This window comes from Coturnix japonica, chromosome 2 (genome assembly GCF_001577835.2).
Source record: "Coturnix japonica isolate 7356 chromosome 2, Coturnix japonica 2.1, whole genome shotgun sequence".
NCBI lineage: Eukaryota > Metazoa > Chordata > Aves > Galliformes > Phasianidae > Coturnix > Coturnix japonica.
In genome coordinates this window covers 112,865,568-112,970,083 of record NC_029517.1, presented here as the reverse complement: position 1 = coordinate 112,970,083, position 104,516 = coordinate 112,865,568, and the positions used below count along the sequence as shown (strand labels likewise).

The 104,516-nt window shown below is 40.6% G+C and overlaps 3 protein-coding genes and 1 long non-coding RNA gene across 10 annotated transcripts; 2 read left to right on the top strand and 2 right to left on the bottom strand.

Moving 5' to 3' along the window:
• The first annotated feature begins 7,053 nt into the window (after nucleotides 1–7,053).
• PIP4P2 (phosphatidylinositol-4,5-bisphosphate 4-phosphatase 2) lies at nucleotides 7,054–27,627 on the top strand. 2 transcript variants are annotated; one of them, XM_015855952.2, is made up of 7 exons: nucleotides 7,054–7,312; nucleotides 13,163–13,308; nucleotides 14,089–14,195; nucleotides 15,611–15,734; nucleotides 20,408–20,460; nucleotides 24,954–25,044; nucleotides 26,051–27,627. In XM_015855952.2, the coding sequence occupies exons 1-7, from the start codon at nucleotides 7,207–7,209 to the stop codon at nucleotides 26,192–26,194; spliced, it is 771 nt and encodes a 256-aa protein (XP_015711438.1). In that variant the 5' UTR covers nucleotides 7,054–7,206; the 3' UTR covers nucleotides 26,195–27,627. The 2 variants fall into 2 exon arrangements, with proteins under 2 accessions (XP_015711438.1, XP_015711437.1); XM_015855951.2 differs by having other exon boundaries at nucleotides 7,057–7,312; nucleotides 13,160–13,308.
• Nucleotides 27,628–28,746: 1,119 nt separating this feature from the next.
• LOC107310385 lies at nucleotides 28,747–38,634 on the bottom strand. The gene is made up of 3 exons (XR_001553579.2): nucleotides 38,548–38,634; nucleotides 37,707–37,807; nucleotides 28,747–29,066 (listed from the first exon to the last, which is right to left on the bottom strand). It is a non-coding gene; the product is annotated as an uncharacterized LOC107310385 (long non-coding RNA).
• Nucleotides 38,436–44,967, top strand: C2H8orf88 (chromosome 2 C8orf88 homolog). Of its 6 annotated transcripts, none has more exons than XM_015855958.2 (6): nucleotides 38,436–38,526; nucleotides 39,585–39,677; nucleotides 40,333–40,409; nucleotides 42,825–42,906; nucleotides 43,649–43,755; nucleotides 44,696–44,967. In XM_015855958.2, exons 1-6 carry the CDS (start codon nucleotides 38,451–38,453, stop codon nucleotides 44,732–44,734), a joined length of 474 nt encoding a protein of 157 aa, XP_015711444.1. In that variant the 5' UTR covers nucleotides 38,436–38,450; the 3' UTR covers nucleotides 44,735–44,967. The 6 variants fall into 6 exon arrangements, with proteins under 6 accessions (XP_015711444.1, XP_015711443.1, XP_015711449.1 ...); XM_015855957.2 differs by lacking the exon at nucleotides 38,436–38,526 and adding an exon at nucleotides 38,569–38,674; XM_015855963.2 differs by lacking the exon at nucleotides 38,436–38,526 and adding an exon at nucleotides 38,658–38,732 and having other exon boundaries at nucleotides 39,590–39,677.
• Nucleotides 44,968–47,666: 2,699 nt separating this feature from the next.
• On the bottom strand, nucleotides 47,667–90,870 carry NECAB1 (N-terminal EF-hand calcium binding protein 1). The gene is made up of 13 exons (XM_015855955.2): nucleotides 90,743–90,870; nucleotides 87,990–88,014; nucleotides 81,537–81,645; nucleotides 69,967–69,992; nucleotides 68,335–68,432; nucleotides 56,425–56,561; nucleotides 54,294–54,406; nucleotides 53,940–54,016; nucleotides 53,415–53,468; nucleotides 52,863–52,975; nucleotides 51,665–51,742; nucleotides 50,449–50,540; nucleotides 47,667–48,105 (listed from the first exon to the last, which is right to left on the bottom strand). Exons 1-13 carry the CDS (start codon nucleotides 90,782–90,784, stop codon nucleotides 48,077–48,079), a joined length of 993 nt encoding a protein of 330 aa, XP_015711441.1. The 5' UTR covers nucleotides 90,785–90,870; the 3' UTR covers nucleotides 47,667–48,076.
• Between the last annotated feature and the right edge of the window lie 13,646 nt (nucleotides 90,871–104,516).

The window sequence follows — 104,516 nt, the reverse complement described above, 5'->3', positions numbered from 1 at the left end:
AACAAAATTGCTTCTTGCCCACATTAGTCATCACTCACTACAGACTCCTCTAGCATCTGCTAGTTGAATTTGTCCATTTTTAGAAGTAATTTTTATGGCCTATTGCACACTGCTTTATTCATGCTTTATTGGCTTGTTTGAAACATCACAAGTGAAAGTATTAGCATTCTGGTGAATCTATTTTGAAAGTTTTTCTTGCTCTTTGTACCTTCTAGCAGTGATATTCTTGAGCAACCACTGCATCTACAGCATAGTCCTTGACTCTCTTATTAGTATTCTCTATTATTGAATTTACTCAGCAATAACTTCTTCAATTGTGATCTAATTGCATATTTACAGTGTGCCTAGAGGTATCATCCACTGTATGGGTCACTGCTAGGCAGTAATACGTAGGTGCTGGCAGTATATCAATATATAATATTGTGCCTCTGGAACATGAATAAAGTGTTTTTCATTTATGGTTTTTGCTCTGGTTCCTAAGTACTAAAACTATATATGTACTGATGTTCCTGATATGCTTCTACCTAACACATCCCTTTATCCTTTGCTATGCCCTTGCTTATCTTTAGATGTTGAGCAATTCTGATTTTGATTCCCTGGAAACCTCAGCTCCTTCAAGACACATATCTGCATCTCTTGGCTTTGTGCAAGAGAACTATTGGTGATGGGTGGATGGTTGGACTGGGTGATCTTGAGGGTCTTTTCCAACCTTGGTGATTCTATGATTCTATGGCACTGAACTCTCCAAGCCTTTATCAGCTTCTCTAGTGTTCAGGTACAACTCCTTGTAAATCGCTCACTTCTCAAATCTTTTCCCTTAATAAACTATGTTTTCACTTTTCCTATACTGATAACATCTAGTTAGAGATAAAAAAAATAACTCATTATTCTTAGAGATGGAAATTCATCTTTCTAGCAGCTGGGGTCCCTCCAGGCTTCTAATTTGTCTGGTTTCATACTGCTTTTATGTTTTGCAGTTAAGTACAACTTTCTTCTTATTGGTGGGTGTGATTAGACTAGTTAGTGCCACCCTGGCATCACATGCTGAGGTACACACAATATGATTCTGTATTTGTATAAATAAATAATTTCCTTATGAAAAGAATCAACTAGAGAAGTTATATAGATAGAGACAGTATTTAGATGCAAATGTACAAACAGTGTAATTTTGGGGTATTCACAGAAAACTCACTTTCCACTTCATGCAAACACACATCAAGTTATGTGAAGGTTTCCTAACCCCCTGTACCTGGAGCCCTAACAAAGAAAGGCCTCCACCAGCATTTTCACTGCCCTGGCCTGATTTCAAATGTTTACATTCAAAGACTGCCAGCTAAAGATGAATAGTCTTGATCACATATGAGCATTATGTTAATGTACGAGCATTATGTTAACAATTGCAACTAAGTTTGAAAGGCAGCACCATGCCATTTCAATCCATACAATCCATGTATGATCAAGTCCAGAGAGTGGGGGTCAGTGGCTCAATATTTGGATGGACACTGGTGACAAGTGATCACCAGGGGTCGGTGCTAGGGCTGATACTTTTTAATATCTTCATCATCTCCTATGAGGAAAGGCTGAGATAGCTGGGGCTGCTCAGCCTGGAGAAAAGAAGGCTCCAGGGAGACTTGATAGTAGCCTTTCAGTATCTAAAGAAGAGCTACAGGAAAGAAGGGGACAGACTCTTTAGCAGGGTCTGTGGTAACAGAATAAGGGGAAGTGGTTTCAAGCTCAGAGAGGGTAGATTTAGCTTAGATCTAATGAAAAAAATCTTATATAGTGAAGTTGGTAAGGCACTGGAACAGGTTGCCCAGGGATATAGTTGATGCAAGTGATGAAAGTCTCCCTTGAGACTTTCAAGGTGAGGCTGGATAAGGCTCTGGGCAACCTGATCTAGATGTGGTGTTATTGTTCATTGCAGGGGAGTTGGACTAGATGGCCCTCAGAGGTCCCTTCCAACACTAAGGATTCTATGATTCTATGTGTGCGCACAGCAATCTTTGCAGTACAACTTGAAATGCTGTCATGAACCTGTTAAGCACTAAGTCATCAGAGAGACTGTACTTAGAATAGATATCGATACTCACATAATAACAGGCCTTGTTACTTTTTTTTTTTCTTTTTTCTTTTTTTGCCCTGGACAAATCATACACTCATTTATGTTAATCCATCCACTCCTGATATGCAGTAAGCCTTTAATTAAAATGTTGTGTGAACCAAGTTCTGGTTTAAAATGAAGAATGCAGCTCTTTGAGACTGAAATGGCAGAGGAAATTCAAGTCAGATGAATAATTAACTGGAGTTTCATGAAGATGCTGTTATTCTTGTGATATGTGTCATGGGATACCTCATGATCTAAAGTCATCATAACCCTGACTTTTAAGCTCACCTAATTTGGAGCTGTTGGTAATAGGTGAACGGTTGGGCTGGATGATCTTTTAGGTCTTTTCCAACCTTGGTGATTCTATGATTCTAAGCTCACCTCTTTATACTTAATCTATAGCTAGCACCACAAATTAACAGCAACTCCATTTTTTCTTAGAGCAGATTGCCATCTACTGAAACACCAGAAGTCATTTTAGATCTTCAGTGATTTTTATTGTATTTCACCTATCTAGCCATTGACTAGGAGGAGTTTCTGGCTAGAAAAGTGATCTTCTCTGTTGTCCCTCCCACAAGACCCACCCAACCAAAAATCAATGACAGAATGAAAATCATATGTAAACTAAAATGTAGATGAATCTTCAAACCTACAAGTACATAAAAAAGCACACTCTGTAATAACCATGCATTCAAGAAGACGAAAGTAGAAAAAGGGAATTAAAAGTTTATCCAGAAGCAACTGTAGAGTAACATCTGACAAGCTACTAAATGAATCGAATGTTTTCTAACAGAAGGAAGGGATCTATTGGCGTTGACTGAGTTGAAACATTTGATAGATAATAAAGGAAGGAATCTTGAGTATATGCACTGTGATTAGGGGGAAGTGAATATATTACATTCAGAACTTTGAAAGCAGATAGTGTCTTTGGGTCTGTTTAGCCTTGAGAAAAGAAGGCTGAGAGGGGATTTGATCCAGGTTTATAAATATCTGAGGTGTGGGAGCCATCGTGGTGAGGCTGATCTCTTTTCAGTAGTGCGTGGGGACAGGACTAGGGGTAATGGGATGAAACTACAGCATAGGAAGTTCCACACGAATGTGCGGAAGAACTTCTTTACAGTGAGGGTGATGGAGCACTGGAACAGGCTGCACAGGGAGGTGGTGGAGTCTCCTTCTCTGGAGATATTCAAGACCCGCCTGGACGCCTACCTGTGTGATGTGGTGTAGGGAGCCTGCTTTGGCAGGGGGGTTGGACTCGATGATCTCTAGAGGTCCCTTCCAACCCCTACAATTCTGTGATTCTGTCTTCAAGATGACCAAGAAGGAGCTAAGCAGTTACAGTAATGTACTGAAATAAAGCTGGGCTGGAAGAAAATTTTAATCACATAAACAATTTTCTTGCCAATCAAGATTATATTTTCCAACGTGAACTACTTCTGAATCGAGACTGAAAATTCCTCCATTTCTAAAAATATGGTTAGCTAAAATAGCGCCAAGACAAAAAGAAATGACAGGTATGCAATCAGGAATAGATAATGAGCTCTACAGAAACTGCAGTTCTAGTTAGGAATAAAAGAAGAGGCCTCCTATGTGTAAATTAAGACATCTTTACCATTGTAATTTCTGTCTGTCATAATCTACCGTAGTAAAATGATGCAGGGCAATAAATTGTGGCTTTGTAACAGCAGCCTCCACACATAAATTTGCATGAGTGGTCTATAGTGACAGAAATAAAGCATATGGGATAAAAAGTTACCAAAAATAGGCTTTTAGAGTCAGTGGCTAAATGCTGTCCATCATTTCTGGGAACAGAAGTGATGTGCAGAATGCTCTGACTGCAGTATGAGTCTTCCTGCTGCTCTGTGTGCCATTAGTCCTGCACTTGTAGGTGTGAAGGAGCAAGTTGAAAACAACAACCCCTTTCTGCACCATTAGCTGCCTCCAACTTCTTGAGTCATCATTGCACCAGATAATGTTCTGTGTCTGTGTTTTCTAGTGGGCGGGTGATTTATCCCACAGCCGTGTTGATGGGACTAGAGATACAATTCTGTGCATATGAGGCTCACATTTAACTCCTGTACTCTACAGACTTTCTTACTTCAAAACCAGCACAGGACAGGCTTGTCATTGTTTTCAGCCATCCTTAAGTACGGCTTTATCATACAAAGGTTAAGGTGTATAATAACAACTTTAGTTTCTGCCTAATTTGATTATCTGTGAAAACTGAGTTGAGACCATGGAGGGGCACAGAGATGGGTCATGTGTGAAACTAACAATCCCAGGTCTTCCTTCTCATCTTTCAGCCTAGCAAACAGATCCTGTGAGTGGATTTAAGAAGCACTGCATTCCTTTTCTTATAATACCAGTGAAATATGCAAATATGCATGACACATAAATTCTTCTTTTTCCCTTTAAATAAGACCATTTAAGCTGAGGTCATTGAACAGCTCCTGTCACAACGGATTTTGGCTTGTGGTCTCTAAGCATTATGATGAAAATAGAAGCAATAGACAGATAAAAGTTCACTATTTTCTTTCTTAAATATATATATAGAAACATTTTGTTTGTTCTCAGAGATTGGTTCATTTGCCTGTACAACTGTCAGAGCTCTAGCAGTATGTTTTTCAGCTTACCTGTACTTATGGAGGCATGTACCTTATAGATCTTACATCTAAAATACTTCACTGAATACAGACATAGTCACCTGGCGGGCAGCATAAATTCCCTTTGTTATTAGCTGCCAGATATGCAGTTATTCCAAAATGGTAGTTACAGTCCATAAACCCCTGCAAAACTAAGAATCTTTTGGAGACAGAGTCTATCATTCAGCCTTTACTGCTGAGGACCTTCAAGATTCACTGGCAACATGAACACACTACAGCCCTGAGGCACACATGGATATGGATGCAGCATAATGCGCAGGTCAAAAGAGCCAAGGGGCAATGAGGCCCAGGGCAGAAAAACATGCTTGTGAGCTCATGCTTGTGTTGCTCTGGCACTGAACTTAAGTGGTGACCCATCCTCTGGGTAGCCAAGAATGAGGCTGCTCAGGGGAGCACACCCCACTCATCAAACAAGGTAGGATTTTCATAGAAGAAAAGTTGCACAGTGGTGTAATTAAACACAGAATTACGCATTTATCCAGTGTTTGAATTCTTGTTACAGACAGAGCAACATCCACAGAATGCTTGTTACTAGCCAACCATATCATATTGCTTGACTGTACAGCATTTGGTACCTTCTCTTGTTACTAGTCGGGTCCACCTACCTTCTCTTGGAGACTGTGGGCTGTTAGCAAATCTGCATACACTCCACTTGCATATTCTTAGCTGCACAGACTTAAAATAATTAAAACCAGAGCTATTATCTAATTTCTGCTATTCAGACTGCTTAGCAGCTCAGGTGACTAAAAGGTTTAAGGGTCTTTGATAAGCACAAGAGCTAGAGAAATACTTTGTTGTGGTTGTTTTGTTTTGAATGCAGAGTAGGTAGTTATTTAGACAGCAATTATATTTCAAAGAACGGGTCAGCAAGGCGGGATGCTTAATAACAGTAATTCTCACCTGAGCGTGAGCTGTCACTCAGAGGCGCGACACAGCTCTCCCTCTGGGCAGCCTGGGGTGGCTTTAGGGCTTTCAGTCTTCTTCAGCAGGTCCATGGGCTTAAAATGCACTGAAGTTACACCCTGAAGTACATTTATTAAAGATCTACGTTGAGCCCAAGATGACAGATTTGGGGGCTCAAAATGCTAAAAATCTCTAAAAATCATCACCAAAAAGAGCCTTTAAATATTGACTTGATTCATAAAGAGTTCCTTGTAAGCTGATTGAAAGCTGAAAGCTCAACATAATTTGTACCAAAAAAGCATCTTCCAAGTTAGTAACCATGTTTATAAGATCGGGTTAACATGACATGACCGCCCTTCCTGCACGATGCAGACAGTGTAACAACCAGCTGCTTTGTAGTGTGCTGTTCCTTACGTGCTAACATCAGAGCTAGCTCAGATTCAGTTTATTCCTGCATGAAACCATGACATTTAAAAAGGAGATCTTGTCACAAAGAAGAACGATCAGTGTTTAAACATTTACCAGAAAACAAAACCTTTTTTTCCATTCAGCTTTGAAAACATTGTTTTCCCATTGCAATATCACCATAGCTCATTATTTCCGTATTCTATTTATTAAGGTAAAAATTAAGCACTTAATTTCTAGAAATACATCAGTCTCCGTTTTATGTTGTGATTATTTGCCTGACTTCATCAGTCTCTGTATAAGTTTCAGTTCCTAAATTCTAGTGTGTAAAGCCGCTTCCATGGAGAATTTTCAAATGATGTAATACTATTTTATCTTATCAATTATGACACCAAAAAACACGACCAGCTGGTGAAATCTCAGACCACAATCTCATCTGATGAAGTTTTTCAGTTATGTTTTGTTACCAAATTCTTATGAAAACATCCAAAAGCTTTTCCACGTAATGCGCTTCGTAAAGTGCATTAGTTTTGGGTACCCGTGTGGTTGGGACACGGGGTGGCACTTGGCGGCCACAACTAAAGCCTGATTTTGTACCAAGTAATTGCTTATCTCCTTGTGTTATCAGAGCCTGGCAGTCTCTGCCCTTTGGACAGCAGATCAACACGACGCCTGGGAGACAAACATCTGTCCTGTCTCAATATAGGCTGAAAAATCTATCAGGAAAAGCTACTCCCTCTTCACTGCCTGAGTCTTCCAGATGGTGCCAGAATGGGCTTTCGGGAGGATGGAAATCCAATCCTTATACCCTCAGGGTGACACAGGGGAATGCTTCTCAGCAGAGCAGCCGCTTTTATAGCACGTAGATTTATCTCCTCACGTTTTAAGAAGCTTTGGAACCTACCACCATTTTCGCACCTCAGCGGGCCCCGCCTCATTAACCCGCGCGAGGGGCCGGACGGAGGCAGGCCCGGCCGTCTCAGCCCCCGCCCCTCTCTCCTTGCCGCGTCCCATTCATCCCAGCCCCTTCCTCTGCGCTCCTTCCCGGGCGCTGCTCGGCCCGGTCCGCCCCCCCCTCCCGCCTTTTACGCCGCCAGCCCGGCAGCGGGGAGGGCCCTTCCCGCCGCAGCCATGGCTGCCGAGGGGGTCGACGAGCGCTCCCCGCTGCTCTCCGCGCCCAGCTCCGGCAATGTCACCCCCACCGCGCCGCCCTATCTGCCGGACAGCAGCCCCCGAGGTAAGGGCCGGCGGGGAGGGAAGGCGGGCGGGGGAACCGAGCCGCGGAGCCGACTCGCGGCCTTTGTCGGGGAGCAGCGCGGTGCGGAGCCGGCAGGCCGTGATCGGCTCCGTGAGCGATGGGCCGCCTCGGAAATAATGGGGAGAGTGGTTGGCAGAGGCAGAACAGGTCGGAGCCGGTCTGCAGCGTGACTCGTACGCAGGTTGGAACCTGCGAGGTAATTGCGGGGCTTAAATCAGCGCTGCCATTAATTAGGAGAGGGATTAAGCAGGAGATACTTAGAGCCGAATAGCTAAATTCGGTGCGGCGAATTGCGCGGATCCGCAGCATCCATCGGGAGGGAGAACCGAAGCGCTCGGATCTCTGCTCCATGGATCTCTGCTCCATCCCTGGAGGGAGTGGGAGGGGATGGGAAGGGAGAGAAGGGGAGGGGGCTGCCGCTGCGCTGCCCTTGCCGGAGCATCTCAAGGCCGTGGCTGCCTTGTCTGCGTTCCTAAAGCGAGGCCCATACCGCAGCCACCGAGCTGTAAAATGGTACATGGGGTTAACTTTCTTCTGCCGACTTACGGAAATTACCTTGTTGATCGATATCGAGTCACCGGGTGAACGTTTTTACTTGCAGTGCTTAGAAAGGTGCATTAGTAGCTGTTTTCTTCTTTCTAATCCGGTTACGTCGTTCACAGCAGAAATCGAGGGAGGGGAAAAAAAGGGAAAAAAAAAAGCTGAGACTTAAGGCTAAATGAGATTAGCACAGCTTTCCTAGCAGCAGCCTTTCAAATGGGAGGTTGGTTCTCAGTGGCTCTGCTGCGTTGCCCATCTCTTGGGGGTTCCCATAGGACTGTGTAGATGTAGCGTGCATGTACAAGAAGGCTAGAAGTGAACGTCTGAGTACTCTGAATAGTACTTCAACCTGTGGGTAGCAGGGTCTATTTGCCGTGATATGAAAGGGTCTTTTTGCTGCTGTTGTGCCCATTTGCACTGACTGGCAGACCAAAAAACAGATGGGCTGCATTCTTGCAATTGAATTGTATAGGATGGCCATCAGCCCTGAAGCTTTGCTGTGTGAGCATTCCAGAAATCCACCTTACTTTAAATTTGACTCTGTTTTTATTATGTACAGTCCTTATTCTGATTCTGTTACTTTGAAATACGTTCCACTCTATTGGAAACACACATAAAAACAGCCAAAACCCAACAAGTCTTTCTATACTTCCAAGGTAAGGAAAGTGCATCAGGTCAGGGTCTCCTGTTTGGTCCCTGCTTAGAATGGGCACCAGCTGGGCCCCAGGAGCTGTGTGCTGCTGTAGCTCCTGCTGACCAGTTTGGCAGCAGTGGGAGGGTGTGGCACCAGAGATAAGCTGCTTGTTTTTAGAAGTGGGGTGGAATCAAATACGTTTGATATGTAGAGGAACCTCTATGAAGAAGTGTGGAGTATCTTGTTTATTGGCTCCCTGAGCAACTGAACCTAGTAGCACCTCACGTACATATATACTGCTTTAGAAAAGTTAACTAAAAAATGTCTGCAAAACAAAGTTTTGCAAAGGTGCCACCTAGATCAGCTTCCTTGCTCCATACCTGTGTGTGTCAGCTGTCCTTAGAGAAAGCTGCTCCCACGTGTGGCAGCTAAAAGGCCTTTGAAGCTATCGGGCAGCCTTTATCTCTTTCTCTAGCACAAACAGAAGGAAGAGGCATTCTCGGGGTAATAGAATTTACTTGTAAACCCTCCTTCTGCTGTGCTTCCTTGCTTGGCATTACCTGAAGGTGGGGTTGGAGAGGTAGAAGAAGGAAGGAGAAGCCTACCTGTGTTATACTTACAGATTCATCCCCATACTTATAATTGCTGTGCCCCATATGTAATTCTGAGCTTTAGCATGAGGCTGTGGTTTGGAACTATCCTCCTCTTCCCTTGTTGGGCTGCAGCTGAGCCCCAGCTGACCCTTTTCAGCATAAGCTGGTGGGCAGCTGAGTGCTACTGGGTCCTGGCATTCCTTGCTCCCTGTGAGGGAAGCAAGTGAGAGTCTTTGGGATGTGGGCTAAGGACACAGTTAAGAAACTTCACATGCACAAAGGCTGGAACCATCATCTCTGCTCCTTATTGTACAGGGGTTATTCTGCTTTCTCCATGCTTGCCCACCAGTCCATTACATCGTTCACTTTCTCCCTTTCCCTTCCCAGATCAGGATAAAAGGATCTGTGTTTAGAAAATGGCCCCCCATACCCAACAAACTCATTTCTCTCTGTCCAAGGCAAGCTGCAGGCATCTCCCTGTGGTTTCTGAACTTTAGAATATTGAGGAAGGAAGTGAACAGGCACAAGAATTTTCTAAGGTTGTGTTTTCTTTGCTGCTGCACCTCCTGTGAGTGTTGCTGGGGATATACACTGTAGGTTAGTCATGTGCTGCATGGCAGGGCACTGCTTGTTGACCTCATTACCGTTGGGTTATTATTATTAGCAAAGCTGATAAACTATTAACTGAAATGTCAGTAGCAGATCACTGACATGCAGTATAAATATATCCTGAAGCCTCTGGTGTGTGTGTGTGTGTGTGTGAAATTTGTCTACCAACTATTGGTGCCCACCATGTGGACCTTTATGAGCTGCTCTTTAAGATATTAGCTTGAAATTCAAGCTGTTAAGAAACAACAACCAACAACAAAAACCAAAAAGGTCATATCAAGTACATATGTTAATGTGCTTTGGAAGTGGCCAGCATTTTTATTAAGGGATATGGAGCAGCAAACTTGGAGATGGTTCTTTTATTTCCCTTTATAGCTTTCCTCTATTTCTCTTTACACTTAATTCTGGAGGGCCTTGCTAGTTGTTTTTATGGGAGCCGTTCTGAAGTCTCTTCTTTAAACACAAATGTTGCAGTGCCAAGATACTTCTGGCTTTCTGCTCTGTAGCAGATGTAGCAGCACCACTCTGAGAAGCAGCCATTATTGCCTGCTGTTGTAAATCTGCTGAGACAGCAGCACAGGAATGAAGAGGCAGCTTACCTGGAAGCCAGGCAGCTCCAGTGTGATGTTGGAAAATTGGTTGTCTGTGTACTTGCACACCTTACCTGATTAGCTTTCAAAATCTAGAGTTGTTTCTTACAAAGAAGACACAGTCTTAAAGTCTTCCAGGATTGTGGAAGGCTGAAACGCTTGGGGATATGTATTTACTGGTGAACAGAAATAATAATAATGCCCTTGTTTGCCTACCTTTAATACAGCTGCCCTGTACCAAGCTGATAGGAGTTATGTCTCACTGTAAATTGAAAGAGCCAAGCCAAGAAGATCTGCAATCTGGTTGTTGCTTTACAGAAGTAACCTGAGAGCTGGAATTGAACTGCAGTTTGGTTTTAGCATGCTGGGTGTGCATTCTGTTCTGTGGCTCTTTTTTCTTGTAACCAGGGAGTGTATCAGTTACTGGCTGCAGAAGCAGTTAAGCAGCCTGCTTACAGCCAGGAAACCCCCTGCAGCAACCTTAGCTTGGACTCTCGCAGCCAAGATCTTGCTCTTTAAGTTGTCCACGTTTCAAAACTGTTTTCTGCTAGTGTGGTGATCTGCTGGGCTTGAGATTGTTTGTGGTTGGCAAAGTGTGGGATTTTTTGTGTGTGCTGTGGGTGGGTGAGTGTTTGTTTTGCTCCCATTTGTTTTCCTGTGTTTTGCTGCTGATGTTTGTCATTTGTATTTCTTCCGCTGTGTGTGGTAGTCTTGTACTGAAAGCACAGTATGATGATACTTCAAACTACACCTATCCCTGACCATTTTCAGCTGGGTGCTACCAGTCCACAGAAACAGGGAAGAAAAATCAGCATAGAACTGGAAGTTCTACTGTTTTTTTTTTCTTAAGGATGTTGATTTCTGCAACCACAGCATCAAAGCTGTAGGTGTGAGGTTCTCTTTCTGTAGTTATGAAGCATTGCTGCACGTAAGTGAATTTTGCCTCTCATCTGAAATAATTTAAGTCTGTTCTGAGGCTCTCAAGATATCCACTGGTCTTCTGCTGCCTGCGAGTTAAGTCAGGTATCGATCTGGATTGTTTGGGTACCAAGTAGCCGAATGAGAGAGCCAAGCAGTGGTGAAGCTTAGAAGTTTTGTGATGGTATCCTGGGCTCCATCAGGAGAGGGGTGGTCAGCAGGGATAGGGAGGTGATCGTCCCTCTCTACTTGGCTCTTGTGAGGCCCCATCTGGAGTACTGTGTCCAGGTGTGGAGCCCTCAGTACAAAAAAGACATGGAGATTTTGGAAAGGGTCCAGAGGAGGGCCACGAAAATGATCAGGGGGCTGGAGCACCTCCCCTATGAGGACAGGCTGAGGGAGTTGGGTTTGTTCAGCCTGGAGAAGAGAAGGTTGCGGGGTGACCTCATTGCAGCCTTTCAATACCTGAAGGGAACTTACTCCCAGGAGGGGAGTAGACTCTTTGAAAGGGCTGACAATAGCAGGACTAGGGGAAATGGATCCAAGTGGAAGGAGGGAAGATTTAGGTTGGATGTTAGGGGTAAGTTCTTTACTAGGAGAGTGGTTAGGCCCTGGAACAGGCTGCCCAGGGAGGTTGTGGATGCCCCGTCCTTGGAGGTGTTCAAGGCCAGGTTGGACGGGGCCCTGGGCAACCTGATCTAGTAAAGGTGTATGTTTGGTGGCCCTGCCAGGCAGGGCCTTGAGGTCCCTTCCAACCCAGGTCTTTCTGTGATATTTTGGATCTTACAGCCTCTTACATCCCTCCAGTTTACAACATTCACATTAAAATTGAGTGAAGGAACGATCTGCGTATCCTCATAGGCCTAAATGTACTGCTTGGGCTTGTTGCTTTTGGTAGTAGCTAGAGATTTTTCCCCACCTCAGCAGATAATAATGCTTTGTAAACTGGAAGAAAGCTGATATCTTGTTGCTTCTCTGAGGGCTTTGTTGACCATTTGGGCGTAATCATGATATAATTTCTTGATGTTCAAGGCTACCAGAGTATTTTAAAATAGCAGAAAAAGTTAACTACTTAAATGTGCCCATTCCTTATCTGCTTACCTGAAGAACATGATGAAATAAAACCCACTGGTAATACATGCCAAATAATTGCAGTAATAAGCTTGTGAGAGTTTATGTGGAATTGTTTTCATTCCATGAATTCTTAAACTGAGAAGGATCTGAAATGTTTCCTCCTTTCTTTGTTGTGTGTTTGAGGCTGGCAGTGCTGAAATTAGCCCTGCCACAGGAGGACAGGGCAGTTATGTTCGCTGGTACTGGTCTGTAAATGAAAACCTTGTGTGTCCTTGTGTTGGCTTTTGGTCAGCAGAAATTTCTGGGACTCTTCAAAGAAGATGCTCTGAAGGTTTAATTCATTTCAAGGCCAGGTTGGATGGGGCCCTGGCATCTTGTTCTTGTGGTTGGCAACCCTGGAATGAGCTCTTCTGTCTACCCAGGCTGTGTCTGTTCTTCTGATTATCATCAGAAGCCACCCTTGGATTCTGCTAATCCATGTTTCTCCCTTGCCCCCTTCTTTACTCCTAAAAGGCTGATTTGAAAATGAAATGGAGTTGCATGGATGAGCCTTTCATCTGACCTGCCTTTCTGGGATGAATTATGGTGTTTTTATGTTGCTGATATGCTCTATGTAGAACTATGATTGATGTACATAATGTTGCACAGAAGATTGTTGGGGGGGGGGGGGGGGGGGGGGGGGGGGGGGGGGGAGGGGAGCGCAAAGTAAACTTAGATTTATCTAATGTGGATATCAGTAGTTAACATCAACATTTTTTTCCCCTTTACTTTTCTTTCTTTGAGGCTGTGGCTGTTGGTGGCTATGGTTGCTGACTGTTTTAGGATGCCGTGTTTGGTTTTCCATCTGAGATTTCATGATCTCTTGCAGCAGAGCTCCCACCTCCATATACTGCCATTGCGAGTCCAGATGCCAGTGGTGTTCCTGTCATAAACTGCCGTGTGTGCCAGTCACTAATCAATTTGGATGGCAAGCTACACCAGCATGTTGTTAAATGCACAGTTTGCAATGAAGCTACGGTAAAAATGGGTTTTTTAGCATTTTCTTTCCGTGGGGGGAAGTGGTGGGAGGTTGAACATAGAATTTATGTCCTCACCTACAGAGTGAGCTGCTGATGGACATCACCATTGAGGGCCTGTTGCTGCTGGTGCACCTGGTTTGCTTCTGGCACAATCAATCTGTTCTTATGCAGCCAATGCAAATCTTTCTGTTCTGTCTAGTTAGCTCTGTTGGGTTATCTGATAGATAGTAATGCAGGCCACAGTGCTGTTCAGCTTCTGAGGCTTGTGACTGTATTAAAGGGCTCCAGAAACTTGCCTGTCAGGTTCAAGGAAGGTGATTTCAATACATTTTAAAGCAAGCTGATGGTTCTGCATATTCTGTTTCTGACTGAGAGCCAGACTTTGATTCTTTTGCTTCTGAATAAAGCCATCATACCAGGCAAGGAGACTTAACTAGTGGGATATAGTCAATATATTAAGCACAAATTCTCAAAACTAAGCTGAAGATTTGAGTTCTTTATTACTAAAATATAAAAGCATTTTTTTCCCCATTAGTTTGCAGAATTTCTTGTTACTGAAAATGTTCTTGTGAAGAATTTTCACTTCCTCTTTTTTTTTTTGAGGGGGGAGGAAACTTTTTTTTCCGACTTGCAAGTTTCTTTCCGTAAGAGGAACTCTGTATTTCTTTGTTAAGAACTTGTCAGTCATACAGCACTGTTTTGTCATGCTTCTATGAGGAAGAAAGTTGGTTGTGATGACTTCTGATGTGTGTTCTGTGCTTTCTTTTCCTTTGTTTAGCCAATCAAAAACCCTCCTTCAGGGAAGAAGTATGTTAGATGTCAGTGTAATTGTCTGCTTATCTGTAAGGATACATCTCGGAAAATAGGCTGCCCAAGACCAAACTGGTAAGAGTAACGTCCATGACCTACTGGAAACTTAAATGTGTGAGTTGCTCACTTTGCCTGATTGAGGGTGGGAAGTTCTAAAGGAAGCAGAGGTAGCAGTAGATTGGCCTCAGTCTGGTACCGCCTTCTTTTGTTTGCTGAGTTTTCAATTTCTTACCTTTCAACTTTAAGTTACACATTGTTTAGAGTGGAAACAAATATGACTGCCACAATGAACGTTCTTCTGTGCACACATAGTGTTTCAATTCAAGTATTGCAGCCCTAATAAAGCAGAAACTAAGATGAAAGTTGGGTCTGCAGATGTTAGAGTGCAGACTCCACCACACTGAGTGCCCTAGTTACCAGTCTGTTGGCTCTTCTGGTTTTAAATCATAGTTTTTGACCTTGATTTTTTGTTAGTTTGCTTGTTTCCTCCCAGCTGATATGGCACTGGGGAAGATTTCAGTGAAGTCATGCAGCTTTTTGTAGAGTTCATGGAATACTTCAACTGTAATACATCATGTGTTTAGTAACCAGGCTTAATCAGAAGGTCTGCAGTCTTGCTAAACTACCTCCTGAAAGCATATCTCAGCAGTTTTGCTTAGACAGACTGGGTACTTGTCTTATTAGAAGATGAGCTAAACTGGAGTAATTTGAAGCAAGGAGTTGAGTACGCCCTAAATGGAAGGCTTCCAGTTTGCAGGGAGGCCATCCAGCCTGCAATATTGGTTGCATAAGTGAAGGCATGAGTTACAAGTTAAATAATGCTTTCATCTTTCCTTTCTGTTTTAATGTTAGGAAGTCTGATTCTTGTTCAGCCTTTTGTTAGTTAATTTGGATACTGTCATTTTGGATGGACACATTGTATAATAAATTGGAAATACACTGAGCGTAAAAGCATATGCTGACTTCTTGCTTAAGGTAAATTGATGGTGTTTAGTCAGGCTAGGGTGTTTTCATCTGATTCTCTCTCAATTTGAATAGTATTTTTACTACAGAATGCTGCATATGTTGACTTGCTTTTTGGTAATGGGAAGAAGCAGAATCTGACTTGGAAAGAAGAATTAGATTATGAAAGAGTAAACACTCTTTCAACATGCTTCACGTAGACATGTACATTCCAATTCACAGGCTTGCTCAGCCCAGTTATTAAGATTCCTTTTTCCTGAGGAGTGTTGCTACCATATGATAGCAAGTCTTTGATGTCTACAGGGTTCTGCCTTGCATGCCAGATGTTTTCAAAATTGAGAGGGGCAGCACTTCCAAAGTCAAAAATTGTGTGAATCACCTGTTTTAAAACCCCCAAAAAACCCCTGCAAAGGTCATAGTTTGAAGGGGCAGTGCTTTGGTAGTGACTGATTGAACTCATTGCTTCAGTGCATCACCCTTTTCTTTTGCGAGCTTAATTACATATACATCTAATGTTCTTAATACAGTAGACGCATCATTACGCTTGGTCCAGTAATGCTGATCCCAGAAGAGCAGCCAGCTCAGCCTGCCTTGCCAGTTCAACCAGATGGAACTAGAGTGGTGTGTGGGCACTGTGGAAATACTTTCCTTGTAAGTAAAGCACCAGATTCTCCTTCTCACCAACATGTGCTATTGGTCAGGCTATTGCAACCATTTCTAAGGGCTTCTGCTTTGCTCTGTGTCATCTTGAAGGAAGTAAAGCTGCTTCTGTGTTCATATTGCTATGGATGTATTTGGTTATTTCTACAGGTGTTTTAATAAAATGTTTATTGGTCTTTCTCTGCATGCATGAATGAAGCCCAAAGTCACTGTTACTGTTCCGGTGTGAGAGCAGACAGAGCTGGAAAAGGAAGTTAAACATCTGTTCTGTTTAGACTTGCAATGATGGGTGCATTCTGCAATGGCTAAGGTGAATAGTTTCTGTTGTTGCTGCATGGGACCCTGAATGCTGTAGCACTTTACCATCAGGTTATCTGTCAATTATTAATATCTGGAGATTGGTTTATATCCAATGTTGAAAATTTCTCCCACTCGATGAAAAGATACTAAATAAAGATGCCTTGGCAGCAAAAGGTTTCTTCTATATGAATAAGGGTTTAGTGTACTTGAATTTTGATTTGAGAACAGTTTCTGCTGTAAGTTATGTAGCAGTGCTAAAATGTTTATTGGATTTCTTAATTATGGCAGCCAGCTAAGATCAGTGATAAAGCCAAATGACCTGTAGCATCACCGGAGTATTATGCTCCTGAAACAAAGGACTCTAAGGTATGTAAGGGCCAGAGAATCCTCAACTGCATTTCATGGAAGCAAAAAGGAAGCTCAGGAGATGGTGGTTTGTGTGGGTTGTTATCTGCAGTAAGAGAAACATTTGCTTGTGATGGGATCTCCAGTGGAATAAATTTGTTCCCTGATTTATGTCAATTAAGTGTGTAATAATGTCTTAACTACAGTGGTAGATAAAGAATGCAAGAAGTAAGATATCTCTTCCAACCTCTGCTTTTAAAAGGAGAATTAAGGATTTGATTGTAAATTAGCAAGTGATGGAACAGATGAGAAACCATTAGGTTCCTGATAAATTCCTTTTGTTGATTCTGCCCATGTATGAAAAAATGTTTTAAATACTATTATAAACCCTGATGAATAACAGCAGTCTGTAACTAGAGATAGCGGTTTTGTTTTTTAATGTAAGTCTGAATGTGAGCTTAATTACTAAGAACATCTTATGCAGTATAAAATAATGTTGCTAACAGAGAATGACCAGATCTGTGGAAGGAAAAGGCCATTTCAAGTATGTATTTTAAACTAGGAGTATTTCACTGAAGGATGCCTTTTCTTCTAGTCACTTTTTTAGCATAGTAGTATGCTAACAAACTTAGATACCTGCACGGATGTTGCAGTCTGATGCAGGGCCGTGATTTCGTTTTTGTAGTGCAGTTAAGTAGTTTAGAACTACTGTTTAAAAACCTACAGGTGAAAGTAATGCTGTCAAAGAGTTAACGCTACTAAGTTTTGTTTTCTTAACATAAAAGAAATCTCTATTATGTTATTCAATCATTTATTTATTTAATTATTGTTAGGGAGAGTCAACGTTATGAAATAAGAATTGTTACTAAATTGCTGGCCTAACTTTGAGTGTTGTCATCAGCCTTCAGCTAGTCCTCTTTTTTCTATAGGTGCAAGCCAAGTTAATTCTGACAGTGTTTCTGCACTTTGGTACCTCCTCATTGTGAAGCAAATATGTAAATGTAGTAACACCTCAGTAAGGTATCTTATTTGCTTCATTGGGCACTTAGATGGCTCCCCACCAAACAAAAGGCAAAGCAAGAACACCTAGGGTGGAAAAAGTCAAATGGTCAGTTGCATGTTCTTTGTTATCCTCTAAGAGTTTCAACTTCTTTTGAAAGTTTATTTTTGCCATATGAAAGCATAATTTTGGGGTGTGGTTCCACCCACGTGTGTCAAGTGATCCTTTTAACTTCTTAGAAGCACGCTTGACACTATGCAGCACCCTTGAGTTTCTCAGCTGGGAAAGTAACTCATTGGCTGTTACTGTAGTTGAACTGCAGTACTTGTATTTTGTTCAACAGATTTTCTTTTTCCCCATGGATAAGGTACTAGGAGCCGTTTCTGTATTAGGTTTTCTACTGTTTCTGGTGGATCTGAAATTTGGGCAAATATGGAAAAAGTGGTAAAATTGAGAGGGCAGAACAAGAGTTTAATCAGCCTGCTAGAGAAGTCTAATCTTGTTTTGGGCCTTGTTTGAGAGCTTCTGGACTTGGGCTGTTGGCTGAGTTAAAAGTCATGCTGGCAGTAAGCCATTCCTGCACCACTCTGCCAGAGGCTGTGCTGCTGTTGGTTTGTGTCTGTTGGATCAGGCTGAGTTCTCACTGCAGCCTTCCAGTAACTAAAGGGAGCCTACAAACAGGAGGGGAGTCAACTCTTAACAAGGGTAGATAATGGTAGGACTGGGGGAAATGGTTTTAAGTAGAGGGGGGGAAGATTTAGATTGGATATTGGGGTGAATTTCTTTACCAGGCGAATGGTGAAGTGCTGGAACAGGCTGCACGGGGAGGTTGCGAAGTCTTTCTACTCCAGAGATATTCAGAACTCACCAGGATGCTTTCCTCTGTCTCTTACTGAAGGGATCCTGCTTAACATGTTGAGGTTGGACTCGGTGATCTCCAGAGGTTCCTTCCAACCCTTATGATTCTGTGACATGGTGGTGGGCAGGAGGGGGTCGTGGGATCCCCCTACCCTCTGGCCTGCTTTCAGAGGTCATCAAGGTTGAAGAGCCTGTAATATCTATGAAAGGCTAATTCCCATGTAAACAACTTGAAATTTTATTAAGAACGTGAAACAGCATCAGGTACTTTCAATGAAAACAGATTATCAGTGTTTTTGTTATTTCCATCCAAACTCAACACTCAGAGGCATTTGAGTTTGTATCAAGTAGTGACTATGGTTAATAATTAATCAAGAATCTTTAATAAATCCATAGAAAGGTCATTAATGAGTAACTTTAGAAATGGAGTTGCCTACTGTGGGATAAAAGCAGAGATGTTGAATTACAGAAATGTAAAATCTAAGTCCTGGATTTAGACTTGCTTCTGTTTCTGGAGCTGTGGTGTAAGAAGCTGAAAGAACGTCTCCAAAGAGGCCTGTCTCCATCTCTGGCACTGACAGATGAACCTTATCCTACAATTACTGAGTACAACCAATGGAGATAAAGTAGTTTTGGGCATGCTTTCATGCAAATAGTGAACTCACTCCTCTGGTAGGAATGTGGAAATAGCATTAAGGCTCAAAACAAGTCTTCTTCAGGTCAAGGAAGTATGACAGTAGCTTTTAAATTAGACTTCAGGGGACCAACCAAACTGGTACATCAGTTGGGCTGAGTCCTTGTAAACAAATACACTAAAGCAACTGTGTAACTTGGATGCTTCAAAACTGAAGAGCAAATAAAGAAAGTTTAGTGTTTGGGTTTTTTTTGTTTGTTTGTTTGTTTTTGGTGGATGATTATATCTCCATTATAAGTAAATAAAACTGAAGGTTGGAAGTAGGATAAATACATCGTAAATATTACAGATTGGACCCTTGCTTACAACAAAGCCTCCTAGTACTAGCTAACCATTATATGCCACTTCTATTTGCTTGCACAGAAGTTTATAAATTAATTTTTACCATTTAAATGGTGTTATGATATAGCTAGGTCCTGTATTCCATGCAAGTTGAGGCTTTGATATTGATTTGTTTGTGTGTAGCAGTTAGGATTTGTTCAGTAGGCTGACTTCTGATTTCTCACAGAGATAAGGAGGTTCAAAATGGAGGCATTAAGATCTTGTACTGTAGCTTCTACCCATGCTAGTTATTTGCTGTGTGACTCATAGACTGGGAAGAATGTGTTTAACAAGGAAGCTACTTCCAGGTGAGAAAGGCAGCAGAGAAGAGCTGCAATTATGGTATAACTTCTTCAGAATGAACAGCTATGGTCTAACCCTCATTTTTCAAGGCAAATGTCTTTGAAGTGTTTGTTTTGTGCTACCACAGAATGCTGTGTTTAAAAAAACAAACATAAAAAATAAACCCAAGACCAACAAAACAACAACAAACTTGCTGTTTATAACGGAGTACAAGAGTGGATCCTTCCAAGGTGTTGTGTCAGGTGTTACTTCTAATATGTTTCCCATATAGATTTTAGTCTTTGTGGAGGTTTGTGACTGTACTTTATATATAATCTCCTGAAGATGTTACGTAACATTCTCTAATTTATGTCTGTAAAACTTGTATTTCAGAAAATGGCTTTATTCTTTCATTAATGTTTCTTTGAATGCTCAACTCATTCTTCACAAGTGATGTTTGGGGTTGGGGAAAGATGGGAAAATGCATCTGTTTATAATTATGCCAAAAAAAAAACCACAACACATTTGCTTTCATTAGGATAAGTTTGTAGTCTTGGAAGTAAGAGGGAGGGGGGGAAAACAACAAATATTATCATGTTGCCTGTACTGCATCTGTGGATGAAACCCTATTACGTCAAGCAAATCTTGCAATACTCGGACAAGTCATGGGAAATTTTCACATGGCAGTCCTGATCCTGTGTTGCCACTGACAAAAGGGCATCATCCCATTTATGGAAGAAAGCAAGAAACAAGTCAAAGAAAGCCTGAGAAGCAAAATGTTTTCACATTGACATTTAGCATGAAGTACAACAAACATTTTCTCAGGCCAGTTTTTCAACCATATTTATTCTGTTCTCTTTACAGTGGATGGAACTGAGGTTTAACACACTAGCAAAATGCCCACACTGCAAAAAAATGTAAGTTCTCTGAAAGCAAGACTGTATAACTTAACTTTTAAGTTGAAGTTCCCTGTTTCTGCTGCAAACATTATCTGGAGTAAAATCTGTTTGCTGTGCTGGCTATTTTTGCCATTTCCCTTTGAATAACAAGGCTGAGGAGCATGTTATGTGTATGTGAATTTTCTTCTGTGTGTACAATACAGCAACTTTAGCAAATCCAACCTTCACATACTAAAATGCTCAGGCGAAGCTGTCAAGAGTCAAAAATTATGCTGCTAGCGACAGAAAGAAATGGGTTGCTAAAATTAACAGGACTATTAACAAGGACTGTTTCTTATGCCATTGAAATTGTACTGCTTTGTGCGGTTAACGAGGTGACGTTTAAATGTAGAACTTGAATTGTCTCATTGTGAGTAGAAGAAAGGAAGTAAGCTTGTCTTAATTTGAAAGAGGTTTTGCTGATTTTATAAACTCCACTAATTTGTGTTAAGCGTCTTTGGTGCATTAGCTTCTTTAATAGTGATAACTTCTCTTCTCATTGGCTGTTACTTCAGTAAGGAGGAGATGTTCCTTGTCAGAGGAAAAATAAGGATGTGAGAGCCATGAGAAGTTTGACGTGATTTTGTTTTTTGGTTGAGATTTGTTTGTCTATTTTTAGCTGAGAATTGGTTTATTTCTGTTGGAATAACTTAAAAGTAACAGGACCAACGTACTTCAGATTTGGATGGAATGTCAATCACAGGGTGTGAAATCTGACTTAAAAACACTGCTTCAGAAACTTAACATGTAAATAAATGGGTAGAACAAACTTGTCTTCCTTTGGGTAGGCAAGTGCTACAAAAGGAGCATATGCTTTTACTGCTGGGAACAGAGAATCACAGCTGTACTGCGTGTTACGGGAAAACCTAACAGGTCCTTTGGGAACCAGAAGGCTTAGAATAAATGTACTTTAACCATTGGCTAAATTGCCAGAAACCTTTTGCCTGAGTATTTGATAGAGAAGCCAGTCTAGCGGTGTGTGTCCTGTCCTCAGGACTGTAAATAGTTGTGTATGGAATAGCGGATATGTTCTGGTTTACTTAGGTCAGATAACATCAGGATCTTAATGAGTTGTTGCTTTGCGTGGCTTGTTTGTTTGTTTGCTTTTACTGCCTGCAGTTGCATTTAGCTTTTTCCTTCTGGTTGTTGATAGGAGTGTTGGTGCTTTGTGGCGTTTGTTTTTAAACTACTTGCAGTTAATATTTGGTATTTTTTACCACTTAACCCTCAATAGTTGACCTCAGGTCATCCTTCTTTCTTGACTGTCCTTAAGTACAGAAAGATTTGCTATTTCCCCCTTGGGATTCAACAATGAAAACTTCCCAAAAGCATCAGCGCAGTAATTATGCCCTATAATTATATCATATTATCTTTTGTTCTGTCTTCTGTAGATTCATATTGCTTGTGTTCTAAAAAACATGCCGTAGACAAAGATCTCTGTGCTTTGGCTTCAAAGTGCAAAGCGTGCTATCTGTATGTAATAGAAATGGAGTGTAATCTGTGAAAGTTACAGCTTAAGTAGCACCTGAGTTGCACAATACAAAACACTCTTAACAAATAGTTGTTCTCTGCCCTTGTTCTGAGGATTCCAATTGTGAAATGTGAGAACTTTGAATGAGCTGCTTGGTGTTTTCCAGCCTTTGCAATGTAGCAGACTGGAGTTTTGCACTTCCATCAGTATAAGCCTTTCTAGTGAATGCATTTAGGGCACAATGTAGGTGAGGCAGAACTTGAAGTTGTGGGAATGAAATAAACAAATACTGATTTTTTGACTTTTCTTTTTAAAAAGCTGCTAAAAGTACATCTGAAATCATAGTAATAATTCCTGTTATTTGGGGCATAGGACAGGCCCTGTGTTCTTTCCTGTGCCACTCCTTTTAACAGCCTCTGTCTCTTGCGGTTTCCTTTTATTAGCACCTGATGCTGAATTAGCTTTGGTGTCTCTTATATCTGCTACCAGTGCCTAAAGGTCTGCAGGTGCCTTTGCTTCCTTAGTAGTAACTCAGAAAAAGGCTGGACTACTTACTGCTTTCCGGATGGCTTTGTAGTGACTTTACCCTCATTAGTCACACAATAGAGACAGCTGCTTCTGCTACTGTACAGTGTTCTTTTGACCCCAGTTCTAATAACCTCTGAATTAAACTGTCAAACCTTGCGGATTATAGGTTGGGGGATATGGTTTCAGCTTTCTTTATTAAAATGGGGGGGTGTATGTGTGGTTTAGGGTGAGTAGAGGGTCCAGATCACTATTTGAGTGGCCCAGTGACCGATATAACTGAGAAATAGAAAAGTAAAACCTGATCTATTGCAATTGCTAAATATACCCAGAGCTGTTATGTGACCACAGAAACTTAATGCTTTTATTTCAGCTTTGCTTTCTGTAGAAAGGAAAAGGCAGATAAAATTAAATGAAGACTTCTAGTTTTTTTTTCTAAACAGCACTTGAGGAGATGATATCTCCCCCAGTCTTTCTAAATGGGTTGGAGGAGACACAGCTTGAGAGAAATACAGATGGAAAATAAAGATGGCACCTTCACTATTAGGATTACAAAAACAAGGGTGCAAATCAGGCAGCTTTCAAAGCAAAGATTTCTTGTCCAAAATGAACTTTGTGAAATATGCAGTGCAATAAAGATGATGCATGTCTCAGGTGCTTTAAACATGACACTTTTACCAGCTTGTTAGCTAGTTAGAGCTCATTTTGAGGTATCTGTCTCCATGTTAGTATTAACATCCTTAGCATATAGCTGGGAAATTTTGCAAGAGGAAGAAACCTAAGGTCAAGCTTAGTGCTCATCGATGTTACTTTTGGAGTGTCAGCATTTGGAGTCTGTCTTCATGCTTTCCCCATTTACACAACGTTTGTTTTGTTTTCCTCAAGTGATTTGGGATGAGACAACTCAGAATGGCTGCAGACTTATTTAAGGAGATCTGGGGGGGATGCTTTTTGGTTTTGTGTGTGTTCACCTTTGTCAGTTAGTTAATGTTGGTCACTATGTTTAGCCCTTGCCTTGCAAGATGAAGCCCAGTTTGTGGATACCAGCTCGAGGACTACATGGAGCCTCTTAGAAATTCCTTGTAAAGAAATAATGCTGGAGTAAAGCTGCTTAAGGGAATCTATTTGAAGGCTTCCTAAGATGAATGTATAAAGAATTTTAGTCACATGCAAAGCATATGAGACCGTGCTACGTGGCTAAACAGCTGGAGCCAGAAATTCGGTCAGTCATATGATGGATGCGCTACTTCAGTTCAGGAGTGCTTTATTCTGTTGTGTGGTTATCTCAAGTATGTGGAACCATCATGAGATGAAAATTACTTTCTCTTCTAGCTTTGAACATGCCATAAGAGTTTCCAAAGGTATGTTGATCTCTTAGTGTGAGAGGAAGTACTTTAATGATGGTAGTGTGCTGCAGGATGCTTCACAACTACCTCTAAGATGTCATGAAATAACATCTTCCACTTGGGAGCTCTTAATTCTCTGTGTTCAACAGAATCAAATAACATTCCTCCTTAATGTAGCTATATGTGATTGGAATTTCTTACCTTGAGATATACTTGCCATATAATTCTGAGCTTCCAGCCAGAATATTCTAACCTGTAGTGAAGAATGTAATGTTTTATTAGCGTTTTATGTTCCTTTTTGCTGAAGCACATTAGTAGTTTGCATAGTGCAGCAGGCAGACAAAGCTGTCTGTCTAGGAGTTTGTAGTCTAGATGATGAGTGACAGAACATCCAAGGGATTTACTTGCTTTGCTTGCCAGCAGTGATTTGTGCAGCTAATTTGGCTTGCATTAGAGGTCTGACAGAAGATTGGAAAGCAAAAGAAAAAACCACAAAACTGATATGTTTCTGTAGTTAGTTATATTAACTTAAATGTCTAGAATTTCAGTCTTTCTTTGCTTTTAAACTTCAAGAAATGGGGTAGTGCTTTGCCAACTGACAATACTGAGTGAACTATTCCACTGCGTAAGTTATACTTGCTGTTACTGTTAAGATGCTTAGGAGCAGCAAAACTGGTTTTCAGTTGCTTAGATGTAGTGAATAAAGACATGTACTGATGTATTAAGAGACTAAAGGGTGTCTTGCAGCCTACAGTGAAGCTTTAAAGCAAGCTTGATTTTTGCAATCCAAAGGCTCCTTAAGATATTTATCTGGGTCTACTGTGGTTATAGGATCAATACACCTAAGCTACTGGTGTGTTACTCTTCTCTTTGTTGCAAGCATTGTGAGATGCTGGGTTATTGCTCTGTGTGTGTGTGCGCGTGCTTATTTCTACCTATAGTGCCCCTTTAAACAGATATGGACTCTTTCACTCTACAGCATTACTGTAGGCTTTCCCTTCAATTTTATAAACTCAGGTGGGTGTGTATGTATAGTATGTATTGCCATTTTTCCCCCTAACTATGACAGACCTGCTGCTTTCTGTGTGATTTCCTTCTTTGAATTCAAAGCACCATTTATTTTCTAACAGCTCTTCTGTTGGAAGTGCATTGCCTCGGAGACGTTGCTGTGCATATATTACAATTGGAATGATTTGCATCTTCATTGGAGTTGGATTAACTGTGAGTGATGTGCTGTTTTGTACTTAGAATGGTGTTTGGGGCTGTGCATGTACAAAGAGCTCCCTTCATTGACCAGCTCTTTTCTCCCTCAGAGTATGAGCAAAATTGCTTACATTTGTGTCTTTTTGTCACCTCCTATTAATATGGACACAGTCATCTGAGTTAGCTAGTAAAATGAAATGTTCCTAAAGGATCTTCTGGCACTGTGAGATTCTCCCTTTCCTGATGTTATATTTGACTTTTATCTTTCAGTGGGGGGGGGGGGGGAAGGCTTTATTTAGAACTACTGGGACATGTTGCTCTTGCTATGGCTCTCAATACTTTCAGGTTTCTAGAAATACATATTGCTGTATAGCCAGGAGTGTAATCCTCGCTGTGGTGGAGGGGAATGGGATTCAAAAGAGTTGGTACTTGTACAAATGATAATGGAACGCACACCTTTCTATGCAGTAAAACCAAGTAATAAGCTGTTTACTAACTGAGACTTCTCACATTGCTGTTGTGTTACTCAGAAAACTATCTGGTGGGGTTTCTATTGCCAACATTTTAACTCGCAATCACAAACGTGATAGAGTTTGTGTGATTCTCACAGTGTCCTTAACTTGTGTTGCAACACAAACCATTTCTGTGGGGACAACCAGAAATAAGAGATTATATGTTCTTAAATTTTTACTGAGTTTGAAAACGATGATCTTGTTTAATTATGAAGCATGTCTGAGAAGCTTGAGCAGGCTACATCCTTGGAGGTTTTTGGAACCCAACTAAATTCAAACACTGAGGGACTTGCTCTCATCTTTGGTCAAAAAGTTGGACTGAAAACCTCCTGATGTACTTCCTAAGGTTATGACTGTGCTCCAATCTTAAGGTTGTGTACAACTGAGCTTATAAAATATTTGGATGATCCTTATCAGAGTGAAAAATGTGCTGAAATACTCAATGAAGCTGCTTATTCTGCCTTGAAGAGCAGATATTGCTTTGTTTGACACTTCTCTTTTTTTTTTTTCAGGTTGGAACACAAGATTTTGCCAGGCGATTTCATGCAACCTATGTTTCTTGGGCTATTGCTTATCTCTTAGGTTTAATCTGCCTCATTCGAGCCTGCTACTGGGGAGCTATAAAAGTCAGTTATCCAGAGCACAGTTTTGCATAGAGAAATTGTTAGATTATAGCAGATGCTCATCTATTAATTCTGGATATTACATCTTGGACACTTTTAAAACCTTTCCTGTAAGGATTCCATTCTGTTCAAAGTAGTTCTAAGACTGGAGGTCTCTAAGAACAAACGTTCATTGCACTACATAATATGCAAATAGTTTGTTTTGCTGCTAGATTCCCTAGCTCTGAATACTAAAGCTGTGTTTACATGTTCATAACTCTGTCTTTATAGGTGTTGGATTTGATTTCAACAGACAGTATTAAGTTTTACATTTCCTTCGTTATGTTAAAACCCGTTTGCCATTTTTCTAGATTATCAGTAAGAATTCAAAAGCAAGAGTGTTTATAAGTGTTTCTACAGTAGCTTCACATTTGTACTTAACATTTTAACTACAGTTACGTTCAAAGTGGCTTGCTTTAAAACCTAAGCAATAAGCATTTTGCTTGAACTGCTTACCGTATCTTTTGCCTAAGATCATAGTGACCTTACTGGGGAAACGAAAGTTACAAGTGTACTTCAAAAGACTGACACTGTTGATAGAGACATTTGTAAACACTGTATGCTTTGAGATTTTCAGGTAAAGAGATGCTATTTTGATAGTTTGAATAAATTTCCACTTAGTCAGGATTGGATTTCAGTTAGGGTAAATGCTTTCTTCTCATGGATCCTGGGATTCGGGTCTTCTTTTGTTTTGTTTTTACCTGGCAGATTCTAAAAGCCATGCTCGGATTATGGAACTTAACTCTGGTTATTTGTGCAAGTTCCTTTACAGGGTCTAAGGGAAGCATTTCATACGGCCTGTTTAGAAATACTTCACTGTCATGTAGGTGACTGTAAGGTGGTGATGGGTTGCCTCCTACTTTCTTTGGATCGTGTCAGATTTTTCCTGCTTGGGAAAGTTGAGCACTGGTCGTTGCAAAGGGAGACACTGTAAATTCACATGTACATTCATATTAACTGCTGTAGTAAGAAAATGGGTAAACTTGGATCATTCCATCGGAGTACATCTAGTCAATTGAGCACTGACGTGATAAGAGAATACAGAAACAGAAAGCTTTTCCTAGTGATGTATTCACAAAGGATTGAGGGACCAGTTCTTGCACTGCCCATCTTTATAGTTTTAAACAAATTTTTTGCTAAATTCAGAAGGAATGTCCTGAGCGATTTAGACTGTAGTGATTTAGGTAATGGGGTTGGATGGGTAAGTTAATGTGGATGTTTCAGGGATACACGTAATTTAAATTATCTATGTTCCTCCTAGGACAAAATGATATTCAGATAAGGATTTTGGAGCACAATAAATGTAAATGATCAAACTGTAAATGATCTGTCTTTGTATGATGCTAAATGTATAAAGCAGTAGCTCAGGATTACAATGTACCTTTTACAAATAAACTAATAAATAAATAAAGATTATTATTCAAACTTAATATATTTTTTGTCTCTTATATACAAATAAGAATACAGAAATGGAAGAGGAATTTATTAATGTGATAGATGCTGTACAGTTGAGCTGAGCTCTGCCTTTTCATAGAATCATAGAATTACCCAGGTTGGAAAAGACCTTGGAGATAATCAAATCCAACTGCAGCCTAACCAGAACCCTAACTCTAAAAACCCTACACTAAATCATATCCCTCAGCACCACATCCAAACGGCTCTTAAACACAACCAGGGATGGCGATTCAACCACCTCCCTGGGGAGCCTGTTCCAGTACCTAACTACCCTTTCTGTGAAGAAGTTCTTCCTAATATCCAACCTAAACTTGCCCTGGCACAACTTGAGGCCATTCCCCCTCAAAAATCCCTTTTGCTGAATGGAAGATTGAGGAACATAAAAAGACAAGAACAAATTGCTGTTTTCCTGACGTTATTGGAAGAATGCAGAGAGAATAAACATGGGATGGGACCACTGCTGGGATTGTGTCTTCTTTAGTGAATGACTGATTGAGAGGAATACAGTCATGTGGTATGTTTCCTAAATGCTGTTAATATCCCTTCATGGCAGGTGATCGTTGTAGTCCTGTGCATCTTAAACCTTCAAATACTTTTCCTAGTTCTCTTGCATATAAACAATGGCTGCACTAAACATCCTGAAAGAGTCAGCTGGAGCTGCACTGAAAATCATCCAATGCTTTTGTATCTTAAGGGAGGAAAAAAAGTGAAGTCTGACTAATGAAATAAGTAATGAAAACTTAAGAAAAAGTATGGCATTTTACACATGTGAGAAAGCTGATACAGAATGTGAAGGAAGTCTATGAAGAACTGGCATAGATCTGGTGACTTGTGAAGCGGGTTCATCTGCAGAGAGTCTTTGCGTTCTGTGCCAGGCAACATTCCAGTCTTTAAGTTAACCTTTCACTAAGCTTTAAATTATAAAACAAACAGACCTGTCCTGTGCCTACTGACTACTAGAATTTCAAGATGTGTTATTTATTAGTTTTTTTTAGATCACTTTCTGATCTTTTTCTTGATGCACTGCATTGGGTAGGGGAAGGAACTGTCTGAACTCAGGATGGAGGACTCCTGTGCTTTCAGGCCTTATCTTTCCCCTTTCTAAATCTCCTCCCTGAAGAGATCTATGTAGACAGAGTGTTGCTGACTACAAACCGTTCAGACTTTAACTCTATTTTTTAATTATGAACCTACTAATGAATGTCTTATATATATTTTTCTTTATTCTTTATCCCTCATAGATGGCAATATGTTTCATTTTAAATGCTGTCCTCTGGTCGTGGTTATCGGAAGATCTTTGCAATGAGCAACGTGTTGAAAGGAGATATAGGTTTCAATTCAGCCAGATAAGGAGTTCGTCGTGAAGTACTTAGAGAAGGTGATGAAATATCCTCGGAGCCATTTGTGTTTACTGTTGAAAAATAGATTATGAGCGATATTTGTTTTTTTCCTGGTCTTCCAAGGCAGCAACTTATAATCAAATGTTAGAAAATCCCTGTAACTCACAATGTGGACTCGAAAAATAAATAGGTGAGCAGCAGCAAGAATGACTTGTCACGTTAGCTCAATCTAAATGTCCATTAAGATATGGTACAAATGAAGCACAGAATGCAACATGCCCTCTAATTGTTAGCAAGGTTTCCAAAAACACTTCTGAAATGTTTTCCTAAGCAAGCTTGTGAAACACAGCAGTAAAATTACTCAAAGATCGTTAAACCTGGGGGCTGTGTTTGCCACTTGTGTTTTTAATGTATTTCATGTCTAAGTGATTAAAAAAAAAAAGGTTATTTAAAAACTCAGAGCAAGCTGAAAGGCTGGATTCAAAGTCAAATTCTTAAACTGAGGGCAAAATGCAGTGAAATAAAATCAATTGCTATCTTCCATAGCTTGTAGCTAGGAAGAAATGCTAATGCATCCCAAAACGTCTGTACTAGTTAATATGCTGGTGGAATGGGGATGTTGGCTAGAGGATGAAACAGCCTTTGCTATTCTGCTGTATTGGGAGAGTCCTCACTGAATGTCTGTATCCAGCTTTGGGTGATGCATTTCAGGTAAGGTACTGACTGATTACTTCCATATGAAAACTGAAATGGGTAACTTGAGATGTCCAAAGCTTGGCCTGCAAAAACAGGCTGAGAAGGCTAACAAGGACACATTTAAATAAAGAAAAGGCTGCAAAAAATAACCAGAGAATAAGAGGTAAGTATCAAAAGGACATGACATAGATTGCAACAGAGTGTTAGGTTAGACGGGAATTTTAGCCAAAACTTTAGAGTAAGGACAAGTAAAAGGGCTGTATTGATGTAGTCATGAAGTCAGAACATCTCTCAGGAATAGGACAGATGTACTTGGATGTACCAGGAGAGGGATCTGGAATCAAATGCCAGAAGGTAGGTCTGATGGGGTGCCTTCCTTGCTGTATACACTATTTTCCTCTGTGAAGGTCTTTCCTGTATTATTGCTCTAACACTGAAACAATATTTTCCCCTTTAATAATGTCACAAGCCATAAAGCCTGAATTCTAATGCTCATAAGCCATCTTTTCCAGAGATACTGAAGGTCACCAAGGAACTCAGTGTGATTTCTGCATGAAAAAAGCACAGATAACAGAATGATGAGTTATGATTTTGCTTGGTTTCCATTAACCTGTTTTTCTGCTTTGGGGGGATGGGTGGTTTTATTATTACTTTTGTCACTTTCTCACTCTTCATGCCCTCCCCTTCCGCCCCCCGTTATTGCAATAACGGGCGCACGCCCCCTATTGGCAAGGGAGAAATTGTGCACTGGTCAGCAAAATCCATCCCATTATATACCCTAAACCCGACGCAGGTAATGCTTTCCTGGCTCTCATTCATTGGTTGAGCATCTCATCCATATTCTACAGTATCCAATTAAAGGGGTTACAAACCAATGTCCATATTACAGGCTTTAAACCCATTTGCCCTTCTAAGGGTATGGGGTATTGATGTTGTTTCACAGGTTCACTTCCTTTTGAACAGTTATTTTTAATGGAGTATTTGCGAGTCCACCCTGGTTTCCTTCCCCTGCCCACACCTTTGGATTTATTCCTTTTTCATCAGCAGCTGGTAACACATTCATTGACACTTTTATTCCCATTTCACAAGTTTTCAACTGTAATCCTAATTTAGCTATTAAATATCTCCCCAATAAATTGGTCCCTGCTTCTGGCACATATAGCAATTGCCCTATAACTATTTTATCTTTCAATCTTAATTCTGTAGTATCAAAAAAGGGAACTATCATTTCTGACCACTCAACCCCAGTTATTCGTAAAGTATTCCCAGTTAAATCAAGTCCCGGTATTTTATAAGCTAAAGATGACCTAGCTGCCCCTGTATCCACTAAAAATACAATCTCTTCCTCATTAGGTCCCACTTTCAAATTTATCAAGGGCTCCTTGAGGGACCAACTTTCAGGAAGTCCCTGACACCCCTAGTCTTCGTTCATAACAGCAATTAATCGCTCTTCCTTTTCTAACTCAGGACACCTCCTTATAAGGTGGCCTTCCTTTCCACAGCAAAAGCATTTTCTTGTTGCTGGTTTCTGCTCTGGAGGTACAGGAAACAACCTCCTCACTTCTCTATTTTTGTTTTTATTCCTTTTATCCCAACTGCCCTTTGAATGCTGATTCCTCTCCTGCCGATTCTCCATTTTCTGTTTTACCACTTGATTTGCTGCAACAACCACCATTTTTGTCTTTTCTTTTTGCTTCTCTTCCTCCCTCCTAACATACACCTTCTGTGCCTCTCTCAAGAGATTCACTAATGACTGCTCATCCCACCCTTCTATTTTCTGCAGTCTCTTTTGTATGTCTGGCCAGGATTTAGTGACAAAATCGACCCTCAGTATTCCCTGTGCAACTTGATCCTGGGGATCCAACCTGGAGTACCTCCACATTCTAAAATTACTCTTTCCTGCAGATCTCTCATATGTGCCCTCTCTTCGTCATTATTACCATCCCATCCTGGGTCTGTTAATGGGTATATCACTTCAGCTGGTATCTCCTCTGCACCCAGAGGCTGCTTTTTCTCCCATTCCTGCATAGCAGCTTGTCTAATCATTCCTCTTTCCTCCCCATTAAACAGCAGACTCAGGATAGACATCATCTCACCCCATGAGTAAAAATTTGGCCCCCAAAATTAATCAAACTATTCTGCTAATCCAATTGGATCCTCCATTAAAAGTTTCATTTCCCTTTTAAAATTTCTCACCTCTCCACTAGTAAGTGTGGTGTTCACATACCCTATTCCTGTTAACAGTGGAACTTCCCTGAGGGGGATATCTCTTTTGCATTGCTCCAGTTCTTTCCTAAGCTGGCAGAATTTTTCCTTCTTAGGTTGAACACTAATCACAGAGCTCTGTTCGAGTGGGTTTTTAGGGGGGTGATCAAGGTCAACATCCTTCACTTTGTCAGCTGTCTCCAGCTTCTCTCCTTCAATTACAGGACTTGGCTCAGGATCAAGATTGTAAGGGGGGGGGGGGGGGATATGCTGTTTCACTATAGGGACAGCTCCAAGACGAAGGAGGCTGTTTAAAGGATCCCATCTGGAATTTCTCTGTACTTCCTTATCTATAGAATTCTGCCTAGCCGTGATTAATTGCTGTACACCCTGAACCCAACAAGCAGCATATTCAGACTCTTCTGATGAAAAAGGCATTTTTCTATTCACATTCATGCTCAGAACCCGACATATCCAGTCTTCCCTAGATCCACATTTTGGCCAAAAAACTGATTCCCCTACAGTTGGCTCCTTAGGCCATATAAGAATGCAATAGCTAATCATCTTCTGCTTATCTTTATCTCTGTTTCTTTTCCAATTTTCAACATATCTCCTAAAGGACTTATAGCAATCACTGCTTCAGGGGCCTTCTCTCCATCTCCCACCTTGGAACTTTTATTTTCCATTTCTCTCAGCAGCCTATGGTCATACTACTGCAGGAACTGCTCTTCTGCAGCGTCGCGCACTCCCAATTCTTGGGCAAGATGCTCACATACAACATAAGACTCCCTGACTTCAACTTCCAAGGCAATACTTAATCACACAAGACTGTTCTTAACTGTTCTTGCTCAGCTGTTCACAGATCTTGCTTCTTGAAAACAGCTTTGGGTCCGCAGTTGGCGCCATGATGAATCGCCACCACCACCCCACTGGGCCACAGAAATCACAGCGGGGTGCACCATCCTGTCCTGCAGAGGTGGAGGTCCACCACAGGCGACACTGGCTCCTGGTTTTCAGCACCAAATTTGTAAGACACGCTCAAGCTCAAAATTTTCGGGTGAGGTGAGGATCTAAGTGATAACAGTGAAGTTTATCCGCTATTGCAATACTGGGCTACAGCATCAGGGAGACTATGAGCCTGAGACGCTCGACCAATGAGCAAGCACCAGGACAGCATTACCTGTGTTGGGTTTAGGGCATATAACGGGATGGATTTTGCTGACCGGCGCAGAATTTCTCCCGTACCAACAATGGGTGTGAGCCCGTTATTGCAATAACCAATAAACTTTGGTGCTATCACCAAGATCCTCACCCCACCTGAATATGTTGACTTTGAGTGTTTCACACACATTTCAAAAACAAAAACATGGAGATGCAGATCAGTGTTGCAGAAATTCAAATCGCTGAGCTCTTAGCAGTACGAAATTGTAATCCTAACACTTCTGCAAGCTGGATGCTCAGATCATGCATGTTTCTCTTATTAGCAAGGATTCTCTTTGAAAAGGCTGACAATAGCAGGACACTCTTGGAAAGGGCTGACAATAGCAGGACATGGGGAAATGGTTTTAAGTTGAAAGAGGGAAGATTTAGGTTGGATGTTAGGGGGAAGTTCTTCACTAGGAGAGTGGTTAGGCCCTGGAACAGGCTGCCCAGGGAGGCTGTGGATGCCCCATCCTTGGAGGTGTTCAAGACCAGGTTGGACGGGGCCCTGGGCAACCTGATCTAGTAAATGTGTATGTTTGGTGGCCCTGCCAGGCAGGGGGGTTGGAGCTTCATGATCCTTGAGGTCGCTTCCAACCTGGGTCATTCTGTGATTCTGTGATTCTTTTCTTTCTAGTGAGGTTAAGGATACATTCGCTGTAGTAGCCATGTCAGCTTCAAGTGTTCCACTTGTTCATCTTCCCACTTGCTTCTGTCACTGCACCACACTTCAGCAGTGTTCACTGTGTGAGAGACTGTGCTGCAAGCATATCAGGGGGAAAGCCTGGTAGAAAATAACTTCAGGGCTGTCTCCTCGGTTCAGATTTCCTTCTGTGATTTTGCCTGTACGGTTGATGTTTGTCAGATTGCTTGGAGATGAAGGAACAAAAGGCTGAAGGTCAAGAAGAAGAGGAATTTAATCCAGTTGGAGTCATCTGCAAGACTTTGTTATGGTCATCTGAGCCAAGGAGAAAGATAGCTAGATTCACTTTCTTAAAGCTTTAATCACAAAGAGGCTTTTCTTTTAGAACAGTGCAGCTACTTGTTAGCCTGAGGAGCTAAGCAGCTCATCTTCTAGGCTCCCCTGGAAGCTGAGTGGAAAGTTCTGTGAGGAGGCATCCCTGTATCACTTTCTCTGCTTTTACATTCAGCTGTAGGCATTTAGTGTTGACTGCTTTTGTGAAAAGGCCTTTGAGCTAAACAGACAGCATCACAGGATCACCAAGCTTGGAAAAGACCTCCAAGATCATACAGTCCAACTGGCCACCTACCATCAGAATTTCCCAAATAACCAAGTCCCTAATTTATTTTGCAAAGGCAGAAATGGCCTAATTATCCCACGATATAGTTCTGGTAATAATGAGAATAAATCTTTCTTCTTTGTTTTAAAGTTAAATGCAGAAAAGACAACCATTAAATATATTGTGATTTTAACATTTTAAACCACCCCAAAACACCACACAGCCTTTTCATTTCAAATAAGATTAGAAAGGGTCTGGAGATAAAGCAAAAGTTCCCACAATTCAATGTAACTGGAAATGCAAATTGAAAGCTTGGCATATATATCTCATTTTAGGAGGAAGTGAAAGCTTTCCAATTCATAGTCCTCCATTGTGAGTTAGAGAAGGAATACTGCTGCCTCATCAAATTCAGACTCTGTCAAGTGAACTACTGGATTTTCCTACGCTTTTAGCATTAAGAAGACAGGGCAGGTTAAGTGTGGAGAACTCTTATCTTATGCTTCACTGAATGCAGAAAAATCAATGCTTCAGTCACGCACAGACAGCACAGCCCTGCATTGTGTGACACTGCCCGCTGCTGAGCCAGAGAAAGAGACAGGCTAGAAGTCACAGTAGTTACAGTGCACTGATAAGAACAAGAGCCTGCAGCCCTGAAACAAAAGATATTACCATGGAACAATTTTTATTCTTGTTATGTCCAGAATAGCTCATATATATACATATATATATATATATGCATACATTCAACACTGCAGTAAGTGTACCAGACCATTGCTGCAATGAAGTGTCAAGATTAGGTGACTGGCAGTAAGTAAATGCTAAGTGTATTGGAGCATAAACTGTACAGTTGCTGTCTTCTGTTAGCTGGGTAATCTCCAGCAGGGAATGCCAAGCCTCACAAGGCATTAGTTTTCCCTTACTGCACTCCAGTTCTACAAAGTACCCTACATTTGCAGAGCCTTCCCACTTCTGGCAATTATCTCCTGTTGCAAGGCATCCCAGCCTTGGCAGGGAGTTGTTTCACTGACAATCAAACTGCTGTTTCTGCTAGAGAGAAAATGGCTGCAAAATGTTAGACTATTCCTCTTAGCTGTTATTTCTCAGATCCCTCTAATGTACTAACTTGGTTCTCTCAAGATAGTCTGCCTGGCAAGGGCTTTTAGTTCCAGGCAGTGAAGCACAGAATGATGTTTTTACATTTGCTGTCTTGGACAGCAGACAGGACAGCCAGGTTATATCTGTGTTACTGGTAGGTACGTGCTCCACATTCCATTTTAGGACAAGGCTGAGGCTCATCCCCCACTTCTTTCTTGCCCTGCTTCCACAGGGAACTGGAAGCATGAATTAGAAAGAAGCTGCAGGGTGCTGCAGTAGTTCTCACCGTCCTTTTCCAAGATTAGAACATATCTGCTGGGTATGACACGATGCATTACCTGTCTTAGAGTGTAAATAAATACAGGTGCAGACAGAAAGGACTGGAAAGCACTTCTGCTGTACAGTGCTTTTAAAAGCCTAAGACACATGCACGTAGAAGAACACAGCACCAGAGATGACATCTTACATGAAACATCAGCACATGCTGAAGTTACACTAAGAGACTGTCAGTGTATTACATGTACACCACTACCTAGAAAACAGAGTGAAGTGATTTAAGATAGATATTCACTTAAAAGCTATAGAAATATTCATCTTTTGATGTGAAGATCTGAGTAAGTCAGAAACTTTATTCTAATTCCTTATAAGCCAGCTTTACCTTAACAAGTGGGAAAAGCTAAATGAGGTCAGGATTATTTACCTTCAATACTTGATAACTTCTATTTAGCCATTTTACAAGAATATTTTTTAGGATGATAAAGCAAATGTGATTTCCCAAGGTGTATGACTGGATGAACTGTCATTAATGTCATCCTTACCCTCATATGTATATACACACATCTGAACACAGAATCACAGAATCACAGAATGACCCGGGTTGGAAGAGACCTCAAGGATCATGTAGTTCCAACCTCCCTGCCTGGCAGGGCCACCAAACATACACATTTACTAGATCAGGTTGCCCAGGGCCCTTTCGAAGAGTTTACTCCCCTCCTGGGAGTAAGTTCCCTTCAGGTACTGAAAGGCTGCAATGAGGTCACCCCGCAGCCTTCTCTTCTCCAGGCTGAACAAACCCAACTCCCTCAGCCTGTCCTCATAGGGGAGGTGCTCCAGCCCCCTGATCATTTTCATGACCCTCCTCTGGACCCTTTCCAAAATCTCCATGTCTTTCTTGTACTGAGGGCTGCTCCACACCTGGACACAGTACTCCAGATGGGGCCTCACAAGAGCCGAGTAGAGAAGGACAATCACCTCCCTATCCCTGCTGACCACTCCTCTCCTGATGGAGCCCAGGATCCCATTTGCTTTCCGGGCTGCCAGAGCGCACTGCTGGCTCATGTTGTGTCTTTCGTCCATCACGGCCCCCAGGTCCTTTTCTGCCGAGCTGCTCTCAAGGACCACTCTTCCCACGTAACCGTTTTATTATGTTGGAATTGTATTTCTTACTCGGCCTGTAAAGAAAACTGTCAACAATTTTAATAACTATTTTTCCCCACAGCTGTAACATAAGTAGATAATCTCAGTCCTGAGAAATATGAACACTCTGTTCTGATGGCTGTAATTTTTACATTAACTAAGCTTTTGCACAACTGCTGAAAAAGGGATTCCTTGTATCACAGCCAGATGTTTATATATATAATTCTCTTGGTCTTGACTCTTTTGTCTCCATTTTACTGTATGTTGATTTATCAGTGCAGGGTTGGGTGGCAATTGTTGAATCTTGTTATACAGTCTCAATCTAAAGTAACTGTCTTAGTTATAAGATGTTATTTGAATTCCTGGTATTAAAAGCTATGACAGCAATCTCAGTCAGTGTAAGAACTAAAACTAATTTCCATCAGTGAAATACTGGAGCACAAAATTTTACATACTATTGGAACATAAGCAGATTTCTCTCAAAGTTTCTTTTAAAATTCAGAGACTAACTCCCCTTTCCCTATGAAGGCAGGCTGAGGGAACAGGACCTGGAGAAGGCTTTGTAGCCTTCCAGTCCCTAAAGGGAGCCTATAAACAGGAGTGGAGTAAACTCTTTGAAAGGGCAGATAACAGCAGGACAAAGGGAAATGGTTTTATGTTGAAGGCGGGAAGATTTAGGTTGAATGTTAGGGGGAAGTTCTTTACTATGAGAGTGGTGAGGTGCTGGCCTATCAACACATAATACAAGATCATAAATAACATCCAACGAAGCAGAAATTTCTTCAAGAGTGGAACTAGCACCAGGGAAACTGGGAAGTGGCTGATAAAGCGGACAAAGCAACTTATATTTCCACTTACCGCAGTCAGAAGCAGGATTCTCTGTAAGCGAAGTGAGTGGTGGCTTAAGCCAGCAGCTTGCTGGTCTCTGTGAAATGGCTGTTGTCCAGTGCTCCCTCTGCCTGTGCCAGGATATTAGAAAGCTGACCTCACTGCTACTATTGGTACTGCCAAGTCAGGGTGGCAGTGTGTGAGGTGATAACTATTCCTGCTGGGATGATCAGCGCCTCAAAAAACAGCCATTACTAGCACTAATATTTCCATCTTCCCAGCAGGACCGAACACAACAAGCTGTCAAATTATCTGGCACACTGAATTTCTCTCCTCTTCATACCCCATTTCTGCTCCTACCTTCTTATCCTTCTTTTGTGTATTAACAGCAGCAGCCCAACCCACAGCCTTCGTGAAATATACCAGTAAGGCTTTTACTGTTTAATTCATCCTTAGCATATCTAAACCTGCACAAACACTAGAATGAGTGAATGAATAATAAAACTGCAGCTTTATCTTGGTTGACCCATCGACTTTCCTGTCAGGAACTGATGTGGAGTAGCAGCAGACATATAATATTTACGTGCACTTACATATCAGGTGATGACCTGGAATCTAAGAAACTAACATCAGCAAATTCTGATCTGCCTCTTTGGGAGTTAGCAGAGCTGATCCTATGCTGTAAGATAAACACGTTTTGATTCCAAAGCAGGACACTGCCATATGTGAGTGAGCAGCTGCTGGCTGCTCCCTGGTGCCACACACGGTGTGGTTATGGCAGGGCTGCTTTCCAGTTCCTTCCTGGTTTTCTCCTTCATTGAGGAGGACTGTACCTGGGGAGGCCTCACGGGTGTGTACAAAAGTCACTCACTTTCTCCTTATTTCTGCTTTAAGGCCCCAAACAAACATGGCTGCACTTTTTAGGGCGGGTATCTCTACGAGGTATCTCGGGACACGGTCCCACCGGGCAGGCGCTCACCGACCGTTCAACGGCTGTGGTGAGGGCCCGGCTGAGGGCGGGCGGGGCTCGGGCGGCCATCAGGGAAGCGGTTGGAGGTGGGCAGCGGGATCCCGATGTCCTACAGGGGGCCGGGAGGAGGTGGTGAGCGGCGGTTCATGGGGGAGAGAAGGGGAGCTGGGCCGGGCTGTGCCGTGGGCTGTGTGAGGAGAAAGCCTCGGCTTATACGGCTGCCCTGTGGTAACGCAGTGCCCTCAGCTGCTAAGGCCGGACTTGTTCTTTTCTTGATATCGCAAAGACAGAATACTGGATGAACGGAGAAGGTTAGGCTGTGTGTCATGTGAAGATTTCATGTAGCCTCATCGTTGTACCTACAATACTTAAAAAGAACAAAGTTGAGCTATTTTAACACCAAAGTTGATCTCTCCCCAGACTGCCCTCTCTTAGTTTTCTTGTTTGCTTTGTGACTGTGGTTTTGTGGGCACCTTTGGGGTGAGGAGGAGAATGGGATGTTTGTCCTTGCTAAGCGTGATCTTGTTTTGATCTAGAGGAGAATGCATTCTAAAAATGTTTTCTTCATTCTAGAAACTACCTGTATGTCATTTTTGATCAGGATATAGGGGAAGGCTTGTGTTTTTCTACCTTTTAACGCAGCAGATGTCAGTCCTGCATTGTTCCATGTGCTTATTTAGTATCTAGAATATAGCCTTAAGTAAGCATTTCTAATCTGGATAAAATCTATCTACCAAGTCAGCAGCCTCAGTTCATTCTGCAGGAGTTTTCATTGCTGGTTTTGTCTATACCTTTTCAGCCTTTTCATATCTTGAGTTGAGAAGGTTGTAACACAGGGGAATTCCTAGTTTTGTTAGCATCTGTAGTTGCAACCCATAGACTTGACAGTTCCCTGTGAATATATTTGCTTATTTATCCTGCTACTTATTTTTTTAAAGAACAGCACTTCAAAATGCTGAAGGGAGCTCAGCAGTTTGTTGGCAAATCCCTCCAACCCGCACTGCCTGTGTCCCATTTGTCTTCTAAGCAAGGTGAGTAGCTCTCTAAGCCAAAACTTCAGTTTCTTTTAAGGAGATAAGAAGGGTATGTAAGGTTTATTAGAGTCTTAAAATTAATTTATTCAAACTACACAGATGTTTAGCTGTGCTCTGGTCTTTCTACATCGTCTCTGTGGTGAAATCTAAATTTAAACTACGTCAGGTTTTCTGGTTTTGTATCTGTAATTCTGGCAAACTGTAGGAATCAGGCCTGTAGGATCAGGCCTCTCTGTTAAATTTGGGTTCTTGGGTTAGTTGACTGCTAATGTTAAAATTCCACTCCATTCCGCCAAATGCAGTATTTATATCAGGTGTACATATTGTTTGTTTGTTTTTTCAACCTGTTTATGCATTCTGGTTATTACATTACTGAAGCTGTTCATAAGTTGGAAATCTACGTTGGCCAGGGAAACAGTGCCAGCATCACCAATGCAGAAAGAAACTACGTAATTTTTCATATTGTGTTAAAATTCATGGAAGAAATGGAAAATTGGTCCTATGGTGAGTTGGAGTTTATGTGTGAATAAATTCCCGTATAATCTCTTTGCTGTTGAATTTCAGCAGTGCCCTGGAGATAAGTACCACAAAGTAAAACTGCAGATTACATTTACAGTACTTGTATTTTAATGTTTTCTCTGATTTTCACCAGCATCAGAAGTTGCTTTCAACTTTCAAACTGAATTACCTAACAGTGCTCAAGTATGTTTGCAGAGTAACGTTGACTGGGTGAGTACTGAGTAGATATGAAATGACAAACCTGATGAAGGTATGTTTTACAGCATGCCTTGATATGAAGTTTAGTGGAATCTTTGTGTTTCCCAATGAAAAGTGGTATTTCCAGCTAACACTGTCCTTAAATCTGGGTGTTATTAACTAGAAGTGTCAAAAAGAAGTGTGAGTTTCCAATTGGATGTATAATAATGGAGGTATTTTGTTAAGAGGACCATAGCAGTGTTTCCATTTTGCAGAGAGGAAGAAAACCAAACTATGGTCGGTTCCACGCTGTATGTGAACAACCCGATTTAAAATTTAAATGATTGTTAAAAAAAATTAAAAATTAACTGATTAAAAACATTAGTTGAGACACATAGCCAATGGAAAATGTTCAGGTGTTCACGAGGTAGTACTGAAGCTCGAGCCTTCTCTACAGCTGCTACTGGCAAGAAGTCCTAGTTGTGAAATTACCTTTTCCTTTGTTACTGGCAGGATGATGTTCAGGGAGTATAAGTGCCTGAGAGTCCAGATAGAGCTTCTCCTGGATTTTGCACAGTGAATAATTTAAAGCGAAATATTCTTTTTAGTCCTTCATGATATACAAAACACTTTTGAAAGAAAAGATCTGGAGAGTGCTGAGTCTGTTTCCTCATCTAAGTAATAGAGAAGGAAAGGCTTGACAGGGCTCCAGCAGTCTGTTTTAACTTATAACTTAAGTGTAATATAAAAATGAGTTTCAAAACTACACGTGCTGCTCTAGAACTGTTCTTTATATATTAATTCCGTTCTCTTAAATACATTTCAGATGCGAGCATGTAAATGACTGTTTTTGCATGTGGTGATTCTCCAGTATTTAGGTTTTGAATTGAAAACCATGCAAACTGTGAATTGGATTAGAAGGCAGTTGGTTGGCATAGTGCTGTGATGCCAGTGGTGCAGGAAGAAATGTTGTGGTCACAGAGTCTCACAGAATCACAGAATGACCCGGGTTGGAAGGGACCTCAAGGATCATGTAGTTCCAACCCCCCTGCCTGGCAGGGCCACCAAACATACACATTTACTAGATCAGGTTGCCCAGGGCCCCGTCCAACCTGGTCTTGAACACCTCCAAGGACGGGGCATCCACAGCCTCCCTGGGCAGCCTGTTCCAGGGCCTCACCACTCTCCTAGTCTCACATGTCACTGTAAATTGTGGTGGCTTTGAAAACGTGCTAATACATCTTCCTTTGCTGTACTTGAGAGGAGCTTTTTAATAGCTACGATTTGCCATGACTGTTCAGACATCAGAAAGCAGTTAGAATTAGCGCATGACTCTGTTAATTTAATCCTCCTAAATCCCTAGATCTTTTTTCCCCCCTTCTGGAAGTTTTAGACAAATCAGGACAAGGTAACTGTCAGCCCAAGAAAGTGGAAGTCTGAGCAGGGTAGCACTGGAAGTATTTTACCATTTCATAATTCTTATCTCTCACTGCAACGTGCTTAGCATCCCATGAAAGCTAGTGGTGCAGTTAAAATACAAAGTGCTGGCTGCCATCTCTTTCCAGAAAATAAATCTCTCCTGCTTTTACAAATGTAATTATTTGAGAGAATGTGAGAGAATTATATATATATATATTTTTGTAGGGGGCTTGGGAGATCTATCTTAGAATGAACAATCAATGGAGAGAAGTTTAAGATGTAGTGGTATACATGATGTTCAGTAAGGTTTTGGGGGGGTTTCTTTTATCTCGTGTTTTAAAAGAAGTGCTTTCCAAAACCTCCAGTCTTTCCTGCTTCCTCAGTTCTCCCCTGCCCTCCCCATTTGCCTCAGAATAAGATTAAAATTCCTTGGCCAAACCCCTGTGTAACTTTTCAGGAACCAAAACAAATCTTGGGGGGGAACTGCTTTCATAATTTCAAAATACCGATGTCAGTGTTTTATTAGCCAGTTGGAACTCAGTATGAATCTTGGGTCTCGATGCTTATGAAACATTTCATAGAATCATGGAATCATAGAGTTGCTCAGGTTGAACAAGACCTTAAAGAGCATCAAGACCAACTGCAACCTGACCATACTACCCTAACAACCCTCCACTAAATCATAAAGTGTGGGAATCCAAGTCTCTTGTTCCATGTTAAGGAAAGTCTTTTGTTCTCCTCATATTATTCTCCAGATTCTGGCATTGTTTAGGTTAGGTAAAGGAGAAGGAGGAGATAATTGTGTTGTTTCTAAAAACCAGCAGTAGCACTGTGAAATCCTGTCTAAATGGTTGCTGTTTCAAATATGCATGTTCCTTCTAATGCTTACCTGTACTGCTCTACAGGTAGTTGAACTGTTCCCTTATTATACAGAACCAGTAGTAACAAATGTTTTACAAAATAAAGTGAAATCTCTTGGACGTTTTACTTGACCCCTATTCCTATTAACAGTTTTGCTCCCTATTTTAGTTATCTGAAGTGACTGAAATGAAGATCTTAACTCAAAACACAGTGCCTCTTCAACCCAAACAGGAGCTGGATGCAAAAAAAGGTAACACTGTGAGCAGGTTTGTGTTTTCTAGGTAGAAGACAAATGAATTTTGAAGGGGTGTGGGCTACATATCGTTTTTTTAAATTATTATTGTTATTTGAGGATTTTGTTTCTTTCCTATAACACATCAGAGCAGTGTGAAACATTACTGTTTTTCACATAACATTCCATGTAAGTGTAAATGTTTGTCACAAATAAGCTGGGAAGCCTCCAGTGGTAGATTGAAGAGATAGAAGTTTTATTTGTCTTGTAGAGTTGCCACTTTTCTGTGAATTACTAAGAGACTAGTTCCAGGATCAATCAGTGGCATTTCCTTGTTGAACAAATTACAGGGAGTCCATAGCATTAAAATTGGATTCACTTTTTGTATTCTTTTGTATTTAAAAAAAAACACCAAATCTTTAATAGCTTGAAATAGTCTACTGTATTTACTAAGTCAATGTGATAAAATTAAGGTGAGTTGCTCTGTAATTTACTAAAAGTGCACAAGATCAGACTGAAATTAGTAAGGTTTTTAATACTGATTTGTATATAAAAGCTGAGTATCTGTCTAGAATCATTGAATTACTGAGGTTGGAAAAAACCTCCAAGATCATCTAGTCCACCAGTATTTCCCCACTAAACCATGTCCCTTGCTACAATTAAGTAAGTCCCTCTTTAATAAGAAGACACATCAGATCTCTGCATTCTCAGCTTGGGAGCATTAGACATCAACATTGAGCTTAATGGTGTGTATTTACAGAAAGGATCAAATACAGCAGAGATTTCCTCTTGGAGCTTTCAAGCGTTTCTCTCTCTCAAAAGAAGCCAGAGTTTCTGCCTGATCATCCAATTGTACTTGAAAAGCCAGTAAGTGTGTTTTTAATTTCAAGGGAAGCTATAAAAAAAAATGGAAAAAGCACAGAGGTTTATGTTAGCCATTTGATAAGTAACATTTTTCTTCAGACTAGCCTGCTAAGGCAATGAAAGCTTTCCAAATGTAGAGTCTACATGAAATCATAGTGCAGTGTAATTCCTGCTTTGCCTATTCAAAATCAAAGAGAATAATCTTGAAGGGTTTGGCTTGGACAGTGTTTGTGATTTCAGTGTTTGTGCATCAGTGTCACAGAGTCTCTCAGAATGACCGGGGTTGGAAGGAACCTCAAGGATCATGTAGTTCCAACCCCCCTGCCTGGCAGGGCCACCAAACATACACATTTACTAGATCAGGTTGCCCAGGGCCCCGTACAACCTGGTCTTGAACACCTCCAAGGACAGGGCATCCACAACCTCCCTGGGCAGCCTGTTCCAGGGCCTAACCACTCTCCTAGTGAAGAACTTCCCCCTAACATCCAACCTAAATCTCCCTCCTTCAACTTGGATCCATTTCCCCTAGTCCTCCTATTGTCAGCCCTTTTGAAGAGTTTACTCCCCTCCTGGGTGTAAGTTCCCTTCAGGTATTGAAAGGCTGCAATGAGGTCACCCCGCAACATTCTCCAGGCTGAGCAAGCCCAGCTCCCTCAGCCTGTCCTCATAGGAGAGGTGTTTACTATAAAAAGTGTATTAATGAACTTAATGTAGTTTGTGTTATCATTATTCCTCATCCATGCATCTGCAAAATGCAGTGTGTATATGCAGGAAGGCATAAGTGCAGCATTATATTGTTTTTAGATATAAGATTATGTTACTGATTATAGTGTCTGCTTTTAAAGTCTTTGCTCTGTGTTGGTAGGAAAGGCTTATAAGCAGACCTGTGGAAACTTGGTTTAAGTAACCTGTCACTGAAGTAACTTGAAGGCTTGTCTTGCAGGAAAACAGCAACCCTTTTGCTGACATATGCAAGAAGTGAAAGATAGCTTGGAAGATGAGAAATCCATCAGTGAAGGAGTATGTATAATGTAGACCTTCAAGATTTTTAAAGGTACTTGGGTGCCTACACGTGAACACAGGAGCTTACAAAGTCAGTAGAAATACCTATTTCTATCTGTAATTTCCTGAATGCTTCAGAAGGCAAAACTACTTTGTAGTACCTGAGATGGTAGTACAATTGCAGTGAAAATAAATCATTTTAGTTTGGTGTGACTGGTGGTGGATGTTGTTTTCTTTGAGTAGGCTGTGTTACATAGCATTGCTGTTTGACTATAAACTTTAAACCAGTACTTGACTAAGGCCTGTTCTTTGCTCCTTTCTTGAATGCTGTGAGATTGGGGTGGGTTAAGGGACAAGAGACATCACTCCCAAATTACTGCTGTGGGCAAAGCAGACTTAGCACAGGGAGATTAATTTAATTTATTACCTATTGCTAACAGACTAGAGAAGTGAGAAACAAAAGCAGGCACACCCTTCCCTCCCCTACATCCACCCTCTTCTACCTTCCTCAGGGCAGCGCAGAGGAATGTGAGCTCTGCAGTCAGTCCATAATGCTTTGTTTCTGGAGTTCCTTCCTTGTCACACTCTGCCCTTGCTCCAACATGGCATCCTGCCTACAGGCTGTTGTCCTTTCTGAATAGATCCTTCTTGGGTGGTTTCCCAAAGGCTGCAGCTCTCCGTGTACTGCTCAAATATGGCTCTGTACCATGGGGCCCATTGTTCAGGAGCAGACTGTTCCAGCACAAAGCCCCACTGGCAGCAGCTCCCTCAGATCTCCTGCTCCACAATGGGCTCTGCTCCACGACTGCAGCTCTGGCCCTGGAGCCTGCTCTTGCAGGGGCCCTCTGTGGGCTGCAGCCTCCTTCAAACTACATCTCCCTGCTGTGCTGTGGGTTCTCTGTGGGCTGCATGTGGAAACCTGCTCTGTGTTGCACCATGGGCTGCAGAAGTTCCACCATAGGCAAAAGCTGCTGGGCTTCAAGAAACTCCTGCTCAGCCTCTGGAGCTCCTCCTGCACTGATGACAGTGGTTGCAGGCTTATTTTTCTCACATTTCTCACTTGTATTTCCCAGCTGCTATTGTGCATGGCTCAGCTTTGGCCATCAGTAGATCCCTTTCAGAGCCACCTGGAGCTGACTCTTATCTGACATGGGGTAGCTGTTTGCTTGTAGAAGCCATCTGTACTACTAAAATCTTGCCACATAAACCTCACACAGTAACTTATGTTGAAGAGAAAAAATCTTTGTGTATGTGCTTGTTTTTCATCTGGGAGTCTTTGAGTTTGGTTTATTTTTTCCCCCATAATGTGTCGGACACAATTTCATTGTATTTCCATATTTCAAAACTTGAGTGATACACAACGTTTTTTACGATTCATGCAAGTGATTGTTTACTAGCAAACAAGTGGTGATTTTCTATGAGGAGAATAGGTGGCATCTGTTAGAATGACTTTCTCTGCTCCAGCACCTTTAAGCAGATAATTTCTTAGAACTAAAAAAACATAATAAACCTGGCTACAGTGTCAGTTTTCAGTACCAGTTCAGCTTGAAGCAGTGTCATGTGCATTATTTTCATTGCTAGATCAGTAGCGACGAGAAAATACAGAGTACACCACATGGATGTTGTGGCAGAGTAAAAAAAGTCAATTAGATCTAAGGGAAAATGAGTGGTTTGTTTTCTAATGTGATAAAGAGAGATTTAAGTTTTTCACTGTCTCTCATCTCAAGAGTGTAATGTGGATGTTAGGACGCCCTTTAAGCAGATATGTAGCTTGATCACGTATTTCTGTGTTCATAATAGTATCTGTGCCATTAAAGGAGGCACAGATGTATTGTGTTTTTTCCTTAAATAATAGCAATAAAGGAGCTAGGGAAAAAAAAGCTGCAGCTGATGATAATTCAGCATGGGAAAGCCTTAGATTAAAGTATTTAAAACATTTCATTGTGCTGAGATACTGAAAGATCTAGAGGTGAAATCTGGATCTGTTGTGTACACCTGAGTTTAATGTCTGATGTCACTTGAGACATATAGGATAGTTGAAGCAGCTGCATGGGGCTGGTATGTGTGACATACAACCTATAGGTCCTCAGCTGGGAGCTAGAGGCAAGTTGGAGTGTCCTAGATTACCTCACAGGTGCCTTTGTTTAAGTTAAGTTTAAATTCACCCTCACAGTTCGACTGATACTGTAGTAGTTAAGACGCTTTGATCCCCAACAAGTGCCTATATGTGACACTTTTAACAATTCCAGGCTTAGTCTTAGCCACAGCCTTTGGATTACAGAACCATACTGCAGTGAAGATTGCTTGCTTTTTATACATGGTGATACTTTAGCTGGCGTGAAATAAAAATGGAGAAACACTACCAGGAAGAGAATACTCTACTGAATGTGACTTTCAAGTTATTTTTGGCAGCTGTTTATAATTTGGAACTGCTCCATGAGTGAAGATAGATAGCGGTATTTTGGTTTGTAGAGCTTGTCAGGGGTGAGGCTACTCTAGTCATTTCCTTCCCCAGCTGGGTGACGTGTACTCCTCAGATGCCAAAGGGACAGCAGGAAGTCTCATTAGGGAGGAAAGCATTTGTGCTTCCAGGTTTATGGTTATTTATTCTCCAGCAGTGGTTTCTCTAATGACTTCTCAGCGAACAGCCAGTTTTAGGAGTTGCTCTGATTTTCTAAATGTTCAGGACAGAGCTCAAAGCAAATGAGCTGTGAAACATTAAACCTGTGGATCCAAGCAGTTTGGCAGGCAGATTCATGTTTCCTCTTGTGAGGCAGAGGAGAGTGCAGGGGCTATAGGGACTCTTAAGAGAAAATGGTGCTGCCTTGTCTTTTCTTGGGCAGAAAATTTCCTGAATGATAGCATTAACACACACACATACACACACAAAATTATTCAATTTTTCTCCTAAATAAGCTTTATGGCATTTATGGAAATGTCTTCTCAAGTTTATACCTGTTTTTTCTGTAAGAGGAGAAAGCAGCAGCATTAAGTAACAATTGTTTATTAATGCGAGACTAAAAGTATTCACAAATACTCAGTCACACCAATCAAGATGCAGTTTCTGTGACAGGACTAAATTACACAGTTAACAGATGAGCTTAGTTGTCTTTTTTCAGCTTTTACGAAGCATTATTTATCTGAACTGATCACAAGAACAGAAGGCAATAAACATGATTTTCCATATCTTAACACAGAAAAGATCACATCCATAGTATTGAGCAGTATCACATGATAAACCTCTAACCCGGCACACCTGTACGCTGTTAAATCAGTGTTACTGTAGTGAAAAACATAACGCAGTTACTTGGAGTCACGGCTTCTAGTTGTTATTGAGGACCCACCACGATGCTGAAAGAGAAAAGAGTTCTTGTTTTTACATATGCAGTGTTTCTATCACGTAAAAATTCTAAATAGAATAGCTTTTGTGCATAAGTCGCTGCTGGTGTAAAGAAATGGTCATTATATATGCAGCTATACAAAAGCTGCACACTTTCAAGGACAGAACCTCTCTAGGCAGGGGAAGGACACATGCAACAGTAGGAGACCTGATCATAATTGGTAGGAGAATGGCAATAGCATGAAAATTTATATCTCCTTTTGATAACACCCAAAGAAGTATTATCGTGTCTGAGGTGGATTTGCAGAGAATTAAGCGCCCAGACCCCAGAGAGCAAACCACATAAATTCTCTCTGTGAGGGGCTGCCTGTTCTGCTGCATGTGACGGTGTTGTTGCTGAGCAGCGTCCCCTGGGTGCTTCTGCTGCCTTCAGTGACTTTCATTCCTGGTGACGTCATTCAATCCTGATGCTGCTGTTTTGTTTTTATTTTGTTTTGCCTCACAGTGACTTGGAAAATGGCATTTTCATAGAAAAGAATCTGCAGTCACTACATTATACATAGGGCCAAGGTGAAACATGTAGCTCTTCCCCCACAGTCCCTCCCCTCTGGCCTTTTAAAATTGAAATCTTGCAAAGAATAACAGCGAGATTTATAGAGAGAGAAACAAGGAAAGAAGGAGGGGATTGTGACCATATCTTAGGTGCCAAGTGCCCTTATTGGAGAGCTGCTCAGAGACTGTGCATTTTGCACTGTACAGTTTGGGGATTAAGTTCATTAACACAACTTGTACCAGCGGTTGTGTCTGTAAACTGTATTAACTGATAATAAATGAATTATGGTACTGAAATGCCATGTCTTCCTCAGTCGTTCTTAGCTGGATAAGTATATCTGTGCTCATTTTAACTCAGGTTGTATGTAATGCAGCAGATTCAGGTGGTGATTTAGAATCATATCAGCTCTTAGTTAATCCAGATGTGCCAAGAGGTGTAGCTGCATCCCAGCTAATCTGTTTGTAGACTAAGGCCTATCTTATACTAATTGAATGGATTGGCTTCTTCCTTCCTGATTTTACAATGATTTCCATTTAAAATTCTCCCATGTGTTTAAAATTCTCCCATGAAATTCACCTGTAACATTGCAGTCACCACTTTTTCCTTTATAAACATTTTCTCTGTTTCAAATACATATGCAATTTGTGTAGTTTATATACATGGAACGCTTCCCATTAAATAAAAGAACAGAAATCAGCTATCTAGTCAGACGTGTAGATTCCAGATGCTGTATGGAACAGTGTGAATGTGTGACTTCTGCTTGCCCCAACCCTGAGGAGCTCAGGCCGAGATGCGGCATTTCCATGGCAACTGCAGGCCGCACTCCCCTCTGCAGGTACCTGCGTGCACTCTGCATCCAATTTCACACATTTAGGCATTTATAAACAATATATGTGTCCATTTTGTTCTGTACTAATTGTACATTCTCTAGCTGTGAATAAACTACTCTTGGAATACTGTTGGTTGTACCTAGCTCTTCAACACAAAGACAGTGTGGTAAAATGCTGCGTTGTTTCCTATAGCCAAATTTATCTTAAATACAGCAGTTTTCTATTAAGACATAAGAACTGAAGGGATTCTTTGTTCATAAGTGCGGTCCCCTTGTATTGCAGGAACCCTGACTTACAACCAAGGGTTTGGTTCATGAGGTCTGTATATTCATCTTTTCAAAGGAGACCTCAGGTATAAGGATAGGTAGTAAGTTTATTTTACCTTTTTATTTTAAATTTAGGCTATAGTCAGACATACGGGGAATTAAGGGTCCTGCACTGTCTCTTTTAACATTTCTCTGAGAAGGAAGATGTTTGATTGTTGGTCTTTGAACACATTGCTTTTCCCCACGTTTTAACACAGCAGGATGCATGTACAGTAAAACTGGTTAGTAAATGCAAATTACTAGTAATTAGTGCTCCCTTCAGTTAATGTAAATATGATGAAATTGAGTTCATCAGGAGGCAGTTTTCTTTGCCTGAAGATCTTGAACAGAGTCTATTTTATGATTTGCAGATAGTATTGTATACTCTAGATAATTTCTTAAGTAGCGTATGCTATTAAAACACTTCGTACCATATAAAATAAAGCACTGGGGTTTATTTTTGCTGATGCATTTTCTGGGTTTGTTTCTTTGCTTGTTTTTGCTTAAAATAAAACCATTTGGAGTCCCTTCCACCTTCGTAATTTACAAAAGCAGAACTGACTAAAGAGTGGTCCTACGCACTGGACTCATATAGGAAACACACCAATACAGCAGAACTTTTCACATGCAACAAATAAAACTTTGTGGAAAATAAATGGTGTTTACCAGGAACTAGCATTGTTGTAATGAGCTCTGGAGTTTCCAGGAAGTCCACATTACTTCTTTGGAACGTCTTGCTATAATTCATCTGAAGGTGGCTAAATCATTGTTAAGAAAAAAATAGAGAGTAAGAAGACAAGTATTAAGAGACTAAATATTTTTATGTCTATCAGATCCCCTGTGGCGCAAGTGGTAGAAGTGCCGCTCTGCTACACAGGAGGCTCGAATCCTGGGGGTTGGACTCGATGATCTCTAAGGTCCCTTCCAACCCATACGAGACTGTGAGACTATGAGATTTTTTGCAGTTCATGCCATAGGAGAGATTTTGTTCAGCTGCTAAGTCTGACCAAAAGAGACATTCTGGGAATCTGATGAGGTGCTGCAGTGTGCATTTGGGAGGCTTTGGCAGAGCTCCCTGCAAGTGCTGCTCAGGTGTGTTGCTGGGTGCTGCACCTCATCTCTCCTTCCTTGGCTCCTGCAGTATCCTACAACAGCATCACTGAACTATGCTGAAGCTGTTGTTTCTTTATTCTTTTGTCTCTGATCAACTGCTACCCATCCAATGTTATACACTTGTCTCTATTCTATGGCTGTATTCTTCTGATGTTTTTATCTATAAGCATCATTATATTTTAGTCTTTAGTAATTGTATTTTTTTTGAAGCAACGTGATCTATTTAGCAAGAGCTCTCAGAATCACAGAATTGCAGGAGTTGGGAGAGACCTCAAGAGATCATCAAGTGCAACCCTCTGTTAAAGAAGATTCAATACACCAGGTCACACAGGTAGGCATCCAGATGGGTCTTGAATATCTCCAGAGCAGGAGACTCCACAGCCTCTCTGGGTAACATGTTCCAGTGATCCATCACCCTTACCTTAAATAGTCTCTCCTGCATGTATGTATGGAACTTCCTACATTCAAGTTTTAGACCATTACTTCCTATCCTATTGCAGCACACCACCAAGAAGAGCCTGGCCTCATCCACTTGCCTCTCACCTCCCTTTAGATAATTATAAACAGTAATCAAATCCCCCCTCGGTCTTTTTTTCCCTAGGCTGAACAGACCCAGGTTACTCAGCCTTTCCTCATAAGGAAGATAAGAGGAGATCAATTAGCAGTAGTTAATTTGTATTCAGTTCTTGCACACAATTGCTTTCCAATCATCAAGCCTTCCTGTATATATGTATTAAAACAACAAATCCAGTAAGAAACCACCGCTTACCTATTCCAGACACTGTTATTCTCCCAGAACTCATAAATAATGAAACGGGAATCGCTTGGAAGCTTCTGTATGGAAACACTAGGAAAAAATGCAGGACAGAACTCATTCAATCAAACATGTCGAAACTATCTGTGAGACACAGGCCAGGTGCTTTGAGAGCACAATGTAGCAACGAAGTATGAAGACAGGTTGATGTCTAATGAAGATAAGCTTTGAAAATAATATCTCCTGATACTATTTACTTGTTCTTAAGGCATGCAGCTAACAATTTATCATGGATAAAATGTGTCCCATAATTTAGCTGTGATTGTGTACACCAGATTATCTTGTTTATTATCTTGAGATAATAAGATTCATAGCTTCATAGCACGTAGGGAAATTACACAGAGTTTTTAGATACATAGCACAGCCAATAGGTGGCATTGCAGACCTGCCAAATGCCGAACTTGGGAAAGAGAGAAAGTTTTTGCCTTCGTTAAGTTGCGTTCTGAAATGGTGTAAGCTCTCTCTCCTGCAAGGTGTAGAGTCACTGAAGTTGGATGTTCTTTCTCATGGGGAGTAACACTCTTTGTTCTTCCAGCTTAATTTTCTTGTTTTTATGAATGCTGCTGATAGGATCATTGTTACTTGTGGTGATCTCATAGCAATAAGGCTTGTTAATTAGGGACCTGGCAGGCAGACTTTGAAGCCTTTGAATACATGAGAGCCATACTGTGTACACATTATAAAAATATGTATTTCATTCTGGTCTGTAATGTGCATATTAGTAGCATTCTCAGGTCTGTTAAATTCACTATAGTGGTGAGTCACTTATTCTTAACCCTGCTCTAATGTTGTATTTCATTTGAAAAGGAGCAAAGCAAAAATACACTATTGACAATTTTGCTTTTCAGTTCTTTACATTCTTTATTAGGAATGAGAATTTAACCGTGACAAACTAAGGGAGAGATTTTCAAAGCTTCCAAGCAGGGAACTGGAAGACAAATTGCTTGGTCGCTCACTTACCATGATGGATGGCAGATGAGTTTTCCAATAGATGTTGTCACTCTAGGAGCTTCCAGAAGCTGTGAAATGGTGACCTACAAAGCCTTTAAAAATGGTACTGTATCTCTGGGATTATCTTTATGGTCACAGCAGGAATTGGGGGGCAGGAAGATTATGCACAGGAGTGTGATTGTGGTAGTAATGCTGTACTTACTGCAAACAGCCACTCTGAGCAGAAGCAGACTCCACGTACTGCTTCAGAGCAAGCCGGAATTCCTCAATTTCTTCTTCTATCACAGACATTTGACGCTGAACAATCATTATGTGCTAATGCAAAAAGTAGGAATAATGATGATAATGTTGTATTAATAAATTTCTTGTACTTCAAACTAAAAAAAAGGCTATTATAATAAATCAGAATATGCAGTCATCAAACATCTTTAGAATCTGGCTGGCCATGAGCCTGGGCACCCTGCTCTGAGTGTCCCTGTTTGATCAGGGGTTGGGCTGGATGGACCCAGGGAGCTGTGACACCATTTTCTTCTTGCATGAGCTTTGTATTTGTTTGAATGCATCCTTTGAAAGCAGTGTAGAAGTTAGCATTAAAGTTTTGTATGGGCATTTTGAGTTCTCTTCTGTTGTCTCTTTCACATTGTATTCTACAGACTAAAAGCTATCCTTTTTTAAGAGAGACAAGTTGAGATTGTTGTGTAAAAACCCAGCATTGAAAATCAAACCCCAAAACATCATCTTGGAAAATACTTACAGATCTTGCATTTTCTTCCAAAACTTCTTCTTCAAATGGCTCAAGCTTTAAGTCCTTTCAGGCAGTTTAAAAAGGAAAAGAAGAACTATGGGTAGCAGTTCTACAGATGTACATTGGTCTCACCATTCACCACATTATTTTAATAATTATATTGTTCCACCTCTAGCAATTATAATTGTCTTCTTTATTGTCTGCAAACCATATGTAAACACTGCTTGCAGAATCTTGAGTGTTTCAGTGTTTAAGTTCAGTGTTCTGCCACATTTTTTTACAATACTGAGCAGGTAGTTTTTCACTTGTAATAAATCTGCATGTTCACAACTGTATGTTGGTCTTCATTCAGAAGAAACAGATGTCATCTTAAACTGTGTGGACTACAGAGAGGAGAAAGGATGGTAACTTGAAGCAGACTTTCTGCATAAAGAAAACTATGCAGAATATACTTTTCTAGGGGAGATTATGACAGATTGGATCAGAAATCTTTGCTGAAAATGAAAGAACAAGCAGAAGAAAAGAAATACACACCTTCTTTTCTAGCCTGTCAATCAGCTTCTGGAGTCTACTTATCTGGGTCATCCACTGGCTCTCTTCCTCAATCCAGCCTTTGGAAAACATAAATAACAAAGAAAATGTTACTAAGTGCTGGAACATACCATCTTCATCTATTTTGTAAAAGTCAGTAACTCAGCTTGCAACTTATTTTGCTTCTCAAAAGAAGACCGTGCTGCAATCACTTCAGTGTTCATTTAGGTGTAATTAATGTAAAGCCTAATTTTGAATTAGCTAGCACATCTAAATTAAAGGTTTGAGATGAAGATTTGTTTTTTCTTCGCATATGCATATGTGTTCCATAGACATTTGAATTGTGAAATGCCATACCTGTGTTAAACTGAGGGTTACTGGGTGATAGGCTGTTGTTCCTTTGAAGCCTTCGAGCTGAGCGTTTTCCTGGCCACTGCACTGAGAGCACTTCTGGTTTTGTTGGACCTTGTCTGCACAGAAACACAGGACAGTTCGTAAGGTAATGCAACAGAGAGAGCATGTCTCCTCTTTCTGTTTTCAGAAGCATGTCTTTACCTGCTTCATCTCCTTCATCTCTTTGTATCGGCCTCTTTAAACTAAGAAAAATTATATTAGAAATATATATTGCTACTACCGAATTCTTTTCCAGATAATTTTGCTACAAATAATTACTTGTGTCTTTAATGACTTTAATGACCACATTGCTTATCATAAACAGGGGAAAAAAAAAAGGAGAGTTAAGATGGCATAAGCATATCTTTTAGTGAGTGAAAGCTTGAGGTCTGTGTGTGACATGGTTCTGGCCTTGAGGAGCTTGAGGAGCCCTCCCCGCAGAGTCATCTTGTGGGACCATCTCTGCAGAACTGGGGTTACACAGCAGCTGAGACTGAGGGATGAAGTTCACACTGAAGAAAATTTAACTGTATTAAGGTAGTGTTTTTGGGTAGCACTTACTGCCACATATGACCAAGATAAAATCTCTTAACACTAGAGCCAAATTATGGCAGTTCCCCAGTGTGAAGACTTAAATTAGCTTAGGATTGCCTTAGTGGGGTTATGCTTCAGACAGTTTTCCCCTGTGTTAATTCAAACATAACTGAAGACGATTTTGCTTTGGGACTGAGGTGTCTAGGAACTAACCACATTTTCTCCAAAATAGCTGCAGTTTGAATGCTCAGCTTGCCTTGCTTCTCTATTGCTACCTCAGAAAGCAAGAAGGATGGTATTTGCTTCAACAGCTCATAGCTCCTCATTTTCTTTGCCATGACACACACTGACTATCCAAGAAGATGTTTCTGAAAAGCTGTAGTGGAAGAAAAAGCTGGAGGAAGAATTCTCTGTAATGCCCTACTTGGCAATCAATACAGAAGAGAAAGCTGGCAACAAAAGGGATACTTGTATTGCTCAATTTTACATATCCAAGGTAGTCGTTTGAGTTACAAGGACTCAGGAGGCTGGAGATGCTGTCCTAGAAGGCAAGTCAGTATGTGATTAATGCAGAGGATAGCTTAGAGCACCTAAGTTAGACTCCAGCTCTGAAGTGGCCATTAGAGACTTCTTTCACCAGTGGTGTAGGGAGCCTAGAAAGATGTATGTGCTAATAGTGGCACTTATATGCTGTGCCTGCCCTGTGCACCTTTTAAAACCTGTGTAATTCTTGTGGTCAAGCTGTGGCACAAAACCCCAGCATGATACTCGTGTACTTCAGGAATCTCAGAACCAACAGCAAAGCAATTAAAAGAATGACAGTATGAAAAGGCAACACATTTTAAAACATAAAGTTTTGAGATCTTAGACCATCGAACACAAAGGCTTGTGTTTTGTTCTCCCTTTCATCTTTATAATAACATACAGAGGATATCAAGTCCATGAAGCCAGGCACCCGTTCAGAAATGTTGCAGCCTTTGATCCTACAGACTCTCATCTATGAGGAGATGCCATTAAATACAGCTAAACCTGGATACTGATTACCCAGGTGATGTAGAGCTTATAGACTTAGGTGTGAACTAATACTATAGGCCTCATGTTGCAGCAAGAAGCTGTAACACGTAAGACCCTGTCTGTTTCTCTTCTTTGTGATGGGATTGTTGTACAACCAGGAATGAAAAAAAAAAACAACAAACATAAAGCCAGAAGAAGCAAAGAGGCATTCAGTGACCTTGGTTATTTCAGAGTTCTACACATTGCATTGATCTTTCTGCATTTGATATTAGATAGTCAATGGATTTTAAAAGAAGTCAAAGGATCAAAGGTTAGGACACAACAAAGTGCTCTCCTTTTTTTCACTCCTACATGCAGCCCGCCATACGGTCAGAGTGGAAACCTCCTGTAGTCAGTCTGAGGGAAACTATCAGCGAGTTCCTATGCAGAATGAAAAAAGAATTCTTATTCTTATTTCTTATCCTGTTAATCCCTGCATCAAGGTGCTGGATGAAACACAAAATATCTGGGTTGTTTGTGGTGGCCTCCCTCCATGCTGGCTACCAACCTTTCCTGACGAGTTTGCTCCTCTGTGGTTTCCATGGCACACTCCAGGGAGGTCTGGAGGGACTGCAGTTGGTTCAGCGTTTCCTTCAGGAGAAAGCGAGTCACAAACTGCTCCAAATTAGAAGCTTCTTGATAGTCCTAAAAATTACATTAAAAAGAAACTGCTGAGGATTTGCATATTGTGTTAGAAATGTGTGAGGGAAAATTCTGATTTAATTGAGAAAGGAAGCAGCTTGGAAGTTTTGGTGCTTATACAGACAAACCACGTAGGACCTCTGAATTTCCAGGTATGGACACTCTTCCCACTCAAGATAAGAGAGGCCCAAGTATAAGTTTTGCCAACATAGTTTCTACTAAAAAAACTTCCTTCTCCTCACATTTTTTAACTCCAGTTGATTGCAATACCATATTGCTTCTTACGTATCGGTAAGCCAAGATATACTTGACAACTATTGAGGCAAATTTAATTTTTATTCACATCCATTCTTGTGAAATGTCATTTAACTGGCCCAGTAGCCTGTCTCTGCCACCGATGATGGAAGAGGCCTTGAGCAGGGCAGGTGATGGGTGATGCTGCCAAACTGCAGGTGAAGTTTTCCAGGGCAGCATCACGCAACACCTGCCCTGCCCAAAGCCTCTTCCCATCATCAGTTTGGCTCAAGGACTGCCCTCACCAGAAATGGTGAATTTTGAATGTAGCAATTCTTGACAGGTTTTGGTTCCCATTATTTGTTTAGTTATTTTGGAAGCCACTTTTCTTTCAGTTCATTCATGACAGTTATGCTCTTGCTCTATACCAGCATCACTTAAACTTTGCTGAAAAAGTTTCATCAGATGGTGTCAAGGTATGCAAGAAATCAACTTTACGCTTAAAACAGAATAAGGTTTTTGAAGAATTCTTACAATTGCTCACTCTATCAATCAACCCAGGAATCAGATTTCCAAGGACAGGATCAACATCAGCATTTTGAGTAGCCCAGATGTGCACACAAGTAAAGCTGGCTGCTGCCTCTAATAAATGCAAGAGAGAAGCTAGGCCAGACCCTTAGAGCCTCTGCTTACTTAGTAGAGCCCTCATCAAGAAAGGAGAAGTAAAATAGCCTTCCATGTCCCAAACTATGAATGACTATGTTATCTGCTGCTCTTAGGATGGTAGTCTGGTACCCACTTCTTGCCCTACATCTTGTTGTGCACTAAATCCATTCTGCAGATACCAGAAGGGTATCATAGTATCCAAGGAGCACTGAATGAAAGATTTCTGTGGTCACTCCACTTGACAGATGATGGTCTGCTAATATTAAAGAAAGCTTGTTATGTAACGGCATCGCGACCTACTCTAGCTGAAAACCTCTTTGAGTATTTGTGGCAATGCACGTGGGGTGTTTTTAAGCTCCTCCCAATTTTTGAATTCTCTTTGAATTTACTTGATTTTTGCATTTTTATGTTTTCAATCAGAACACAAATAGGAACCACCCATGAATTATCAGAATTACTTATATAGGCAGGAGCTTCACGACCATCTATATTTATTTCTGCTCTCTTCCAATGAATCAGGTGTGAGACACACTACAACCAAATCACTTCTTATTTATAAATTTTTAAAAGAGTATTATTTCTGGATATCCAAAAATAATCTCATTATAGCTTCTCACTCACAGTAAATCCGATAGCAGCATGCTGAATTAGAACTTAAAATGTACATCAATAATGTTTAATTTTGCAGACTGCCCAGGTGGGCCTGTGCTGTTGGGGCACAATGTAAACACAAGCTATGTGATCCCTGTTGAAGCTGACGCCTTTCTGATTTCATCAGAAATGCCTTCCTGCATATGAAAGTTATTAATGTGTTTTTAATCAGACTTACTCCGTGTTCATACACATACCAGGAGTTAGTTCTTTTTGTTCCTGTTCTGTTGTCCCATAGTGGTATCTATCTCTAAAGCCTTCCCAGTGGGAAAGGTCCCTATGGTCTTTGAAAATGGTTTAGGGCTATGTTATCAGGTACATAGATAAAGATAGGCTAGGCAGGATGTTAACACCACCTGTGGGGGTCTAGAATTATTAAAGACTCTTTCCTTATCTTTTACCCAAATACTGGTATGCGTAGTCATAGCCAGTTAGGTAAATGGTCATTTAAAGCTTTTCTTTAATTAGAGAATTAAAAAAACAAACAAACAAACAAAAACATAACACTATTTCTACAGATATTCTTTAAAGCTCCATTTAACTTCCTATCATATTTGCAAACCTGTTTAATTCATGAACTGAAACCAGTCAAAGTACTTCTGTTGCTTTAAATGAGGTCTCTTTGTGTGTCCCAATCGAAGGACTCCTTTCCTTCTGTGGAGAATCAGTGTGGCTTCCACGTAACTGATTGGAAAGTCTGACCAGCTTGTTGAGTGCCAAACTCCTGACTGACACATAACTGCTACTTGTATAATTAATTAGTAAGAAGTTATGGGAAAAAAGCAATAAGCATTTACGAGTTGCCAACACTGTAATAATTTGAGTCATGGAGCGAAAAAGATTTTCAGCTACAATACAAATTATATCCTAACTCCAGTTCATAACAAAGAGGAATTACCAGCCATGCTTTGCTAACACTTCACCATTCTACTTCCTACAGAAAAGGGTCTTAATTTCTATCTTACCTAAAGAGCATTTCACCAGATGAAAAAACATTCTGATTTTGAACTAATTAAAATATGTACCAATCTATTAGGTGTATGTTATGTTATGATCAGACTAACTGGTAAGCAGAGTATTTATACTGTTGGCATTGTCCCAGTTAGTAATGGGATCAACTGATGGTCTCTGTACTTAAATTTGAAAAATGACCTGTTTCTTGCATGTCATTAACTGCAAATTACAGTTCATTAGCATACACATTATACTACACAGCAGTTTGGGAAGTCCAAATGAAATAAGTCTTTGCTAACGTATCATTCTAGTTGTTAGTTTTACTGATTGTGAGTCAATGAGGGCAATTTTCCACATTGCCCTCCTTGAGAGACAACTGACCTTTGAGCAGCTAAGATTTGAGTTCCCATTAATGCTACTGAGGATGCATATAATTACGGATTTCCCTATGGAAAAGGTCACCGTGGCCTTTAAAACTGACTTACAGATACCTTAACATGTGCAGAAGAGGAATCCTTGTATAAGGAGAAGTATTGGAGACTTAAGTATCCCCTGAGGGAGCCCACCTCTCAGCTGCCACAGGTTGTGACTCTGGATCCTTGCAAGCCCTGGTTCCAGCCCCATCTTCTGCCCTCAGGTGACCTGATGCTGACTCATTTATCAAAAAAGCAGCTCCCTGAGGTGGGGAAAGCCTGTGTTCATTTACCAAGAAACAAGAAAACTAAAAGTGATTGGAACAAAAAGAAAACTGAAATCTTTCTGAAGAGATGGGATATGAGACAAGACCCACAAACTTATGTGAAAGGGACATCTGCCAGTCATCTATTCCAGTCTCTGTACAGAGCAGGGCCAGCTCTGTAGATCATAATCATCAGAGAATCATAGACTCATAGAATCATAGAATGGCCTGGGTTGAAAAGGACCACAGTGACCATCTAGTTTCAACCCCCCTGCTATGGGGCAGGGTCACCAACCACCAGAGCAGGCTGCCCAGAGCCACATCCAGCCTGGTCTTGGATGCCTCCAGGGATGGGGCATCCACAACCTCCTTGGGCAACCTGTTCCAGTGCGTCACCACCCTCTGTGAAAAACTTCCTCCTAATATGTAACCTAAACCTCCCTTGCCTTAGTTAGATAGATATCCTATCTTCCCTCAGCCTCTTCTCCAGGCTGAACAAACCTAGTTCCCTTAGTTTCTCTTTCCTATCATTTACTATTTTACATTGTATAGCATTATTTTACTTAATTTACTTATTTATTTGTACTTTATTTGTAGCACTTCATATTGCATTTAGTACTGTTACATAACTGAAACTTCCTATTTTATTTGTAATCTCAAATTCATTTAATAAAAAATTACTTGCACATCTTTACAGAAAACATCCTCGGGCAACTGAAAAGTACTTATCGTTGAGTCAAAATTAGGCAGGAATAGATCTACCCTGTATGTGTAGGTACAACATTAATAGGACATTGCCCTAGGTCATGATTTTAAATTCAGGAAACAAAATTAAGCAGAATAACTCTACCCAGAAGAAAACAAATTCATGCCCTTTCATTTCAATGACTAGGACCTACTTCTTCAGACCGTACGATAGTATCATAATGGAATTGGAACAAAATCAGAATAGAAGCCAGACCCAGTGATGCTCACTGTATTTTTCAGCGGCTTCACACAAACTCAACTTTTAGCATATCCTCTTTGAAAGAGTGAGTGGATGCATAACATCCCAAACTATTAAGTCCTACTAAGAGCACTTGGTAGCATAGAGAAAAGTAACTGCCTTATAGCAGCAGGCAGCAAGATAAATGTAATGCAACTACTCCTGAGAGAAAGCTGTAAGAATAGATGTAAAGTATCAAAGATGACTGAAGAACAGATAAATTAATTTCTTGTTTGTTTGTTGTTCTTCGTGAAGTTATTTCTATGCACTTTCTTGCTTAGAGGTGTGGATATTAACTAATTAAGGCTATGTCCTTCTCTTTCTTTTCTTTCCATTCTTTAAGTTCTGGCTATTTAGTACATCATTTTTGGCAGAGTTTGAGTACTGTCTCCTTCTGACCCAGGAAGTGCAAGACTTCCACAAAGAGCAAAGGAGTTCCTGAGAGTTTCCTCTCCTGAGAAGAAGAGGAAAGGGATTTATCTCTGAAATGTGATTGCACAACCAGTCAGAATTAATTTCTTGCAGCTTGTTGAGTTTATCTGCACTGACCTGACTTGCATAATATTATTTGGCTTGACTTGTCATGATATTAAATTTTATAGGTAGAAAATAGTGTGCAATAAAATCCCAGAATATCATTTAATAATGCCCTAGCATAAAAATAGCTGCTTAGCCATAGGATTCTCTCTGCCTGGTAGCAGAGAGCAACTGGTGATATATTTAGCACTGTTGCCAGCATTCATCTCCTCAGATGAGTTTATAGCAGACAGCTGAAGAACTTTTTATTATGCGGATTTAAGCAAAAGGGATTCAGACTCCAATCCTAACCAATGGCAAGTCTCTCTCATCAAAAATTTTGGGATGAAAATAAATGGAAAGGAATTTAGGTATGATCTTCTTATATCCGTTCAAGTGGCACTTATCACTGGGTTTTAACCAGAAGACAGCTGAAAACAGGTGAAAGTGCACCACTTTCTCCAGAAGCAAAAATCCTTTGATTTGATTGACTGGCTGGATGATAAATACTTTGAGATGTTTTCTGATGTGAAACTCAAAAGTGCTCATTCTTCCCAAAACTCTCCTTTGTCTGTGATCTATTAACTAGTGTCTTGTAACTTCAAGAGAATTATGAGATTTTAAACACATTCTGATAATTATGAGAATCTTTGTCGCTATAATGGAAAGAACTACGATACGTGTCCATTTAAACTAGTAAAACAGAGCTGACTGTTATTAAAAGATGCCCCAAAGCTGAAAAATGTAAAGGAAGAATTAGCTGTGTGCTGTTAAGTTATATATACGTTAGACTGCAGTGATACATTTTCATCAGTTGGCTTACAGTATTAAAAATAGTCATTGCATGCAGCAGTATTACCACTGCTGCTCTCCCTGTCTTGAACTTCATTTGTCTACCTTCGGATTTTATGTAATCTTCATCCTGAATAGATTTATTTCTCTTTTTTATTTAAATACTTATTTTAAGTAAAGAATAAAAGGAATAACTCCTTTTTGTTCCAGAACTGCATTTCCAATGGAATCTGGCTATCTTGCGAAAACATCAAAAAGGTAGATGGCTGTGGTATTTTAGACTGACATCGTTACTGACTGTAACGATGAATCTAAGAAGATAATGAACTAGACTCAAAGCTAACACATGAAAATTAATAATCAGGATATCTGCCTGACACTAATCTCAGGCAGCGGGAATGTAACAGTTATTCAATATATTAATTCCGAGAAAGGTTAATTTGCAAAAAGTGCAGTTTCAAAAAGACCAAGACAATGATTCTGGAAAAAAACCGCTGCCAGCCAGTCCAACACAGATTCTGACAAAACAAAAAAGCAATCTGAAGCTTCATTTTCACTCAAACAAAACATTAGTCATGAAACCCTATTGCTGAGATACTCTCATATAGGTTTTTTGTTTGTAGATATTGGGTTTTTTTTCCAGCTATTTTGTTTAAGGAGACAATTTATATAATTTCTTCTGTTATTATTACTCAAATATGCAATTAAAAGAAAAAACTAAATCAAGGTATTCTGGTTCATAATGGTTGTCAACCCATCTAAGTGCAGTGATTTGCATTATTACTATAACTGCACTGTCTGTAACTGAATTGTCCCTGCATTACTTTTTCAGCTCCTATAATCTCCTCTCTAACTGGCTCCTATTTTTAGACTAATCATTATTGTTTTCAGTAGTAACAAGGCTGCACTGGCTTTTTCTTCTTTCTTTTTTTCTTTTTTCTTTTTTCTTTTTTCTTTTTTCTTTTTTCTTTTTTCTTTTTTCTTTTTTCTTTTTTCTTTTTTCCCTTCTTCCTTCCTTCCTTCCTTCCTTCCTTCCTTCCTTCCTTCCTTCCTTCCTTCCTTCCCTTCCTTCCTTCCTTCCTTCCTTGCTTCTTCCTTCCTTCCTTCCTTCCTTCCCTTCCTCTTCTTCCTTCCTCTCCTTCTTCCCTTCCTCTTCCTTTCCTTCCTTCCTTCCTTCCTTTTCCTTCCTTTCCTTCCTCCTTCCTTCCTTCCTTTCCTTCCATTCTCTTCCTTATCCCTCACTTCCGCCTCGCGCTCACCTATCCCTTCCCTTCCCCTCTTTCGCGCTGCATATAATCGCGTCCTTCCCATGAGCTTCTTCTCCTGCCCCTCTCAGTCCCTTCTTCCTCGTTCCTATTCCTCCTCACTCCCTGTATGTCCCGTACGCTCTGTTGTTTACTACGTGCGCTCCTTTCAGATGCTCGCTTGCTTCTCTCCTCTCACGACTTCGCGTCCTTCCTTTCCCTCTTTCCTTCCGCCTTCCTTTCCCTCTCTTCCCTCCTTGCCGTCCCTCCTCTCCTTCCTTCCTTCCTTCTCTCTCTCTCTCTCCCTTCCTTCCTTCCTTCCTTCCTTCCTCCTTCCTTCCTTCCCTTCCTGCCTTTCCTTTCCTTCCTTCCTCTCTCCTGTCGTTTCGTTGTAGATACCTTGCTCTGTCCTTCCTTCCTTCCTTCCTTCCTTCCTTCCTTCCTTCCTTCCTTCCTTCCTTCCTTCCTTCCTTCTTTCCGAAGCAGAAAAATTAATGACTTCATAGAAGCAAAGAATTAGATGTTCTGTGTCAGTCAGTAAATCCAGCATTTTGCTGTTTCATGCATATAATCATACAACCACCGAGTCTGGAAACAACCTCCAAGATCATCTGGTCCAACCATCCACCTACCACCAATATTTCTCCACTAAACCATGCTGTTTATGTGCTCTTTGCTAACTTGCTGAGCCTTATCTCTGGCTGTCATAGACAGATTGTTTTGGTCTTCTCCACAAAATACTTGCAAAGAACTAAAGTTCATCCAAAGCAAAGCTGTGAGACTTCACAGCTTAAAAAGAAAGAAACTTTGCAGTGTCCTCACTTCGTATGTTTGTCTGCTGTTCCTTTCACTGTAAGGTCACAGTTCTTTTATCTTCAAAAGAAGACCTGTACATCTATATTTAAAGAAGGGCGCACTCAGAGGTATATATCTCTCTTGGTCCTATTTTGAACATGTAAAGCGTCTGTTCTGGCCACAGTGCTTTCTGGCTTTTGTCTATTCAAGAAACGCATTGTATTGTTGAGAAAGAAAAGAGTGAAAACAATGAAATAAGGATGATGAAAAGAAACTGCAGAGGAAAACATGAAGGAGATATCTCCAGTTATTGTTTAAACCAATTCCTATTTTGCTGACAAGCGAATGAGGGAAATTTCTGTTGTGTTGCAGTTGGTACTGCTGAGGGGGCAAGGCAGCTTCATGTTCCCCAAACACTTTTTTTATGCTGCATTAAAACCATTCTAGGATCTGACTGAATGTGTGTTATTACTTTGGGCAGCACTGCTTCATCAACATATTCTCTCCTTATCTCTTATCTTTTGATGGACTGCGTGAAAATGATCCACTTATTTTGGCTTCATTGGATTTGTATTCAGAGAGGAAGTTATACAGGGTCAAGCTCAACTCTCACTCACTGACTGTAAGTTTTAAATGTTAGTTATAAAAGTCAGCTGTAGCTTGCATTTTATTAAAGTATAGAACCTACTGCATTATTTGTTCTTGGAATTAAAATATATGACCTAGTAAGTATAACAATACAACGAAAGAAATGGGTTGGATATGAAGCATTTAATTGCTAGAGGTCTGGTCACTTTTATGTCAGATCTGCTGCTTTTAAGCCACTCTGAGACAGCTCACAGGGTGATCTGCATGAGTACTACACAGACTGTGCTTGTCAGAAAAAAGAAACAAGCAAGTGTCCAAACAGTGCTGCTCTCCAAAGGAAGCTTCTCTGCTGGGCTGAGCTGCTCTCAGTAACTCCTAGTCCCCACTGATTTTATATGATATGTTATGCATTGCAAAGTTTATCTTCCAATCATTTGTATGTGACTGGAATAAAAATGCAGATCGCTAAATGTATTATGTTAATTTGGGCAATAGGGAAGTTGAGATAACACAGAAGCATATTTAAATAAAATACGTATTGTTATAACGGATGCTGGGGGCAGGGAGATGGAGAGATTTCCAGTGCTTCTGTGGTTGCGTGCTTCATCTTAGCACCATCCTTTGAAGCAACAGAGCACAAACTGTTCCTACATCAGTGAGTACTTCCTATCCTCTTATCTGATATGCTGCTGCCTTGTGTTTGTCAAAGTAAAAATCCTGAAATTGAGACTTTGCTCTCATCGCGCTCATTTGTAGTGGATCAAGTCCTGGGATGCTCCCATCTGTTTGAATAAGATCACTCAAACAGTAAGCTGCTGTTCAGTTTGGTTAAGCTGGAAAGATCTGACTCCAGAATGGCCCTATAATGTCTGGAAACTGAAACTGCTAAAAGACTGGGATATTTTCATTCTCACATAGTATGGGGACCAGAGAAAACCTTGGTTCAGGAAAACTGCGGCAATGTTCCAAAGCACAGAGGCCAACAGAGTACACAGAAACAATGCTGCAGTTGCCTTGCAGGAGTCAGTTATCTGCTAATCTGCTGGTTTAAAAACATCTACACACAGAAACAATTTTGAGTGATGGGGATGATTTGGTTGATCTTGACTGAAAACGGTGAGTCCATAGAAAAGCCAAATTGAATTGCTCCACCAATGGGAGACCTTTCTGATTAAAGGCTGAGTAATTTGGGTCTATTTGTAAACAGAATCCAAGGTGTTCATTCATGCATGTGATTTCCAGAACTCATGGTGAATTCATAACAAACCAAACACAAGTCAAACTGATTTCATATACAAACGCTTTTTGGTGTATGCTTGGTACTATGCTTATGGATACGACTTGCATAATGTTACATACGCTTTTAACAAATTTAGATTTACATCTGAAGAAAAACACATTGAACTCTGCATTTACTTTTTTAATTTGTGTGTTTATAGCTGAAATAGGGAAGGTTTATTCATTGAGTTTCCACATTTTCAGAGATGCAGCTCACTAAGATGTGTCAGGGGTTACCTTGGAAACAAGCTGAACAATTTATCCCAAGCTCCAGCTCTGCAGCTGCCTCTAATGCAAAGAATCTGCTGAGAATCAGCTATATAGATTGGTTGGACAGTAGGTATTTCTATAGGAAGGACTAATTGTTTGCCTGATGCTGAAGCGGAGAAATAAAATGAAGTGGCAAGCCTCTTCCATCCCGGGTATTTAAAACCACCTATATGAAATGGCACATTTTCTGGGGATGTTTAGCTGAGCCTGAAAGACACTGAGCTTTCCTAAACCTATGAAAAAGCAGACAGATGGAAAGCACTCTGCAGCCCTGAGAACTGAACCAAGTCATCAAATCACTGCAATGGTCTGATCATGCAGCATATCTGTTTCTTGAGAAATGAGTTTTCATTGTCTGCTCTGGAGACTGAACTGGGGCTTTCATTTCTGTACAGTGCCTTATTTGACGATCATATCTTTGTCAGGAAGCTCTGTTTTGAAACATTTAAGAACATGTTTTGGGTTTGATGGTGTTCCTACATTGTCAAATAAATGGAATTAAGGTGGTTTTTCTTCAGTGTTAGCCTTGCTGTAGTTTCACCACCCTTAAGATATAGTTATTTGGGATATTCCTACAAGAGGCAAACCTTTCAAATCTTCAGTCAGAGAGGTTAAACTTAAATATATATTTTTAATGGCTTCTTTAAAGGAGACAAATACAGCAAATACAACATTTATTATTCCAGACTTTCTTATCCATTTTCTAGTCAGGCCAATGCTTGTTACTTTTCCTCCTCTGTAATTAATTTCTAAGTAATTCTTAAATGCCGTGTTCTGTTTACTTCCAGTAGTTATCAGCTGACGTGTCCTGCCCTCTAGCAGCATTTTATGCAAGTGGTTAATCAAGCATTTGGTTTGTGGTGCTTTGTTTTGTATTTTTTATTTTGATTTTCGTACAGCTCATATGAATTAATCTGTTCTTCAGTGCCCACCCCAATGGGGCAGTGAGTCAGTGTGCATTCACTTCACTAGATGAACAGCACAAACTGGGAGATATTCAGCTCACTGGCTTGAGCTCTAAATAAATAAGCCACATTTCCAGGTCTTTATTTTGTCAGTTCATGTAAAATGTATGAGTGCTGTACTCTTGCAAAAGCCTGAATGCCAAAGATCATTCTCTGATAGAATTCCTCATTGATTGCTGATTGACTGAAGGATACAGATTATTCCTTTCCCCCCATGGGATCTCATTGAATACTTTCAGCTGCATTTAAGGTTTTGCCTCACCTTGTGAATTTTTTCCACCTTGAAAAGAACACTTAGCTACAAGACAGCCAAGGAAAAACCATATTACCCAAAAGCATATTAACTTCCATTTTATAACTGGACATAAATGATGTTCTCCAGGGGTAGGTTCTGGGGCCTATCCTGTTTAATAGATTTATTAATGATGTGAATGGAGGGATTGAATGTACTCTCAGTAAGTTTGCTGATAACACCAAGTTGGGAAGAAGTGTTGATCTGTTTGGAGATAGGAAGGCCCCATAGTAGGATCTGGACAGGCTGGATCAGTGTGATGAGGCCACTGGGAACCAGGATCAACCTGACCAAGTACCAGGTCCTTTGTGATTCTGTACCAAAGCTCATCATGAATGATCAGACACCTGACTGGGAGGTGAGCATGAGCAGGTGTGACTGAGCTGAGCTGAGTGAACTGAGCTGCTACAGCCCTTTAAAATCTTTTAAAACTGTCCTGGAATCTACCTTTAACAATAACACAAATCTGACACCTGTGTACATCTACATAATTTAATGGCAGTCAGTAGCATAGTTTGCTATTTGAATTTTTTACTCCCATTTTCTACTCCACGAACTTATTTCCTTAAAATTCAGACTGTCTTCAAAAGTTGATATTACTTTCACACATTTAGCAAGAGATATGGAATCCTCTCTGAGTACTGCAGTATGAAGAACCTCCTTCTGATCAATCACAAAGACAGTATTGATTAATTCAAACCTTACAGCTGGGATACTGGACCATTTTGACAAGCCTTTTCCTCCTGGACTTTTTCTACAAAAACAAGTATATTTGAAAGAAATTAAATATAATTAAGCAACTTTGTCTCAATATAAATATAGTGGACACATGTTCAAATATAAAAACTATTTACTGTTGTTACTTACCTTCTTTGTTTTGTCCATTGCCTTCAGTATAGTAATGTTTAAGTCCTCCAAAACAGAGAGAACATTTTCATACTCTCCTAAATGCTGTGAAAAATATTCTGAAAGAAGAATATCCAAGTCACCTATTCATTACTGGAAAATTTGATATTTCATCAAATATCAACATATTCAAGTCTGAAGTTAGCCATGGTATTCTTTTTGGCTATCTAAATATAGAAAGTGATCAAGGCTTACAATGAAAGAAATGGTTTTACTTTGAAATTTTGATAATATTTTCTAAATATAGATGTATTTCAGGAGCCTGGTGACAAAGCCTGGTATTGCTGAGGCTGAATGCAATGATTTAGAAAGAAAATGTGTTGTGCATTCATGCCCCAGAAATGAGGCTCCCTTTTTGAGGAGCTATGGAAATAAGTCAGACTGTAGACTAAACACATTTTGGGTAAACTCAGCACCAGATTCCCGAATGAGAAACACCCCAGGCAAAATCTGTGGAAGACTTAGAAGGGAGCTGCAGAACTCAGGTTTCATGAGGATTGCTGAAGCTGCCCGTATTTAATCAAAATGGAAAGAAAAAAAGTCAGTGCTAAGCTGCCACCTTGGCCAGCTCTCTGGTGGCTGACTGGTGGGTTCAGCTTGTGGGGTGAGCACTGAGCAGGCCTGCAGTGCACACACCACCCTAAAAGCTGTGTACCGCTCCTAGAACAAAGCTCCATTCTTTCTTGGCCAGGTTTTATAGTAATGGCCAGATTCTGAGCTAGCAGGAGTCATCACAGCACAACTAACTTTGCCTAAGTCACTAAATATTTATGTATGTGCCACATGTTGAGAATCCCCTCAGTGGATTTATGAGCATGGGCAGAGTCACCTTGCAGGCAACTACATCAGCTGGCACTCAAATCTACAGTGTTTTCAACTTTTTAAAAGTCTTTAGCATCACTGACCATGGAAAAATCCAATAGGGCACTGTTTGCTGACATCTTTTCCCAGAAATAGCCTGCTTTTGACAAGCATAACTATCTGTTTGACATCCTGTGGGAGGACTTGAAGAAATTTTCTGTAAATACTTTCTGCTGCAAACAGTACCCCTAAGTCAGGGAAAAAATCTTCATGACTTACAGCCAGGAGCAGGACACAGAGGTAGGTCATTGGGCCACTGGAGCCTTGCAGGAGGTTTTTGTGATGAAGGATGACAGAATGTGTCAAGCTGCTGTTCATACAGAACTGAGTTGGAGGCAAGTAATGAACTGACCTCCAGTGGGATACGAAAATATTTTTCAGAATTGCCCAAACACTCCTACCTTTAAAAGCAATGAACTAGAAAAGTATCCAATAGGGAAGGAAACCGAGGTGTGATCTCTTCACTAGAACAAAGTTCTTAAAGCTTGGACAGTCTGAAGTATGGATTAAGAAAAATATTTTCTTATTCATTATATGTAAATGGATGACTCTCTGAAAGATTATAAGCCATCTGCATTCTTCAAGTGTAGTTGCTTCAATGTAATTTACATATTTTCTGCTTGAACTACAAAGGTTAGACCGAAAGAAATATCATCTTATAACACACAGTATGTTCACTTGCAAGGGGCTGCTGCAGGCAGAGATTATCTTCCTGCTCAATGAAGAACTTACCGCAAAGCTCTTCAGTGTCAAGATTGCTGGAAAGATAAGAGAATAGTGCGTTAGTGAGCTCAGTCATGGCGGCTATTGCACTGGTAGATGGCAGGACTCAAAGATCAGTTTTGACAGGAATATGAAGCTCCTCTGCCTGGGCTCTAGCATGGCCCCTGCTGCACTGTGTACCTCTTGAGCCATGCTGCAGCCCTTTTGCCCCACAGCCTCCCTTCCACATCACATTCAAGACATGGCACCTTCCTACTTACCAACAACACCTGCCCAGCCCCTGTGCGTTATGCTGTGGAGTCTTAGAGCTGTCAGAAATCCATTTTAACACCAGAATTTGTGGGTGTTTGTTTGTTTTTTCCCCTACCTGCACTCTTTTTCTGTGTCTGTCATGCTGGACAGCATGGCTCTGTTCAGCCCTCCATGCTAAACAGCAGAAAACCCAATGTTTGTTTTCCATTGGCGTTTCTTCCACAAGATGAAGTACAACAGGAGGACAAAACCAGAGATAGATTATGTATGCTGAGAAGCTGTAAGTCTTTCTGGCCATACAAAACAGTTCCAGCAGCAAAATTAGTGACATGAAAATAATAGTTGCATTGCCATACTGTCATGAAATACACACATAGTATAAGAACATGAAGGTAAGCAAGTATTCTTTAAAACTGAAGACTTTTTATTTCAAACATATTTCAGCCAGATGGACTTTTAAGCACTCTTTTCTCTCTGAGGTTTTAAGAATCAAAAGAGAAACCATCTGAGCTGCATCTTGGTTGGCATGTTGACTTTTCCCAGGGAGAAGCTGATTATTAAAGAATCTTAAAAGCATGAATATCCTTCTTGAATCTTGCTGGTGGGTGAATACTGAATGGCTGACTGCAGTTACGATTTTTTCACTTATCTTTTTAATGTTTTGGTTTTTGGTTTTTTTTCTTAATTGACTTCTTAATCAAATTATGAAACATTATTACCTCAAAGTCATCTTCACACATGCTAACTTTCCTAAATCTGACTTTTATTAATGAGAAATAAATAATACACAGAAATAATACACAGAAAAACACAGAAACACACCTGTGTTCTCAGAATCTTTTGTAATCAGGGCTCTGGTCTGGGCATTTTTAACTGATGATGTAAATGAAGCTTTCCTGAAACTTTCATTAACTATAGGTGACCCGAATTGCACTTAAATGGACCGAGCAAGATGGCTGCAATGGGGAAATTCAGTCTGTAAGAATTAGTGCTGAGAAACTTAACCTAGATCAGCAAGCTATTTGATAGGAACAGTGTCTATGAATACTTAGGGCTGTTCACCATAGATCACTATGACATCACTGCTTAACCATGGCTGATCTCCTTGCAACCACTTCTACAATCAGCAGTCATTTTTGAAACACTGCAGATGTTTGGTCCACAAATGCAGACTGAGATCTGATAAAAGACCACAGACAAAAAGCAGCAACAGAATACCAGGATATTACATGGCAGGAGTTTGCTGTTCTGATGTCTGCCTCTTGCTCATTTTCTGCCCCTTCACATCTTCTGTGCTAATCCTTCTCTTTGAAAACATTTTTGTACTTTTCAATTTGCATCTTGATAACTGTGTTTAAAAAAGAGCCTTTTATATTGCAAGCCAGTCAAATTTGCTTGATGTTTTCAAATTTCACATTAAAATTCATACTGGTCCTTGCCCTTCTCTATCCTCAGCAGTGTGGTACTAATAGAGCACTATGACATGGCTCAGAGGATTCCAGCATTGCTGCCATTAGAACACCTGCATTAGTCTCACTAATGCAGTTGCAAATGGACTACAATTGAAAATGGAAAAGTATTTAGACGCTGAATTTATTTTCAATTAGAATTGGGCACTTGGATAATTAGAAAATTAGTGTCTGAAGTGATTTGTGCAACAGCACTCAAGAAGCCTGTGACACAACATGACAAAAAGAATGTGGATTTCACTCCACATTCTTCACTTTACTTTTCTGTTATAAACATCTTTTGGAGCTGCACTGTTCAAGAATGCCTGATTCTATTTGAGGTGGGACACTGTAATTTTTTGTGTCACTGATTATTTCATGCTCTCAGAAATATAATGTTTCATTATGGAATGTGACTGTTAGCAAACCTGCTGTTCTTTTTCTGCACACAAATAACTTTGAGCAACTTGCAGGATGTCACAGAAGCAATTGAAGAAGTTTGAAATACTTTAACAGTAGACAAGTGAGGCACACACCAAGGGGCTGTTTGTGCAGCTTGGTACTCAGGTTTACAGTGGGCACCTGTTCATCATTTCAGTGTGTATACATGCCAAGGGTGCTTCTGCTCAAACCTATAATCTAACTGCACTGAATGTATAATTTGCATGGTGACGCACATCCAGGCTCAGGCTCTCTGGTCCTGGTAAGTGCCCAAAGGATGGGATGTAACCAAATGCATTCACATCACATCAGCACAATCATTTTTTAAACCTCTGTGCTCTGTTTGCTTTCTGACTACTAAGTGCAATGCTTTTACATGCCTGACTGTCTACAATGTTCTCTACCTAATAATGTGAGCAGTTTTTAAAGGTCTACTGCAAATATGCTACTGTCTGATAAAAAAATTGGTATTATCTGTTGCTCAGTGATAAATGTATAAGCAAATTCACTTGGCCAAAGTGTCTGTTTGTGGTATAGAATGGAGGCATGTGAAGCAGCTGTGACCGCTCCCTGGTTCTGCCCACCACTGTCCGCCATGGGTTGGAACTGGCCAGAGCAGGAAGGTAGAAGTCACTCCACCTATCTGCTGATGGACAGTGACATCCCTTCAGCAAAGGAATAACATACAGTGTGGACTCTCTTCATCTACAGCAGTTATTTTATTGAAGAACACAATACTGTATTTAAGATTTAATGAACTAACTTCATTTAGGATATCCTCTGCTACTATGACTGTAACTGAAGAAGTATAGTATGCCAGGTCTCGATTCTCAGGACTGAGAAGAATTGATTTCAGAGGCTTGAACCAACATTTTCTTTGTGCCCACTTGCACATCTCTGATAAATTTGGTTCCAGGGAGGGAAGCTCAAGGCTGGCATCTCCTGTTGCTAAGCAGAAGTATATAATTTGTGAATGAAAGGAAATGTCATGATACACTGTGCAAGGGCAGCTGAATAGTCATCTGTGCATGTTCTCAGCCAAAAGCTGTGAGCTTTTTGCAGCAAGCTTGCATAACATCCCACTTCAGGTCAGCCAAATGAGACACTTGCTCCAACACTACAGAGAATGTTGTGTAAAAGAGACTTAGAATATGCACACTTGCATTTTAAGGACATTCTGCTTCATATCTCCTTTGCAACAGCAATGAGTTTTTTGCTCAGGTTTGTTCAAAGTTTCTTATAATTGGAGGCAAACCTGCTTTCAGCTATTAGTGAGATCACAGAATCATAGAATCATTATGTTTGGAAAAGACTACTAAGTTCACTTAGTCCAAACAATGACCCATCCCCACCGTGTCCCTCAATGCTACATCTACCCTTTTCTTGAACACCTCTAGGGACAGTGACTCCATCACTTCCCGGGCAGCCTGTCCCAGTGCAACACCACTCTTTATACAGAAAAGGGAGGGGAGGAAAAGGGGGCAAAATGAAATAGGGCTCAGGGGCCAATCCCTGGAAAGCCAAACTTCTTGCTTCCCCAAACACCCTACTGCTTCAGCCCCAGGGCTAACTGGACCACACATCATTTGGTCTCTCAAATATATATTGACTTTTGCAGCTCCAAGATGGGCAGTGGGGCTGTGGACTGTTTTACTGTCCCAGATTTTGCTATACTAAATAACTGTACATCTTGCTTATGGTTAGCTTCAGACCAAGATATAACTTCAGTGTTGTCACTTACTGCTCTGCATGTGGCGGGGACAGAGGAGGGAGTAAAGGATTTTTTCTGCCATCAACTTCTCCCAAAAACCACCCTTGTCCTTCCCATTAGGCAAGGATGCAATGAACTTCATGGATGGCTGGCCACCTTAATGACCTCAGCTATGCCTGTGTTTCTATAAGTGCCTGAACAACGCTATTAAAAATTGTGGATGCTAAAATCCCCAGAGAACTGTGCAATGGCTGCAGAGCCATTTGCTAGCAGATTCTAAATCACATTGCCTAAATGAGACAAGAGCCAACATCATGATGGCTCTTTTGCCATGGGTGAGGTACATTGCAGGTTTTAACCCTTTAGGAGATGATAATGATGCTTCAGCTTTGGAGTTCATTCCAAAATAATTTATCTCAAATGGAAGCTACCCCTGCCATTAAACAGGGAGCTCATTGCTGATGTCTTCTGAAGAACTGATCTGAAATGAAACCTTCTAGGTCAGTTCCATTTAGAACACTGCAATTGAAATGGCTTGTTACATTTTTGTTCGTTTCAGTAGGATTGAGTCTCTTATTTTATGCAAAAAAACCCTGAATTTTATATTAAAAATAACCATTTGCATGGAAAAATTCCAAGCAACTCTATTTGCATCTTGTCTATGTGACCTGAGGACCGTTGTTGGCATCAGAACTCTGTCAATCACTCTCATTACACTTCTTTTATTCAGCCATGAAATGCTGAACTGTATAATCAACTCATTCCGAACAGCATCTTCCCTTTTTCTCTGCACTTCATTTCCAAATTGATTTCTGTAGCTGCCATTTTTAAAAGTCTGAAGATTGAAGTCAATACCTGCAATTAAGTCTCTTAAATAGCAGCACCCACACCTTCCTCATGCCAGGGCTGCGCCACGTACCTGAAATTGCTGTTCACTCAAAAAAAAATCTATATTTTCTATATATTTCTATAAAAAATGGGCAAAAGCTAATGTATATTTTCCTCCTGCTTTTTGCTGTTGTTGTTGTTTTTCTTTGCACTGAATAATTCATCTTTGGAAAAAAATAGTTTTAGCTCACTTGTACTTTATGTTATTACAGAGCCTGTCAGTATCTCATGCTGCTTTTTACTAAATCTTTTTTGTTTCCTGATTGTACTTTCCAGTTCATTATTTTTCAGTGTACTTGTATTGGACAGCAATAAATGAACAGCACTGAGTGACTGAAACAAAAACACAATACCCAAGGGCCTATATCCATAAGCACTGTTACAGACTGCTGTCAAATTACTAATGAGTTTTTGTGTTTACCACTAGAGTAATGAAGGAAGCGCTGCGGTCCTGTATAACACGTATTTCATTGTAGTTACATTGAACAAGCTAATGCAGGTAGATGGGTTCCCATGGCTGCAAGGATAGTGCTGACATCTTGCTCTCAGATATCAAATTATTGTTATTAGAACAATCTCAGCCCTTCTCTTTTTGACCCTTTTAACAACTGTTTATGCGGGTTGACAGTGATGGGACAAAGGGGAATGGTTTTAAACTGAGACAGGGGAGGTTCAGGTTAGATATTAGGAGGAAGTTTTTCACACAGAGGGTGGTGACGCACTGGAACAGGTTGCCCAAGGAGGCTGTGGATGCCCCATCCCTGCAGGCATTCAAGGCCAGGCTGGATGTGGCTCTGGGCAGCCTGGTCTGCTGGTTGGTGACCCTGCACATAGCAGGGGGTTTAAACTATGTGATCATTGTGGCCCTTTTCAACCCAGGCCATTCTATGATTCTATGATTCTATTATTCTCTTATTCTGTAATTCTGATCTTATGACCCAGGGCATTACTAATGAAGATCTGAGGGCTCAGAGCCCTGAATACAGACATCCGTGTATTCACTGGCTGTCCAACCTGCCCTGCCACAAAAGGATACTCAGTGAATTCAGCGTAGCTGAGGACTTCGCAATGAACCAGCCAGAAGGAGCTTAATTAATAGGACATAACACAGGCATCTAGTGTTGTTTGAGTTGCTCTAGTATCTTTCCTCATTCACTAACATCCAGCTGCTTCTCCTGTGTCATCCTGTCTACTCTGAACTGATGTCTCGGGTGGGAGCATCTTAAATGCCTTATGCCTGAGCAACAACACTGAAGTCTGTGTCAGCAGAGCTACTCCTTAGGTACTTCTTACTTCACTAACTTAGGGAGACTTAGACACCCTGCTGATCATGCACATACAACTGTAGATGTGTCTTCATTCAGTGCATACCCAGCATGATGGACTATACCAGATGCCCAGCATCTGATTGGAGCTATAGGTGCCCAAGGTTCTTAGGCCCACATCAAACTTGTCTCTGGTTTGTACATGCTTTTTTTTTATCTTCTTTAACTTGTGCCACACACAAAGGCTCAATGGGATACCTGCCTTCAGGAGGTAGTATGTGCTCCAGGTCTGCCTCGACACTCCTCGCATGCCTCCCACCTTGTAATTAAGGTCCTGGCTGAGGACTTCATTTTCCCAGTAAGAAAAATGAGAAAAACAAGTTTGATTCCCCACTGACTTGTATGAGTCAGTAATCAGTGAAGCATTTATCGCACCATCTCTGGCAGCGCTGCAGACTGAATCCCCTCGAGATGTACTGCATATCTCTTAGTTTGTAGCATCGCCAAATATTCTCATTATCTTCTGACACCTTTCCCCTGAGGTTGCTATTATGCTAAAAACATTTTATGTGAAAGTTATTGGGGGAGGGGGAGGTGGGAAGAAAGAAGGATAAGAGCAAAGGGAAGATTTACTTTAGCAGTGAATGCTAAAAGCAACTCACGGAGACATTAACCATTTCAAGGAAGTGAAGCATTTGAGTTTTGCCTTATGGCAGGCAATATTAGAGCCCATATGCCATTTCACTACCGAACTATCAAATCTGATAATTTATGCAGAGGGTTGTGTGGGAAATGTTAAATTTAACAACTGATTGAAAGGAGTCAGAGTTATCCTTAATGTGTTTTAGAGTATTTCATCTATGCTTCATAGAAAATGTTATTGATTTTTCAACTTGGGACTATGCTAAGGTGAAAAAATATATGGGTCCTCTTCTGAAAACAGCGATCACAATCTGATAGGAGTGTTTTTTTGCCACAGATCAGTGCAGTGTTGATGAGGCTAATTGTTTTCTGCTTGCTTATGCTCCTAGTTGGGATATTATAAAAGCTTCGCAACAAGTCACCAAATGGCAAAATGTATCCCAGTGGAACTGTTAAAATATCAAAACACTCTATTTTGCTTGAAATCCATGGCACTTCTGTGGGGAGGTTGACAAGATATGGAAATTATGACTGACTTTATGACTATTTGTCTTCTTTTTAGTTTTCAGATCAAAATAATCCCTGCAGACAAACATTTAGGAATCATGATATATATGCCTTAGCAAGAGTTCCAGTAGCACCACAGATGTTTGCCAATGTTGGCAAAGAACATACAGAGAAACATGGCGCTGTACATTTTGCCATTATCATCTTGCAAAGTACTGACTTTAAAAACACATATGCTAACATTTCAATTTTGAAAAACTGATAGCATTCATCATTCTCTTACACAAGCACTGCAGCTGCAACATCTACCACTAACACATGGGAATACCTTTGGGTAAAAGGTTGTCTAAGGGAAAGTAGGTGAGGCGTAGGCGAACAATACCCTTGAGAAATGCAATAAAGATTGATGCAGACTGTCTAGAAGTCATGCTAGTGGAATGGCTTGTGCTTCTTTATGATCTATGTAAAAAGGTTGTATAACTTCCTGCATCCTTTTCTTTTGTTTTAGGATATGTAGACAGGGTCATGACTGAATTTTGTGACAAAAGCTGTTCTCCCTGTTCATTGAAGGAGAATCAGAATAGGTGACCTTTAGGGGTCCCTTCCAACTCAATTCTGTGATTCCTTGCTTATTAAAGTACTTAAAGTACCACATCTGCAATAAAAATACCACTTATTTTACCAATTATAAGCAACTACAGGAGAAATATCTTTGCATTTGTGTTTCGTATGCACTGCCATGTGATTCAATAGGGCCAAGAAACAAAAGAGCAACACAAGAAATAACAACAGGAATATTTAAAAATTAAGGTTGGAAAAGACCACTACTATTATCTAATGCGACCATCATTTTAGTGGTCATACATGGTCTATCTGCTTCGTAATAGGAGCACTACATTAGTTAGGCTTGCTTTTAACAACAACAACAAAAAATACTTCTTGAATTCTCTTCTTCTACAAGACTGTCATTAGGACTCGAGTAATGGAATTTTATAATAGCTGGTTAATTTAGTTCCCTTCAAGGTGTTATTCTAGTGGAAGTCTCTTATACATTGAATTTATATATTTATATATTTTGTGTGTGTGTGAGAGAGATATTGCTGTAGCTGAGCTGCAAAGGAAATTAGTGTTTCCTGATCTTGTGGTCCATGGAAATCAGCCCAAGACCACCCTTCTTTCACTATCTGCGCGCTATGAAACAGAAAAACTAACATGCAAAGAAAGTGAGATTTTGAGTGCTGGCAGTGTTAAAAGATTTAATGCAGGCAGAAACAACCCCAAGTCTTCTCTTCTGACAAAATGAAGTACTCCAGAGATGTTCTGGAAGATCAAGACATACTTCCTTACCCATCTGTCCCAGGCATTTACATGCAGTACAAATCACTGTAGTGTGAGAATGCTGCACAACTTCAATCCTTACATAATATTCCTGGGACAATTTATTAATAGAAAAGTAATATGCAGAGAAGATACGTGATTTGCCCAGTGTTTCAGAGAGTCTGTATTTTAACTGGATAAGAAAGGCAAAATAAACTCTGGTAACCTTCTCTAGGAGAATCATATGTAAGTAGGATTTCTCATCCTCCTCTACTAAAAACAATCACATAATCATAGAATGGCCTGGATTGAAAAGCACCACAAAGACCATCTAGTTTCAACCCCCCTGCTATGGGCAGGGTTGCCAACCACCAGACCAGGATGCCCAGAGCCACATCCAGCCTGGCCTTGAATGCCTCCAGGGATGGGGCATCCACAGCCTCCTTGGGCAACCTGTTCCAGTGTGTTACCACCTTGTGTGTGAAAAACTTCCTCCTAATATCTAACTTAAACCTCCCCTGTCTCAGTGGTCCTATCAATATCCACCCATGTGAGCAGTCGTTCCCCCTCCAATTTATGCGCTCCCTTCAAGTACTGGAGGTCACAATGAGGTCTATGAGGTCTTCCCAGAGACTTCTCCAAGCTAAACAAGCCCAGGTCCCTCAACTTTCTCCACAGGAGAGGTGCTCCAGCCCTCTGATCATCTTAGTGGCACTCCTCTGGATCCACACCAAAAGCTCCACAATCAGTCAGAAACTCCTCAGTGATTTCAGGCAAAAACAACAATTTTCACTTCATTCCCTTGGGTAGTTTGAAAATGAAAGCATAATAGATGGTTTCAGGATTGTTTAATATGTGCATGTTTCTCCTAATTCTTATATTGCAAAACTTCCTAAGGTTCACCGAGCATTCTGCTGCTTTTCTTAGCCAAGTGGTTAATTTAAGACATTTTACATAATCTGCCCTTTTCTGCAAATGCCAGTGAGTAAAGTTGTGTCCTCATTATATCTGCTTCATGTGAATTTTGCTGGAAAGTCCTAACGAGGAATTTATATTACACTGCCCAAGATGCTTCTCTTTGCTATATCCACCTGATATTTGACATGCTCTATCTTGCTGTCTTGTGATGACAAGGTTTTGAAAAGCAGAAAAGTGTTAATGAAAGCCTTTAAAGTGTATTTCCCTTTATTAAAGAGAAATATCAAATAGTGTAGAGTGCTTTCCAGCTCAAAATTAAGGCATTAAGCATTTATCAGTTAAGGACTTTGGGGAAAACGTTCAAAATCTTCTTATTGCTGTTTCACACTTAAACATGTTTTCTTATAATCTATAGCTCGGTTCTACTCTATAACAAGTGATAAGTAAAAATAATGATGATAATAATAAAAACCCTTTCTCCTGGTTGGAAAAAGTGATTTAGTGGGTTTTCTGAGTCTTCTACCTGTTCAGTTCTTCACAGCACGTACTCTTTGTGGCTTTTGTACCATGCTTTTTGCCAAGCTTTTCTCAGACAGAGAGAATTATCCCTCTCTGATGGCTGCAGTGTATTTTACCTGCTCTCAGCTAATAACAGTGGCCTTTGACAAAGCCTCATATATTTCCCAGGAGGAAAATCATAATGTTATTCTCATTTTTCTACATATTCTTCATATATATATGAAGGTCATGGGGTATATATACCCTATGGGTATACCTTGCCCTATATACCCCAACCATATCTGTGTATTCTCCACTACAGAAGAAAAGCTCTAAAAATTAATTAATACATCTTCTACAATAAAAATGTTTTGTTTTTTAATAATAATGAACAGAATGAAAAGAAAAAAAATTGAGGAAAAGAAAAAAATAGAATATCTTTAAGATCTTTTTTTTAAAGATCTCACAGACTTATTAAGGATATTTGTCTCTGACAAAGGTAAATATGTACAATGGTGGTAACACAAACTGACTGTCAAGCATGCATAAGGGAACATGAGGAAGTCCAAAGCTCTATGAATGAGCCTTTCAATGAAGGCTAAAAAACTTGTGTGAAAGATATTCTGATAATCAAATTCCCATAGCGTTCCAAGGAGCATGTGGTTCATTTTGCTGGGATTAGATAGACTGCATACATTGCCTTTGTTCTACAGACTTAGTAACTGTTAAGAAAACTGAGAATATTGAAATGTTAACTTTTAATATACAAGAAATGTTATTTTTTCTGTATCTGGTGCCTAAAAGTTTAGCAGTAATTCTGCCATTTTCTTCCCTGAATTTCGAGTACTTACTTAAACACTTTAGACAAATTAGGGAAATAACAATTTTTTTCTTACACTTTTAATTACTCCTCCTGTCCCCCTCCCATACTGTCTGCTAAGGTGAATGATCTGTCAGTGAAAGCTGTTTCTTTGTCTTTGTGGCACCCTAGTACTGAGTCTTTAACACTGGATGCTTTAGGATGGCCTTGGGATAAGGATGCCAATGCCTCTGTTTTGTGCTGGCTTGAACCTAATGATTCCAGGGAGATTATTCCTGATCTACAGAAGTGTAAGTGATCAGAATTAAGGAAACAGATCCGGAGTTATTTAGTCATTTCTTCCTAGTAAATATATCCTGATATTCCTATGAATGAGATACACATATGAATGGTTTTGTTTTGGAATGTGTTAAACAGGTCTCTGAGAAGAATCCTAACTGTAGGCATTTTGTGGCTCCATTTAATCACATTGAAATGTTGGTAAGGAAAAGTTTAGCTTGGAGAAAAGAAGGCCCCAGGGAGACCTCATTGTGACCTTCCAATACTTGAAGGGAGCTTATAATTATATGTATATACGAATGTGTATAACAAATGATGCACAAGCAATTGCTCATCACCACCCAAACTGCCCAGCTCACTCCCCGAACAACAGAAGAGAGCAAGGTGAACTCTCCCCCCCTCAAAACTCCTGCATGATGTCATATGGTATGAAATATCCCTTTGGCCAGTTTAAGTCAGTTGTCTTCGTTCTGTTCCTCAGTGAAGGGCTCTTCGGCTTAGAAACAGTGCAGCTGAACAGTTCAGAGCAGAATGACAGTCTAGCTTTCCTAAAGAAGGGAGTAGCATTTTGAGTGTAAGAAGGGGACACTTACTCTGTATTGTGTGTATCGATCGTGTGAAAAAGTTCATGCAATTCTTCTCCACTCAGAACTCCATCAGCAAAGTAAGCTTTGAATTCATCAAAGGACAGTTTTCCATCATCTGAAAAAAAGAAAATAAGAAAGCATCAGTTTCATTTATGGTTTTGCTCATTTAGTCCATGCAATAAAGGAAGAAGCTATTAAAAAAACCAAAACCAACTAGCTCTTCAAAGTAAATGTAGCAGCTTTATATTCAAGACATGTAAATGATATGATGTTAAATGCATCAGTTGTTGTACAAGAATTCTCAGTTTGACTGACAGCTCTGTTAATCTTCCACCTTCTCATCTTTCAAAAAAGAGTTTGGATTTGTAAGCCTCTACTGCCAAACAAACCAAGACAATCTTCTTATCTTTGCCTTGATCCCATTCACTGTGTCTTCTCCCCACTCTGCCCCACACTAGCTCCTGCTTGGTCCATGTCCATGTCCTCACCTCTACATGGAGTATCAGTGGCCTCTGGGGGCAGAGAAACCTCAGGAAACTACAAACACAATAATTTCTTGAAGGAATATGTAGAATCGAGGAAGATTTCTCTAGCTATCTTATAGTTATCTATTTATTTTCCTCTTCTTCTGCTCCCTGCCTCTTAAAAGGGAGAATGAAATTCAAGCGCACAATTCAATAGCAGTGGGGTCTCTTTTGTGGGATATGCAGTGTTAATCAATACACTGCCCTGGTTTACAGCATTTTGATCTTCTTTTCCTTCAAAAAATACATATTTCAAACAAACAAACAAAAAACAACAGCAAAAAGAAACCCTCCAAGCTTGGTACAGAACTAACTAAATAAACAAGGAATGTTTGACCTTTATGGAATGAGAAGCCAGCTTTGTGTCCTCTTCCAATGGAAAGAATTTCAGTTCATCTTCTTGGTCAGTATAGAAAAGAATAAGATTTATTTGACTGCACGTGACTAGTTTACAGTGTTGCAGACTAATTTTACAGTAGTGAAGCATCCCTTATATACAAGCTGTACAGTAGCATGCTCACCTGAAGAGCAGAGCTGGGGAGTATTTTCACTCTCTTACTTGCTCTTACTTCATAATTTCTTTGATTTGTACATATGACTTTAAATGTGTTATCTTCAAGAGGACTCAAAATTGAACAAATCGAATGTCTGTTTCAACAACAAAAAAGTTTGAAAGATTCCACTTGAAAAGACAGCCTTGTGATTAAAATAAAGAGGCAAGATCTATAAGAGATGTAAGTGAAGATGGCACAAGTATGTTGAAGTGGTGAAGACAGGCAGCTTCCTTTGACAGAACTGCCATGATTAACCTAATTGAGAATCTAAATGCATCTGCCGTTTGGCACTGGTTGCAGAGTACAAATACCAACAAGTTGCATTCACAGCTCTGCTTTCTTTGGCTTATGCAGATAAAATCGGTCATTTAATCAAATTGTATCTGGAACTTTAGCCTCTGCTGGGCAGGGGGATTTGCCTGAATTCTACACACACACAAGGAAGCAGTGATTTTTGGCAGCTTTCCTGTGGTAAGCATATGTGTTTACTCACAGAGCAGCCTGACTGTGACACAAAACCTGAAACATCTGCCTATTTATCTTTGTTCTTGAGGATCATTGGCTTTACATCAATCCACAAAATCAATGAACTGCCAACTGCCAGATTGGGTGCGTCTGCTATTTGCTTTCTATTTCAGTTTCCAACAGCATAGATTGCCTTTTTCTTCATCGCTGTTTATTCTCAGTAACAGTTTGAAAATCCAGTCTGATACTTCAGTAAGATTGTTGCTGGCAAAAGCTAACGAGCTTTGAACATACTTGGTTACTTACAGACTTTGTGCAGCTATATTTACTGAAAAAAAACCAACAACTTGATTATTTATTTCTCTAACTTGGTATAACTGTAACTGCTTGCTAGTGTATTTGGGAGCCAGGGTACACATGTTCCTCTTGAGTACTAAGATGAAGTTCATGCCCAGTTCCAATCAAGCGTTCCTTTTAGCGTTTCATTGAAGACTTCTGCCCTGCCAAGTGCTTTCCCAGCTTTCAGCATGAGTTTTATTTAAAAGGCTGCATCACATACCCTCAGTCCTCCCTCCCCAGGGGCGTGCCTCACTGCTCACAGAGCTTCCAGATAAATACTGTCTGGTTTAGGAGCTCCAAGGCAGCAGAGCTAAACCATCTGTTACAGATACTTCAGTCTTTGCCACTGGCAAAGTGACAGGGGATGGATAATTCACAGAAGACGAACTTTTCTGAAGGCACACATCCCTTGGACAAACCAGACAAATCCCTCAGCCTTCAGCAGTGTTTGCCTTGGCAACATTATCTCACAGGAGCTGTTCTGCAAGCCTTGCTTGCTCTCTCATGTTTTTGAAGTTTCCTTTAAAAAACCACAAACCTAACTTAGTTCCCCAACCTTCTTGGAGCCCAAAGGTCCAAAGGTTCCTGACTGGCAATATAAACAATAAAATGTATCTCCCTCTGTAGCTCCAAAAATAATGCCCTCTATTTTATGATGCTGACCCATGATGTCAAAGAGGCAGTAGAGGCTGAACCTTCCCACCAATAGAATAATAGAACCACCAGCGTTGGAAAAGACCTTCAAGATCATCTGGTCTAATTGTCCACCTACCATCAATATTTTTAAACACAAAACCATGTATTTTAGTACAGCATCTAAATGTTTCTTGAACACCTACAGGGATGGTGACTACCACCTCCCTGGGCAGTCAAGACATTGTGAATTGTCTGTGACTTCAAAGGGCAACAGTGTATCTGACAAATGAAAGCCATATGGGTACTCTTTCTGAGTTGAAAGATAATGTCAGTGAGCAAAATAAAATAATTGTATAGAAAAAGAATAAAAGCCCTTCTGATGTATTTGAAGGCAAATGGTGACCCTGCAGCCAACAGAGAAGGTTATGGTGATCAGGGGAGCAGTGTACCTCGCAGAGATGATGGCAAAGGCCTGAAGGCAACCAAACAGCTCCCATTATCACCTGTTTTTCTCTTCTGGTTGGGACTGTGAGCCTTTCCCAGCAGAGACTTTGTTTAGACAGCAAAAGTAACCTGCAGGCTTCTCAAAGGAGCTTCCAGCCAGTGCTTCCATAGCAAGAGCTGTATCAGATGGAGTTCATATAGCTTACTGCAATCGGAAGAGCTGAGGGAAGAAAAGCACTAAAGCTGATCCCAGGATTCAACCTGCTGAAATGGGAATTTAAAAGCACAGATAAATAGAACTGTGCCAGCCCAACCAGACTGCAAGTCTATACCTACTGGATGGACGAGATGCTAGAATTAGAGCACTTGAGCGCCGAAAGATATTGACATTTCTCAGTCATGTACACAGAGAAAACTGGAAAGGGATGAAACACAGAACCAGATACAAGAGGACAGGAAGAACAACATGCCCTCCAACAACTTGGGCAAAGGTGCTAGTCTCTAGTTCTCTTGTAGCACTCGGTCACTCTGGTCAGTATTGAAGCACCTTAGTGTGGAAGCCCCACCACCATCTGAAGGAGGACTGTTATGCTTGTGAGATGAGGAGCTGTACCTTTAAATTACCTCCAGTTTGCATATCTTACTTCTCCCCTGCTGGGTGGGGATGAAATTTTACTTTTTGTGAGGAATTGCATGAGTTTGATGTTGTTTCACATAGCAAAAGGAATGAAATAAATGAAGAACTTTTGGTTGGGAATTTTCCAAATAAGCTCTGTGTCAAGTACTTTGAACACAGGGAGTTTAGTAAAGAAAACCAGACCAAAACTTCATTTTGACATGCAAAACTGAAACGTCTCCTTTCCAGATAGGTCAGTGTGCACCATCTCACCCCCATGAAATTGCTTTTATTCCTCAGAATTTCCTGTTGCTTTTGTCAATATTATGAATCATGTACTTCATAGTGTAATATTTCTTTTCCATGCCTAGTTCCCCCTTTAAGAAAATCACATGACTCTCTCAGTTGCTAGGAAGTGTTTATCCCATCCATACAGAGTGGAGCTGCTCAGCCTTGAAAAACAAACTACTGACAGAGTTTATGAAGCTGATCATCCTGTTGAACTTGTAGATATTTCCAGAACTGGAATGGCAACTGAATGATGGCAGAGAAAGAAGCCACCACCATAAAATAAATAACATTTGTATGCCTTCTTTTAAATGAGGGGAACGACTGCTTGATAAAGTAGTTTCTCATTTAAACCCATCTGTCAAAAACAACTGTGATCTCCCTGAGTAACAGCAATTCAGCAGGATTGCTCAGCTCTGTAGCTCTTATTTTAAGCAGTCCTTCCTTTGCTTAAGACAAGCCTTAAGTCACAGTCCCTAAGTTCAGAGTCAGAACACCCTCTCTTATCATAATCTATTTTTCAGCTTGTTCCAACTCTTTGATTGCATTGTTTTCTTGCTGTCAAAAAAGCAACAAGTAGGGCTTTTATGATCAGTTGCTTTGGGGGTTCTGTAATCCCGTATAATTAATATGTCAGCTCTGAGAGACTCCTCTTAAAAGTGTGTGGTAGAATGTAACAGATAGTGTCATGGACAGCAACTTGGTATTTGTTACTGTAAGCCAATACTTGCTTTCCTGCAGCACAGAAAGGTGACACTGGAAATGTAAATATCCTATTAATTAACAAAAGCTAATAATCAGTGTTGACAATAGTGTAAATGTATTAGGTATGTCTTCAAATTTCCAGTAATGTTTCAGAGCAGCTACTTAACATTATGGCATTAAAACAAATCTGCTCCCTAATAACTGGCACTAACCTATGCAGTGCTAGATTAGCAAAGTGGAAATCCCACAGGCTACTGACGGTTGAGCAAACACAATTAAGCACATATGAAACCACTTCGAGTTTATAGACTTGAATTAATAGAACAGGAGTTGTTGATCTCACCCACAATTCCTCCAGTACTATGCTGTAAAGCATCCATGTATAGCTGTGAACTCCAGTGACCGAAGTCTCTAGGGTTCATGTGGATACTGGAGCAAGCAGGTTCATCACTGATTGTGTGAAGTTTCCCTTGTTCTAATAGAAATGTGTAAGTAATAAACTGAGGAGTAACTTGAAGGAGGACTGGACGTCCTCCTCCTCACTGAAGGGCTGTACATCCAACAGGATTAGGACAGAGAATGAGTTCAGGTGTCAGGACATAGACTTGAAGCCCCAAGGGCTCTTGATGGCCACAATGGCATTCAGCAGAAGCTGGCCATGGATGAGTGCTACAGGGCTGACCAGGAGAGGAAGTAGAAAATCTGTCACTGAGTAATCATCTGGATAATGCTCAGTCACATTCATGTCTCTGGAGGGATGCCGACTGCTGCTCTGTACCATGCACTCAGCCTCATACCAATCTTCAGGGCAAATATAAGCCTAAAAGCCACAAGCAGGTCTGCTGGGGATGCAGCATTTGGTGTGAAACTAAGCTGGCAAGGCACAGCTAGTGAAGGTCCTCTTTCACCCCTTTCCCAGCATCCCACACATCCCACACATTTATCTTCTTCTTATACGTTAGCATTGCAGTGATAAAAAATTGGGAGCCTGTATTTTCATCCTGTCTTGTAAGATCCAGCTCTGGTTAACTAATCATGCGTGATAGCATAAGTACTATTATAGTAATTGTAGCCTGAATTCATAGCCTCTGAAGTACTCAATCTCACACTGTAGCAGCGGCATCATTTTTCTAATAGGAAAGTGGCACAAAATGGCAATGTGATTTGACCAAAATTGGACAGCAGTTCAGAGACTAGAAAAGGAATTTAAGACAGGTCCAAGACAACGAATACATACACCAATCAAAACTTCTATGATGAACCTTGTGGCCCTTTATGGCAAGGCCCTTCCAACACTACAGCCAAAATGGGAGTATTCGATATGTGAAGACTTACATGGTCCAACTTCCTGTATTTAAACAGAGGAACTACATACATGGAAAGAAGATTTATCTTTAGCACCAGCGGAAAAAATTCAATTAATGATATAATAAAAACCTCACTTTTGTGTTATAAATGCACATGTTGAATTCAAAGTTTTATTCTGCCTACTGACACGCAGAACAAATACATGAACACAAATGGAGGGAATGCAAATTTGATTGCTGGATATAGTGTATAGTGTTTTAAAAATGTAATAAGATGAAGCTAGAACCAAATAGATCAAAACTTCTTGGGAACAGAATGTCATTATGAAAACACCCCCATACACCCAAAGTGCAAATCAAACATGCATGCTAAATGGTGAAAGCAAAAGATCTGTTCTTAAGGAATCCATCTGGGAGAACCAGTGCACAACAATACACATTGCACAGGACCTGTAGAAAGCATAAAATGGCATGAGAGATGGCTGGTTTTCATATCAGGACGTTTAGAGCATGATTTAAAGGCTGTATCAGAGTTGAGTATTTTTTCCAAAGGGATGAGGGAAACAGGTGACTGGTCTTACCATTCTTATCTGCTCTTCTCAGTATCTAAATGAAAAAAGAGAGAAAGGAATTACTTCTTTGATATGGGTTCAGGGCACATAAAGCTGCATTTAATGGGTGTTCACAGCTGAAGTGCTACATCACATTCCAGAATGCTGTATAAAACTGAAAAGCATTCAGTGTATCTCCGTTCTTATCTTACGATACTGCTTTCTTTAACTCCTCCTGTACTGCATGAACATAGAACCAAACCCCTAAAAAAACAGCTTTATTTACTAGTTTACTAGTTTACATGGTTTACAAGGATCATGTCCAGGCACTAAACCTGATCCCACAAAACTACTGCGCTTATGGACCTTGGCATAGAGAGTAGCTGTATAGAGAAGCAGAGCAAGGGCAGTAGGCAGCTGGGGTATGCTCTGAGCACCTGAGGTGTGGAGGAAGACTCAGTGTCTGGGTGTGCAGAGGGAGAAGCCAGGAGAGGAGGTGGGTGGCATACAATGATCAGGCTGGGGTGGGCAGGCAGCAGTGTCAGCTGTGTGGGAGCAAATCTCAGGATTCCTCTGATGGTAGGAAACAGAGGTAAGAGAAAGGCCTCCTCATGCAAAGGCTGTGGAAGGGCACCAGTGGGTGCCTCCAGTGAAGACCAGTGGAATCCCAGCTGGGGTCACAGTGCAGGTACCACCAGCATAGCCCAACCCTCAGATCAGCATTTCTTGATAGGTCCCTGTTCCCTGGGCAAGCTGGTTTTACCCATTAGCTGCCAATGGCAGGAGTATGCTCTGCTTATAGTGCTGTAACTCAGTGAAAAACCTGAGGATTCAGGTGCCACATTCTGCTGGATGTGCTGAACTTTGATCTGGGTTCAGTTTATATCATGTAAACTGGATGGGGAGCTAAGAGACATGGTTTAGGGGTTTCCTGTAGGTATGGTAAAGGGAGGACGGTTGGACTAGATGATCTTATAGGTCCTTTCCAACCTTGTGCCCACCTACCACCAATAGTGCCCACTGAACCATCCCGCTGCACAGCTAGCGATTGTATGTAAGCAGAGATGGCAAAGAAAGTCACAGAGCTGAATGGTTTTGCAGTTTTTTTTTCAGCTGGAAACTGACAGATACGTGAAGACTGAAGACAGCAGAGAAAAACAGCACTGTGAAATCTAAAGCGAGTAACTGGGCTTTGTTCTGCCCAAACACAGGCGATTCAAGGGAACAACAAACGCCCACCAGTAGATGCATATCAAAGGCACTATCAGTGCTGAACTCCAGGTGCTCACCTTGTAGGTTCATTACTAAAGGATTAAAAATGGCCGTTACCACAAGCATCAAGGTCCAATGCAGAGGCTCATGTGGGGTACAGCTACAGCAGGGATGCAGCTCACACCTTGGGCTACATCTACATCACTAAGAGCACTGGCTGATCCATCTTGGCTTATGGATGTGTAGGGATAGGGGTTTCTATCGACTAGAGGTGCCCCAAAGATATGGGTCAAAGGTGGCAAAAAAGATAACCTTCATGAAAATACTTTTTAATGAAAATAACACTACTGCTGCCCTATAGAATTGTTAAAATAGTTTGGATGCATGGTAGGTATTTTGACACAAAGCAGGGAGGAGGCTGCACTAGAAATCAAGATTGTTGTATTTTTCATTATGCACTCGAATGGAAACAGTAAGTCAACAGAAAGATTTAAAGAAGTTATTATGAAACCTAGAGAAATTATCAGATGAGCAGACAAGGCTTTGATTTTGCTTGAAATAATTAGAGCAACAGCCTGGGGAAATTAATCACAGCATCATAGAATCTTCTGAGTTGGAAGGGAACCTTAAAGGTCATCCAGCCCAACTCCCCTGCAATGAACAGGGACACCTACAGCTTATGTGGTCATATTGGATAAAACATCTAGATATGATCCTAAAAACAAGCTTTAATACACAACATGTCCTTTCCAGTAGACACTGTGGTTTAACTCTGATATAAGAGTTAGTCTGAAGTAGATCATAGTTGGTGGTAGTGTTTGAATGGTATGAAGGTACATAGATACACAGGGATAAAGAAGAAATACAGAGGATATGTTAGAGATTTTAGGGATGGAGTTTGCCTCTTATGCAGGGCTTGCCTTGGACCAAAGGAACACTCTGTGCCAGGCAAGATTAGACAATATGTATTACACCAGCATCTTGAGGGGCTGAGCTGATGGTCCAGCATGGCACCTGGAGGAGCAGGATGAGCACACGTTTGGCTGCTCCCTCACCAGTCTTTCCCTTATATGTCTGGGGTCTCAGTGCCGCTCAGCACCCCAAACCCATAAGGCTCTAGTAGGACACAGTGGGAAAAACTCCACACTTCTGCAGGGTGAGATACTCTATAGTGGAAAGCCCAGAAAAAAAGTAAAAAGCCAAGCAACGCAGCTTGGAAAATGATGTTTTTTTCACCCAGTGCTCTCTGAACCTCCCCTAATTATTAACCTGCTCTCTTGATACAGACACGCTGTTGGCAGCAAACTCACTTTCCAACACATGAGGAAAAGAGGAAGGAGAAGGGGAAGAGGAAAGGGAAAAGAGAAAAGGGAAAGATCTACAGCCTTGCTCTCAGTTTCATCCCCTTCCATGCAGGAGAGGAAATCATAGTTCCAAAAAAAAGAAAAAAAAAAAGGGGGGGGGGGGGGGGGGGGGGGGGGGGAAGGAACCAGCAATAAACAAATAGACCCCCACCCCCAAATGCTTGCGAATGATGCAGGAGGGTCCCGGCAAAGCCGCCGCCTACTCACATCGCGGAAGATGCGCAGCCCCGCTCCCAGCTCCGCCGCCATCCGCCCGTCTCAGCCGCCGCCACCGCCCGCAGCGGCGCCGGGACCACACAAGGGAACCCACCGCCCCCCGGCCCCCTCCCGGCCCCGGGGCTGGACGCTTTGCCGGGAGGCCGGGCTGCAAGCTCCGCCCGCCGGGGGTTGGGTTCTGTGTGCATCCTTTGGTGCAGAGAGTGAGCTCCCTCCAGTGGGTTGGGCAAATCATTAGAGAGAAAAAGGAAAAATGCCTCCAAAGCGGCTGTAGGAGAGGTGGAGGGATGCGGTAACCCCTGTGTTGGAAGACAGTACTCTGATATTTCTCTCTGGGTCAGTTTTGGAAGTTGAGCCTCCTTTGAAGTCTTGGCATTCTTCACCATCTTTGTAGCCCTCCCTTGGATGCCCTCTAATGGCTTAATGAACTTCTGCTGTTGTTGCACCCAAAGCTGCACCCAGTGCTCGAGGTGGGGCTGTGCAGCCTCTGATATACCAAGATCTCTTTGCGAGACCTTTCTGCTCTCAAGGGAGTCACAATTTCTTCCTAATTTAGTGACTTTCACAAACTTACTTGCTATGCCTTTGAGTTCTACATCCAAGCCATTAAAAATATCTGGCCTTAAGATGGAGGCCTATGGAATCTTACCAGTGACTGGGGTTATAGAAGATGTATAATACGTTCACCCCTGACAGGAGTACTCCTGGTGTCTGACTGAGCCTCTCGACCCAGATGATGCCCTTTAGCTCCTGCTCTTGCTGGCAGGTGACATGCAGTTATCTAATACACATCGCAATCATTATATGATAATGTTATAACTAATGTTAGAGCTTCTGAGCTGATTTCTGCAGTGTATTCAGTGATTCCTTTCTCTCTGAACAAAAGGCTGTGGGGAGGCTGTGGGGAGGAGGACCATGAGGATAAAGCCATGTGAGCACGTGGGAGTGCAGTTACATGCAGCGTGATAACCTTCTGAAATCCCTGTGGGAGGTTGGCAGAAGCCAGCATTCAATGATCTGGTCACTTCAGCAGCCACGAAGCTGTTTGGCTCATAATCAATTAAAATAAATGGAGCTGTCTGGGATGCGTGTGAGAATAAAGCATAAATCTGCCTGCTCTTTTTCTTGCCGTGTGTCACATCATTAAGCTTGCATTTAGGACCCAACCTACTGTACTAATGTCTTCACTCATGTGAAATGAAAGGAAATGACCAGCTACTACTTAATGATTTTGCCCTTTTATCTGAGAGAAACAAACATAAGAAAAACAGCAGCAACAGCTGCCCTACACTCACTGTGTAGTTGGCTGTGCAATGGGAGCCCTCAGCAATGGGATAAATGAAACAGCTTCCTTTATACTGAGGAAATGTCAGTGTTCTAACTCTCTTATGCAGTTACTAAGTTTCTTTATGATGGTTAGCCATGTGTGTTGCCTCTAAATGTCAGGAAAATGCTCATGTCAAAGTAGAACCTTTCCAATCTAAGACTAGCTTGCATGCTATGATAGCCCACGGGTCTGTAACGAAAAGTACTCTTTGGCAGAGGAAATCTATCTGCTTTATGGCCCTTTTTGGACTGCATGAGTGGGATGGTAGCTACAAAAAGGGTTGAACTAGCATGATATGATGTCTCTCTGTAGCTCTCAGAACATGGTGTTTGGTCATGGTTTGAACCTGGCCTAATGCCCTATAGACAAACCTCAAAACCCTCAAACCCATGGCCTGCTGCTTCTCTTCTGGTCCCTTATCTGCTGTTTGATGGAAGGGAAACCAAAACGCTCTCCAACAAGAATCCAGCGTAAACAACTAGGATGCAGAATGTACATCAGCAGGTGAGCTGAATCCTGTCTGTGTGCATTGGAGCTCTTTTGTTGTTCACCAGGAAAAGAAATATGGCGTGAAGCCATAGCAACACATGAGGAATTATGGCGCTCATTTCCTTGTTGGTGTGACACTTCATACAGCTTGCACTAGAACCTTATTTCACTCTTCTTTTTTATTTGCTTACTCTTTCTATACCTGTTTGGGAAAATCACAGTTTACATAGAGGCTCTCGATATTATTTTTCCAAGCAGTTCTGTGTATTGGACTGACTCTTACCAATCAGTAGGAAACGTGAGACCTCTCCTGGAGTTTAGGGCAGACTTCAGAGCAGTGTGAATCTTAGTCTCTCTTTGTTTCCCCCTCCTTTCCGTCTGTAGGAGATACACAAGACTTCTGGGATAGAAGATATAATTATACTTTAATTATAAAAATAGTAAAACTGGTGTGGTTCTGAGTCAGTAATGCACAGCAGTGCACTCAGAGTTCCTAGAATAAACTAGATAGGCATCATTGTACGAGGTATATTGGTTGTTCCTTGCAAGAAGTAAAACTTTTCTTAATTTTCACACACTTTCACATACAGCCAGTGTTTTTAGGACAATATTTTAGGGATGCGTGAGATACATAAGATGTGTGATGTTAATTAATATACCACAGAGAGTCCTCTATGCACGCTCTGTTTACAGCCAGCCCTGCAGGAGCATTTTAGAAGCAAACAGTGCAGTAAAATGAATTTAATGGGGCACCCAGCAGAGACCATGGCTCATGTTGAGAAAAAGCCTGCTGTGTGGCTGGATGCCTAAGTCAGATATTTACTTTAAAGATCTAAGAAAAGAAACAAAGGGGAATATCAAAACACGAGAGAACCAGAAGCATAACAATGCACCAGCACAGTAAAAGAGAAGGTCTTTCCTTCTTTGTGTTCGGAACATTCTTAGGAATAATAACAATAAAAAAAAAAAAAAAGTAGAAGGAAATGCATAAGGGAGATCAAATGGCTAAATCTATTACAAAGCTTTAATCTGGAATTATTTGTAAAACCTGAGAGGATGGTTCCCTGAAGAAGGCAGGGGGAGGGAGAAGAAGAGGCTTCTTCTCCAAAGAAGCCATTGACTACAGAACATTTTTAGGAGGCTGGATAATTTATTCAAGTGCTTGCAGTTCTTTGGGGTGTGTAAATTACTGCAGTTCCATGCCTATGTATCCTCCCACTAATGTCCTCACATGGGTAATGTGCATTGAATGAAAAAGTGAGAATTGCCACTGAGAAAAAATGCCATGTTTTCTGCTTCACACTTGAACTAGAAGAAAGCATGTATACACATATAGATCCACATAGGAAATGGCACAAACTGCAGTAATTGAGCAGTAAGTTCAGCTTAAAGTGTAGGATTTCATTTCAGTGTGATGCAGATCTGTTAATATAAAATGATCTATCATTAAAAGCCTGCTTCTAAGGCTGCAGTATTTTCAGGCTGAAGCAGAAGGATCTATAAAAAAAAGCATTTGCAAACAGCTTGCTAAATTCCAACAAAAGAGGAATTTGGAGATTGCAGTGGTTGCAGCCATGTCAGTGTGTCAGATTGGAGTGCTCTCCTGTGAATGGCATACCCATCTCACACTTGTATGTCCAGCAAGTCCAAGCTTGGGCTAAAGCAAGTGGACTTGTATTGTTACCACATGTAGTGATAAGGAAGAGGTTTAACACAGAAGATGTTCTGCAGAAAAGGTGTGTTTTGCAGTATGGCAATCTGGAACAATATCTAAGACCTGTAGCACCAAGTCACACTCTGTGCTTTCCCCCTGATAATGGGTGAGTTTTGGATTCACTTATTTATTACTGTTTCTGCTGGAAATGTCAAAGGCAGGTTACCTTCAGCACAAGTAATTTTGCAGGAGCTGAGTGTGATGTGAGTCACTTTGGGGTGAGCTGGAACAGAGAGAGGGCTCTTCTAGGTGTGTTTTTGAACCATCGCTGTGTTGGCATGCAATTGATGCACTCTGAGATTACCACAGTGTGTGAGACAAGCAAAGGATTGACTTGCTTCTGGACTTCTGTGTGAGCTAAATTATAGCTTGGGATTTTGGGTCAGTGTTGGTGCTTAACTTCTGCCTTCAGCGCTCAAATATTTTGCTAGGTGCACATCATTGTCCCTCAAAGGCAACAGGGTTTTAAGTGTATGAATCTAAGTCATAGATGTGAAAAGACTTTCTCAAATTCATTTCTGTATCTAGATATGAGAAAATAGAATATATATATATATATATATATACATGTATATATATATATTAAGAAATACTGTATTATCACAGTGGTTTTGTGAAATGAAGAATTTTCCTTCTACTTTCCCCAGGCTGTTGTTGCTTCAGAGATCCACATCTGCCATAAAGGAGTACCCCATGTGAAGGTGTCAGCTCTTTTCCTTGCTTCTCAGTTTAAGCCCCTTTGGCAGTTGATGAAAGTCTGCTCTCAGAAACAGCCACCTGGCTTATTCCAACTCGGCAGTTCCATCCTTATAGCTGTGCCTGGAGCTGAAAGCCTGCTGGCAGAGTTCTCTCCTTTCAGCCCCTACAGGTGATGCTCACAGCCTCATATCATATCTGCTGGTACTGCTTACCTGAAGGAAACCCGAGGGCTTTTCAATATGTTTGTGATCATACTATTACAGTTGTAGCTCACACTGTTTTGCTTTCAGAGGAGTTTCTTCAGGGACTGCATTCTTGCTGGAAAATAACATATATAGCCATCTTATTTCAAAATAAATCTCTATAATGTGTACTAATAAAGCATTCAGTTGCTACCCAACAGTTGGCTTGTTCCATTCTAGGCTAATGCAACAGAATACACAAAAAGGAGGGGAGAAATTAGGGTATCGTGTTCTCTGTTATTGATTTTAACAACAATGAATGCAAATAATAGATGTATACTTGAAGAAAATGATTCAATTCAGTTAAATGACACAACCAAAACCTTTAATCTGGATGGAGTTCAGCTTTGGTGAAATTTCTATCCTGGATAAATTTCTATTCAGATGCAAATATACTAGTCAGAATTCTGATTTTCTACATGAGTATGTGACTAATAAAGTTATTATATTACTCCCCTTTGGATACAGATTAGACGATTAGAAGTATATTTCTGATAAGCGTATGTCAATATTCAGATAAGTTTATCTTTAGACTTTATTTTGCCATAAAAGGATCTCTCTGAACCTCTCCAAATCTCTGTCATTTGTGACAATTAGTAATGAATACAGAAGTACAGAGATTGATGAAAAGTTAGTATTTTTATTGCAGATGCTCCTAGAAATCTTAATAAGGGCTCATCATCCTGCTGTGCTACATGACAGGTGTGGGACAAATGGCAAATCTCACTGGTGAAAGACACAGATCACCCTAGTTGTATTAGGGTGAAATTCCACCTCCTTGCATAGTCCTCAACATATGTCTGCTTCCACTTACCTCAGATCATCTCTTCATTAGTTGAAGTTATAATAAAAGCACATATGTCAGAGATAATAAACCTATCCCATCCATCTCCCTGTGATACACTGATGGAGTAATGATGGGCTTAAATTTCCATAGTATTTTTGGATTATTCCAAGCAGTGAATTTGTGTCCCATAAATCCATATTAGAAATACTGTTGTCTCTGAGAATGTATTCACTGCCTTGTGGATTGTTTTATAAGAAGATTTTTCTAAATTCATTGGTTTAAAATAGGTATTGCTGTCAAACTCATTTGCTATTCAGAAAAGCAAAGTAGTTGCAGATGGAATGGTCTGAGATACAGCAATGATTTGTTGGCTTTAAAAGAATTTTCTAGCTTAAAAAAAGATTTTACTAGAAAGCTACATTATAATCATTGTGACAATTAACTGAGAGTAATCTAACATTGCAGTATTCTATCCCATCCCAGTCAAAACTGGTTTCTATTCAAAAATCCTTTGTTTTGTATTTTTGTTGTTGTTGTTAAATGTGTAAGTAGATGATTGCTGAAAATGAAAGATTTCAGAGTTTGCTTTGCTTTATGGGCTCAACCAGCATTGTTATTCAATTAGTGATAATAGCTTTCTGACTAAAATAGGATATATATTGCTCATCTCCCCCCATCTACCTCTAATTCATACAAAACACTGTATTAATGTTTAATTTCAATTTGTTTGTGTCATGGTGCCTTACCCAGTTGCATATAGCTACTACAGCTGTGCCATCTTGTGGTCTGCACAAACCTGGAAGGTTTTGCAGATAGAATTTACTGAAAGTGTAACTACTTGTCATCACTTTTGGTCCCGTCTCTACAAGAAGGACTTGCTGGAAAGTGCTCAGAGCACAACAACAAAGCTGCTAAATGGACTTAAAAACAAGATTCATGAAGAGCGACTGAGGTGGTGTTTAGTCTGGAGAAAGTGAGGATAAAGGAAGAACTGGTGGCTCTCCACAGCTACCTGAAGGGAGTTTGCAACAAGGAGCTTTGGATCTCTTTTCTCACATGACAAGTGACAGGATACAAGGAAACTACAACAGGTTGCACCACATCAGGTTTAGGTTAGACATAAGAAGGAATTTCTTCGTGGAAAGGATGGCTAAGCATTGGAAAGGACTGCCAAAAGATGTAGAGTCACTATCCTTGGAAGTACTTAAAAGACATGTGCCTATGGCACTGTGGGACATGATTTATGGTGAACTTGGTAGTATTAGGTTGATGGTTGGACACAGTGATCTTAAAGCTCTTTTCCAACATAAATATTTCTGTGATTCTATGATCAACCAGAGACAAGAAAGCTTGAATCAAATGTTTGCACTGTGATCTTGATTTACAGAGAACTGCAAGCACTTGCAACCCAGATGAGGATTTCCTGAGGAGGAATGGAAGACACTTTCCCAACCAGCTTCTACCAGCAAGGTGATGCAGCTCAGGGTCCAAGGCACTGTTGCATTCATTTGCTGAGCAGCCCTAGACTATCTAGTAAGCAACAATTGAGGCACTTATGGGGCTGGAGCATAGGAAAAGTGTAAGTACAGTTAGACATGACTGAACCCACTGCAGATCCTCGGAAATCTCTACTTGTGACCTTCTTCCTGCACAGTTATTTTCTTTCCAATAGAATCAGATTGTTATCTTCCCTTTTCCAAATCTCATTCACTTTTATGGTTCTTTTATGAGTTCCTTTCTCATTCATCTAGCAGATATGGTCCCATGTGGCAGAGTATTTAATGTGTTCCTGAAGTTCAAATAGATGAGATCTGCATTTCCTATGCAGACCTGTTAGCATATCAAAGAAGCTTAGTCTGGCATGATCTACCATTGGTAAACACATGCTGCCTTTGATCTCATTTCCTATTAACCTCCATGAGCTAAAATGATAATAGATGCGCAGCGTTTCTAACTAGAAATCAGAGTTCCCATGAGTCCCATTTTTATTTCTGCTTTAATGGTTCCCTTTTGTTCCCTTCACCCTTGCTTTTACATTCATGAGTATGAACATGAGGTTAAACAAATATACAGATCACGCTCCTGAAAAGCAGGAGATTAGCAGCTGAGCTGCTGAACACCATCAATCTACACATCGGGTACAGTACAGGCTGCAGCTTTAGGAAATGCACTCACATCTGTTGTAGACTGCACTAGAGAAGACTGAGCAGAAAGACTGAGTGCAAAGGCCCAGAAGACAACGTCTGCAACAGCAAGATTGCAGTTTGTACTTAACAGCCTTTCTTGCTCCAGTTAACTGAAGTGAGATGATTAGTGAAGGATATACTCAGTGTATGATTAAGGCTCAAATATATGCCTAACCAGTTTATTATAAAAGTCTTGGTTATCTAGGCTTGGGATGGAGGGCATTACATTATAGTAATGCAGAAATAGTCACCACTGCAGTGCTACATTGTTCAACAAATCTTCCAGTCTGCAGTGGGGGTGAGGGATGCAGTTTCTCTCTCTTAGTCAATCATGGGGAATCATAGAATCACAGAATCACCAAGGTTGGAAAAAACCTCCAAGATCATCCAGCCAAACCATCCACCCATCACCAATAGTTCTCACTAAACCATGTCCCTCGACACGGCATCTAAACGTTCCTTGAACAACTCCAGGGTCAGTGACTCCACCACCACCTTGAGCAGCCCGTTCCAGCGCGTGACCACTCTTTCAGAGAAGTAGTATTTCCTAACATCCAGGTTGAACCTCCCCTGGTGCAACTTGAAGCCATTCCCTATAGTCCTATTATCAGTTACAAGAGAGAAGAGGCTGACTCCCAGCTCACTGCTACCTCCCTTCAGGTGGTTATAGAGGGCAATAAGGTCTCCCCTGAGCCTCCTCTTCTCCAAACTGAACAATCTCAGCTCCTGCTAACAACACTATTTCTGATACGTTTCTTATGCAGCCGTACACCAAATTGGTCAGAAATAATCAATAGGATTCAGGCTAGTCTTGCCCTGCCTCCGGGGTGCTCCCTTACCATGTTGGATGATGTTGAACTCCATTCCTTGTGTATAGAGCTGTCTCCAGTGACAGATACAAACTCTGCCTCTTAGGAACAATATTATGAAATCTTTGAAGAGCGTGTATTTCTCAGATTTCCTTTTTTAAATAGTCTACTCTTACATTACAAAGTTTAGTTCTTCTTTCCTCTATTGCAATTTTGCAGGGAAAAAATAATAATAAAATCAAACTGTTTGCAGCTTAAGAGTAAAATGATCCAGGCTACAGGCATGCTGTGGTCCTCCACGTGAACTCTAATCTGCCATGGGAGGAGTGCTCCTCTTTTAATTTGGATTTTACTTGTTACACTGAAGCTTAATGCTGTCTAACTGAAAGCTTTAGGGAATTTTCTCCAGTCTGTCCTAATTAAAGTGCTAGAACAGCTTATTTTCAGTCGATGTGCCTTATTCTTGCTCTCAAACAGGGCTGGTTGAACAACCTATTTGAATAATCTTTCCAACTTCTATAAGTGTTTGCTCAGAACTAGGCAAGTAAATCATCAAACACGCTGGTGAATAATACATGTGACAAGATTTGTAGTGTGTTAAAATTATGTTGACATATACTCGGATCGTTGTTTCTTGAAAAGTGGAAGGAACGGGATATTTATTTATTTCACTTTTTAAAAAATAGAATTTAATAACTTAAAAGGGCCAAATAACTTTTTGAATATCTCTCATTTATATTTTTAAGTATAAGGACATTCACCAGGTTTTTTTAGCCTAGAGAAAGCCATTGTGTATGGAAAGAGATTTACCAGCCACATCTGTTTCCCATCTTGTATTGTTTTCTTTTTCTCTATTTTGCCCTTAAATTTCTACCACTGGAAGGATATGGAAAGAGTAGATCAGACTAGTGGAAATAAAATGCGTGCATGTACAGGCTTCATTTGCACAGTGAGCACCATCACCATGCACCTTTTTCACAGATAAGAACTCAGGTTAACAAACATTTCAAGTATATGAGGGACATTTGACTAAGCAATGAAAGCAAGATTATGACCTAATGTACCCGCTAATGAACTATGAAACAACATATACAAACAAAAAACGAAGCAAAAGCATTTATATTAAGAGCAGTCTCTCTGTTGGCCACATGAAGACAAGGATGTGCACTGTTTGTAGAAGCTGGATCGCATCTTACTGAAACAGTGTGCATTCAGCTGGGTCATCTTTGATAACTCAAAGCTGTTGGTTCCTGATTCTTTTTTCTCAAGGTAGACGGTGATTGAATAATGCACCTGTAGCACCAGGACTTTGGTCCACAGGAGTCTCCTCACTCAGCTGGGTATGCAGTCCTGTTGTCCCCATACCAGCATCCTTATTACAAATCCTTCTGCTGCATGCTCTGCAAAGCACTGTGGAAACATAGAACTGTGGAATGATTTGAGTTGGAAGGGACATTAAATCGCCACTTTCTGTGGGAGTCTGGGAATAACTCTGGACTATCTCAATTAAGGGAAATGATGTGTCTGCAGAAGATGATGAAGATCCTGGTCTCTTTGTAAGTGCTGCAGGCAGACCTCTTCCCACTAAGACACAGAGGTGCTCTGGGAGGGTGCATCCTCTCCTGCACCCTAGGACAACACATACTCTTTACTCAGTATGTGTCACATGCACAGGTGTCCATGTTACAAACAAAGGGATTCAGCCACTGTTGGAACTAGCAGCCTCCTTCAGTGGGTGAGCCGTGGTGTTCTCAACATGCCTTCTCTGTCTGATCATATCTTCGTGTCAAAGGTCAGGTGTCCATGTGAATGTAATAAATGCTTGTAATCTCCTGCAATTCAGCCTTGATTTTTGTATTGGTATTTGTTTTCCACTTGTTTCATTCCTGTCCTTCAGAACAGGTGTAGGGTCCAATCTACTCAAAACAGCCAGGCAAATATTTGTCAGCGGTTACCTTTGCCCTTTCCTGCTCACCAATCTTCTGCCTTGAATCCCTTTGGCCCTGTTTCATCCAGCCTACTCCTACAGCTGAGCATTGCTTCTTAGAATTTTTCACCATCTTCAGGACTAGAGGAAATCTTCATTGACTTTTGCTTGAGCAGACAGTGGAATTACACAGTCAGTCCCTAGTACTATTTCATCTCTCTAATTCCCTAAAGAGAACTGGTTAATTTAGTCATCCTCTTCCAAGCACACCCACTCTCTGGAAAGATTTTTCCTATTAGTTGAGATACTGTATGTGTATTTTGCAATTCAAGCCTTATTTCTTCCTCCTAATTTTCATAGTCAAGCTTATTTTCCTAATCTACCCATTACTCCAATCATCTCTGAAAATGTAGAAAGGACTTGTATTGAGCACTTGCTTCCTACATATGGAGCTAAGTATAAAACTGAGGTGTATTTTAGATTTAAAGCATTTACTATTACGTCTATATATCATATTGAGCATGAAGGCAATCTTAAGCTATAAAATGCCACATAGAAAGAGTTGAAACATCTTTATTGTAATACACGTTTGTACAGGCAGATGGAGTAAGAGACTCACACCCAGAAAAAGCAGTGATGGAAGAGACAGTTCAGACCTCCTGTAGCTGAGTTTCTGAAGAGCAGAATGTAGAAAACAAAGGATAAACTTTAAAAGGTAAACATTTACTATAAGGTGAATTCCCCAACTGAACCTTCTAAAACATCCACTGATTTTCGTGAAATGCTACAGTGAAAACAGTTGCCAAGTGCTTTAATAAAGTCAGTGTGATGAATTCTCATCCTTCATTGAATACATTTTCACTGTTTGAAACTGAAAGCCATTTTTTTAGTTAATTATCTCGGGGAGATGCATTTGTTTTCCTGAAACAGCATCTCCTCCAGAAATGTACATGGTAAGAAATTATAAACAGTTCCCATTCAGGGTGAGAACAACTTTTAGAATCAGAATTTTCTATGAGTTCTGATTATTGAGCAACTGCAAACAATTGGAATGATGCTGTCACAGAAGTAATTTGAGAGTTTCGTTGGAGATGACAAAGATGTTTAGAAGCTAATTCTAAGGCTGGAGAACAGAGTCACACTCTGCCATCACTTCCGTCAATGTAAGATCTGATGGGAATAATAATACTCGTGTTTTCTTGCTCTAGGTCTGATCACTAAATTGTAATGTCCCGATGTGACCTGATATGAATGTCCATGTTTCAAAGAGAGGTGTGCATTTGAAACGTAATGACAGGTTAAATTGTTTTTTTCATTAAAAAGCACAGTGATATGACAGATAAAGTTAAAAATGTAATTAAATTCAATAATTAATTAACTGCATGGAAAAAATATCGCTATGTTCTGAAAATCTGAAAGGACTCTGTAGGAAAAAAATAATTGTGGGAAAATTTCTTATAACAAATGCTGTCTTTGTAAACCAAATATTGCTGATAGGAGTACTGACCTCCAAGAAGACGCCAGCCGTTGTTCATCTCTTTTTTTGGCTGATCTAAATTTAATATTGATATTAATCCAGATTTTGTTGCAAGTGATGGCTGAACCCAACTATTTGGTCATCATTTTAATGCTGGGGACGTAGATCTTGCAGAAATGTGTTATTTTACATCAGCACATTTCAGTGGGGCGTAGGTCAAATGTACCACTGGGATAAACATCAGAACCAGGTATTTTGTATATTGTTGTATGTCTTACAGACCACAGGTCACTTCTGTCCCTTACATCATTATCTGCTAAAACTTCTGCATTTGGAAATCTGCTGATTCTGGGACCCTTACAACTAGCTCATGAGGCAGAGGAAAATGCTGCCTCGTTCTGCTGCTTATACAGTTTTAACAAAGGATGGTAAATCTTTGCTTTGTTTCCAAAACAAGCAAATTCAAACAAAGCAGTACAGAAAAGTATGGTTAATCTCTGATGACATTTGCACTAATTTCAGCTGGGTTAGCACATCACCAGTTACGTCAACGCTTACGATACAACCATGTTAAAAACAAACATTTACTTTTTAATTATCAAGATGGTGATTATTCATTACTGAGCATTGAGCACAATATGAATTGTATATATACTGTAATATGTGTGCATATACACATTGTGCATATTACACACATTATACATTTTACACATTAAATTGCGTATACTGTTGTCAGAGGGAAATGCATGACGGGATAATGTTTTCCTATTGCTCTGCTAACTTTACCTTGCTGTGCTTTGAGATGACAACCCAGTACAGGTCTCCCCTCTTCTACGCATAGGTTTCAAGAGGCTTTTGCCTCTGTGCTTGGCTCTATATTGTTTCCTTCACCAAAATTTTGCTAGTTCTATTCTTTTTCATAGGCACTTGGAGAAGAAAAGAACAGTGCACTGAAAGTACTGCTTACTAAAATGCTTTACCAAAACAGCCTTTTGTTTTGGCAACAATTCTGGTTTCAGCCAGGCTTCTGGGTCTAAGTGCAGGTCTTGCTTTGGTTTTGTACATCAGAAGTATGAAGTGGTTACAAAGTGCCTTCCACACACAAATTCTCCTTCCACTTCCACTTACTTCTCCTCCCCTCTTCCTTTCCCAAGTCCCACTGGCAAGTCTTTTGCGTAACTACATGGTATAATCAGTACTAATTAGTATTTACATAATTTTTGTGTGGTTCTTTGTGACAGAAGGAAAACAATATGAAATACTATAATTTTATCTAGAAGATCGGGTCCAAGAGAGGGGCTGAGAGAACCCCTACATGTAAACATGAGGCGAGTGAGTGAGCTTGTGTGGAAAAGCTAGGTCAGAGCTGAAAAGAGAGCATCCATTGGCATAGTCCCTTGCAGGATTTTATACTTACTTAAAGCAAGAATTCAGAATGCCTTGCTGCACAAACAATTTTTGCCATCAAAGCAGGCAAGATATTTTTATTCCTCTCTTTCCTTTGCTTTTCTGTGCATATTGCAAGAATTAGAGTTTATAGATTCTCAAACTGTCTGTAGATCGTGGATATTCTTCCTTGTACGGTTTGGCAGAGGTTCTGAGAAGAAAAAGCAGCAGTAGAAAGGCCCTTGATACACTTTTGTTGTAAATATGAACAAAACTATTCTAGGAAACATATTCTCTGAGAGGGGAAATAACATCAAGACTGCCCACTTCACATAATTTTATACTTAGTGACAAACTTAGAGATTTATTTGCTTTCTGCCTTACTAAAGAATTTCTAAGGGCTTGAGCTTACCCTTTCAGCTGTCCTATGAGATTTGCTCCATCACTCATCCTCTGCTGAGCAGTTCCTGAATCCTGTGGAGAGTGTTTATGCAGAATGGCTTCATGAGAAAGGACATGAAGAGATTCCACTAGTTAAATTGTAAAAGAATGAACGTGATTAAAGACAAAGACGGTCTATTCTAGGGCCGATCACGGGCCAGGCAGCTGAGAAGAAATCAGTATGTGAAAAGACAGGGTATGTAGCTAAAGATGAAATATGTATCTAGTATCCATAAGACTAACCAAAAGGTCAGATGAAGTAATGTCTAATTCACCAATCC

What these genes read in the sequence shown, in the direction of transcription:
- PIP4P2 (XM_015855951.2), top strand. Translation starts at nt 7,207, where the DNA reads ATGGCTGCCGAGGGGGTCGACGAGCGCTCCCCGCTGCTCTCCGCGCCC. An exon ending in GCCGGACAGCAGCCCCCGAG is followed by an intron (nt 7,313 to 13,159) that starts GTAAGGGCCGGC and finishes GATCTCTTGCAG; the next exon opens with CAGAGCTCCCACCTCCATAT. An exon ending in CAGTTTGCAATGAAGCTACG is followed by an intron (nt 13,309 to 14,088) that starts GTAAAAATGGGT and finishes TCCTTTGTTTAG; the next exon opens with CCAATCAAAAACCCTCCTTC.
- C2H8orf88 (XM_015855957.2), top strand. Translation starts at nt 38,584, where the DNA reads ATGGCTGCACTTTTTAGGGCGGGTATCTCTACGAGGTATCTCGGGACA. An exon ending in CCATTTGTCTTCTAAGCAAG is followed by an intron (nt 39,678 to 40,332) that starts GTGAGTAGCTCT and finishes GATTTTCACCAG; the next exon opens with CATCAGAAGTTGCTTTCAAC. An exon ending in CAATTGTACTTGAAAAGCCA is followed by an intron (nt 43,756 to 44,695) that starts GTAAGTGTGTTT and finishes CTTGTCTTGCAG; the next exon opens with GAAAACAGCAACCCTTTTGC.
- NECAB1 (XM_015855955.2), bottom strand. Translation starts at nt 90,784, where the DNA reads ATGGCGGCGGAGCTGGGAGCGGGGCTGCGCATCTTCCGCGAT. An exon ending in TGACACTGAAGAGCTTTGCG is followed by an intron (nt 68,433 to 69,966) that starts GTAAGTTCTTCA and finishes TTCTTCTTTCAG; the next exon opens with AATATTTTTCACAGCATTTA. An exon ending in TAACCCTCAGTTTAACACAG is followed by an intron (nt 54,017 to 54,293) that starts GTATGGCATTTC and finishes TGTTTTCCAAAG; the next exon opens with GCTGGATTGAGGAAGAGAGC.